The sequence below is a fragment of the Dipteris shenzhenensis genome, chromosome 4, assembly GCF_047967505.1.
Source record: "Dipteris shenzhenensis isolate YYH24624 ecotype China chromosome 4, Dip_SZ_1.0, whole genome shotgun sequence".
Classification (NCBI taxonomy): domain Eukaryota; kingdom Viridiplantae; phylum Streptophyta; class Polypodiopsida; order Gleicheniales; family Dipteridaceae; genus Dipteris; species Dipteris shenzhenensis.
Genome location: NC_141599.1, coordinates 50,743,010 through 50,887,188, shown reverse-complemented (window position 1 = coordinate 50,887,188; position 144,179 = coordinate 50,743,010). Strand labels below are relative to the sequence as shown.

Genomic DNA, 144,179 nt, shown 5'->3' with positions numbered 1-144,179 from the left:
AAACCCCATAAGCCATCCAAAGTCTTAGATGAAGGCCAAGGAACTGGAGCAATTGGGATATTAAGCAAAGAGACTGAAACTGAAAGCAGGAAGACTGGCGAGGATCCTAACCCTCAAGGTCAAGAAAGTGGAGCAGGTGGGATGCTAAGCAAAGAGCATGAGCCTAAAAGCTTAAAGACTAGCAAGGATCCTAATCCTTCAAAGCCAATTGGTGAGGATCCTCATCCTCTAGAGCAAACTCTTGAGGATCCTAATCCTCCAAAGCACCTAGAGTAGCCTATTAGTTAGGACCCTAGTAGTCAAGGGCATGTACTTGTTTGGTACTCAAGAGCAAGAGCTTTAAATATTCAATGTAAAGGAAAACATCAAATAAATAGGAGATGAAAACATCAAATACACACGATATGATCACACCGATTACCCAAATACCTGCATAAATGTTGATGAAGAAGATCAAAGAATTGCCAGAGACATCCTGTGAAGAACAGTTCAACTCAAATGGACTACCAGAATAGGTAGACCACCAACCAAATTGACATATGCTTAAAGGGTGAAGTAATTCATATTGAAACCACCAATTATGCTCTTATTACTACCATCATGGCTACAAAAGAGCCAATGTACTTCGAAAATGCATTTGACAAGCTAGAATGGCAAATTGCTATGAATAAAGAAATGGAAGCTTTGTACAAAAATATCCCTTGGGAATTATATGACATTCCACCATGAAAGAAGGCCATAGAAAACAAATGGGTTTACAAAGTGAAGTACAATCAAGATGGAAGCATTGAAAGATACAAAGCCAAACTTTTTGCAAAAGGATTTGCACAGCATATGGTTAAGATTATGATGGGACTTATGCTCCAATAGCAAAGATCGATTCCATACAATTTTTGATATCACTAGTGACACTCAACAAATGGAATGTGTACCAGCTCGATGTCAAGAATTCTTTTCTCAATGGTTACTTAGATGAGGAAGTCTACATGTAACAACCAACATGTTATATTGAACCAAGGAAAGAGCATCAGGTTTGCCATCTCAAGAGAAGTCTCTATAGCTTAAAGCACGTACCCAGAAGTTGGTATAGTAGAATCGACAAGTATTTGGCTAATCTAGGATACATGAAGTTCAATGCATATCATAGTCTCTACTACAAAGCTCAAGGGGAAGACATCACTATTGCACTTTTGTATGTAGATGATCTGATTGTGACATGAAGCAATAATAGCTTCATCAAAAAGCTAAAACAAGACTTATCTGTAGAGTTTGACATGAAAGATCTTGGACTTATGCACTATTGTCTTGGAATTGAGTTCTGGGGAGACTTAGATAGCACCTTTATGAGCCAACAAAAATACGTGGATAGTCTCCTGAAAAAGTTTCATATGGCAGATTGCAAGATTGCAGCCACTCCCATGGAACAAAATTTGAAACTTACAAAGATCCAGAAAAGCCTATAGTCAATGATAGACACTATCGATAGCTCATTGGATCTCTTATATATCTAACTATCATGAGACAAGATTTTTTTAATGCAGTAAGTTCACTTGCACAATTTATGGCAAATCCAAAACAATCTCACTAGAATGCAGTCAAAGAGTCTTGAAATACATCAGAGCACAAGAAATTTCGGAATCAAATATAGAGGAAGTCATCCAAGGTTGCATGGATACTATGATAGTGACTATGTAAGAGATCATGAGATCAAAAGATCCACATAAGGATATGCGCTTTTCTTGGTCAAGGTGCTATGTCACAGTTCTCAAATAAACAGCCAATGACAAGTACTATCAGCAACTCATCGGATCTCTTATATATCTGACTATCACATGGCCAAATATTTGTTATGTAGTAAGTTCACTTGCAAAGTTTATGGCAAATCCAAAATAGTCTCACTGGAGACCCATTTACATGGCATGATTTCTTTCCATGTAGCAAAGAAACTTAGTCCCAAGTCTTATTTTTCATGAGTGAATTCATCTCTGATTGCATAGCATACTCCCACTTATGCTAATTCTCACGCATCATAGCCTCCATGTGGTAGGAAGGCTCCCCACAATCAGTAATCATCACATAGTCTACCCCTGGAATAGATCTCTCGAGCACTCTAGACACTCTAGCTTCTTCTCAAGGGCATTTTAGCTTGCTTTGCCTGCATATCAACCTCATTTAGCTCATTATTTCCACCAATAGATGATCCATCATTTGCCCTTGATTGTGTACCTATATAAGAGTACCTAGTGGCTCCCTTTCCTGCACATTTGTTGCATGGATAGCTTTCTGTCTATCAACATATGCAAGTGGATTTACATCCTGGAAAGTGATTCTCCTCATTTCCACATCCCTCATGGGTGTCTTATGCATCTTCTTCTCATTGAAGGTCACATCATGGCTTTGTATGATCTTCTTTGCTTTTGGATCCCAGAGACGATAGCCCATCTCTACACTTTCACCATAACCCAAAAAGATACATTTCCTAGACTTAGTATCTAGCTTCTTTCAAAGATCTTTTGGCACATGTGCATATGCCTCACACACAAATATACACAAATGAGAGTAAGAGGGCTTCTTGCCACTCCATGCCTCTTCACGAGTACCATCATCCAAACACTTACTAGGGGATCTATTAATCACATGCACTGCAGTCTTCATTGTTTCAGCCCAAAAACCATCAGAAAGACTTGCATTGGATCTACCATATCTACCTTCATGTGTATGAGGTCACTGTTGACCAACATGCAATTGGTCCATCTAAATATTTTCAGGCCTTGGAGGTGCAGGTCGATGTACGTCAATAGGCTTGGTAGGATTTTTGTCCATGGTATAGGAACTTAGGCACAAATTACCTTAGCTATTCCACATTCATCTCTTCAAGTACTTGGTGTCATCTTTCTCCATCAGAAGCACACCGTTCTTCTTGTCTTTTGATTCTTTGGCCATTTGCAATGGTTCTTGTTCATACCTTTCTTGACGAGATTCTTCTGGAGTACCGATTGAGTATTAAACAAGACTTTCCCTTTGTTGATTTGCATGGTCCTCATGCTCTTTTCGATGATCTAAAGAAGAAATGGCCAACCATATTCTTTTGCCAGTCTCCTTGTAAGAAAACAATTCAACATATGTGCTCAACAGATAACAGGATCTCGTATGCAAGAGAGAAAAGTAGATAGTATGGAGAATCAAAAATTTGATTACTGTAAAACTGATAGAATAGATGATGCAAAATAGATTAGGTGAGTTTCTCTATTCTGTGCCACGGTTCTAATGTGTGGTCGGTGGCCTATTTTGGGACCAACCTCCAGTCGGGGCCAACTGGAGGTTGGTCCCAAAATAGGCCACCGACCACACGTTAGAACCGTGGCGCAGAATAGAGCAACTCACCTACAGTTTTCGTTCGGCCTAGAGCCATCCGAGATCATCTAGGGTACCAAACGGGCCCCGTAACTCGAGAGTGCACTGCCCTAAGAAATGCTCTGTCTACCCTCAGTGCGGTCAGTCATGGGATGCCTTCCCGCACTTGCATGTAGCCTAGTTGGCACTGTGCCAACTCTATCTGAAGCCGTCCAGCCATCAGGCCACACATGGCCCCCAAACCACGACCTACCAAATAACTAAGCTACTCAAATGCCTTCTCCTCATATGGGGGGCTTACAAGTAGAGTTAGTTGGTTCCCACATAGTTACATGAGAGTGGAGCATTGATATCTAACACTCCTTTGGTAATTGAACTTTGGTTCCGAGACCACACTAATTCTCATGGTAGGATGTAGATAATTCCTTTGGCTCAAGAACTCTTTATGCCTGGCCGTGTACCTTTGTCTTCTTTTGAAACACGTGTTAGCCATTGGATAAGTCAAAAAGTAGATGAGTAGTTGTGTGAACAATTTGTGTATTCCACACTAACACCAAATCATGCCACTCTTCCATAGTTACTTAGAGGAATTTCTTGTAATAGCTCACAATACCCCTAGTAACAATTGTTTCCACTTGCCACTAGTCAACATGAACCTTCCACATTGACCACTCAATTCTAGGCTTGCTACCCAGTCCTCTCATTTCCCCTACTAACAACATGTCAATTCGCAATTCAATCGACCCTTCCCCAACAAGATTGCCAAATGTTGATGCTCTAGTTTGTTCACTCCCAACAGGTTCCCTCACAGTCATTCAGTGCCTGTAAACAACCCAACCATTTCCAGTGCTTAGTTGAAGATTCTCGCTATTGCAATCCATTAAGTGCATTTTGTGCATGCTTAGGGTGATAAAACAGTGGTCAACAATAAAACACAGAGGTTGGGGTTTGTTGTTGAAGGGGATATTGCATGGTGATGGGAGAACCGAGTTACTAATAGTTAGAAACCTAACATGACACTGAGTATATAACACACCAAAGACAAATGGAAAATGAAATCACACTTGTATATTGAACAAATTGATGCAACCAAGCTGCCTCGGCTTGCAATACACACTCAATGTCAAGCTTCCAATCCTAGCAAGACCAGGTGAGAGGGAGAGCATGAACTCACATTATCACTCTCTCTTACCTTCTCCCTATTACAACACTTTTCTTGCCTTCTAAAGGTCGTGTTCTCAACTTGCTACACCACTACTTGCCATTGGTTGACTGCCCGTAATTTGCTTCACAACATTGTGCTACTAGTATTTGCCATTCATAAATTAACCAAGGTCACACAAATTGCGACCGCTTGCTACTATGAGAGTTAGCCAATGAGATGCCTCACCACGCCACCTATGGGTATCATGCCTGCTCCTGTGGTGGTAAGTTACTTTGTTGGCCTTAACCCAAGGGCCAACATGTTGAATTATGAGGATGTAATATTAGAACAAGTGGTTTTCTACATCTTGACCTAAAGAAATTGATATTCTAGAGGAACTTCATAAGAAAAAAATTGATATTCTAGAGGAAATTCATAAGAAAAGAAATTGATATTCTAGATGAACTTCATAAGAAAAGAAAATGTGCAAACTAGTAATCAAGCCAAGAAGCTAGGATAACATGTAGTGTTTCAAACCAAGTCCCCAATAGTACCATCATAGGGATACATAGAAAGTTCGACCCTATGTGTGCCTATCATTTCTTAGCACAAACATGCCATCATGGTTGCTATTATCATTCCTTGATATCAGTGCTATCAACTTCTACACTTAGTATTAGTTTTGCCATTTTCAATGGCTATAGCTTACTATCATTTCTTATAGAGAGCCCAAATGTAGAGAATGGGAAATACTAAGAGGTCCATCCAACAATGACTACCACAAATCAGCAAAAACGTGTACACAATTACTAATTTCTAATCTACATGCTCACATCCTCATCTAAAGTGTCAAAAATTGCGAGGTTCTTATCCTCGTCTAGATGCTCCTTCAAGCCCCTATAATACCCCACATGTAGCTTCTTGATCACCTAATAATGCATAATGTTGTTCCTACCCCTTTTCCAACACCTATAATACCCCAAGAATACCCCACATGTAGCTTCTTGACCACCTAATAATGCCAATGTTGTTCCTACCCCTTTCCCAATGGCCCCCCAAAAGAAGGGTAGAGCACATATGAAATGAGGACGGCATGGATAATGCAATACTTGCTACCAAAAATGGTGCCCCTTTGAGAGAGTGTGCTCATTGATATGGATTTACACTTTGAGATAGTGTGTTCATTGATATAAAATAACCACTTTGCTACCAATGCATGGATGGAGGGAAGAATTCATAAGAACTGGAGGTGCCTAGCATTGATGGAGGAAAGTACTCATAAGAAGAACAGTGGCCCTAGCACAATGTCACACAATAAAGAAGGAGGAGGCACTACCACAATGGTGCTTCCAATTGCAACAAGTTGGCAATGGAATGCCACCATTTGAGATGAAGCTAATGGTGTTTTATATTTTTCCAAAAAGAAGAACCTTTCACAAATGGAGGGCTAGGGAAAAGCTATAGGGATTGCTTTTAAAAATGGCACCCCATCTATGATGGCTCAAAGGATGAGAAAATTTCATGCTATACACATGATCCCAAAGGTTATTAAAACCTTGAATGATGATAATATGAAGTTCATGTAGGACACATAACAATACCTCCATGCAATATCTCAAATTCTATTGAGACTAGAGTCTAAAGGCAACAATGATGTCAAGATGAAGATTCTTGTTGAGAAATGGACTCAAACTTTTATAGTCTCATTCCCTACTATGCAGAAAAGCTAGCAATTTTGCATGAATGGTTCGCATCCTTTAACTAAGTATTCAAAGGTAAGATGGTAGTGTACAAGTGCTAGAGAGAGGGAGGAAGGGGCCGCCATGATGTCCATGTAGACATTGCATGGAGTAATCATTTTATCTTGGTTTGATCACTTCAAGGTTGTGGTGTTCAACTATATCTCACCTATGAATAGACATTTCTCATTGATGATGCCTATGCAAGCCATGTAAGAATTGACATGTTGGGGAAAACTAGAAAGGGAGAAGTGGTCACACATCCCATAGCCTCAAACTTTTGGATGTATTGGTTTTTAAACCCTTCAATCATTACTTAAGGTCAGAGCAAGGCAATTGGAAACTGAAGCCTTCAATCATTACTTTAAAGCCTTCAATCATTACTTTAGGTCAGAGCAAGGCAATTGGAAACTGAAGCCTTCAATCATTACTTTAGGTCAGAGCGAGGCAAGTGGAAACTCAAACAATTCAACACGTATGACATGTAGGGAATGGGGAACCATGTAATCACATAGATTTTAACTAAATAGTCATGTAATCCCATCAAAACATGCTTAATTATGATATGGTAATCGAGAAATATACATCGATATTGTATATTATCATTATTGCAATTTATATTGATCAAATTCTCCAAATTTACTACCAATAAATTACTTTTATGAAACATATATGGAAGTATACCATTTGTATATGGACTAATACCAATGGTACATATATTTTATACAAGCACAATGATACCACTAGTATTAGCACTTGAGAGGATATCCCTTGATGAGTTCTTATCTATGGTCTAGGGAGCCATTGTGGCGCAGCTACTTTGTCCAATCTTTGGATTGGGTGGGGTAGGAAAAATGTCATGATGGAAGCATCTTAAACTTCAAAACATTGTAATTGTGAAGTCATTGCTTTGCCTAATTTTTATATTGACTAGGGTAGGAATAGCATCATGATTGCACTTTTGTTATTATTAGTGTGTGAATTTTTAATTTAAGAAGCATGTTGTGATGTTGCTTTTCTCCTTGGTCTTTGAGGCAAAGAGGAGAGAAACGCGTTTTGGGCACTTAGTCTTACAAAGAGTGCATGAAAGGAAAACTAGATCATTATTGCTCCTTCTAGGAGCATAAGATTGATTGCAATGGTCCTTTTGTGAAGAATAATATTATTAAACAAAACAAGAATGCAGTTGCCTAAGACAATGCTAATTGAGGAGATATTCCTCACCTACCATTTGGAGATGTGTGCGAGGGAGTAGAATCCCAAGTGAGTCACATGGCCACGGGAATGATCATGTGGCACATGTAAGTTGCGACACAGTTGGTCTAGGTCATTGTTTGTGCAAATGCTTCAAGGAGAGCTTTCTCCTTTGTTAACCAAAAATGCAAAATTAATAAGCATTAGTTGAGGTGAGAGGGGAGTGCAAAGGAGCATGTAAGGAATAGAATGATTGATCTTGGGAAGAAGGACGCTATTTGCCAAGGGAAAAATTATGGCTGGGGATGCAGCAAGCCATTTTTACTCAAGGTGGAAGGGGCCCTTGATCTAATGACTCAGATCCATTTTCAGCCAACTTGAACCTTTTGTCAGTCTAGTAGGCCAGAGCATGTTTATTGGTGAGCTTCGATTAGGATTTTTACAGACTAGAGCCACCCATGCCCACCAATGGTGCATTGGATGCATTTGGGCAATGGTTGTGATAAGCAATCTTACCCGTCCATGATTTGTAGTATGGGGGGGAGGTGAGGGTGGGCCAAGAGGGGGGGGCTCATGGTTCGCTAGTTTGTAAACACCCTTAGTGTTGTTTCTGATTGACACTCAAGGGTTTTTAGGCTAGCCATGCTTCCCACATGACAAAAGCCCTCCTCAAAAGGTACGTTTGATGTTGATTCTTCCTTAGGTGTTGGATGCTAATTGGAGAAAGGTTACTCTAGAGTCCTGCATAGATTTATGAAGCCAAGAGTCTCCATTAATGCTTGGAGTTGATTTCAATTTAGGTAGTCGGCCAATTTTGCCTCTACTAGGCTAGTCAAAAATGGACTAGCCAATCATCTCTTAGAGGCATTTCCCGCATTGGCATATTTGCCAAGATATGCTAACGCTTGCCAATGCTTGCCATGTAGACACTGCCAATTCGTGGCATATTTCCACTGAGTTGGAGAGTGAAAATTTGGCTCTCCACCCTAGCATTACAGGGCCAAGGTTCAGTTGATCTCTCTCATTAATGAAAGCCTCTGAAATCATCATCAATCCTTCCAAAATCTATGCCTTTTTTGCAATGGCATCACGTGAGGACATGTCCCCTGCTCTAGTGTAGTTTGCCAGCTCTCCTGGCATGTTCCCTTGCCTGGCCCAATGTGAGGACCAGTGGTTAGCTCCTAAAGTGTGCGCATGAATCTAGAGTTATTACTTAAGAGGACTCACACCAAGGATATAGCAAGGGAACAAGTGATCCAAGGCCTTAAAGGAAGTGTAGTGTAGTGAGTGTATTTAATCCAACAAAGGAACTTACCACCACAAGAGTGAGCACGACACTTGCAGGTGAGTGGTGGTGAGGCATCTCAGTGGGGCTAAGTCTCGTAGCAAATGGTCGGTGATGATCGGTTTGAACTTGGTTATTTTCTAAATAGTGAGTACTATAGCAAGAAGTGGTGAAGCAGATTAAGGGCGGTCAACCAGAGCAATGGTGTAGTGAGCTGAGCGTACCACCTTTAGAAGGTGGTTTTGCAGTAGTTTAGAAACGTTTTGTAACAGGAAGAAGGAAGACAAAGTGACAGTGTGAGTTCACGCTCTCCCTCTCACCTGGGCTTGCTAGGATAGGAAGCTTGACACTAAGTGTGCATTGCAAAGCTGAGGCATCTTGGTTGTATCAGTTCCTTTAGTATACAAGTGTCATTCCTTTTCCCTTTGTCTTTGGTGTGTTAGATACTCGATGTGGTGTTAAATTTTCAATTGTTAGTAACTCGGTTCTCCCATCACCATACTGTTTCCCATTCAATAGCAAACCTTGACCTTTGTGTTTTATTTGTTACCACCATTATTTTGTCACCTAGAGCACGCATGTATTGTAGTTAATGGATTGCAAGAGTGAGCATCTCCAATGGAGCATTGCATAGGGTTGGGCTATTTATGTGGTCATCGAGTGACTATGAGTGAACCTATTGGGAGTGAAAAAACTAAAGCCTCTACATATTGCAATAGTAATTCTCACTTCCATTTAATCCAATTGTTTGATCTAAATATAAAATATTTAGCTTGAACAAACTATGGTAGAGGGTCAAGGATCTTCATCAAAATTTCAAGAAATTTGTTGCTATTTTTTCTTACTCTAATAAATTCATCTATTTGATATGTTTGTATTCATCCATGCCTTAGAAGTGGCAAATTTTGTTTTTTAAACTCTCCTTCAGAGTCTATGTGGGTAACTAAAGCATTCCATCTTTTGCTATTTTCTCTACCATCTATATTTCTTTGTCAACCACATATCTACTACTTTATATCCACATATCTACTACTTTATATACCACATATCTACTGCTTTATATACCACATATCTACTGCTTTATATCCACCAAATATTTTCTACTTTAATAAATCACCTATCCATTTTTTATCCACCTCTTGTCTTGCCTTATCCACCACCTATCTACTACTTTATCCACCACTTATCTACTACTTTGTATCCATCACCTATCTACTACTTCAATAAACATGCAAGCGACCATGGATTTATATGGAATGACCTCCAAGAGCCACTTTAGAGATGGAAGAATCCTCATTCAATAGTTTTAATAAGTTCTATTTTGGAATCTCACAAAGGAATGGTGGACAATTTCGGATTGAATGACTTTCATTGGTAAACATACACCTTCGAGTGCTATCCTTGATCATCATATCTTGATGAACCTTTTATGAATGTGTAACTACTCAACCATTGATTATAGTGATTCAAAGGATTTCTTTTCTGGCACCATTAAATAGTGCACAGTCTATAGTGACAAGTTGACATAAAGGCAAGTAGAAAGTGCAAGGTGTTGATGGTAAGCAACTACTTCAATCATTACTAATAGAATAGAGAATTCTCATTCAATAGTTTCAATAAGTTCTAGTTTGGAAGCTCACAAAGGAATGGCCAACAATTTTGAATTGAATGACTTTCATAGGTAAACATACACCTTCAATTGCTATCCTTGATCATCATATCTTGATGAAGTTTCTATGACTCTGTAACTACTCAACCATTGATTATAGTGATTCAAAGGATTTCCTTTCTTGCACCATTAAATAGTGCAAGCCTATAGTGACAAGTTGAAGTAAAGGCGATTGCCCTTGTTCTAAACAAGGCAAGCTCTTGTATTGGGGCTCGGCCGATTCCCCTTAGCAAGGAGAGAGCTTGTACTCCCTTGTTTGTCCTTTGTTTGTCAGGTAGCAAAGGCAGAGTTTTTTGTATCTTTGTTGAGTTAAATTTATTTAACACTTCATGCCAAGTGGGTAGATGATTATTTATCAAAATATTCATGGGTCCCATAGATGTCCAAAGAAGCCTTTCCATTAAGGAAAACTAAGTAGAAGCCAAAGGGATGTTAGAAACCTGGCTTAGTGCAAGGTGTTGATGATGATAAGAAACTACTTCAATCATTATTAATAGACTACAGAATTCTAAAACAAATGTAAGAAGGTCTTCTTGTGATAGAAAAGAGCCACATAGATCATCTTGTAGGACCAATTTTGACTTTGTCACAAAGGTCCAAAAAATTGATGAATCTACCACTTTCAAAGAAGCAATATAGATATGTGAATGGAAGTATGCCATGGTAAAATTTTCTCATTAAAACCCAAACTTGGAATTTATTTGAACTTCCAATAGAGAATAAATCCATCAAATGCAAGTGGGATTATAGTGTCAAGCTTAATAAGGATGGCACAAGCATAACAAATAGAGATGAAGCCAGATTTTTACAAAGTGATATGCACAAGAATGCAACATGGACCATGAGAAAACCTTTGCATTAATTGAAAATATTATGACATTTAGAATAGTTGATGCTCTAGAATCACATTTTGCTTGACCAATACATCAAATGGATGTCAAAAGTGCCTTCTTGAATGGATTTCTAGATGAAGAAATCTACATAAAATAATGATGTGCAATGAAAGATCAAGAAGAAAAAGTATGTGGACTGCTCAAATCCTTGTATGGATTGAAGCAAGCACCTAGTGCATGGAATACAAGGACCAATCATTAATATGGGCTTTTAACCACCTAAGTCATATCCTTCCTAGTATATCATGAAGCCTTCAAAAGGAATATTTCTTGTTGTTTTATAGCCAGATGATTTGAGCATCATATGGTCCAATGGTAGACTGATTTCAAAATCCAAGATATGCTAGCCCACACTAGAATTTGATATGAAGGGTGGAGGCCTCTACACATTTTCTAGACATACAAATTTGGAGAGATTTAGAACGTCTTATCTTGTCACAAGGCAAGTATCCTCAAAAGGTACTAAAGCAATTCCACATGAAAATGATTGCTGCAAACCCTTGCCTACTCCCATAGGATCAAACATCAAGCTTTCATATATTCATCAAGTACAGCTTCTAGCAATAAAGATACTTATTGGAAGCTTGATATATCTGACCATTACCATGCCAAACATCTCATACTTATTTGGCGTTCCAAGTAGTATATGCAGAATAAAAGAGCTCTCAAGTATCTCTATGGTACATGGAACTATGGTAGATGCATGATATATAAATTGGTTATATAGGCATTAGTTATACTTAATGTAATATTTAGAATTTTAATCTATTGATCATACTATTTACTAGCTTTAGCACGATTTTTATTCTAACTAGATAAATTGGAATTGTCTAGAATTTTTTTGGGGGTTTACTTTTCTAGCATTTATATACATTTTTAGCGCTTTTTGTTCACATTTCTTGCAATTATATACATATATTTTTGGGAGGAACTTAACTATGCAAGCCATGTTTTGAACATATTGGTGCAAGAATTCAAGGTACAATACATGGCAATTACATATTATCCTTGTTGAGCCCTTCTACGGTAGTATATTACATGTGACCCCCGCATCCAAGAGCACTTTGGGTACCTTGCCCCTAGAACTACACAACCTTGTAATCCAAATCTTCTAGCTCATTGTCTAAGGGCACTTGATTATCATCTATCCAAAGTACTTTGCTAACTAATTTTAGAAACATAGTACCATGCATAACAATTGGTCTGTGTGATCTCAATTCGCAACTTCTTCAATTCTTTGAATAGGTCATCCAAAACCTTATTTGGTTCCATGGGCTTACCTCTGAGTTGATATCTTGAACCTATCTATCCACCTTGGGCTTACCTCTGAGTTGCATATCTTGAACCTATCTGTCTACATTGGATTTTTGGATTCGAACCTTTGGATTTCATACTTTGAGACTCTTTAGAAAGAATTTTTGGCTTTCTTTTGGATTATGGTAAGGGCTCTATATTTTTCTTTTTTAGAAGACAAAGAAACAATTAATTGTTTTTTGGATAGCCACCAAACCTTACATTCAGATCGTTGGCATAGTCATTATCATAAGTAACCATGTAGCCTAATATGGCTTCCTTTTATTCTATTATAAATTGTGTTATACCTTAAGAATGTTCTAGTGGCATTCCTATCTAATTGCTTTGGATTTGACAACATAAATTGTGCCAAAAATCTGATGGCATAATAGGCATCTAACCTTGTGATTGTTAGATATATAAAGAATAAATGAGCTATTTCTCATTCATGGTTGGATTTTCATCACCTTTTGTTAATTTTAGGATTTGTTCCATTGGAATGATCACAATTTTACATATAATACTTTTTTACTAAGTTGCTAGCATACTTCTGTCGACTCATTATGTGCTATCTCCATCTCTCCAAAATTCAAAATCAATACAATGATGCATGAGTCCAAGATCCTTCATGTCAAATCCCACAATAAGCCATGTTTGAGATTTGTAATGGATCTATCAATGCTTCTTGCTACTATCATATCATCTACATACAAAATTGCAATGGCGATGTCTTCCCTTTGAGCTTTGTAGAAGATTGTATGATCTACATTGTATTCTATCTATCCCAGATAAACAAAGTATTAGTGAATTTTGCTATACCAACTTATGGGGTGTTTGTCATTAAGGGAGAAGAGAGGGAGATGTGGGGTCTCAAAAGGACATTTTAAGGAATGAATTAGGATGCGCATGTCCATAAGGAGAGCAAGGGACATCATCCAGAGAACATGACTCAACCAAATGTTGTCAAGCTAAAAGAGCCCAAGAAGAGTCATGCCTCTCATAGAACACTTGAAGCCTGGAAGAGAGAGCCAAGTAATCTAGCAATCCTATCATCAATTAATAAAAAAAAAATCATGTAATGTATGAAATGTAGGGATCTCTTACATGGTTGAAGTTGCTGTGTTTTGTAGTAGTTAAATTATTTAAGTCTAATTTACGAGCTGGTTTGGGTCACATACCAATAATCGGGCTGGCTTAGACTTATATGATTGTCCTAAACCAACCCAGTGGTTGGGATATCATGCAATAATATATCACCAAGCTAGTTCAGATCAAATAATTTTTTATATAATTATCCTAAACTAGTGTGGTTGAATAAAAAATAAAAAGAAATATATTTTGCAACCGAAATAATTGATGACTAGCCCAATGGTTAGTGTGTTTCCTATGGGCAAAATAGAACATAAGAATGGCAAGAACGGGCTAAGATAGGATATGGAGAAGGAAATGAGGCAAACAATAGGTGAAGGCTATAGAAGAAGGAGGATGGAGTAAGCATGGGCAAATGAGAGGGCACATAGGAGAGAGCATGCAAGCAAGGGGAGGTGTAGGAAACACAAAGAAGTAGCATGTATACTTTATGGGAGATTCTAGTGACCATATCAACATGGCATATTTGGAGATCCAGGCCTCTCAGATCCACCCTACACACAGTTTGGCTAGTGTTTGGATAGATATTGTATATGCCTTGATGTCCATTCAGGGAAGCATGTAGGAGTCTTCCCGAAAACCAACTCAAGTAGAATGTCTTCCTCACAGAGTGAAGAGGTTCCTCGTTCTTCTTAGAGTCATCCGCAAGGTTGAGGTGGCACTTTCAACCTCAAACTTGGATGGTTTTCTAGCTTTCTTAAAAGAGCTTGATTTTGCTCAATTAGTGTGTTATTTTTCATTACTTAATAGAAGTCCTCTTTTGGAAAATAAAATATTACTTGGTCATGGAAATCAATTGGTCCATGCTCAAACAATGGCTATGCAATCAAGTGAATTGTGTAGAGGCAATGTAGAAAACACATTTGTGGACTAGTACAAATTGTCATGGTGCAATAGTCCATGGAACATATTCAGATGGAGAACAAGTATCTCCATGGAAAAAATTTGCGTTGGACTTGTAGTGGTGAGAGGGATTGTAAGAGTCACTCTCAAAGCTAGATGTGAGCAAAAAGACTTTGGAAAGATCTATAACATTTTGAAATTCAAGCATCTTTGAAGATGACATAGTGAGTGCATAGGCTCAAGGACACATATTTTAGGTTCAATGATTGGATAAGAAATCTCTAGCCTATGGACACATTAGCAACAGATAGTGGTGCTCAAAAGAGGGCTACCAGATTTCCCATAGAAACTCTACTATGCAACATCGATAATATTATTTTGTTCTGTTTAAGAACTGATTTGTACTCTTTAGAACCTTCATGGAAAATGTGATGGACACCATGAAATTGATACTTCATAGTCTTTTTATTGAACCCTAGTCAGGTCCTTGCAATGCTGAAGGACCCAAGACACAAAGGAGGTTCCCAAGAGGTGACACAAGAATTCAAGGGCACCATTGTCAATGCAAAGGAGATGCTTGGAGCTTGTATGATGCAGTTTAATTCATGAAGCTTACATAATTATATTCAAATTTTTGAAGTATATTGTTGTAGCAAGTCCCACTACCAACACCTTGATTTGTAAAGTTTGCTCAGAGTTGCCTAGAATTTCATCATTTGAGATTCAACAATGTTTACTTAGATCTTCAAAATGGAATGTGACTCTCACATCACAGTGGGACTCTAAAGGGTATGCGAGAGCACTTGTTGGTTATGGAGAATGGTATGATAGAGTCTTTCAACTTCACCTTGAATGGCCAAATGGCACATAAGCGGGCTGAATAGCTCATGCCCAATGCTAATTTTATCCCTCGGGCAACATTGAAGATAGTAAACAATGGGTTTGACTAATGTGGGTGTTGAATTAAGCATGAAGGTTTTTTGTATTGGCTTAGGAGACTAATATGGGCATTAAATTAAGGATTAAGGTTTTTGTATTGGCTTAGGAGGTTGAAATGTTATAAAAACTTCAGTATATTTGACTGTGAGGCCTTTATTTTGTGGTTTCATGTCTTAGTTGTTTAAAAATATTAAGGTATTAGGGATTTTAAAACTATATAAGAGCATAAGAGGCATTTGTTATTCACTTCACTCTTTTGTAGCTAGAAGTTTCCTAATCATGCCCACGCTTGCTTCATTGTAGCACCCCTAGTATAGTTACTATAATTACCATGGATTTAGCACAAGCAATATTCTTTGAGGTCATCTTACCTTGTTCTTGGAATGGATGTGCTAGAAGGGGATCTTTGTACTTGACTACCTCCAACGCTAGGATTGGTAGACAAGCTCTTGTGAAGAAACCACCAGGTACTAGTACTATGGTGGAATTGCAAGTATTTTCCTTGATGGGGAAGGGATTTGCCTCTAGATAAAAGATCTTGTCCAACATTCTAAAAGTTTTATCAATAGGTGTTAGGAGGTGTGGAGGGGGTGGATTGTGCCAAGGATTGCTTGGTTGCTTGCTATCATGTGTACTAGGCATAGGAGTATTTTGTGGATTGTTGGCATCATGAGATGTACTAAGGTTTTTTTCAAAGGTGGAGGGGTTGAAATAGGGGACATTATAGGGGTAACGGGGGGTGTTACAAGAATTGGAATTATTCCATTAATTTAATCCTTTAGTATTTTGTTGAGTGAGATCCCAACATTGTTAATGTGCAACTGATGCATGTGTGCTCGTTGTTTGTAGTGATGCATGTGTGCTCCTACATGGCTAGATATAGGGCTATGACTATATGAGTGTGTGGCATTGCGACATGTGTGGCATCTATGCACCATCTGTGTGATTCTATGTATATGCGGCATGTGTGGACCAGTTGATGGCATGTGTCACATGTGTGCACCATCCATCTATGATTTATTGATTTTGTGTCACTGAAATACTTAAGGCGTGCTAATGTGGAGTACCAAAAGCTCGGTAAGTTGGGTGTTTGCCCATTTGAAATATTTTCCCATGTTCAAATCCTATGGGATGCTCCCTACTACATGGTAGCGTAGGCCATGCCCCTAGTAGTTGGCCATGGGTGTGTGAGTTTGGGGGCAGGGGGAAAAGGGTTGGCTAGGGGGGGGCAAAGGGCACATGCTAACAAAGACTACCCTCAGAGTCAACCAATTTTAGCATCAAATCTAAATTACCCAAACTCTTCTCCCATATTTTAGACACTGGGTGGAATCTATACTATAGATGCTATTACGTTGGAGCATCCTCTCAACATGCAAACCCATGTTGCATCTTCCCAAAAATTTGGAGGACTTTCTAATTTTTAACATGTTTCCCAGTGTAGACTAACTCATATTGGCATCTCCTTTGTAGGTCATGTTCTTGATTGTGATGCTCTGCTATATCTGGTGATGCATCTTCAAGATTAAAGTTGTAATGCATTACTTCCTCTTGCTATCCACCTTAGTCATTGTCATTGTGAGAAAAATTACTTTGATGTGGTATTCCAAATTTCCTTTCCTTATGGATACCATACAGTGCTCAACACTCATGTTATTCTGAAAAAAATTGTGCTCAAAGTGTGCAAGCTTGAAGTTTTCAATAGTGAGCTCATCAAAATCCTTATCGGGTTGGTATCTCTTCCATCTTGGATTGCTATCATAAATTTTTTGGTCAAAGGTTGGCTCAAACTGATCTATCGTTTCACCAAACAAGCTTGTGTATTGCCATCATTATGCATATAGGCGATTCTCCTATAAACATGTCGAACTATCCAAGCATAATCTATAGCAGTATATAGTTCCTGCAAGTTGTCCTCATTCATTCTAAAACTTGATGCCTAACAATCTCAATAAGACCAAAAGTGAAAACACTTGCAACACATCGACTTTAATGGAAATAGTAAATTGTAAATGGTTACCAAAATGAGTTGATGTGATTGTGAATTATCCTAAGGTACCTTCCTTATGAAATCTAATATGAATTTCTACATATAAAACCCCAAAATGAAAGCCCTTCTTGTCACTTTGGTATCAATTGAAGCTGTTGAGCGATGAATGGGATGACAATGTCGTGCATGGATGGCTGGCCTATGACGACCTATAAGAATCCTTGGACATCGCATTGATAGTTGAATGGTTCTTCTATAGATCGGGGCAAAACATACAAGCAATGCAGCCTTGAAAGTTTGACATAGGGTAGTAGATGAGAGCCTTAGGATGATATCGCTTGATTGTTCAAAATCCCATATCATGTGCATTGCTTTCACACCAGTGCACTATCTTGCCTCCAGAAGATTCTACCAGTAGCTAGATCGAAGAAGGGATTGCAATAGTTCCATGTAGAGAAGGTGTTTGGGAAGGGAGGGAAAAGAGCATTCCAAGTCTTCTAAGAAATGAATCAAGGACACATCATCGCAATCGACAAACCTTCCTAGAGTTTGCAATGATGGGGAAGTTTGGGTGGAGGGAGGGCCACAGCACTAATTGCACAACACAAATTGTAGGAAGAAAGGCATGCACAACAGGCTTCTCCAATTTGCATCTCCCAAAGAAGAATCAATGGCCTACTTTTGTGTAGAGGATGTATCTTTTGCATGTTTCCTAGATGTCTTTGGGTCTAAAGAGAAGGCAATGGATTCCAGCCACGAATAAAGCTGGTAATGTACAACAAGGATGGTCCAAAAACGAACGAGTTCCATAAAGGCAAAGGGACAAATTATTCAATTGTGTAGCGACTGCAATGGAGAAGAAATTGGGCATGAGGGAGTGCCATCGAAGGCAACAACAATCCCATCGCCGGTTTCAAGCAATCCAATCGAAGGTGACATTGCCTTAAACCAGCCTTCAAATAAACTAAAGGGCGGTGAATAAATGCTAATCTTCAAGTACTATTATTTCAACCACTTGAAAATAATTTCAGCAACACAAAGAGAACACAGAACCCACAACGGGGAGCTAGATTGCTCCTGCTCAGAAACCACACACGCGATTGGCCCCAAACCTTGGCGCCCCTTTCGATATTTCTTTATTTATTTATTCAGAAGGCAAAATTATAGCAAGGCTAAATGCCCTTGCACCTGTCCAAATGTAGCCCAACTGAATCTTAGCACTTTCAAGCACAAACAACTTGCTACTCAATCAACTCTTGGTTCAAAAGGCATCCAAATCCAGTGCATAATCCATGGCCCATGGTCCCAAAAATACCATCAACACCTACAAGGTAGAATTACCCTCTTCTTGGTTGTCCAAGCATCAATCCCTTAGACAAACAAGGTTTGCACATAGCCCAAAGCCATTATTAGCAACCCATCTCAGCCACACATCTCTTAAAGGCCATTACTAGTGCCAAACCTTGCTGCCCTCCTCACAATATTCTAGCTAATAGAGAAAAGAAGACGACTCTCCATGCAGTTGAAAACAAAGTGGGCGTGCGAGTCAATCTAGCTGCTCTTGTTGAAGGCAAATTCATCTGGCAGCTCCCTAATTGAAGACGATTCACTTTTGGAGGCTCCTTGCAGTAGGTGATTTCTTCTAGAGGCTCCCTAGCTGCAGTCGAATTATTTAGGAGGACCCTTGGTTGTAGAGGAAGTCATTTTGAAGCTTTTGGTAGCCTTGGTAGAGTCGTCTAGTAGAGGAATCCACATACTACTCTGGTAGAGTTAAAAATCAGTAAGGCAATTTGTTAGAAAAGACCTAGGGCCTGTGACTTCCCTATCTCTGTCTTCCCATGGTCCAGAAAATTGCTGCAAACCAAATTTTGACTTTTCTACTTGCTTTCCAAGCTAGCTTGCCAAACGTGATGGAGCTATTTTTACCCTCTCTTGCCCTTCAGCTCCTTGCCTCGCCCGTGGAGTTAATACATTGGATGAGCCCTTTTTACAATTCTAATCAATGAGAGGCCAAAGTTATTCACAGGTCTAGAAAATTCATGTCCCCATGACATTTCCTGGTTTCAAGATTGCCGCCTAATCGATAAGAAAATAGTCTTCCATCTCTCTAATATGCTAGAGAGGAAGGAGGCAAGGGGACAACCCTGCCGAACTGAGCAAGAAAGAGAGGACTTACCCGTTTGCCTCCCAATGAGCACCTAGCTGGAGCTCCCTGTTATAGAGCTGAGACCCCTCTAATCCACCACTCCGGTAAACCAAGTCTCCGCATGGTGCCCTCCAAAAAGGACCACTTTACTGTATCATATCCTTTCTCAAAATCTAAGAGAAGGATGGCGAGAGGCTATGACTCCTCCCTGGCCCAATCCACTGCCTCCTAAAAAGTAAAGATGTTGTCCACGATACTGCATTCCTAAACTAAGTCTGTGTGCCATGAATGATGTCCAGTAGGTGTGGTCTCAACCGCAAGCTCAAGGCTTTGGCCAAGATCTTGTAAGTGGTGTCCAATAAGGTGAACGGTCTCCACTTCCTGATATATAATCCATCTTCCCCTTTGGAATCATCCATATCCAGCCTCAGCTCAAGGACTGCGGGAGGGGGCTTGAGTCAAAAATTTCATGGCAAGCCAAGTAGTGTGGAGTGCATAAGATATAGTTAAGAACTATAGATTTCAACTGCGCATTTTAGTCCCCAAATCAACCTTAAGTTTACCATTTACAATGTGATAGGCAACACAATAAAATAGGATTGATAGCACATAAACAACATAAGAAGACAATATGTGTTTGGCAACTAGAATTTTGCCTGCAAACGACACCTAGTCCCACTGGACAGCCAAGATATCTTATGATCTGACTGCAAGTACAATGTTTCTTTCTTGTACGAAACTGTAACAAGCATTGTTAGACGACAAAGGAAAATGAAATGAGGCATTGTATGGGATATGTCAATTAGTAAGAGGCATGGTCATTCAACATATATGGAAAATGCGAAATAATTATGTTTTTAGGAATTAGTATAGATGTGAGCATGCGCTCCATGAAATTTTGGGTGACTTAAAGCTCTATTTGAAAGTTTTTGGTAAGTCAAATAGTTTCCTGTGTCAAGCTTAAGAAGTTCTTGAGAAGATGCCTTTACTATGTAACTGCATGCCTTGATAGGAGGTGGAACCTTTTCTTTTTTAGCACTGTCTTCCAGGCGGCACTCTCCTTACACTTTCATAAAAAATGTGTCCCACACAACCTTTTGCCACATGGAGTCTTTCTATTTTTGTGCTCTCTCTCTCTCTCTCTCTCTCTCTCTCTCTCTCTCTCTCTCTCTCTCTCCCTGCCTTTCCCTCCCCCTCTCCCGAGTCTTAAAGGCACTCCCTCCCCCTCTCGTCCTCCCTCCGATGTAAAGGAAGTGCTCACGACGAGTACACAATAAAATAGAAAACATGTTATGGCCGATCTGGTCATGGGCTACTAGTTGGTCTACCCTCAGGGTAGCCTTAGCAACGATGAGATTTTGGCAAAGCGGAAATTAGGCATTTCTTGAATTTTTGGAAGTGCATTTTTCCTATTGGCTCTTCTTCATTAGACTTGAATGCAGACTTTAAAGTAGTTCTCTCTCTCTCTCTCTCTCTCTCTCTCTCTCTCTCTCTCTCTCTCTCTCTCTCTCTTTCCTTCTTTACCTCCACAAGTCTTCTTACACACGATCTCCACCTTTTCTCCAACACCCCCCCTTCTCTCTCTCTCTCTCTCTCTCTCTCTCTCTCTCTCTCTATCTCTCTCCCCTTTATCTCCTCCTCCTTCACACCATTTTCCGTTATTTCTTTTTGTTTACTTTTTTTATCTTATTCACCTTGTTATATTGCGCAGGCTTTATGAATGATTAAATATCATTCACCTTGTTTTATAAATCCCTCCAGGACCTCACCCAGCAGGTCTTTGGAGGAAATTTACGTGCCACCAGGTACAATCATGTCAAACTCCACTTGTCATCATGCATGCCCGAGCAACGTGTAGGTCCCTAGTGGTATTTCTCAATTTCAGCTGGCCCACTGAGTTTAAACGACGAGCAGACTAGTCCTTGTTTCTTTATTGTCGATGTTGGAGCTGAAGTACAAGAACCTTAAATGTGAAACTGTCCCTAAAGTTTGTCAAAGGGAAAACCGTTGCCTGTGGTCCGCCACAAATTGTCTGCAATCCGTAAAGCTTATGGATTGACCCCCTTACATTAGACTTCCACTGAGTCTTAAATGCTGAGCAGATGAGTCTGTTGTCTCTTCAGTCGTTCATTTTAAGGTAGGTGTCTGCCCGTCTGATGGTCCCACAGCTTAGGCCGCCCCTCTGCAATCATTCCTTGGGTGCAGGCAGAGCTACAGATATATTCCATAAAATATTCCCTCAGCGGAATGAGATTAAGGAAGTCCAGGTCCGTACTGTGGAATGTTTAATTGAGCTTCCATTATGTAAGATAAACAGTTTAATCCATATGTATGTGAAGCTTGGGGGCATGGTGAACGCTTGCCATGTGTTTGACAACATGCCAAAGCGTGATGTGGTGTCCTGGAACATTATGATTCTGGGTTATGCCAAGTATGAAGAGGGTGAGCTGGCTTTGGAGTGGTATGCACGCATGCAAAGGGAAGGTGTCCAACCTAATGCTCGCACCTTTGTTGGTGCTTTGAAGGCTTGCAGTAGCCTGGCAGCACTGGAAGAAGGGAAACAGGTTGAGGTGAAACATGTGAAAATAGGCTGCCTGGAGAAAGGAAGAGCCATGCATTCTCACGCATTACTGAAAGGGTGTGATTCAAATGTATTTGTGGGAAACACTTTGGTGGATATGTACATGAAATGTGTTAGCATGGAGGATGCACGGCGTATCTTTGATACATTGCCTCATCGTGACTTAGTTTCCTGGAATGCCATCATCCTTGGCTATAGCAAGCATGAAGAGGGTGAGCTGGCTTTGGAATTGTATGCACAGATGCAACTGGGAGGTGTCACACCAGATCATCAAACCTTTGTTGGTGCATTGAAGGCTTGCAGTAGCCTGGCAGCACTGGACGAGGGGAAGCAGGGTGATGGGAATTTTGTGAAAATTGCTTGCCTGAAGAAATGTAGAGACATCCACTCCCATGTAATAAGGAGTAATTTTGAACCAAATGTATTTGTGGGAAACACCTTAGTGGATGTATATGCAAAATGTGGGAACATGAAGGATGCACAGCAAGTATTTGATGAATTGCTTCATCGTGATGTGGTTTCCTGGAATGCCATGATCCTGGGGTACAGCAAGCACGACGAGAGTGCACTGGCTTTGAAACTGTATACAAAGATACACCAGGAAGGTGTCACACCAGATCATCGAACATTTGTTGGTGCATTGAAGGCTTGTGGTAGCCTGGCAGCACTGACAGACTGGAAGGAAGTTGATGGGAGATTTGTGAAAATTGAACATCTGGAGAAAGGTAGAGCCATCCACTCCCTAATAATAAAGAATGGCTTTGAGTCAAGTATATTCGTGGGAAACACCTTGGTGGATATGTACGCGAGATGTGCTAGTATGGAGGATGCACGGTGTGTCTTCAACAAATTGGGTTATCGTAACTTGGTTTCCTGGAATGCCATGATCCTGGGGTATAGCAAGCAGGAAGAGGCAGCACTGGCTTTGGAAATGTATACTCAGGTGCAACAGGAAGGTCTCACACCAGATCATCGAACCTTTGTTGGTGCATTGAGAGCTTGCAGTAGCTTGGAAGCACAGGAAGAGGGGAAGCCAGTTGGGAAGCATGGGAAAGTATCATACATGGAAAAAAGTAGAGCCATGCATGCCCAAGTGGTAAGGAGTGGCTTTGAATCGAATGTATATGTGGGAAACACCTTGGTGGATATGTACACAAAATGTGGGAGCACGGAGGATGCAGAGTGTATCTTTCACAAACTGCCTTATCGTAATGTGGTTTCCTGGAATGCCATGATTCTGGGGTATAGCAGACAGGATGATGGTGCATTGGCTTTGGATTTGTATGCACGGATGCAAAAGGAAGGTATCATAATGGATAATCGAACTTTTGTTGGTGCGTTGAAGGCTTGCAGTAAACTGGAAATGCTGGAAGAGGGGAAGCAAGTTAATGGGCGATTTACAAAAATAGGATGCCTGGAGAAAGGTAGATGCATCCACTCCCAGGTGGTAAACAGTGGCTTCGAGTCAGATGTATTTGTGGGTTCTACCTTGGTGGATATGTATACAAAATGTGGGAGCATGATGGATGCACGATGTGTCTTTGAGCAGTTGCCACATCAAAGTTTGATTCAGTGGACTACCATGATCTTAGGGTATACAGTGCAAGGAGAAAGTATGGAAGCTTTTAGACTTTTTGCCCAAATGCAAAAGCAAGGTTTGTCACCAGACAACTTGGCCTTTGCTGCCATCCTTAAAGCATGTGGCAATAGAGGAGCCTTGGAAATTGGAAAGCAACTCCATTCTCAGATAATCAGGGTTGGACTTGAGACCACTACACATGTGGCAAAAAGTCTTATTGACATGTATGCTAAATGTGGGAGCATAGTCGATGCCCAACAGTTGTTTGATGCATCACCCATAAGGGATGTTTTGACATGGAGCTCATTGATTGCAGCATATGCCCGGTGGGGAGAGAGTGAGCTTGTGTTTTCTTTTTTCGAGAGGATGAGGCAGGAAGGCATACATCCCGACGGAACCACAATTCTGAGTGTTCTGACTGTATGCAGTCATGTGGGTCTCCTGAAGGAGGGCCATAAGTACATTCAGGCTATGAGTAAACAATATGGTATTATCCCGGCTATTGAGCACTATACTAGCATGGTTGATATCCTTGGACGTGTAGGCCGACTGGATGATGCAGTGGTGATGATTGAGAAGATGCCTTTCCAACCTAATATTATTGTATGGTTGACTGTGTTGGATGCTTGTCGGAAGTGGAAGGATTTAGAGGTTGGAAGGCTTGCATTTGAGAATATAGTGAGATTAGAGGGAAACCTTCCTTCAGCATATGTCTTGATGTCCAACATATATGGATGCTCACAATTTGGAGGACCATGATAAGATCGATGTAACAAGATAGGTGTTCAAAACATAGAGCAAGCGAGGACAGAGCTGTAGGACTAACCATGGCAGCAAATGTAAACGTCTGTCAGAACAAGCATAGGCGCTGTAGATGGAAGAAGCGAGCAGGACATGCAAGATCTGACTCTAGACAAACTCACAAATCAGGAAGGATTGAGTGCTGGAGAAGAGCCTAAACTAGAAGTTATAACTAGGAAAAGAACCTAAATAGGTTTTAATAGATAGAAGTGAATTAAATAGTTGGAAATTAATATTTTTTGTAATAAAAAGTTTGTCCCATGACCCTGTACCCATGCCCACAATTAATTATTGGGCCTACTTGAAACTCTACTCGGGACTCCTTATGCGCTAGCTTGTAACACCTTGTTACTGGGTGAATACTGTATCGAGTGTGATTGAAGATGATGTAGATATAAATCTTGCTATAGATTATATGCCATACGGAAGATGTTATGCAGCCATGATAAGTGGTACCACTGAAGTGAACATGACCATTTGCTGAAATGAGTAACCTTCGGTGTGTGAATCAGATAACAAAGAAGTCTCACAGGAACTCACACAATAAGCATGTTCTCAATTGACATAATAGTAATTGAGAGAAAATGGAATTGAATATCCATGACATAAAGAAGGTCTATTATGCCTCAGATCTCCTGTCAATTAATTCTGGAGAATCATTCTGCACCTTTAACCTCTTTTTAAGCCCGCAGTTCAACTCATCTCTCTCCTCAGCACAATTCCGTCTACTTCTCAATAGACCCCAAACGAGGGGGATCCTGCTTGAACCTTTCTTGTGCCAAATCACTAACCCCACAGTCTATTCTAACTTCCAATCGCCTATCATAGCATCTTTGGTGAACCCGTAGCTGTTCCCAGCTTGCTACTCTAGTTTCGTCAGTTCTAGGCCCGTTGGAGCTTCTTTTGTAATGACTTGGCTCGCAGCTGGCCCAGACTCCTTCCTAATACAAGCTTTGTGTAGGCCGAAGTCTCTAGATTTCAAAATGTTAGGTAATTTCACATTGGTTTGTAAAACAGGTGATCCAAGCTTGGTCTAGCTCAAAAGAGTCTATAAGGTCAGAGCTTTAAGACTTGCTGTGGACTCCAATTCACGAAATGTTCTGGAGGTGCTTAAACTTCCGAGTTTCTGAATAAAGTTTGTGGATTATGGTTTGTCTCACCAGGAGGAAAAGAGAAAAAACAGACCGACATAACAATCAAGCAACTCAACAACACACACAGTGCAAATTATGCAAATTAGCAAAGTCAAGATCAATCTCAAGAAAAACGCTCTTATTTCACAATATGCTACGCAAGATCATAGAGCAAAAGAAAATAATCGAGAAGAAAATATTTGGTGGTTTGATTTAGATGCAAGCATCACATGACTCTTGAAAAGGATCACTTCCGAACAAAAATGCCTATGAAAATGTGATCATGGGTGATTGCAGATCTCATAAGAACATTTCATAGCAATAGAGGACTTACAAGAAGTACTTGATAATAAATTTAATCCGACAATGGAACAACAATCTTCTCTAAGTCAGATGACAAAAAATAATATGGAGCTTGTGTTCAACAAGTATGGTTGCATAATCAAGGAACTACATAATTTCTTTTGCCAAAGGCATTAAAGTTACCCAAATGTTTAAGCCTTCTTTAGCAATTTCCATTCAAAGAGCATTGGTTGCCTACCATCAAAATCAAGATGCTGAAGTACTTTGTAAACAGGAGGTTTGAATGCCTTACGTTTGGAAGCCGAGTGTCACGACAAGATTATTTGTATCATGATATTGCGGGATTGATGTAGGGAATCTACAGAATACCCTATGGACTATGCATAAGATGTAAACTATGTTGGCAAATTAACTACTACTCTACTCCTATCACCATAATTTAATCAATATACTAGGTGCTAACCTTGTCCATGGTCCCACCTCCCTGTTTTCCCTAGTTTCCTCCTCCCACAATCGATGTGCTTAAGATTGTTTAAGTGCTAGAATCCTTTTTTTCAACCCTTACTATCCTCCCTACTGCCACTTTCATGCTACCACCCCACTCTCACCCCCCCAACCCCACCCCTTTCCCCAATTCTCCCATTGCTACTCCCACTTCCCCTCCTCCCCACTCTTGCCACAATGTAATGAAGATACTAGATGCTATAGCGCCCATAGAGAGTCTTGTATAAGATTGGGTTGAAGTATTTACAAATATTACAAAACAATAGGTGAAATTTCTCATGGTTTCCATGCAACATATTTGTGTTTTTGAACACCATTATACTTTAGAGGTATGATGAATATGGTATTTGAGCATACATATGCTTATTTCACAAAGTTTTATTCTCATTATTAAATGTTAAGACATTAATGTCAATTATTGATTGTATTTAGTTATTTTTACTAATTATTGATTAGAGTTTTATCAAAATTTATTATAAATTAAGTCATTACTATTCATAGTATTTGATTAGCATTATCAATTACTATAATACTATTTTAAACTATTTTATCAATATACAAATGCGAGTAGAAAATTACTAATAAGTAAACATACTTGATTGGCATTATATTAAGTAATGCTAGTTACTTATCTAGTCTTAACACAGACGAGTGTGTTATCATACTAACTAATTTTATTAGATCCAGTTTTTTATTTCTATTAATGCTTGACAAAAGAACCATGCAAATCAACAATCTAAAAGGTGTTGATCATGGGAATAAGAGAAACTAGAAGAAACTAGGTTTCCAAAGAGCCCACCTCATTACCTAGGGAATCTCTAGAACATGACCTCTCACAACCAAGGTGGAGGACTATACATCCAACAAATATCTCAATCTATACGAAAAATTAAAGATACTTGTAGGCCAAGCCTTATAGAAATTCTCCCAAGAGCTCCACCTTCCTGCTTATACACGAGAGACCACTGCTGAGATATGGCTCACTGCCTCTAAGGCTACAAAAACATGGGGGAACAACTCCTCGAATTGAAATGACTATTGATAGAAGCCGATGGTCATCTCTAAGATCTCTTGTGAGTCTGAGTGCACCTGATCGCTCATATCTCGAAGTAGTTGAAGATATGTCCCTACTAATTGAGGATGAGTGGTTTAAAAAAATTGTATGGTTATCCTGGAACCCCTATGCCATGGAGCAATGATAGGAGAACTTTGCTCGATGGGTCTCTGTGATCTGAATGGCAAACCAACTCTCATATCGGTGTGAGAGCCACTGTGAGACTTAGTCTTTCTCTCACTCTATGGAGGTCGAATCTCATTTCAATGCTCTCCCCTATGCCTAGAGAGAGTGACACTGATGAAGAGCATGGGTCCCAGATCTCCTCACTGCTTTGAATCGTGTCTACCACCCAAGTTGCCCACCCTTGCATAGAGGGGCTCTTTGGCTACTATTGAATCTCTACTACGACCTCTTGAACCTCCTCCTCTTGAAGTAGGGCATCATGGATATGGCCCACTTTTATGGGATTCTCTTGATGGGGGGACTGCTTTAAGTAAGGAGCATGTACATGATGGGAGGTCGAATGTAGAGATGGAGACATTAAGGGAAGAGAGTCATGCTTTATTGGAAAGATGGGGGGGGAAATCAAAGTACTAGCTAGGTGGCTTTGCAAAGAATGAGCATGTTCCATCAAGAAATAGCCCCATCCTTTTATAGCCAAGAGAGGGGGTCTCTCCCAATAAATGCATCCTCCCACATGCATGGTGTGTGTGGAAGAGTGTCCCATGTGGGCTAGGCGGTTACGCACTCTCAATTGTGTGCGATAACCCTTTGCTTCATTTTTCCACATACATCAACCCCCATATCCCAAGTCTAAGATACTCTCTTGGTCTCTTCCCAATTTTATAATACGTTCAAACATCTAGGAGGACAAGTGGAGGGTTGGCACAAGGAATCTTGCCACCTCATCCTTTAACTTGCATTCTTGGACTTTCTACACCCCCCCCACATGGGCCTATCCTACATGGAGGGAATAATCCAATATAATATCCATCTCCATCTATTTTATATTACTTCTCCCATGGTCCTTGGGCCATATCTCACTAAATGCAAACGTGGGACCGCCTAGGTGGAGGGGTGGTGCATGGAGGACCCATGCCACCTTATCATTTTATATTATTACTACCATGGATTATGTACAACACACCTTATGGGTCCTCTTACATGGAAGGGTGGCACATGGTCATGCCCTGCCACCTCAACCCTGGGCCTTATGTACACCATAGTTTATTATACTATTGCCACACATCAAGCACACGCACACATTTATGCCTTTTACTTTGGTCAAATTTATCCATAACAGTCCCCCCCCAGGTAGGGAATGCATAGCATTTCCATGCCCGGGACCATCATGCACAAAGAAGGGCTTGAGATAAAACTTGTTGATCACCTTCTTGCCATATGGCTCATGCAGCTCCTGAACTTGTACAGACCCATTGCTATGTTCCTTGATGACTTTGTATGGACTAGTCCACAATGGCAGGAACTTCTTATCCATTTGGTGGTCCAATCTGCTATCAAAGCATAGCAGAACATCCCCCTCAACAAAGTGTCTTTCCCATCCCTTGCGAATTTGAGCATCCAAGCAGGCCTTTTGTCGAATCTTTTGGATCTCTGTTTGATGTAATGCAAGGCGTCGGGTTTCATCTAACTTCTCAAGTTGTACCAACCTGGCCTCTACATGTTCATCTTCTGTCATCCTTTGTTCTCGTGCCAATCTCAAGTTGTACCAACCTGGCCTCTACATGTTCATCTTCTGTCATCCTCTGTTCTCAGAATCTCTATCTCTAGTGGTAAAACTGCCTCAGTACTGTACACCAACTCAAAAGGAGTGTGACCTGTAGATGTTTTATGAGTGATATTGTAAGCCCACACAACTTCAGTGGCCTTCTGATCCCATTGGCTCCTATTCCCTGTGGCCATTTTTCCCATGGATTTACAAAGGAGGCCATTGGTCCACTCCGTTTGATTCATGGACACTGGATGATAGATGCTAGAAGTGCAGTGATCAATACCCATGTGATCCATGAGCAACTCCACTACTTCATTTAAGAATGGACTCCCATGGTCAGATACTATTTCCATGGGTGTCCCAAACCTTGTGCAGATACGTTCAAATATGAAATTCGAAACTGCCTTACCGGCCCATGGGATTTGGTGATTGAAGAACCTTCTTTGCAAGACCATTGCTACAAATTATAATGGACTTTCCATCAACATAATGCTTAAATTTCTCAATGCAGAACACCAAAGACAAAGCATGCTTGTCAGCCTCAGAGTAGCATCGTTTAGTTTCGAGCAATTGTCGAGAAGCAAATCAAACGGGATACATGAACCGATATTCCCCTTACTAGAGAAGAATACCCACCAGAGTGTGCTTACCAAACCCAAGATTGATATAGAAAGCCTTTGACCAATCAGGATTGCGTAGAATGGGTTCTGAAGCCAGAGCACTCTCGATTTGTACAAACCCATGATCACAATCCTCATCCCAAGAGAAATCAACTCCATCTTTTAATAGCATAGTCATGGGTCGCATCAAAGCAGCATATTGATCAATGAAGTGGCGATATATCCTACTAGATTGACAAATGAGCGTACTTGATGTTTGGTTGTTGGTGGGGAGAGCTTGAGGATAGCTTCTACCTTCTCGGGGTCAGGCTTGATGCCCTTAGATGAGACAATATGTCCCAGTAACCTCCCTTGAGTGGCTCCAATGGTGCATTTATCAGGGTTGAGGCTGCCATTCGCATCATTGACCCTTTGTAGGGCTAACCTAACATTCATGATGTGCTCCTTACGTGCCGAGAATATACAAAAATCATCTAAAAGCACCTCTAAGAAAACTCCCAAATAAGGAGCAAATACCATCTACATAAATCTTTGAAAGATAGCAGGAGCATTGGTGAGGCCAAATGGCATTACTTTGAATGCAAATGTCCCCCAAGGTGTGGCAAATGTGGTTTTAAGCACATCCTCCTCAGCAATTTTGATTTGATAAAACCCGGAGTAACCATCACAGGAAGTATATATCTCATGACCACTTACCTTCTCAAGAATGAGGTCTTGAAAGGGAAGAGGATGATGGTCCCTCTTGGTGGCTGCATTGAGTTTCTTATAGTCGATGCAGACCCGCCACTTATTGTTTTTCTTTGGGGTGACTACCACTAGTGAAACCCATTCAGTATTGTGAACCGGAACAATAAACCCAGCTTCTACAAGTTTCTGCAACTCTAAGCACAAAGCATCGGTCTGTAGGGGCTCTAATCTCCGATACTTCTAAGCCACAGGCTTAGCATCAGCTTTAGCTCTATCTTGTGTTCTATGGCAGTCACATGACGAAGGTGGTGGTAGCTAGTTGCGAAGAGGTCAAGGAAATCTTTGAACAATTCTAAGAACTCATCTTTCTCACTCGGAGTGAGGTCAGGGGAAAGCATAGATTCAAGCTGTTGAGGACTAGCTGTTACCTTTTCTATAGGTGGTGGGGTCAGAGACACCCCCATCATGTAAACTTCCTCCTCTGAGAACTCCTCCCCCCCGTCTGATTCTTCCATTGATTCAGACACTGATGATGAGAGAGTATCACTATCTTGCTCCTCTTCTTCTTCCGGTTCCGTGGCACCTGGTTGCACCGGGATCTTTTCCTTAGAAGCACCAAAACATGTGTCCTGTCTTCCAATAGCTGACTGCATCACTCTTTCTCAACCATGGTCTCCATATGGCTGGCTATCTCCTGCTTGTATCTTCAATGTCCACTACATGGAAATTGACGGTGGTGGTCAACGCATTGACAGTGATGGGCAAATCCTCAATGACTCCCAGGGTGGCGAGTCATCGACCATTTGCTACCTTGATTCGAGTGGAGGAACGCCTTGTGCATTTCAAATTCAATTTCTTCATGATTTGGGGCACCATGATATTACATGCAGCTCCCCCATCAACACACACACTTTTGACACGGCAATTATCTACGATGACATCTATTGTATGTGGGTGTCGATCACTTTCTTCAGAGATAGAAGAGACCTCTCATACCTTTCCCTTTTCTTGCTCTTCCTTGTTGAGAGCCCTTGCTACAGTTCACGTCTCACCTTAGGACTTAATGCTATTAGTTGAGGGAGCGTGATGCTCAAAGACCGATAAGGTCCTGAACGACTGAATAGTCCTCTTTCCTCGAGTCAATGGGAAAATCCAAGGGCGACCACTTACTCATGCGAGATCTTTTAGTATTCTCTGTTGGTGGGTCTGCCATCTCAGCATATGAGGGCTCTGAGAAGGACACCTTCTTCTTCGGACAGCCCGGTCCACAGTTTGGAGAGGGGTCTGAGGTGGTACGACTACTTTTCTTGAGGTCAAGGATCTCTACGTCAGAATCCTGAGTGCTTGATTCACTTAGAAGATTCACCCTTGGAATATTGGGACATTCTGTGCGATAATGACCCTTCTGGTGGCACTCGTAGCACACAACATTGGCAGTTCTCTTGGAGGGCGATTGGCTTGATTTCTAATGCCCACCATCTCAAGCCGAAGATCATTCAGGGCCTTGGCTAGGTCATTGACTCCGGGTTCTTTAGTAGGAGGGTCCGGGGGAGTAGGAAGGAGGGGGGCTCATGGGCGAGGGTGGGGAAATCTTCCAGGTGGAGGTTGAGGATATACTCCTTGTTGAGGGTAAGCATCTAAGGGAGGACCATACATTTGAGGTGGAGGCGGTGGATTCATCCCTAATGAGGGGTGGGGGTATGCCCCTAAGTTAGACCCCCCAGGTTGTTGTTGCAATAATTGAGGGGGTTGCGGAGGGACAATCATCTTCTTTGAAGTGGGGTCAGACTGAACTTTATCAAACTTTTGAGCAATCTCATGTGCTAGCACCATAGTTTCTGGATTCTCCCATTTAAGCTTGAGGTGGAATTTATCACTTGCTCCTGCTACAAGGTAGCCTAGCACATGTTGAGTCATTCCAGCTATAGGAGGTTAAAGTTTCATGGGCTAAGCTGTGTTGGTGGCTTAGCTAGATAGATGACAAAAGACAGTGGTTTTGCACTAACCACAAAGAAGGGAGAGGTGGAGCCATTCTAGGATATCTGCTCCTGAAGTTAAAGAAGAACCAATCTAACTCAAGGATATTGCCTCATGCAGCTCCTGCTAAAACCTCCTTTGTTCATAAAAGTCACGGTGACTATTGTAATGGATCCTCTAGCTCTGTCGGCATTCTTACTATGCTCAGTCAAGCTTCTTCGGCCTACGATGATCATGAGTTTTTTGTATTGCAATAGACTTCTCTCTTAGAGAAAGCTCTTTAGTTTATAGCTCTTAGTTTGACATAATCTTTTGATATTTTAATAGAAACCCTCATTTTTGTGGAAAAAAAATATGTGCACTTTTTCCAAAATTGAGCAAATGTGAGACACTTAGTGGAAGTGGGAAGATGATTGCCGAGTTGCGACATCCATTTCCTGCCAAACTGTCACCTATGACTTTTTCAATTGTTACTAGGCATTTTCTTTTGTCCTTTATTTTTTATGTGTGCTAAAGGATTGTGTCCCTTAATTTTTTAAACAAGTCAATGAGTTCTTTATGCTCAATGTTGAAAGCAAAGTGAAGCATAATCAAACATAGATGGGAATCATTTTTGTGAGTTTGTCAAGCATGACTTGGGCATCTGTATGAATAAGCTTGTCATTTGTTTGTTCTTCTCTGTTTGGTAGTTCTTGGATTGATATGTTTCATATAACACCATCATAAAGTTGTTCGTTTCTTTGTGTTTGGTACACACAACACATAATTTTAGGATACATTGAGCATTTTAGCCCCATCTCTCTTTTTTTTTTGGGGCAATTTTTCATCATCTATCTAATCATCCAAAACGTCTTCATCTTTATTACTAAAACAATATCAATATATCGACATTTTAAAAAAATACAATCATTGCAATGCTTCCCTTGCAATGCTTATATAAACAATTGTTTTGATGCTTTTAGTATTTCCCCCCCAAAAAAATCAATGTGGTTTCCATCAAGGTAACTGTCACAATTGGTGCAAATGATTGTAGCCCAATGACATTTTGTTATCACTTCATTACTCCTCAACATGTAGATTTTGGCTTTTCGTACTTTTGTCCATCTCCTTTCACCTCCCTATTGATGGGATATCTCAAGGTGTATGCCCCAGGCACACTTTGGGTTCTATGTGTGTGTGCTAGAGGCACAGTTAGGTGCCCATCAGCACTGTTAGGTGGTGTAGATGCCACATAGGATGATTGAGAGATTCTAGGATCTGATTGAGGAGATGATTGTGGAGCTTGGTGGCTCATGTAGAGGTGCCTACATATGGACCTCACCCTTCTTCATTCTATATGCATTCTCTTGTTTCGTGTTCAGCTTCATGCTTTCTTTTCACTTCTTCAACATGGTATCAGAGTACTATGATCCTCCTTGAGTCCATTTATGCCATGTCATTTTCTTCTTCTTCTTCTTATGCCATTTTCCTCTTTCCTTCCAAAGTTTTGTGTGAGTTTGTTCTCTACCTACAAGCAACCATTCCCAGAGCCCTTTCACACCAAGCATCCTTGAATATGGGCGACCTCCTGGTAGCAAGCAATTAGAAATATATTCCTGCATATGCCCGTGCTGATAGCTTCTTCGCTCGGTGAACTTTCACACAATTCTACCCAATGCCTTGACTATTCAATAATTGCTTTGAGCATGAGTTGGGCGACACTACAAGCAAGATGCTGATGAAGTTTGAGCTCGTTTGGTTAAGCATTTGAGGAGAAACAGACAAAAAACTAGTCGATAATCAAGCTCATGGCTATGGCGACGTGATGCGGCATTTCGACTTTCCTCTTCAGTGGCTCTTCTCTAGTATACCAGCTTTATTTCTACCTACAAAGCCCTCTTTTCTTGGCCTTGAAGAGTGAGATACAAGCCCTCCAAGATCAGGCTTTTGTTTTGGACAGTTCTGATAGTGTTGTGAAATTGGTGCTATATTAGATGCTACTTTGGCATTTCTAATACTTTAAAGTGTTGAATAGCATGAGAAAAATTGTGGCTATAACTTTCCTTTAGGTTGCTATACCTGGATTTGCTTGGAATACTTTCATTTAGCCACCTCTATTAAACATGCAAGTTGAAGTATTATTTCCATTATGATTTTTATTATGGAATTTGGTTACAAGTATTTGCTACACCAAATGGTTGTACTTTGAAGCTTTTCAGCTTTTTCTAGACTTGTAAGCGAGTAGACACTGCCCATTTTGGGTTAGACCCTTGCATGGTGTTGAGAGTTCACGCTCAACATCATGTGATCATGTGTGCATAGCACCATCACGTGATCATATGTGCATAGCACTAACCTTATAGAGTGCTATAAAGGAAAGGGTTAGATCCCCTAACCCTAACCCTAAAAGGGTTTGTATATATTCTATTTTTTTTGATTCATACAGATGTATGGGGTTATGCCCGGACCTGCAGCATCAATGGTTCACTTTATTACTTGACCTTCATCGACGACTACAGCAGATATTCTTAGGTCTACTTTCTGAAAGAGAAATCTGAAGTGTTTTCCAGATTTCAAGAATTCAAAGCCATGGTAGAAAACCAAACAGGCAGAAAGATCAAGGTCATGAGATTAGACAGAGGAGGTGAATACATGTCTTCAGCATTCATGAACTTTTGCAAAAATCATGGCATTCGAAGACAATTCACATGTGCAGATACTCCTCAGCAGAATGCAAGAGTTGAAAGGAAGAATGGGACTTTAGCAGACAGTGCTAGAGCAATGCTTAGTGAAAAGCATCTTCCGAATCAGTATTGGGAAGAAGCAATAGCTACAGCTAACTATTTGCTTAATCGGCTTCCTCCTAAACCGATACAAGGTATGACTCCTTATGAAGCATTCACTAGACATAAGCCACGCATTGGGCATCTCCGCATATTTGGTTGCATAGCATATGCCCACATACATGATGATCATCACAGGAAATTGGATGCAAAGTCATGGAAATGCATCATGGTTGGCTATAGTGAAGAAAGCAAAGCATACAAATTGTATGATCCCATCAACCGCAAAGTCATTATCTCCAGAGATGTAATCTTTGATGAGGAATCACAATGGAAAACCTCACCTACACAGGAGATAGAAGCATCGACTTCACAGTCATCTACAGAACAGGTTGATGAAGAAGAGCAAGAATTGCCAATAACACCCCAAGCAGTGCCACAGCAGCTTAGAGGTCTACTAGGGAAAGCAGACCTCCAGCCAGATTGACATATGCTCAGAAAGGCAAAGCGATTCAGGTGGAAACCACCAACTATTCTCTTATGACTACCATCATGGCTACAGAAGAGCCAGTGTACTTCAAAGATGCAGTAGACAAGCCAGAATGGCAAACTGCTATGAATGAAGAAATAGATGCTTTGTATAAAAATAACACTTGGGAATTATGTGACCTTCCACCAGGAAAGAAGGCCATAGCCAACAAATGAGTATACAAAGTGAAGTACAATCCAGATGGTAGTATTCAAAGATACAAAGCCAGATTAGTTGCAAGAGGATTTGCACAACAATATGGTCAAGACTATGATGAGACTTATGCTCCAGTAGCAAAGATGGATTCCATACGGTTCTTGATATCACTAGTGACACTTAGCAAATGGAATGTGTATTAGCTCGATGTCAAGAATGCATTTCTCAATGGTTATCTAGACGAAGAAGTCTACATGCAACAACCAGCAGGTTATGTTGAACCAGGTAAGAAGAAAAAGGTTTGCCATCTCAAGAAAAGTATCTACATCTTAAAGCAAGCACCGAGAAGTCGGTACAACAGAATTGACAAGTATTTTGCGGATCTGGGATACATGAAGTCCAATGCAGATCATACTCTCTACTACAAAGTTCAAGGGGAAGACATTACTATTGCACTTTTGTACGTAGATGATCTGATTGTGACAGGAAGCAAGGATAGCTTCATCAAAAAACTAAAACAAGACTTATCTGCAGAGTTTGACATGAAAGATCTTGGACTTATGCACTATTGTCTTGGAATTGAGTTTTGGAGAGATTCAGATAGCACATTTATGAGTCAGCTCAAGTATGTTGACAGTCTCCTGAAGAAGTTTCATATGGCAAATTGCAAGATTGCAGCCACTCCCATGGAATAGAGTTTGAAACTTACTAAAGATTCAGAAAAGCCTACAGTCAATGACAGATACTACAGGCAACTCATCGGATCTCTTATATATCTGACAATCACACGGCCAGATATTTGTTATGCAGTAAGCTCACTAGCACAGTTTATGGCAAATCCAAAACAGTCTCACTAGAATGCAGCCAAAAGAGTCTTGAGATACATCAAAGGTACAAGACAGTTTGGGATAGAATATAGAGGAAGTCATCCACGGTTTCATGGATACTGTGACAGTGACTATGCTGGAGATCATGAGACCAGGAGATTGACATAGGGATATGCATTTTTCCTTGGTCAAGGTGCTATATCATGGTTGTCAAACAAACAACCAACTGTTCCTTTGTCTTTGACTGAAGCAGAATATAGGGCACTCACTACAGGTGCATGTGAGGCTATATGGCTCAGAAGACTATTGTCAGAAACAGATTACTTTGATGAGTCAAAGCCAACAACAATATACTGTGATAATCAATCGGCTCAAGCATTGGCCAAAAATCCAGTATATCACTCCAGGACAAAGCACATTGATGTTAGAGAGCACTTCATCAGAGAAAGAGTGTTAGTTGGTGACATCACACTACAGCATTGTGATAGCAAAGAAAATGTTGCAGACATCTTTACCAAACCACTCGGTAAAGAGCTATTTGAGAAACACCAACTAGCTCTTGGTTTGATGCAGAGGAAGGACATTCCCATTAAAGGGGTGTGATGGAATGTAATGCTCAGTCCTTCTTCGATTCCCCAGAATCATCATCTTGAGGGAAGGCCTACTTCATGATGTTGATCTTGAGGGAAGGTGTTGAGAGTTCACGCTCAACATCATGTGATCATGTGTGCATAGCACCATCACGTGATCATATGTGCATAGCACTAACCTTATAGAGTGCTATAAAGGAAAGGGTTAGATCCCCTAACCCTAACCCTAAAAGGGTTTGTATATATTCTATCTTTTCAACTAAATCTAGTGTACAGTTAGTCATTTGTGGTGTGCTCTCTAGCTGTGCCCTCTCTCCTCATCTCCACTCTTCTCCTCTCCCCTCTTCATATTTTGTCACATGGCTACCTTCTTGAATATTGATAAGTTCAATGGTAAAGGCTTTCACACATGGCAGATGAAAGTTAAGTTTGCATTGATGAAGGAAAACCTCTGGGGGCTTGTCAAACCTGCTTCAACTTCTTCTTCAATAGCCTCTAATGCTAGAGAATCCTCAACTCCTACATGCCGTGCATGTACATTAGGGGAGATAACCATTGGGGAGTCTTATGTATCCCTTTGTTTGACTTCACACCCTTGGGAACCCTTGCTAGCATGAGATCCTAGCCATAGATTTATCCTTGACCACCATGAGATGGCTTGAGACACTATGTGACTAGATGTATCCTTGACATAGCCTAAGGCATTCCCTTGAGGAGGGGTTTGATGGGATATCTCAAGGTGTATGCCCCAGGCACAACTTGGGTTCTATGTATGTGTGCTAGAGGCATAGTTAGGTGCCCATAAGCACTGTTAGGTGGTGGTAGATGCCACATAGCATGATTGAGAGATTCTAGGAGCTGATTGAGGAGATGATTTAGGAGATGATTGTAGAGCTTGGTGGCTCATGTAGAGGTGCCTACATATGGACCTCACCCTTCTTCATTCTATATGCATTCTCTTGTTTCATGTTCAGCTTCATGCTTTCCTTTCACTTCTTCACCTATCACATGTATTTCATTAATCTTTCTTCCTTTGTCTCACACACGAGTATGAAACCATTTATATTGATGACATTGTGTAAGGTCACAATGTTGATATATCAAGTAGTGCATGTCCTCCAATCTATGGCAGCCTTAATTGAGAATCTAAAGCAACTATCAATAACTTTACCAACTCCCTCAAAGTATTCGCTATTATGAAGTTGAATCAAACATAGTGTCCTCCATTTCGCACTTAAAATGTAACATAAAATCACTAAAATATAAGCAGATCTTTTTTTTTCCAGAGAAAAGAACTAATGTCACTAATGTTATAATTTTTTGTATGTTTAAACAATAAATAAATGTGGGTTTTGAATTGTATTCTTGGGAAAACCTATCATATTCTATCAGGGGTGAGATTATTCCTACCATGAGTTTACTGCTACCAACATCATCTTACTAAAGCACAAACTAGAAGTTGAACCATTGATTATCTCATCTAGAACTTACATAAAGCCATCAGGTCAATCCCAAGCACTGGAGGTCATAGGGGAGACACATGACCTAGCTTTAGATCAATAGACCTCTATGCCCCATACCATAGAAGATCCATCCATGAGGGATGCATCAATCTAACTTGTCAGGTACATCCATTCCTTTAGTATGGATTACTATCCAGGTACTAATGGTTGCCCCCAACACCCCTATGTTATATATCCACTATCCATAGCTATAATTAGTGCATAGGCCCCACTCCCTTCAAAGGGGGTTTCCACATGTGATATATGGAGTTAGCCATACACATACATTGGCATCTTGATTGGCATTCATTGGACGTGGCAGCTTTCTAATGTGGTTGATCAGTTAACTATGAGCAACTTTGTAGATCAAGGCAAAGAGGCAATTCGTCACATCTATATTTTTTCTAGGGCTCAATTGGTTATTCCTCCTCTCTATAATAGTTGGTAGATCTCCATTAGTGATTTGTTTCTCATTATTTGGTTATGTAGCTTCTATAGATTATTAATGGTCAATCGTTGGGACTTCTTGTTGTCTAGAGTCCTTTAGCTTTGAGTCATTTATGTATGTGGCAAAAAGCCCCATAGGGATGAACCAATCTTCATCAAGTTTAGATACAAGGTATTTGAATCCACTTTCTATGTCTTGATCTTCTTCTACATGCATTTTTTTATTTCATGGTGATATTAAGAGAGGGATACTATTGTGATTAAGGAATTGAATATCTCTCCAAATTCTCAACAATGGTATTAGAATAACTATGAGGTTTTTAGGGTCTATGAGACATCTAGAGTCTGAGAGATTGTTCCAAAGATTCTATGAGATTTTGAAGAAAGTTTGCATAATCCTTGAGACAAAATTATTGAGAAGATCTACAAGTTGTGGAAGTATTTGTGATACCAACAATTGTCAAAGAATTGCAATATGCATGGTGCGACTTCAGGACATTTGTGGATTGGTTTTTAGCAACAAAGAAGAGTATAATGAAATTTGATGAAATTTGGTATAATCTCATGTAGCATTGAATCATTTTGACAAAGTAGGAATACCCCACCAAAAAGGTTCAATGAAAATAGATGATTTGAGTGATATTGTCTATCCCTTCTTTCAAGTCCTTCTAAAGGAAGAGCAAGAACTTCATAATTTTTAATGATACTTGATGCACACATTACAAAGCTTGGCATTTGAAGAAATTTTGCATCAACATCCTTTTTAAGCTAGCCTGGTCAGTTTGGCACTCTTGACCTAGCTCTTTGCAAGAGGTTAGAGAATGCTTGTTTTGTAGGGTCATGGCCGTTTGCAAGCAGTCGCAAGTAGTCCATTGCAAGATTTTGTTGTAGGTGTTTTGGCTCTTTTAGAGTTTGTTACATTTGGTTTCTTTGGCCATTGATAGGGCATCCTACAAGCTTAGTGGTAGTGCTTTTTGGGATTGATCTAGCCCTTTGAGTTTTGGGTGTCCAATATGGATATGGTGACTAGGCTCTTTGTGGGTAGTCATGGTTTAGTTGCTTGTTCAGCTTTGGCTCTTAAAGGGTAAGATGAAACTTGTTTTGGGAACTTGATTGTTCTTTTGGGAGAAATTTTCTCTTATTTTAGTTGATAGTAATCAAGAAATTTGTCATATGTTAGATTCTAGTTCTTTGTGAGTTTTACCTTGGCTAGTTCTTTGATGTGCCCACATTTAGATTGGGGGGGAATTTTGGGCAAGTCCTAATGGGGCACTAGTATTTGGACCTACATGATTTCAAAGGTTGATATTCTAAGGTTTAAAGGCAGGATGCACATGTGATACATGTAGCCAGCCATGTATGTGCACAAGATAGCTTGATTGGAATGCATTAGGAATGGCAACTTCCTCAACATGGCTTACCAATTAACTACAAGCACCTTCATAGATAAGGAAGAGAGGTATTTTGACACATTTGTTTTTATAGGGTTAGTGGATTGATCTCTTTCTCTTTGTTTAGGGCTCAGTTGGTTGTTCCTCCTCTTTGTAGTTGAAAGACTCTACACATGAGCGTCATTTCTCACCATTTGGTCATGTAGGTTCTATAGATTATCACTCGGAAGTAGTCAAGTCTTGTCCTTGTCTAGGGTCCTTAGCCATTGGCGTGCATGGAAACAATCCCATAGGGATAATTCAATCTTCATTCAGCCTATATACAAGGTATTTGATTCTACTTTTTGTATTGTTATCTTCTTCTACACGTGTTTTGATTTCATGGTGATATTGCGAGAGGGAGAGTATTGTGATTAAAGCATTGGATATATGTCTAAGTTCCCAACTTATTCATGTGGAAGAAAGAAATAAAGGTCTTTTTTCTCCAAATAGAAATGAGATTAATTTGTCATTGGTAGTTCATGCTTATTTATAGTTTGTTTTTCAACATATTTTACTCTAATCAATTCATGGCTATTCATGGTAGTTCTCGTCAATTTATATTCATTTGTTAGCTAGTTTGGGGGCTCTAGACTTGAGGGGTCATTACTTGAAACCTATTTATTGCATGCATCTAAGGGGTATTATTAAAACCCATTATCTATAAATTTTATAAGGCCTTAAAATGAACCCTTTTTCTATACCAACTTACATTTTTTTTTCGATACCCGAATTCAAAAACCCATTCATTCTTCTTGTGCTCTCTCGATAGGATGACACTTAATTGAGTCACGCTCTCTAGATGATTTTCCCTTCTCACATTTTAGGCTTGGGCCTACTTCTATGGACTCTTCTTGGGGGATATTGGCATGTATTCAGCGTGGCATATCTAGAGAGCCAGATGTACAAAGGCTTTGGATGGACCCTAGGTCCACCCTTCTCACACTTTGGCCATTACTTTGGATACTATTCAAATAATAATGGCTATGTAGACGAGCCTCCAAGGGACTTCTTCTAGGAGGGCTACATTCCTTAGTGAATGGGGGGTCTCCCCTTCTTTTAGGGAGTCCATAGTGGGTCCATAGTAGGGAATATACCTTAGTGAATGGAGGGGCTCCCCTTCTTTTATGGAGTCCATAGGAGAAAACAGATGGAACTTTCAGCCTCAACCTTGGTTTATTTCTTATTTGCTCTGAGGAGCTCTTTATTGGCCCCTTATAAGGTGTTTTTGTCATGCTTGCATAAGGTATTTCTGCCTTGAGCTTGCTCTTGAGGGGCTTCTTCATTTGTTAATAGAAGTCCTTTTGTTGCTCAAGGAAAAAACCTTCAATAAAAATATTTCTGTAAAATTTTGTGAATTTTTGCTATTTAAATGCTTTCCAAAAAGTTCATGAATTTTCTAGCAAGTGTCAACAATGAAGGTGGATTTTTGAGTGTACAAGAACCTACTTACACACACTAACATGAAATGTGGAGTAGAAGAGACAGACACCACTTGACTAGCTCTACACTGCTTTATACTATGAATAAAAATGGATATATATACCAAACCGCTTGGATCCAAGCATAGATACTTTTCTTGAGATGGCAAACCTTATTCTCCTTTCTTGGTTCAACATAATTTGTTGGTTATTGCATGTAGACTTCCTCGTCTAGGTAACCATTGAGAAATGCATTCTTACCCAACAATATCTACTGTAGTCGTCGATGAAAGTCAAGTAGTAAAGTGAACCATTGATGCTGCGGGTGTAGGCATAACCCCATATATCTGTATGTATCAAATCAAGAATACCTCATGCACGAGAGGTACTTCTGCCAAAGTTGGTTCGCTTTTGTTTGCCAAAGCAGCATGCTTCGCAAACTTTTCCAAGAAACTGTAGCTTCAGAATCCCAATTGCCATATTCTGATTCCTGAGATCTGACAAGTACTTGAAGTTGACATGACCATATCTCTTGTGCCATTTTGCAGATAGTGACATCTATTGCGGTTGAGCTGACATGGCATGCTTATTTGGTACTGTAGATAGCATTCTGTATAAGTGTCCTTCCTTGACACCTTTTGCTACTAGCTGACATCTTTTGGATTTATCTCTGATAGTGCATTCATCACCGTCGAAGATGACTCTGTAGTTGTGTTCTATCATTTGACCTACTAACAAGAGGTTCTTGCTGAGGTTCGAAACATAGAGCACATCTTTCAGCAATCCTTTTGTACCAGTGAAATTGTTCATAGGGATAACACCTGTCCCTTGAACCGGATTCGGTGTATTATTTGCTGTGTAGATGACACTTTTTTGACCTTCTAATGGCTTCATTTTTGTAAACCATTCCTGATGATTTGTCATGTGAGATGATGCACCGCTATCGAAATACCAAGGATCCTGCTCCACTTGGTTGACTTGATAGCTGTAATCCTCTTTGGGATTGAAATCATAGTCTAGATACACTGTATCAATCTGATGCATTTCCTCGCTTGCAAGAAACATATTTCCATGTTCATTTGCAAAATTACTATGACTAGAATGTCCACCACAATGATTTCCTCTACCTCCAAAATTCCCTCGGATTGACTACCTTGGTCGTACTACTTCTTGTGGCAATCTCTTTCATAATGTCCAAACTTGTGACTGTAGTTGCACTGAATGTTTGACATGTTGGTGGATGCATTCCCTCATCCTTGAAATCTTTCTCGATTGGAATGATTTCCTCCTTGCTGATTTTGATGTTGCTGAGGATGATGATGATGCTGATGTTGATGTTGATGCTGACTTTGATTTTGTTGATGATGACCACTTTTCTGGTATGATCTACCTCTGCCTCTGCTTCTGTCTAAAGTTGTGAATGCCTGATCATTAGAATGACCTTTTCGTGCTTGAATAGCTCGAGTTCTGAGTTCTTCACCAAGTAGGACTGACTGAAGTTCTTCCAATGTCGGAATTTGCCGTTGGATGGCAATACTATAGACTAGATTCTTGTATCCCTCTCCTAGTCCATTTAGGATGACTTGAACCATTTCTGCAGGGTTCATAGTCTCTCCTGCTACTGCAAGTTGATTGTTGTAGTCTTTTATGCAGAGTGCATAAGCATGACCGGTTTCACTGCTCTTGCTGAAACTTTGGTTGATTTGGTTTCTTAGTGTGAGAATATTTTGTATTCGACGTTCACCATAGTAGTCACTTGCACGTAGCTCAGCATGCACCAGTACCTTGACTTCTCTTTTAGCCAACCGTTTTTCCTCAGATGCTGGCCCTTTTCCACTCCACATGATCATAGACTGGGTAGCCTTCGTAGACTTGTTGCAAATTGTCCTACTAACATTCTCTTACCAACTTGGTTGTTATCCTTATTGGGACACACACACACGTGCGATTCCATGCCTTGCTTACATTATACTAGAGGATTCAACATGATTGTCATGGTATATTGTAGTTGGATTTGTCTCATCAAAGTAATCTTTTTTGGACAAGATTGCTCTGAGCCATATAGCTTCACCTGCACATGCTCTAAGAGCTCTAAGAAAAATACATATCCTTATGTTGATCTTATTGTTTCATTATCACTAGACATATTCATTATCACAATATCCAAGAAAATGTGTATGACTTCTTTTGTATAAGTACTTTGTTCCTTTACTGTATCTCAATACACTTTTTGTTGCATTTCAATGTTTCCATTTTGGATTGGCTATATGCTGACATAGATTGCTGACTACATAATAATTGTCTAGCCTTAAGGTTGTAAGATAGATCAATGAGCCAATGACTTTCTTGTAGTGCTTGTCATTGACTGTAGGCTTTTCTTGTTTCTTTTTTTATCATAAATTTTGCTCCATAGATGTATCTATAATTGTTAAGATTTGCATATGGAATTTCTTCAATAAAGTATCCACATATTTTTTTAAACTCATGAATCTTTTTTTCTAAATCTCTATAGAGCTTTGTGCCAAGGAAATAATGCATGAACCTAAGATATTTCATTCAAACTCTGAAAATATATTTGCATGGCAATGAACTTTCCATTAATTCCTATGACTATGAGATCATTTGCATACAATAGTGCAATGGTGATATCTTTCCCTTGAGATTTATAGTAGAGAGTATGAACCACATAAGGCTATGTATCGAATACTGGAAAAATATTTGTTGATTTTACTATATCAACTTCTTGTTGCTTGTTTCAAACCATATAGACTCTTCTTTCGTTTGCATAATGGATTTGGTTTTTCATTTTCAAGATATCCCTAAGGTTGTTGCATGTAAACCTCATGAAATATCCATTAAGAATTGCATTTTCAACATCTATATGATATATATTCCATTTGTGGATGGTAACAATGAAATATTATATAATTATCCATCAAGTGCAGTTTTCATGTTGTAGCACCATTTCTGCATTCTTAGAGCAAAGTAGCTTTTTATCCAAGATATGGCTATATGTCTAATAGGCCAATAAAACATGGACTCCTAAAACACCTTATCCTCTTTTGAAGATGTACAAGCCTTGCATTCCCAAAGATAAGAATGTTTTTAAGGATGATCTACAAATATGCATACTCCCTAAATGATACTCTACCTAGCCATTCTTTAGAGGGGTGATTGCTACATTCAAGTAATAATCTTGTTCCTCACATTCAAACCAAGATACTGTGTCCTCACAACTCTCACCTTTCTCAACCTACTCGCACCATAAGATTTTTGAATACAACACATGGTAGTGCATGTTTCCCTTAGTTGAGCCTTAAAGATAAAGAATTCATTCCTTCTACTTCCATAACTCGTGAATCTTTTGTCAATGTGCAACCTTCTGTAGTATACAGTCCTTACATGATGTAGATTAGTGGTTGGATCCACAACTACAAATCGATCCCTACATTAGCATGAGATTAGCATTCGTAGGACATCTCATGTTTTCACAGTTGTATTGGATCCAGGCTTCTAGGCCTTTATATTATCGGCTCCTTCTTGACAAGCCTATAATAGATGCTACATCCCATGTCAATGGATGTTTAGCCATGCACATAGCGGACGATCTTTAGCTCATGACAGTTGAGCATATAGGTTTGACAGGTTGCCGTACCTTGTCATTTGTACAGGCCTCTTCATCAGTAGAGTAGTGTATCATACCTGCACCTTCGGCCCTAGATTTTCAACCCCTGGATCACTCTGTCCACATCGACTATGTGGTCTTCTTTAACCCCACATCATTCGACAGAGATTATTCTACTGTCGCATACCTCGCACATTGCTATCAATTCTGTTGGTTTGGCGGCACTCTTGTATGTCACAGCCTACCGGATACATCACCATAGCTACATCGAGTCCGGATGCCTCTTCTTCAGAGTAGCTGCACAGTCCACGGTGACTCATGACATGTTCATCTTTGACATATTTAGTACGCAGCCATACACACTCATAATTAACGCAGTCATCTTTTGATCGAACAGTCTTTGATTCAGGAGAACTTGACATTTTGCATATTTCCTTCCTCTTCCTTTCAGCCTATCTTCTAGTTTTCCTTCCCAAAGGCAAAGGATGACCCACAAATTAAGAGGGGAAAATCCACGATATGTCCAATATCGTAAGTTGTACTCATTGTAAATGCTTCTACTATGTAGTCACTGTGCTCACATATGCACATACTACTCTTATTTCTTTTAAGTTTTCTTTTCAGTTTTGGATGCTAGCATAGGCACCAAACGAAATCCACAAACAAGTCGTGTATATGCACCCTCTACTTACCCAGTGCAATTTAAGAGGGGGTGTTAAAGATAGTGTAAATTGCACTATCCACATAGGGCATCTGGGCAAACCCTAATCCTAACCCTAAGGGCAGTCATAAGTGCATGCTGAAACATTGAGTGTCCCCAAGTTGCGCTATGGTTGAACCTGATGATGTCTACTACACTGGCGCAAGACCGCACTGATGCATAGGTATCCTCATGCTGAGGAATGATCCGCTGATCGAAAGAGGTGGTGATCACACTAGTGGTGCAATGCGGCATGCCTGAGCCGAGGCTGGAATGTCCTAAATGTTAAAGATAGTGTAAAGTGCACTATCCACATAGGGCATAGGGGTAAACCCTATCCCTAACCCTAGGGCATAGGGGTTAACCCTATCCCTAACCCTAAGGGGTTCATATGTATATCTTTGTGTTCATTGTCAATACACTTAATGTACATGTAGCTATAACATGTGTACTCTCTCTCTCCCTCTCTCACTTCCGCTATCATGGTATTAGAGCCAATGGTGTTCCCACTCCTTTCATGGGTGTCAAGCCCTCCTTGCGTGAGGCATCTTCCTTCGAGAGAGGATTTCCATCGAGAGAGAGTCAAGCCCTTGCCCTTGTCAAGGCATCAAGCCCTTGTTTTGTCAAGGCAGAAGACCTACCTTTGAGGTATCTTCGTTCCATCTTCAGCTCTCATCGTAGAGTTCTTCTCCACCTTCATTTTACTTCAGAAAGCTTCAGATCTGATATATGGAGCTCAAAATAGTGTGTTGAGAAGATTAGTAGGCTTCTTGTATTTTCTTGGAGAGATTGAGAGAATTCTATTCTTGTGTGAGTTCATTTGAGGGTGAGAGATATTCTGAGTTCCATAAGGTTCTCCGTGAAGGAATCCTCTTGAGGTTAGAGAGAGAGGTTCATTTTAGAGAAAATCCTGTTCCGGGAAGAATTCTCAATGCCAAAAGTTTGTGAGGTCTCAAGAGAAAAGTTCCCTTCTCCTTTTTCAGTATCTCTCTCTCTCTCGGTGGTGGTAGCAGCAAGTCCTCACCGTTGCATCAAAGACCTTCATTAAATGGCCCTTCAGCGGCCTCCTTCAACACAAGCATCAACGCTACGTTCTCCCAACTTGGAAGCAAAGTCGCCTCCACAACGGCCAACTTGGAAGCAAAGTCGCCTCCACAACGGCCATCTCTCAGTGAGTCGGCCAAACGCCCACAGGTTGCAAGCTCCTTCACGGCATCAAAGGCTCCATCAACGGCCGCTCTACCCAGCCATCCTCAAGCGCGACGACCAACAGCTGCCTCAACGAGCTCCGACCTCTTGAGCGACTCAGCATGCAAACGGCCCCAGACTTCTCTAGTCTCCAAAAAATGAGCTAGCAGCGCCCATCTTCAACGATCTTAACAGCAGTGGCCGCCATCTCCAAAGTAGCGCCACATCCTTCAAACAGCCATCCCTCCATGACGGCTCACAGCAGCAATCGAAGCTGCATTCTCCACGGCGGCTCCCATGAAAAGGTCTAGCAGTGACCTGGAGGTGCCTCTCCAACAGACCTCAACGCACTCGACCACAGCATGGCAGCTGTGACATAAAACGACTAGCAACGAGACAAACTTGACTAACGACTTCCAAGCCAGCCAGCCATGGCCGAGATCTTCCAACACTGAAAGCTACTGCTCCAGCCCATGACCAAGTTCTCCAACAGCTCCTCCAGCCACCAAATGGAGTACACGACACATTCGTCTCTAGCACAATGACCTGCATGCTTACTGCGCCTCTACAATGACATCCTCACAAAGCGACCTCCTCCACGACCAAGGAGCGCCAAAGCTTACGGCACGGAGCACCCATAGCGTCCAACGCTCAAGTCCAAGACGCTCAGCCGCCAAGCAACTCCTTCAGCGGCTCCCGTTTAAGGACGGCCATCTTAAGCTCTAGCAACGCTGCAGGCTACGGGCCTTCAACGCCTCAAACGACCTCCATGCACGCCTCTCCAAGAGCAGAGTCCTCTGGACGCCAGCTCAAACACCCATCCTCCAACGAAGGGGGGGGCGCCAACGGAGGTTTCACGGTGAACCAAATCTCTCTCAGATTCGTTGGAATCTCCCAAGATTCCAGTCTCTATGCTCGCAACACGTGACAGATAGGCTTGGACCATGGTCAAACCAGGTCACCCTCGCGTTTGGTCCACCTTGTGGTAAGGTTGAATGGAAGATGACACTTTAACTAGGGTTAGCTATACTTCACCCTTGGTTACACCTCTAGTCACTTTTGATGAGTCTCATCACCTGCCACATAGGCAGATCCAGTCAACAGGTTTCCCAATCATCCTGCCATGTCAGTATAGCTACCCAGTTAGACTTCCTACCATGTCATCACTGCTACTTGGCAGAGTGCCTTCTAAGCACACCCCCCTCCATAGGCACACAGTGCAATTCAAGATGTGACACCCACTGCCACCTCACCACAAGCCACATCATCATTTTTGGAGCCTTCTTGGGATAAAAAATTGCTTATCCTTCCGGAGGCCATATCTTTTGATCCAAAGGGAATTTTGTAGAGCTGTAAAAAGAAAAAATTATTGCTAGCTTGCGCTCTACACGCTAAGTACCTCAGATCTACCATCTAATCTACCATCTGACTTTTCCACAGGCTAGAATCATCAAAACCTCATCATTAGAACTACCTCCTGATCCGTTGCAGTGCACCCAACACATAAAAATGAACAAACTAAAATGCATTTGCTGCATTTTGCGATTCAACGTGTAGTCTAGCTGTAGACTAGCATTGCCATAGAAGAGATCCAACTCCACCAAGCCAAGTCATCCATTGTCGCATTCTCCAATTAGTTCCCACCAGCATCAGTCCCATCGGATCTATCATTGGTATACACATTCACACACTGACACCAGTTCAGTTCTCTTGGCGTTTGGCAATTCAGCACTCAGTGTGACACTTGGCAGAAGTGATCTTCCTCCTTGGATTGAGGATTGTTGCATACTTCTTGCACACACATGCCACCCATGTACAATCACGTTTGTTGACTATTTTCTAGCATTGGTTCCTACATGCACATACATCAGCCTTCTTGGCTATCCCGACACATAGTTGTCATCTTCATTTTGCAGGCTTGATCCTTCAAACACAGAAGTTCTCACATGACTTGGTTTTGATAGTTTCATGTAAGCCCCCCAGTGGTAGCTCTCATACAATGTTCTCATGGGTAGACACTCTCGCTGGTACATGGGTAAGCCTCTTGCATAGAGCACTAGACTGCCTCCAGCATGGAGTTATTCTCATCACACAGTGGATGATACACCAGCCATGACTTCGGATGAGATCCGTGAGTGGAAAGAGAACCTTCTTTGACCATTTATAACCACAGGGTATGTACCAGCCTATGATGTAGACTCGGGTTTCATTGGCCTTGACAGATTAGATGCAGACATAGATGCTTTAGATGTTAGCATGGATCAGCCCATAATTTCTGATCATGCACACCTGAGCACGAGGCAAACTCCTCGGTAAGCCCTCAGCATGAGGCACATTCAGTAGTAAGCCCTCAACACGAGGCATATTTGACGATAAGTCCTCAGTACTGTCACATTAGATGCATATAGTCAGTAGAAGTTCACCTATGATCATGCCGTTATTCGGCAGGTAAGTCTTTAGTACGAGGCACTCACATCTTCTACCGCATGCAGAGATACATGCTACACTGCATCTAGCTCTTCAGGTGATCCCATTCTAGTATCCATTACTGATGCTTTCACCTCTCACATAGAGCATACCTTAGGCTCAATTCCCTTCCGCACTACAGATTAGCACATCAATCTTCAGGACATTCTAGCATCGGCTCAGTCATGCCACATTGCACCACCCTTGGATCCATTTATCACCACCTCTGATTAGCAGATCATTCCTCAGCACAAGGATACCTATGCATCACTACGGTCTTGCCCCGGTGCAGTAGACATCATCAGGTTCAACCATAGCGCAACCTGGGGAGACTCAATGTTTCATCATGCACTTATGGTTGTCGTATACAGTCCTTACTTGATGCAGATTAGTGGTTGGATCCACGACTATAGATCGATCCCTTCATCAGCATTCGGCACCTCATATGCCTCAGGGATATCTTATGCTTTCTCAGTGATATTTCAGGCTTCTAGACCTTTATACTATCAGCTCATTCTCGACGAACCTATGATAGATGCTACATCCCATGCCGATGGATGTAAATCTATGCACACATCAAATGACCTTCAGCTCATGACAGTTGAGCATACCGGTTTGACAGGTTGCCACACCTTGTCTATTTTACGGGCCTATGCTTCATCAACACAACAACATATCATACTTGCACCTTTGGCCCTAGATCCGGAGATTTCTAGAGGGATGGGCCCCTTCACCACTCACTGACACTCGAGTTTGGCATAATTATGCATGCACACTCTATGATATCCCAAATCAGCCAACTGCTAATCTCTCACACATACCTCGCCCCATATCCTGCACACTTTTCACTAGGGGGGGTGTGAAGGATGTGATGATGAAACTTCATAATGGCCGAGCGAAAGATCATGAGGGCCTAATGTACTGAATTCATTGCATATGGGATTAGTCTCCTAGCCCCAATCTTAGCAAAGCTCTTTAATGAAGATGTTTGTTTGGGGTTTCCACACGCACCTGGACTGTCAACACTATCTCACCCATCCACAAGGAAGGGGATCCCATCAGCTCGGAGAACTATAGGACCATTATGATCGGACATGTCATGTCCAAGATTTATGCATCAGTACTTGATTCTAACATCAATCAGACTTAAAGCACTCGGAAAGGTTGGATTCTAATGTGATTATGGGACCATGGATCACATTCTCACACTCAAGTGTATCATCGAGGAGGCGAGGGCATGGAAGCAAAGCGTATATTGTTGCTTTGTGGATTTTCGCAAAGCCTTTGACACGGTTCCGAGAGTCTGCCTCCTCCGACGCCTACAAGATTCAAGGTTTGACCAAGAGATCATTTGGGCCGTCACGACACTTCGCGAGAGAGTCTCAGCATGAGTTCAGGCAGGGTCAGGGTGGACAGAGGAGATCACGAGCACTATTAGGGTCAAACAATGTGTCCTTTATCACTCACCCTGTTTGGCCTCTACATTGACGAGCTTGAGACAATTATGCAAACACTCGGGGGGGATAGATGCCCTCTAGATGGCACACTTATCCAGATATTGCTATATGGAGATGATGTGGCACTTCTGTCTTCATCAGCAGAGGACCTCCAGAGACACCTTGATGCACTACAGTCCTTTTGTGAGTCCCATGATTTGAAGGTCAACCTTGGTAAAACCAATGCCATGATCTTCAATGCATCTCAAGCCATTATGCACTAGGAGCAGTTCACGTTTGATGGGTCACCTATTGAGATTGTTTTGTCATATATATACCTTGGTGTTATCTTCTCTAGACCTATCTTCACCATGAGACCCGTGATGCAGGCTTGCCTGAGCAGGGGATACGCTTCATTGGCCAAATTAGAGAGGCATTGCTTTTGCTCACACTGGATATAGAGGTCGAGGAGACCATGCCCTCCACCACAATGTGAGATAGCTCAACAAATGTAGATCCAAGAGATCTTTGCAGCCCATCAAAGAGCTACTATGGTGTTGTGTTTCGGTTTCTAATTTCAGCTCAAGTCTCATTTTGTTTAAGCTTCTGAGTTTTGATATCTATAGCTATAGCTTAGATTAGCATAGCACTCAGCAAGGGCCCTAGTGCACCCTTTGAGGCTTGTATGACTTTCATTTTCTATTTGGTGTACTTTGTGCCATAGGCAAACGCAGCCTCCCATGGGCATTAATCTCTCTCTCTCTCTCTCTCTCTCTCTCTCTCTCTCAACCATGGCAACCAAGTTTGATCCTCCATAGCTGAGCCTCTTTCCCTGCTTCAACGTTGTGTGTGTGTGTGCATGCGTGCGTGTGTGCATGCATGTGTGTGTGTGTGTGTGTGTGTGTGTGTGTGTGTGTGTGTGTGTGTGTGTGTGTGTGTGTGTGTGTGTGTGTGTGTGTGTGTGTGTGTGTGTGTGTGTTGGATATCCTCTGGGTTGGTGCATTACTCAACCTCAACAAATTTATTGGGTTCTTGTGAAATTGAAGAAAAAATTAGAATATTGGAAGTTGCATTGCATGTCCTTCTTTGCATCGCTCAATCTATCTTGGTGTCTTATATTCAATTTTATCTACCATTGACATTTTTCACTAGGAAGGGTTTGTCTTCCTTCATGTCCACCATTATGGAGATTTTCTGGCAATCAAAGCATGGCAAGAACAGCTTGCGGTTGCTTCTAGTACATAGCTTATGCTCACCCAAATTGCATGGAGGGCTTAATATTCTTAATATTCATGTGCACATTCTCGCCCACAAAGGCAAAATGATGCTTCATTTTCGTCAAGATGATTAGCCTTGGGCTGCTATGATGCGCTCTTTACTTGATCACATCACCACTCCTGCATTTGGTTTTTAGCATCCCATGCAGTGGGATTTTCTTTTGGGCTGCATTGAAGGAAAAATCAAAGGGTGCCCTATGGTTTCTCAGATGCTTCTGAATTGGAAGCATATTCTTTCACATCTGCACTAGAATGGATGAGATTCTCTATAGGGTAACTCTTTGCAAGCTGAGAGCATCCACTGGTCACGAATTTTTTCTCCTCCCTTGGCCTTTGAGGAGCCCTGACACTCTTATTTTCTTAATGCAAAAGGGATTTCCAATGTGGCTGATGTTATTAAGGATGATGGCACTATTTTATCCTTCCCTTTTGCTAATGCAAAATATGGATTGGGAATGCACTATCGTCCTATCTGGCAAATCATTACTCACATGCTTCAACCATTTTAGCCACTACTGCCTTTAGAACTTCAAGACAGGGTTCATGATTGGACCCTTCTTCCTTTATACTCATCCATTCGTCCATTGAAGCTATCTCATATAATAGTCTCCTCTTTATATAAAGTTTTGCTATAACCACCCTTGGTGTCAGATAAGGCAAATCAGATTTGGGCTTTCCATCATCTGATCAAATGGTGGAGAAATTGATTGAAGCAGATTTGGCACTCCAAGGTTCCCTTGTGATAGCAGGTCTTTCTATGGTAGGTTCTATTGGGGGTTATTCCATCTGGGTAGCTTTTATCATGTGGAGGTATTGCTCCAGCTATCTGTCGTTGGTGTTTAGCTCTGAGGGGATCCGCATCTCATATCTTTTGGCATTGCCTCGAGACACGAAGTTTCTTAGACATCCTTCGACACAGATTGAGAATGAGATTCTCTCAAGCTTCTTTTAGCAAGCTTTTTTGGTTGTTTGGGATTTCTCCTAGATGGCCGGATTTTAACTTGTTCTTTATTTGGGTTCGCTACTAGCCACTTTGGACTCTCTGAAAAGCTAGAAACCACAGAGTCTTTGGTGATCCAGTTTTTTCTCCTTTTATTTTCTTTCATCGTTCTTTGCAGCAATTGCTACTCGATTGTCTGCAAACTCACTGCATAGATCTTTTGAAGCATACTTTGCTGCATATGGTGAATTCTGCTTGGCAAAATCAAAAAATGCCAGACACATGGAAGAGAGGTTTTATTAAACTCCTTCCAAAAAAGCAAATTTGTGAATCTTTGACTGATTGGAGACCTATCTCGCTTATGCCAGTCAATTACAAATTTACTACCAAAATGATTGTGGATCGGATAAAAGGCTATTTACATGATGGGTTGCATTCTGCGCAATATGGTTTTGTTCCTCGTAGGCATATCACATACAACATTGCTAATGCTTTAATACTGTTAAGTGGGACTTTATTTCACAAATAATGCAGGCCTTGGGATTCGGCACAAAAATGCAGCAAGTTATCAATTGGCTATATCAAGATAGTAAAGCTAGCTGCATACTTTCAGGGGATATTTCTTCAACCTGGACTCTTGGTTGTTTGGTTCGGCCAGGATGTCCCCTTAGTGCTCTACTATTTGCCATAGCCACTCATCCAATGCTTCAATATATGGACCACCTTTTGGACACTGGCATGTTGCATGGATTGGAAATTCTCGGCAGTCGTAGCATGCTCGCTCAAGCATATGCTGATGATTCTTTCTTTACCAAAAGGACAGCCCTCAAAGGTCAGAAGATCTACTTAGACGAGGACCTCACTCCTGCACAAGTGGCACATAGAAAGGGATGCATGCCAAAGGTGCTTGAAGCCTGGGAACAAGGCAAGTGGTCCGTGTACAGAGATGGGAGACTTATCATCACAAAGAGGAGATCCACATGACGGTATGCAGCCTCAGAGACTTTAAGGTTCAGTATATGGAACTATAATGGTTCTCTGAGGCTAGATGCAGGCTATTTTGAGGATTCCTTTAGGCATGTGGATATCGCTATTTACACAGAGACACACTAGTGCAATGGGAGGAAACTTCCAGATGTCAGAGGTTTTAGATGGGAATCAACATGCTGACCATAGCCACAGATGGTAGGAGGGACTAGAGGCTCTAGGGGAGTAGCAGTATTGTATAGAGAGGATTTTCGAGACATAGTACATGTCATTCATAAAGATGCAAAAGCCAGATACATGTGGATCCGAGTGGACAAAGGGGACCCCAGGGATTTATATGTAGCTGCATGCTACTTTCCACCTGCCTACTCGAGGTATGCACCTGAGGATGAGTCGCCGTACTTGCCATTATATGAGGACATTATCAGATATGCGAGCATGGGGGAGATATTGCTAGTGGGGGACTTTAATGCCCGTACACACTTGAGGCAGACATCAATATATGACTCGAGTGATGCCATCTACAGAGAGATCAATGCAGAGGAGGTTGGTTTGCATAGGTCGGCACACGAATTGGAAGATGTGACAGAATATGGTACACATTTCTTAACATTAGGGAGTGCCCATGGATTGATTATCTTCAATGATCTATCTTATTGGCCGGGTTCAGATGCTCTTACATGCTGGAACCCAAAAGGAAGTGCTAGAACATTTGATTATTTGATGGGGTTGCCGTCTCTAATTCCACAGATCCGTGATTTCAGTGTATCTAGCAAACCCATTGGAGTGGCTGCGAACCATGCTATATTGAGGTTTATTGTGTCAAGAGGATGCTGGAGGGGGGCAATCACGCCTTTGTTTCAGATACAACCTAGATACCAATTCATGGAGAAGACTGCTACAGTGTATGGAGATGCAGTGTGGGACAAAATTACGGTGCTAGACCCTCATGGTCCCCTGGAGGAGATCACCCATGGTTTGATAGAGGTATTACATGTGTCAGCACAGTATGCATTCCCACACACAACAATATCATCCACCCCTCCTTGCAGCACTGCCCCACAAAATATTTGGTATGACGATGAGTGTCATATGATGTGTAGACAATTATAGCAGGAGGTTGCTACAAACACTCGAACACACAAGCAAGCCAAGGCCATCTTCTCACGCCTAATATAGAAGAAGAAACGGGCCTACTTAGCTAGATTGGAGGCAGAGATCTACCAATTATTCTTGGGACAGGACAGCAAGAAGGCATGGAGGATGTTTTAGGAGAGACAACCTGGTACACTGATTGTAGCACCAAAAGCTTGGGCCAACTATGCGCAGTCATTATATGATATACCAGGACATCCACTGATTCCGTACCCACAGGATACAAGGCCTACATATTGCTCCTTCTTCAAATCGCATATGGTCAATGATGCCATTGACATATTGGGACATGGAAAGGCTTTGGATCATGATGGATTAGTGGGAGAGAACTTCATGTACGCACAGGACATTGTGGCACCGCTTCTTGTGCATGTGTTTAATAGAGCAGTTTGTGAAGGATTCCTCCCTAGTTGGACAGAGCATACCATTGTGCCACTCTTTAAGAGTGGAGATCCAATGATGCCCAACAATTACAGGACTATCATGATTGGCCATTGCCTGGCCAAGATATATGGATCCATCTTGGAAAAGGAGTTGAGCAGATGGGCAGTAATGCATGGACACAGAGCAGTAGGACAGGCAGGTTTCAGGCGAGGTTATACCACTTTGGATCACATCCTGACTCTCCAGGCACTCATAGAGGAAGGCAAACATCATCATAAAAGGATATATTGTTGCTTTGTAGGCCTTCGCAAAGCCTTTGACACAATCCGTGGGCCTTTGACACAATCCCACGGACCAGGCTAATGCAAAGACTATAGGATATTGGAGTACCACATGAGATGCAGTGGGGGATATATGCCTTGTATGAGACGGTGATGGGTCGAGTTAGAGCACCTAGAGGGCTGTCAGATGCAGTTATGAGTACTATTGGTGTGAAGTAGGGGTGCCCTCTCTCTCCCACACTATTTGGCACATACATTGATGAGCTCTTAGAGTATATCAATAGGATAGGAGGACTCGTCGGAGCCAGCCTAGCAGGAGTGTTGATACCCATACTGCTCTTTGCAGATGATGTAGTTTTGATTGCAGATTCTCCAGAAGGATTACAAAGACATTTAGATGTGCTACAGGCTTTTTGTGATGACAGGGATCTAACAGTAAACCTTGGGAAAACCAAGGTGATGGTATTTAATACTACAGGCTTGGGTGACGCGCTCAGCACAACAGTTCACTTTCAAAGGTGAGACAATAGAGCAAGCACGATCTTATGTGTACCTGAGGGTGATCTTTTTTGGTCCACAATTTTCACTGAGAGCCGCGATTGATGCCAAATTAGATTGAGGCTATGCAGCTTTGGGGGCACTAGAGAGACAGTGTGCACATGTACAGTTCCAAGAGCCACGCACAAAATTATGGTTGTTTGAGACATTTTTGGTGCCCACACTATTTTATGGTGCAGCTATATAGGGCCCCAGTGTAGGGGGTGCAACTGAGTGGAGGAGATTGGAAAGGCCATTAGTGGCATTGATTGCCCGCATGATCTGAAGCGAGTCATCTATACAACATCTGATAATACGAGCTGAATTAGCAGCTGCTCCACTAGTGACTGAGGCTCTGTTCCAGGCAGTAACTTGCATACATAGATTGTGGGATCTACCTTGCTCTAGATATGCACGATTGGCTATGATATCATCCAGGCAGCTAGTAGAGGAGGGTCGAACATGGTGCTGGTATGCTCAGCTACAGAGATGGTTTGTAGAGCATGAGTTGACAATGGATGCACTCCCACCCTTTCAATACAGTTTGGATTAGACCTGTCTCGCCATGACCAAATTAAGATCATTAGAGCTGATATTGTCAACTTGGAGATTGAGAGAACCTGGACTAGACCACAAGAGCCCTTAGGGAAGAAGATGGCACACTACTAGAGCCATTTTCTTCATTTATTTCCAAATGAACTTATAGCCACGCCAGCATAAATGGACACACACCTATCTCACGGGCTACATAGTATTATTGGCAAAATTCGAACCTCATCACATTAGTTGAGAATAGAGACAGGGAGATACACCCAAACAGCCCCTCAAGATCGGATATGTCAATTATGCCAACAGGAGGAGGAGAAAGAGGAGCATTACATATGTAGATGCACAGTATATTATGAAATCCGAGGAAAATACCACTGTCTATTCAGAAAGGGATTCGGCCCACTCCGTAGGGTGATGGAGTACGAAGATAAAAAATGCTTGGGTTTGTTTTTATCAGAGCTCAAGTGACATAGAGAGACTTTGTTGGGAGACAGACAGCCGAGACCAGCCCCATCTAGGCAAAGTACACTCAGAGACTTCTTCACTGCCAGCACCTCAACTAGTTTTATGCCCTCCCCACCATCAGAAACCCCTGGTGCCACCACCACCTTATCACACACAGGCAGATTGCCACACTGTAGTGGTGTGATTTTGGACCGAGTCATCACCATATGCGGGTCACAGAGGCCCGAGCCCCCAAGACCCCATGCCCGGCACCCATATCTTCATCAGATCTATGCCATCATTGCCAAACATTGGAAACGTGTGGCACCGAGTTATGAGATCCTAGAGCTGCCCATGATTGGGATTTTTGACATAAGAAGAGTGCAACCTTTTTAGTGATTAGCTTTCTGCCTTGCTTATCAATTGGTACTTTTAGTAAATACTTGCTTGGTATTTCATTAGTTTTGGGTCACTTGCAGTCCCTCTGACTATAAGTACCTTTAGTAGCTCTCAGCCTTCAACTTATTTATTTTGTTGTTCTCTTTGATGAGACAACACTAGCAGATGTATCAACTGTTTTAGTCTCATAGGCTGTTTGGCCTTTTAGAGACGTTAATATCTATCTATCTATCTATCTTTACCCCAAAAAATACTCAAAGCGATCTCTCCTTGATTATGCAGGCTCTTTCTACATATGGTTTAGATGCTGGTCTTCATGTGAATTTTCAAAAATCCAAGCTATTGCTGTTGCATGCTAAAGAATCGCTTAGTCTTTTGTGGTCTGGGGAAATTGTTCCAACTTCTCAACTAATTCGACATCTTGGCTATCCTCTAGGTTGGGGACTCACTCCTTCTCAACAAACTGATTGGGTGCTCACAAAGTTGAGGGCAAAACTTGAATATTGGAAGCCTGCAACTTGGCCATTACATGTTCGTTTGCGAATAACGCAATCCATTTTGATAGCATACATACAATTATATCTGCCCCTCATCATGTTTACTAAGGCAGATATGGTTTCCTTCATGTCTACTATCATGGAGATTTTCTGGTGTTCAAATAATGGCAAGAAAAGTCTCAGATTACTCTCTATGCATCGTCTCTATTCTCCAAAGATGCATGGGGGTTTGAACATACTCAATATTCAAATGCATATACTTGCTCATAGGGGGAAAATGATGTTGCAGTTTATGCAAAGGGATCAGCCTTGGGCTTTCAAAATCTGCTCTCTTTTGTTGCATATTAATACTTCTGCTTTTGGGCATTGGCAGCCTACACAGTGAGATTTTCTATTTGGCTCCATTCAAGGCAAGATCAGAGGCTGCCCTTTTGTCTCTCGTTTGCTTCTTGATTGGAAGCACATTTTATCCCACTTGGAATGGAATGGCAGGGACTCTTTGTCAGAAAATTCCTTGAGGACTGAGAATATTTATTGGTCCAAAGTATTCCACCCTCCTTTGGCTATACAAGAACCCAGGCATTCTTATTTTATATCTTTCAAAGGTATTTCTTCTGTGACGGATGTACTTCAGGATGATGGCACTCTTTTATATTTTTCTGCAGCTGCTAGCAAGTATGGTTTGGGAGCTCATTATCGTCCTTTATGGCATAAAATTTCAAAAATGCTTCAACCTTTCTTGCCAGTACCTTGTTTGGAACTTCAGGATAGACTTGAGGATTGGACTCTCCATTCTTTATCTTCTTCAGCCCGTCCTTTGAAGCTCTCACATATCACAGTACCTTCTCTGTATAAAGTGTTGTTACGTCCGCCTTAGGTTTTTGATAGAGCCAATTCTATTTGGCATATGGATCGCCCACTAAAGTGGTGGAGAAAGCGGCTGCGTCTCCTTTGACATTATAAAGTCTCTCTTTGGCAACAACTTTTCCTTTGGCGAGTCCTACTTGGCATTTTTCCATCTGGGCAGTTACTCGCACATAGACATATCGGCTGTTTGCCATAGATGTCTACATTCTATTGAATCTGTACTTCACGTTTTCTGGCATTGTCCACATACTAGTGATTTCCTCGCTCTCATTTGTTAGCAGCTTCGAGCGAGATTTCCTACTATTACATTTGGCAGGTTCTTCTAGTTATTTAGTTTTCATCCCATTAGACAAGTTTTGATTTATTCTTTATTTGGATGCGATATTGGGCACTTTGGACTTTATGGATGGACAGAAATCATAGAGTCTTTGGTGATCCTACTTTTCCATCTTTCATTTTTTTCAAACGATCTCTGTGGCAATCGTTTTATGATTGCTTTCTGACTCATTTGATTGATCATGATGTATATATGGCTTATACTGAGAGTTTTAGTTGAGTAGTATTTACTCCGCTTTTGAAGTAACTATGAATGTAATTATTTCATAGAAATAAAATATTTCTTCTCACCAAAAAGAAAAAAGTGTGTATATACATAAATAATTATATCTACAAGTATGATAATGTTATATATTGTCTCTACATGTATGTATGCATGCACATGCTAGTATACATGTACATGCACATTTATGTGTACAACTAAAACAAGAGTGTAGACGCCTCATGCAAAAAGAGCAAACCTAAATGCATTTTCACACATGTTTTGCCATGCAAAGGATTTTGATTTCGGGAATTACCTACATACTAATAATGGAAGCAACCAGTAGCCAATGTTGGAAAATCATGTGAAGGCGCCTCTCAAAACTAAATCCAAGACTTGTTGTAAACTATGCCAAAAAAATTCAAGAGGAAGGAAGAGTGTCGAAGAACATAAACTTTTTGCCCTTTAGGCAAACGGCAAGCACAAATCCAGCAACACTACATTGCTCCAAGATCAGATATGAAATTGATAATATTGATTAAGTGTTATTCCTGGACCAATAAATAATTTCTTTTAACAATAATCTGATCCCTAGACACGAATAGGGAATGTACTAATGCTAAGACCTGAGTAAGAAAGTCAGGCTTTGGCTTCCATTCCTCCGGAACCACCAACCTGACCATGCTGGACGCAACACAAAATTGGATGAGCTACTAGTTTAAACCAGGTTATAGCCATGTGGAAGTTGTGAACTGAGCCTTATGTATGTCTGCCTGCATCTTTCAAACACCATCCCTGTTTTCAATAAACATTGGCCATGTTCTCCAAGAAACTTTGTCTTCATCAAGATGATGTAAAGCTCAGGTGGTCTTCAACCACATAAAAATAAAGCATATGAACTCGAAGGAGCTCTGTGAACCCGGTAGGTCTGAAGTTAGTTTACAAGATTTATTACAAAACTTGCCCCTGTCAATATTAAGCCAGAAACTAGTCAGTATTTAGCCAAAGAAATAAATTTATGAATCCAGCAAAGCGTTCCATAACACAAATTTATTTAAATGTTCATATAAAATTGTACAATACATATGCAAGCATGCCTATGTAATATGGAGACATAAGTGAGTATTTTAGATGATCATGGCAAACCACTTGGTGCCTCACTCTACATGCAGTGGTCCAGGTGGGAGAGGGGACCTGCATCATCTTTGGGATCTTGGAAAGCTTTCCGCAAGCTTCCAGAGGAGACCAAGTCTCAGTTGATAGGACATCTCAGAGGGAGTGCAGGGAGGATCTTGCAGATTGAGGCAGCCCTTCCAGAGGATTGGGTACACACAGATGATATGCCACTCACTTGCTCCACTTGGGTAGGTACTTTTATGAGAGGCGGTGTTCCACTTTAGGTTTTGGCCTTTCGAGATGCACAAGAGGATGCTTGAGTTTTTAGTGTGCATGATGGTGGCATATTGCTCAGATCCACAGAGGACATCTTGCTTGAGTCTACTTTTCAGCCTATCAAGGTTGTAGGTCTTTTGGTGTAGGGATCAGATTCAGAGTGGTTCCTCGACCCAGACCTCCAGCTACTCTCCACCGGGTCTTGGAGGCTTTGGCTCTACAGGGGAGTTCCCATTAGGTATTTGTAGTGGGACCCTGGAGAGCGAGAGTGGATTGACGCAGGGCATCGAGAGAAGAGCATCCCCTTCTTTTGTTACACGGTTAGTAATGCCAGGAGAATTCAACTCAGTAGTAGAGGTTGAAGACCTTCTAGAGTTCCTCATTAGGAGACATTTGATATCACTGCGGATCTACAGAGGTGCTTTTAGAGGAGACTTTGAAAATCCCACAGGAATAGAAAGATCACTCTCTTCTTTTGGCTTTCTATCCATGGTGGGATTGCAGTGAACCTTTGGAGATCCAGGTTCGGAGCCGACCCTACTTGCCCTAGTTGCCTCTCTGCTTCGGAGACTATTCAGCATTGTTTATGGGATTGCAGACAGGCGAGTATGATTTGGATGGGGATAGCCAGGATTTTTAGTCACTTTGCCCACTCCCCATTCTTTATGACATGGGGCTCAGTGGCTTGGCTTTCTCTTATAGAGCCTCAGGTATTCTATGAGAGACTTGACTCCTCTCGAGCCATTTTGATTCAACGTCATCAGATTGAGTCCTGTTCGTTGGATGTGGTACCACACCTTCCTTTTATAGATGTACATGCCTCTTTGGATACTTCTTGGGAGATTTTAGCGAGCATAGCATCCTGGCATATCTGGAGAGCCAGATGCATAGAGGCTATGGAGGGTACTCAAGTTCATCCCTCACACACTTTGGCTAGTATATGGACAGACACCATACATACTTTGATGGCCATATGGGTGAGTATGCAGGGAGACTCCCACCTCACTTTGAGGGGGTTTTATTTTATCCTCATGATTGCATGATGTATTCCGCTTTGAGCTTGAGTCTCGCGGGTTTTTTCTCCTACTTAATAGACGTCTACTTTTGGAAAAAAAAAATATTGTGCAGGGAACATATTGCCCCATGATTGATAGAGATGCCTCTCTAGATTCTTGTATTTCTGTCCCTTCCCTCCTAACCCCAGTTACCATACAAAACCAACTAGATGAATATGTATGCTCTGGATTGACTGAACCAAGGGGCATCATTATAACGACTATGATATTCATATTAATGACAATTGCAAATAAAAAGAAGCGAGCGGAATTTTAAGATTTAGGGAGTTCAAAGATTGAACACATCCCTGTCAGACAGATGCTGTGATGAAGCATCCCACATGCAGCAATTTACCATCAGGTACTTTGCACCACGGACGGGCCTGCTATATGAACACCCTCACATATTAGGGCTTCCAATTCCATGTAGGAATTCTCTCTTCTTTCCATATGGATTCTTGAAGTATGTGGGGAAGTTTAGGCTGAGAATTTGTTACAAAATATCAGAACAGCTATGCCGAAAGGATATTGTATGTGCATGCCACCTCTTCAAAATCTTACTCTATGTAAATTATCATGGACATCCATGGCCCTATTCAGATGCAGCAGGTCACAAAAAGAGCTTCACAACATATCCTCTATGCAAATTCCCTTAGCCCATAATCTGAGTTACACTTTTCCCTCCATAAACCAGAGGTACCAAAAACAAATTCAATGAAGCACATAATGCTCCTCCCCTGCTTTCAAAGCTTCCTTTGCCGAAATCCTGGCTGCCTGAAAACAATCAATGGTCAATCAAAAGATTGATGCCAATGAATTAGCAATATCTTGCACAGTGCAAGCCCAATCTTTCCAGGAGAGATGCACGTACACAATGCTTTACATGATAGATGTCATAGTACAAGTTCGTAATATGCCTTGTGCACTCCGTTGACTTTGGCATTTCGATGCAGTGGCTACCCTTTTTTATTGTAGTTTGTAGCAACTAAAGCACACTCTATTGAGGTCCGGCCTATCATAGCTCTCCTTAGGGGGAAACCCCGAGATGAGGGGTCACTTTGAACATAGCCCAACGAGTTCAAAGATCGAGGAGACCACGCCCCCCCCCCCCCACACACACACACCACTGCCGGGATTTGGTTTATGAGTCCCAACTCTCCATCTACTTCAGTTTGTATTCTATTTGATTTATTTTTTTGCTCGAGCTATTGAGATCTTTAGATCAGCATAGTACTCAGCAAGGGCCCTAGGGAGCCCTTTGCTCCAGCCCATTGAGGCTTGTATGAGTTTTCCTTTTTGGTGTACTTTGTCCATGAGCCCACGAGGCCTCCTGTGGATCTCTCTCTCTCTCTCTCTCTCTCTCTCTCTCTCTCTCTCTCTCTATGTAGCCCCCTCGCGGCAGTCTTTCCAGCCCCCTAAGCCCCTTTGTGCAGCCTCTCCAGCCCCCCCTTCCCCCCCAAAAAAATAGTTGTAACTACCCCTAGTCCTCTTCAGCAGGAATGCATTAATTAGAGACTCAAGCCTAGACCCAAAGACTCTCAGTCTTAAACTGATGTGAATGAAGACCGTTAATCTTCACATTAGATTATAGCTCCGTTAAAATATTCTCGCAGATGCTCTATGCACTCCCAAGAGATGCCTTGTGCGCTCCCTCGACTCTATGGTCCCTAGATGTAGTAGTAATGTCAAAGGAGGGGTTTATCAAGCCCTCACTGTAAGAGTAGCTTCCAAGGCTCTGCGCTCGGGGTAAGGCCACGCACAACCAACTTGCCCAAGAGGGCTCTGCTCTGCATCTCCGAAACAATGATACCCAAGCCTCCCAATGCCTGCGGCATAATTACCATCTACCAAGCAACCCAGGCTCTAGTATTCCTCGTGCCATCTGATCCTGCCCAAAGGAAGTTCCAAACCAACCGTCGAAGTTGCCCAATGCACCCTCTGTGAAAGCACCAGTAGGAGTCGATATACCAAGACGTTAATCTCCTATGTCTCCTCAGAGCTTGTGAAGAAACCGATAGATTTTATCTAGTTGATCCGCGCACCCGAGGCCTCACAGTAGATAGCCAAGGCTCCCCTGACTCTCTCCAAGCTCGTTGTGGTGTCGTCTACGTACAAGGCCGTGTCATCTGCAAAGTTAGAGTCTAGCAGCTCCTCCTCCTGTTTGATTGGGAGCCTCAACCCTATGAGGCCCGTCACTTGCGATCTTAAGTAGTAGCCCAAAGCCTCCGCCACAAACAAGAAGAGAAAGGGAGCGAGGGGACAGCCCTGACGGATCGAGTGAGAGAGAGGAGAGGCCTCACCCGTGTGTCTACCAACAAGCATCTACCTAGAGCTCCCCACATAAAGCGCAGAAACTCCTCTAATCCATCTGTCTAAGAAAACCAACCTCTGCATAGTGCCCTCCACGAAAGACCACTCCACTGAAGAGATGGGTGGGATAGAAGAGATTCATGATGACATAAAGGAAGAGCACAAGTGAAGCCAAAAGCATGTATATTGAAATGAAAGAAGAACCTCCCTTACATAGAGAGGAGAGGAAGGTGTCCTAGATCATAGGCACCTCCCCTACATCAGTGGCAATCAGCCCCTACATCATAGGAACTCCCAAATAAAAGGCACCTTCCCATGTGGGGGCCTTTGCATTACATCATCACTTATGTCATGGTCTAGACACCTCATAGCACTAGGTGTGCTTCTACTACACACACACACATACATGTGACTCCCTTAGATGCACACATGCACCTTAAAGCAAGCCCTTGATCACATTCATCCCAACGTACCTCCCTCAAGGGTTTGCCTCATGCTATGTCAAGGATACATCTAGTCACATAGTTTCTCATGCCATCTCATGGTGGTCAAGGATAAATCTATGGCTAGGATCTCATGCTAGCAAAGGTGCCCAAGGGTCAAGGTTTACAAAAATGGGATAGACCAAGCGCATATCACATGGCCTACATCATATGGTGACTAGAGATGATTTACAAAAGACAAAACACATAACATTTTTTTTGGAGTACTACTCCAGGCAAACAACCTCAAAAATTGACCAAGTAATGATAAATAAAGCTCAAAAGACAAAGTGCTCAAAAAGCATAGTCTTTATCTTCTACCACAAAGTTTGATTCGTCATTTGTTGATATTGTTCTCTCTTTAACCAGATTTATCATGTTTTTCTTCTTCTCATTGCAAAACTTCTCTGAATGATTGTTCTTGCCACAATAAGTGCAAGGATGGATCCTGTAGCAATCTTTTTCAAGATAATTGGTCTTTCCACAATGCTTGCATGCCTTGTACTTGCTCTAATGAAAACTTTACTGCAAGTGCTTCTGTGTGCACTTTACCCATATTTGAAGTGTTTTTTCTCTCCTCCTCTTGTAAAGCACTCCCTCCGGTGTGCGTTGGGGAAGATTGTTTAAAGTAGTCACAACATAATCATAGTCTTGAAGCATACCCTTCAAGAGCACAGCCATAGCATTACCTTCAGTAACTGGAGAGTTGATTAAGGCCAATTGTGTCATAAGACTCCTCAAAGTATTAACATGAGCTGCAACATTGTCTCCATCCATCTTAAGTTCAAAGAACTTAATTTTCGAATTCAACTTAGAAGTATGAGAGCTAGCACCAAATAACACATCTAACTTATGCCAGGCCTCAAAAGCGGATTCCAAATCTGAAATATGATTCCCACGTGAAGCTCAACTGAAAATTCACTTCAACACCATGGGCGTGCCAAAGATCCAATCCCTGTGGTTCAATCCACTCATCCATCATGCGTAAAATCTGATCTCCCAACATAGCATCAAATACCACTGGGGACCACTTCTCCAACCCTATGGAGGCAAACTGGAATCTCCAAACTGTGTGTATATGGGAGCCCACTACGTTGATCGAACCCCCTTTCGGGGCTGCAAGATCACAAGCGTTACCTCCAGGGGTAGAGGGTATGAGTCCAGAATCTCTAGATAGTTCTAGGTCCCCAATCTCCAAAAGTCCTGCGGTAGGGGATGCCTAGGATGAGGCCCTTCCCTTTGGCTCCCCCTTGAATGGAGGGGACGGGATACTACAACGAGGAAGCAAAAGGGGGCATTGTCATACCCTTGCCCAATGGAAAGGGAGTCGAGGCAGGTCCAAGGGAGGGAGGGGATTGGGGAGAGGCTGCTACAAAGGGGGAGGGGGGGGTGGGGGGGGGAGGGGGAAGGCGGAGGGAGGGGGACGGATGGTGAGGATGACCATAGCAGAAGGAGCGAGGGGGGGAGGAGGGGGCGGGGGGAGCTCAGGAGGTAGGGGAGGGAGTGGAGAGGGAGAAGGATCCAGGGGGGGAGGGGGGAGGGGGGCGGGGGGAGTAGGAGCGACCACAGACTCACCCTTCTAAGTAGGCTCGTCGGGGTGCTAGATCCGCTCCTCCTCATTACGGGAGGATCAACTGCCTGAACAGTAGCCCCTGCCGCAGGGGGGGGGGGGTTTGTCTCCAAATATGGACTCTTGTGGCTGCAGGTGCCTCTTGAACTACTCTCTGTCCCCTGCATTTAGCCCGCTGCCTGCAGTGCTTTCGAGCTAGTTTGCTTGGTTTATCACATCAACTTCACATTGAGAGTGGATGAGTGGATTGCATACCCAAAGAAGGTCACATCTGCACCCTGCGCGATTGTCAGAAGATCAAGTCGTAGAAGCACTTTGCTCTCAAATGCCCTATGTACTATGAGATCAGAGGTCATTATCACTATCTCTCCAAGGATGGTTTTGGACCCCTATTCATCCTCTTGTCCTACCTAGATTGAGATGCTTGATGGCTTTCGTCCATGAGGCCATCCGACACATGGAGCATTCCCTCAAGACACATAGGCGAGATCAAGGTATACATCCAGACTCCACACAGAGCGTGATCACTAAGTTTTTCCAACCAAGCAACACCAGCCAGAAGGGTGCTCAAGGAGGCAATGCCCTTCTAGTAAAGCATGGATGCACCACCGAGTCGATCCCTAGAGATAAGATTAACCGTATTATGCTGTTAGACCTCCTCCAGTTACATACATCGCGGGCTTGGCAGGGGGGGAAGAGCTCCCTACGAAGGTCCAGTTCTACAGATTATCAGAAGATGGACTCATTGTCAAACCCTAGCACCTTGAGGACAGGGGAGTCTCACATGCACTCAAGATTGCTATCGGACAGATGCGGGTCTCATCACACCAACTAGGGATTGAGGCAAGTAGAGCTACAGGCATACCTAGAGAGCAGCAAATCTGCATGCTATGCACACAGGGGGAGATTGAGACAAAGTAGCACTTCTTATGTGTTTGCCCAACCTACTACGAGATCCGAGGGCACCACCATTGCCTGTTTCAAGATGGACATGGCTTTGGTCGACTGTCACAACTGATCCATTTTCATGACCAAGTTTGCATTGGGCTCTATTTGATTGAGATGAGACGACATAGAGACATGCTACAGATCAGATAGCAGCAAACAGGTACAACACCATAGGCCGTGGAGACAGACCAAGCATAGCGACGTGTCACAAACGTCTATGCTCTTGAGTCATCCCTAGGGCACAGTGAGGTGGAGGAGGAGTTAGCTAACCTACGAGCGCTATGGATCAATGGAGAGGGAAGACATGATACTACCAATCAAGGGACGTAGAGCCCATACTTGACATGGAGAGTGACCAAGGCACACACGACCAAGGTTCGACCTATCTCTGCCCTCCTCAGAGCTGATCGCCCAAGACCAGGAGTCACTCTTGACATAGCACATCGGATATAGAGGTCAAGGAGACGACGCCCTCCACCACAGCGTGAGACATCTCGACCGACGTAGATCCAAGAGATCTTTGGAGCCCACCAAAGAGCTACTATGGTGCGGGTTTCAGTTTCTGATTCAGCTTCAGACCCTCAACTCCAATCTCTTTTTGTTTGATCTTTTGAGTTTTGAGATGTATAGCTATAGCTTAGATTAGCATAGCACTCAGTAAGGGCCCTTGCGCGCCCTTTGCTTCAGCCCTTTGAGGCTTGTATGAGTTTCCTTTTCTATTTGGTGTACTTTGTCCCATAGGCCCGCAAGGCCTCCCACAGATATTAGTCTCTCTCTCTCTCTCTCCCTCTCCCCCCCCCCCCTCTCTCTCTCTCTCTGTCTCTCATGCATGTGGTCAAATCAAAGCTCATTAAACATGTGGATTTAGCACTTAAGAAGAAGAAAGCTAGGGAGGAACTTGCACTTCATGTGCAAATGCCCATCCACACTTGGGATACTATAGTGTTGAGGCATTCCAACACACCACAAAATCATGCCATCATCACATTGAAGACATGAGAGGATAGGTTGGTAATCCTTTGCCAAACCAAAGCCTTGAAGGGCACCAAGACATGGATAGCACAAGCTTTTACCCCTCAATAGCTTAAGATGAATGCTAATGACCTTCAAAAAGTATGGGAAGCTCCAAAGAATGGGCAAGTGCAAGCATATCATGAAGGCATTGCTCTCATTAAAGATTTCAAATTGGCTAAGACGCCAACGTAAATGTGGAGACATCAGTCTATAAACTGATGTAATAGATAGGTAATCTTAAGACACAAGGATAGAATCTCAGTTCTTAATCGGCATTCTGGTTTTGATGGACTTTTAATCTTCTAATTTTTTCAATCTCATAGACCTTTCGGTCTTTCGTAGACTATAATACTCTCTCTCTCTCTCTCAGCTCATGCCCTCATTACAATATCCATCCCCACACACAATCCATTGCTTCTCTCATCATTAATGCCACATCTCATCAACACAAAATCACATCAGCATAGTCTATGAGCATATTATCAAGTATGTTCCACAAAATAGAACACCACTACATTACTACTAGGAAGATGTTTCCTACTATTATTGAGGCCCATGTCAATTTCAATCACATTCTCACGTCATGTGTAAAGGGTCGGCCTCACTAAGTATGTATGTTGAAAAACAAGAAAGAAAATTTGCACTTTGTAGATCTATCATGATTATCATGCTCTCTATAAAAAAGAAAAGATGCTTATGGACATCAAAAATGCATTTGATAAAGTAACACATGTTAACTCTAATCGAGGAAGCATGAGTTGGGAGAATTGTGGGTGGACTCCAAGGGAGGGAAACAACTAAGCATAGCAAAAAGATGAGGAAAGGGGACAGAAAAAGGGTCACAAAGGGAAAGTCATGGAGAAAACATGTAGGAAGAGGGAAAGGGGGTAGGGGGCCGAGAAAATATTAAAAGCAATGCATTGAGCATATAAGGGAAGTAAGATTGAAGAGGCATGTGTGAAAAACATGAGGGATGGAGGGGGACCAAGAGATGGAAACATGAAAGCAGAGAAGGAAAGAAAGTCTAACATCCACGAGAGACTAACAAATCTATGGGACAACAAAAAAACAGTTAGTATATTCGTTCAGGGAGGGCACAAGGCAGCCCCCAAGGAGTGCATAAAGCAAAGAAGTGAGGCAATCTGGGTTGGTGGTAAGAGGTGGCGAGGGGACAGCACACCCAAGGCAACAGACTCCAAAAGGTATTACACAAATAGCAAATGTATAGGCCTGGGAACACGCGCGTGCACGCGCACACATACACACATTTCTTTTTTGGTGAAATCCATTTGCATTATATTACAAGAAATTATGAAACTGTCCCCCAAAAAAGGGGGGAAAACTAGTTACAATAACAAAAGATCTCATTATAGGAAAAAAAGCAGTATAATCTGAATCCCGTGCATGTACGCAGTCAAAGAATGATTGCCGTAGAGAAGCACTGAAGAAATGATTCTTAGACAGGGCACAGTCACCAAAGCCTCTATGATTACGGTCCTTCCATAGAGTCCATATTGCCCAAAAATGGACCCAATTTAAAGAAAATATAAAATCCCTGCCTAACAGGATGAACACCGAAGATCCAGAATAGCTTGTCAAAATTAGCCACAAGGATAGACATCGGCAACAAACAGCAGGAGCAATGTGACCGTGGCCAATATCTGTCCAAATGCAAGAACCCCCAGGAGAATGCTCCAAAATAAAACCTGCTAACGAAACAGAAGTTTGCAATCCCAAATTTGGCTCAACCATTTCCTCCATCAAGGAGAACGTGTCATAGACCAAACACAATTTGCATACCCATGAAGGAGGCTGCAAAACCGTATAAAGAGGGGAAACTGAAACATCTGCCAAAGGCAATGATCGACGAAAACACACACACAGAGGAAATTAATAGCCAAGGCAAAGGACGCAAGATACACTACATAGACTAATAGACCTGCCAAGAGGGAGAGAGACCATGAATTTTTAAAAGCTGCAAACCTTCTATTCTTTCTCTGAGGGTTGTAGAAAGTTTGCAAAGAAATAAAAGAAAATTTGAATTCAGAGAAACTGCAAACCTACTATTATAATCCATCAGAAACAACGTGCATTCTCTATATCTAAACTCCCTAAAATATAACTATGCTTGCTTTACTGTGCTTTCCCATCAATGTTCTAGTCTCAAATCATTCCAATTTCAAAACGGTGCAAATGCAACAAGGGTTACCAAGTGAAAAAAATGGCATAGCACCTTCTTTTGTTGAGCTTTAGTTGCATTGGAGCAGGAGCTAAGGTGTTTACAAGCCTCCCCATGGATCTATAGTTAGAAATGCTGACTTCTGAGCCACCTGCCCTAAAAGGCATAGACTCAATCTTTCCACAATTACAGGCAATATATTGCAAATAGGTTTACCTAATGAATGTAGCCCATAGAATCTACGCAAAACAACTTCATGCAAAAGGATGTAAACTGAACATGTCAATGCTAATGCTTAGAAGCTTACTATGGGTAAAAATTGATGTTAAGCATTGTAGCAGAGTGGCAGTAGTTTCATTTAAATGCACATAGAAGGGTAGTAGGGCGGATCAGATTCTAAGAGAAATCTGGAGTCAACCTGTATCATACTCCGAAACTGCCAAAAATTGCTTGTGCAGTAGCTGGCAGCAGAGGGCGTTTGATAAAATGATAATTTTAAGAAAGCTCTTTTGTGACTTGCAATCCTTCTAGTTGGTTAAAGAATTGTGTACCACATCATTGAATGACAATATTCTGGTTACAACAAGCAGGCAGATCTTGAGTAGATATTCCTGCCCAGGACCCAAGGAATTAAGCCTGTTAAAGTTTTTTTTTTCACCAAAAAAATCAAAGATCTATCCATTAAGCTTTAGCAGTGGTTAATAAAATGTAAATTTGTGTTTTCCAATCACCTTCTGGTTTGGAGATATCATGACAACCCATGAAAATGCATAATTAAAACAGACAGACAATTTAGATGAATTTTTAGCACTGGTTGACAAAAAATTTAACGGAACATCTAAGCATCTTTTGATTTGGATATCATCATTACAGCCATATTATATGTGAACTTAGAACAAACAAGCATGTTCCCCAGACTCAGGCAGCTAAGTCACAAGTGTATCTGAATTGACCATTCATGACATTGCAATCTATCAACATTACTGAAGCACATCACCAAGCTTTATGCTATTTGCAAAGAAGGTTCAACATTAATGAGAAGTTAGCAAAGAGTTGTATCTGTATCACTGCAGGCTCTTGATGTGCCTTCTTTGGCCAAGAGCCATGGAATCTAGTTGAAGATACAAGAGCCCACACGATAGTTCAATTCATCTAACAATAATCAAAAGTAACAGTATTGATTGAAATATAAATAACATCCTTTAAACTCGAAAACTGCTCGCCTGCAGTACCTTCACAATTCATGATATCAAATTCAAAAAACTGCACTCTCAAATTCAACTGAAAGCTATCCATTTCAATGTTCCACGAAAGTATAAATGAACCACCAAGACAGTATGTCTTCTTGACTAGTATCCATCTTGAGTCATTGGATGAGATAGATCAACAGTAGATTATATCATGCTGTAGTGATATGCCCTAAGATAAAGGTGGGATACCTATTCTATAGGTATTCTCATTTTCTCATGATGATCTCCAGGCACATTAAGATAGCCCAGCTAGCCAGATAACAGTTATGTTTTTCGTAACATGGAAACAGCATGAAGTGGTAAGCTGTTTGATTGTACCTGAGAGACAATGTTTGCCATATTTGAGTGGCATTAGGGCCCACATCCAATATTCTTTCCCTTTATTTTTATTATCTGTTCTGCTGTTGGCTATAACTAATTACTTTTCCCAGTAACCTCTGAGAACCAAAATACTGCTGGTTTGAGTCACTGAGATAGATAAAGCATAGCTTACCCGAACATGTGCATATCCTGTAGGCGCTAGTGGTGGCACCATAGGCTGACCAATTTGTTGAATTGAAGATACAGCATATCCACCATAAGGATCATATGATGCACCTGATGATATGTAGCTGCAATGTATCCATTTAAAAAAACTAAACGTTCAAGTTTGCAAGGATGAATCCAACGATAAGCCCAAACTATTCATGTAAAAGGAGCTGCAGAACAAGCGCTATGTAGATATGTTTTTCACCTGTGAGGACCCCAGGTAGTGGGAGCTGTGGCAGCAAAGATTCCAGGAGGTGCAAATGGAGAAGAAGCGTAATCTCCTCCAGTGCAGAGTCTTTTAGTTTGGTCAAAGGGGGATGTTTCTGCCTCAGCACCTGTTATACCTGTGAATAACAAGTAAGACAGAGAAGTAAATTGCTGACCAAAACCATCATCATTGAATGTGTAAAAACTGTCATCAAATATGTACAATAGTTTCGACTACAATATTCTCCAATGATTCATTTGCTCTTTAACAGGAAGAAAAGTTCAATCCTGACACAGTATCTAAACCAGCAAATGTAGTTGACAAGTTCAAACTTGAATCTCCCATATTGGCACGTCACTTAATCAAGGACCCTAAAGCTAATGAAAAGATGTGGCTTCATAAAAAATACTTTCATGAGACTATACAAATCAAGAATAGTAGCGGAAATTAGGTCAACCACTAAACCTCCAGCATGGAGACTACATGTAATGGAAAAGTGGGAGTGAGAACTGATGTGACAACTAACTACCTTACTCGTGGACTTACACTGCATGGAAAACGACTCATAAAGATGATCTCCTGTGTACCCGTCTCCTAGATCTGATAATGTGATCCGATAATGTAGACGACTTCAAAGAAGGATTGTATAATCAACTTTTTATGGCACAACATGCTAGATTGAAACATCTATCTCTTCATGGTCCAAGACACCCACTGCATTTATATAATCTTTGGTCAGGACAATGTAATAAAGAGAGGCAGATTTCTTAGAAAGATAACTTTGCTTTTTTTAGGAAGGTAGACATGGTTGTCAAAGCTCTAACATAAGGATTGTGGGTTGTCAGAAACCAATCGTTTGGAGCACTGGTATCCAGACTTTCCCCCGCCAAACAACGTCTCTAGTCGCTCCTAAGTGGGTTGAGTTACCAGCTTTACCTCTCCCTATGTGCAATTAGGCAGTCCAATTGTGTAAAGGAATTGGAAAAATTCTTGAGGTAGACAAGGAAACTTCATAAATCTTAGAGATAATCCCCAATATGCATAGAACTAGATTAAGCACAAGAAATTCCTAGTACTATAGGCATCATGTACATGTGTACAGGAACAACCCCTTGTGTAAACGAACCTCTTCAACTCATGCTTGATGTTGTGGGCTGAATGGGCATATTATCAAAGATTGCCCTAACAAGAGAGCCAAACTCAAACCTACTGGCAAAGTATCAGTTACTCAAGATGAAGAAATCAATAAGAAATAGATACCTATAGTGGTGGACAGATTTGAAGAAGATGCCAATTTATGTCTGACTAGGTAATGATGAAGTCTTTGTAGTTAACGACTCTTAACTGAAGAATATTACTCACTTCATGGATGTTAAACCGTGAAGATTAGCATTGTCTTGTAGCTAAGGATTTAGCATGAAGGAATCTTGAGAAAACTCTCTCCTTCAAATTCTCTTAAAGATCTTTTCTCAGCCACATATGTCTTAGCTCTATCCATGGCTTGGCAGAGGTTTGACTTGGCCAGTTCCAACATCCTCCACATCTGGATTATATAATCCACAGCACTAAGTACCTTTTGAGGGACTCCCAGTATAGTTGGATGAAGCTGGTCTAAAGCCACAGTTTTTATTTAAACAGAGAGAAGGAACTTCTATTAATGCTTAAGAAACTCAACCATACAAATCAGTGAAACCATCAGGGGCTGATCATGGGAAAAGTTAAAACAGAACTTGGTTGTCAGAAAGAAAAACCAGCCTGTTTCCGGAGAACCCAGCTCACTGCTAGGGAGTCTCCAGAATGGGGGCTGACAACACAACGTGGCAAACTATACCAGTGAATACATCTCGCAGTGAGGATATAAAAAAGGCCTATCATGGTCTCTCTTGCTTCCTCCTGATTTTCACCCTTGCATGTGGGTGGGAAAAATGGTGTCTGTAGCAAAGGAATATGCAACCAAAATTTTCATTGGGTATATGATGATGTCTGCAGATGGGGGAGACAATATCTGCAGCAAAGCACTATGCAGACAAGGGTTTTATCCTCCACCTTTCTTTAGGAAACCATGAGAATCACAATAATACTAATATACATTCCATACTAGAATAAGGCATAAAAATTAAAATAAATTACAGTAAAAATAAATGCGATTCTATACAAGCATATTATGAATTGCCATAGCTGGTGCTAATGCGATTGAAACCAATGCCTGCCTTAATGCTATCCTAGCTGGCATATGGCTGTTCCAACAGCCCCTAATATCTGCCTCTAAGCTCCCCATTGTGCGGTGCATTAAAGATTTGAATGGGACCTGCTTTCTAGGCCAAGCCCAAACTAATATGCACAGCAGAAAATAAATGATCCCACAACATCACACACTCATCTAGATCCCACAAAATCACATAGCGATCTAGGTTCTACTCACCGTATCCACAAAAGCGTATATAAACTCCACTCACAGATCTGAAATAGACAGCAAGCTGTTGCAACCAAGAATGTGAATAAATATGTCCATCGATTGTACAAAAGCTGGATGCAAAAGCCCCCATTTACTGGTGCCATATGTGCCCATATGCAGCGCTTACTCCAGCACAATCTGCCCTTGCATTAGCTGCTCTCCACCCCAATACCAGGGACCATCTGTGGCCCAAAGGATTGGGAACACCATGGCTGTTCAGAACACAACAAATCTGCCCTAAAAAGGTAACTAAGTGCTGCTCACATGGCAGCCAGTGTGCTGCACATGTGGCAACTTGTCCCTCATCATCCCAAGTATCACTCCCCTTGGCACTTCTCATTTAGGGGACTATGGAACGTAGCCATCGAGTCTTTGGTGATTCCCTCTTGCCTAAATATCAATTCTTCCAGGCATATTTAAGGCAATCATTATATGATTGTCTCCATGTGCGGGTCTAGATTATCTTGCCTTCTTGTCATATAATGATATCTTCTGATACTTGTAATTGCCTGTCCCAATTTTTGGGACTGTTCTTTGTAATATAATGGCAATTGGATTTCACCCACACACAAAAAGGTGTGTGTGTGTGTGTGTGTGTGTGTGTGTAAAGATACACACACAACAAAACCCCCCTAGGCCTTTCTTAGGCCCAATTGGAAGTCTTTTATTATTGTTTCTAGTTTTGAGTAATAGCTGTTCCACTCTGGTCTATGAATGTACATTCTTCTTAATGAGAAGTGTCTTTTACCAAAAAATGGGGGGGGGTTGAGAAGAATTTTTTCAGAGGAGACACCTCACTGTCAGGGCTGCAGCCCCTCCAAAAGGACTCTACTTACAGCTAGCCAATACCTTTTGGAGAGAACATATGCAAACTCCTTGTATACACACACCTTTTTTATGTAAAAGAAATTTCGCATTAAGAAAACATTTATATTCATAGCTGTCCTAGAGTGAGGCAGCTACTACACTCACAAAAAAATACTGAAAGAAAAAGCAGGAAAAGCTGCTCCAATGAAGAACAGCTAGTACAAAAGGGCTAAAAGCACTCGAAAAACACTCCTTGTATACACACACACCCACTTTTTGAAGTAATTTTGCATTAAGAAAACATTTACATTCATAGCTGTCCTAGAGTGGAACAACTACTACTCACAACAAAATACTGACAACTAAAAGTAGTAAATGCTGCTCCAACAAAGAACAGCTATTACAAAAGAACTAAACACACACACACATACATATGTATATATGAACTAAAACCTTAATCACAATGAGAACCCAACCTTTAACCAGGATTTAGACTTCAGAACTTACTGAAAATGGAGTTGGAAACATAAATCACTGCATAACACCTGTAAGAGTAGAAGAAGAATTCATCGCAGGTCATGCACGGAGCCAGACTAGGGCTGCAAACTGAAAAACGATGGCCTGGAATCTGGTTGACAGCAGCTCTACAGGACTCACAACCCTTCTGATAGTGATTCACAGCCGGCTTGGACCTTTGTCAGCAAGGATTCAGCCTCTGGCACAGCTTGCACGCGCAGGATGGAGGGAAAGAGGAGCAAGTAATTCCGTACAGGCGTTGGGAAGAATGTGGAGGCTGAGATAAACAATTCGCAATGAAGAAGGAGAGCTGGGACTGGGGGGAAAGAGACAATACACAGCACTAGGGGCAATAAATAAGGGCTGCGCCCCTCCCCCCCCCCCCTCCCCCCCAAAGCTCTTTATTGCAATAGAAATAACTTTGTACAAGTGGCTCTCTGAAAGCATGATGCTGAGTACAATTATGAATGATCTAGTAGGCCTGGGGCCTTTCTTTTATAGACTAGGCCTAGCAAAAAGCTAGGACCTGCTTTCTAAAAGCTACTTTTACATGAAAGCCAAGCTTTTTAGGCTTTCTTTTGAATCTAGTGCTTTTGGTGCCTTTTTTATCTCGTGGGTCCTCCTTTTAAAGAGGCGCCCCCTTGTCCATGCTTTCAGGCCTTGTGGGACCTGCTTTTTGTGCTTTTCTCGCCACTCTTGGGTCCTTTTTGCACTCTCTTAGGTCCTACACATTGCAGAAACAAGTTCCAACACTTTATACCATTAGAGGTTAGCGAAATGCATGCATTCCTACTTCTTAGACTAATCCTAGTCCATTGTGGGTGTCCCCACAGTTCTCTTTTACCAATGCAAAGCAAAAGTAAAACAATAAAACTTATTCTTAGTTGATCAGAGTCAACATTTTTTTACCAAAGTCAATTCTAATAAAGATTATACTTTATTTCTTGAGAGAAGTGTTGGTTCATAGAGAAAGCAATGAGGCACAATGAACAAAACTCGATTCATGAGTGGTTACATATATAGGCAACTGCCTCGATGTTGGGAGATCCCAAATCCACAATTATCTTCATGATTATCTCAATCAGTCACCTCCTATGATCACTCCAAATCCACACACCACACCAACCTGACATACCTAACTACCAAGTCACTAGAACCTTCTAGCACACCTATACTCACACACTCCTTGCATAGGACTCCAAGCCCATAGGAACACACACACATACATCAATTTCGCCCTTCATTCCCCCCCACAAATTGATGACCTCATCCCTCAGCGGTATTACATGGGATGCTCCATGATGGCCCCTACCAATATCTCACTCCTCTCTAGGCAGTAGTATCTGGGATGCTCCAAGTCATGGCCCCAACCTGTGACTCACTCCTAGGACTCTTGGTTTACAACTGGGAGATAGACAATGACTATGTATGGGAATCCCCATGAGTCCAACAAAGAAAAATCTCAAAAGACTAACAATCATTTAAGGATGGACTATCCATGGCAGAGAACCATTATTGATCCAACACTCAATCTTAATCTAAAATGTAGGGCCAATGCCCCCCTGGATGAAATATCCCTTATTGATGACAATCATATCATCACAATAGACTTCATACTTTTTGTTGCTTGGATCCTTTTCCTACAAGGTGTTGTCCTTCATGGCATCTTCTTCAATGTTGATATTTTCATCAATGTACATCTTGACATTTGCCAATTGAGTTGGCATGGAATTTAAATATAAAGAGAGTAAATATTTCTTTTCAATAGTAGCACCAAGAGTATCAGTGAAAGCATGTTGCACTTCAAAAGTGCAAAACATTTGTCCATCATTTCATAGGTATTCCAAAAGAGCACATACTTTGAAACAATAACATTGTCACAATCCTTTGCATCGATATGATCATCTTTGGCTTGCTTGAAGTTCATCACATGATACTCATAAATAAGCATCATTGCATTCATACTTTGAAGGAAAACAGCCACTACTTCATCTCGAGTGAGTTCCAAGTGTAGCGTCAAAATCCATAATGCATATATATCACTTTGCATCTTCATGAGAGGGTCTTACCCAATATGTAAGGCAGTGTCTGCTCTCTTACAGAGCTCAGTCAAAGTGAATGCATAGTAAACAATCAGTCAACAGCAAAAACCAGGTGGCCTGTGAGAACTGCTTCAAAATTGACTAGTTTTTCTTTGATTTCTCCCTCGTCTGTGGACCAAATGCACTCAAAATTGAACAGCAGCTAGCTCATAAGGTCACCGAGCTATACCTAGGAGGACTAGTCGAAATTTTACTTCTATAGGTCACATGAAGCAAAAGTTCGTCAGGCAGTAATTGTGTCAGCACAGGCTGAGAAAGGACAATTTCCAAAAACCCTGGAAGTGCACCTATATGAGGGGAATCTATGGCTGAAAGGGTTTGGAGAATGGTCACCTACATTGGGAGAACAAGCACTTGGAAATTCTACTCAAAAGAGGAAAGAATGGAGAAGAAGAGAGTGTGACGAAGAAGATGATGACGTGGCTAGAATGGCTCAAGGAGGACGTGGTGACTCTAATACCACATGTTGGTTCATAGAGAAAGCAATGAGGCACAATGAACGAAACTTTATTCATGACTGGTTACATATATAGGCAATTGCCTCCATGTTGGTAGATCCCAGATCCACAATTATCTCCATGATTATCTCAATCAGTCACCTCCTATGATCACTCCAAATCCACACACCACACCAACCTGACATACCTAACTGCCAAGTCACTAGACTCCAAGCCCATAGACACACACACACATACATCAATTTTGTCCTTCAAGAAGTACCAGATGATGACATCCCCTCGACTTCTAATCAGTTTCCCTCAACTGAAAAGCTTCCTGATACAACCGCAAAACTTGAGAAAAAAAGTCCTCATCTACCAACTTGGCATCAAGCGCAGGATAGTTCTTAAACTTGACAAGGTATCTACGGATTTCCTTGCCTCTAAGCCCTTTCTTTTCTGTGTGGTACATAATCAATTCTGGTTGGAGGATCTCCTCCATCTCTTCCACCTTTGGTAGTGGTTCTTATACAGGTTCTGTGGGCTCTGGTCCTTGGTACTTCTTGAGAAGACTCACATGAAAAGCATTGCGAATCTTGTATGCTTATCTGAAGCTTTCTTTTGCTTCTGTTGAGATCTTTCAATTGCTATCCGAATCTGGGAAAAGGTTGTGTCCAAGTCTCGAACATAGGGCTCAAATGCAAATATCTCATCTTTTGTTCTGAGGATCAGTGGCAAAATCACCTTTCCATAAATGACTTCAATTGGGGCTTTTCTGGTGGAGCTGGAATAGTATTATTATATGCAAATTCCACAAGAGGAAGATACCTTTCCCATTCGGTTTTCTTTTCGGACACAACACTTTAGAAGATCTAATACCGTAGAATTGGCATTTTCACTTTGTCCGTCTGTCTGAGGGTGAAAAGAAGATGACAAATCCAACTTCGTAGCCATGTTATCAAACAATGCTTGCCAGAACAAACTAGTCATCTTGGGGTCTCAATCGCTGACAATCGACTTAGGCATCCCATGGTGCTTGAAGATCTGTGCTAGAAACAATCTCGCCATGTGGTCTTTCTTACTGGAATGAAGTGGGCCTACTCACTAAACCTATGAATTATGGTCCATATCCCATCATTCCCGGTATCTGGATCTAGGAAGGTCAAAGATGAAGTCCATAGCAATACTCTCCCATGGTCCTTGTGATATGGGTTGTGGCATGAGATCATACTTCACCTTTTGGCACGTGAGACATTCCGTCGTAAACTTGTGTATATCCTTCTGCATTAGAAATATCTTTCAATGGCGTGTGTGGTAGAAGAAATACCTCAAGGTCCTTCATAAGGAGGGGCATGATATTCTTCCAATACTTTCGCTCTCATATCTTGAGTCACACAGAGGTGATATCCTTCATGAGGGCACCGTCTTCCAGTGAACACTAACTAGATGATTGCCCCTGCTGAATATTCCTAATAATTTCTCCGAAATCTGGATCTTGAAGGTATAATTCTTTCATGGCCTTGAGGTCCCTGTGATGAGCTATGGTAACATTGTTCACATGGGGCCTTCTGGATAATGCAACTGCTACCCTATTCTAGGATCCTGGAGTATAGACAATCTAAAAATGGAACATGGACAAGAAATTTGCCCACTTTATCTACTTTTCGGAGATCTCTGGCTTGAGGCTCTGGTGGTTGGTCTTGTAAAGTCAGCTCCAAGAAGGTAATGCTTCCAGATGGTTAACGTATGAATGACTGCTAGCATCTTTTTTTCGTACACACCCATGAATCTTTCTATGTCGTGCAGCCTTCTGCTCTCATAAGCTACCACTTGACCATCCTGGTGAAGGACAGCTCCTACACTCTCTCCACATGCATCACAATCCACATCAAACTGCTTGTGTAGATCTGGAACAACTAGAATTGGCTTGGTTCTTAACTTCTCTTTAAGAGTGTTAAAAGTTGTTCTTTGCCATTCTCCCCATCTGAAGACTGCAGATTTCTTGGTCAAATCATGTAATGGGTTTGCTATATCAGCAAAGTGTCTAATGAAGCGTTTGTAATAGAAGGAAGCTACGTACTTCATATACTGAGGTAAGATCTGGCCATTCTTGTATAGCTTTTATCTTCGCAGGATCCATCCGAATCTCTTCTGCAGAGATGATGTGCCCGAGGTAGTGAATCTCATCAATGAAACACGGTGGCCAAGTGCTCCTTATAGTCTTGTTCTGTCTTTGAAAAGACTAAAATGTCATCAAAGAAAGTACCTGTGAAATCTCTGTATGGTTTGAAAATCCTGTCCATCATGCAATTGAAAGTGGCTGGTGCATTGGTTAACCCGAATGCATCACCAAGAACTCATACAATCCGAAAGTGATCTGAAAAGCTGTCATATGAACATCCTGAGGATAGATCCTATTTGATGTTACCCGCTTTTCAAATCAAAGCGACAAAAGATTGTGGCCCCTTTTAATCTGTCCAAGATATCACCTATGAGAAGGATCTGGCCCTTCCATAGTTTTCATGAGAACCGCCATTTTGTCCTCATCATCTGGTGGACATTTTAAATAGTATAGTTGTTGCACAAGCGATTGCAACTTGGCTAAATGATGACGGAACTCATCATTATCCTCCATTTGCAATTTGTAAAATTGTCATTTCAAAAACACTTTGGAGTTTGTAATTTTGTTACCGAAAAGGCTCTCCAAGTGCTCCCAAATCTCCTTAGTAGTTTTCTTGAAGTCCACATGATGAACAAGTGAGTCAGCATAGACCAATGATAGCAATGGCCTTAGCATTTTGTTGCTTCCATATCTTGCCTTGTGGCTGATCAAGCGTGGCCTCATAGTCTTCCTCAACATCCCAGACTCCTTCACGCATAAGAAGAAGTTGCATCCTCGTTTGCCAAGTAGGAAATCCCTCCCCTTTGAACTTTTCCACGAGCAATGAGGTGGAAGTGAGAGAAGTCATTGTGGTGTGCAGCAGGCGACAGCTCCAAGGTGGAAAGAATGTGACGTCAAGTGGAGCAGAATAGCAAGCAGTTAGAGCATGGCAACATGCTAGAGCGGAAAAGGCCCAGAAGATCTGAGGCATAGGCAGCAGATTACGGGCAGATTGAAGCATGAATAGCAAGGGCATCAACAGCTGGAACTAAGGCGGAATCAAAGGTAGCAGCTGACGAGAATTTTGAAGCTACTGGCGAGGGCAACGTGAGCAGCAAAATTAGTCGTGAGCTGCAGCCACGTGTCGATGTAGATCAGCAGTAGGCGAATTTGCAGCAGCTCCAACAGCTCCATGGAGAGGCTAAGGTAAAGGAAAAAAGAAAGCTCCCCAAGAAGAAAGAGATGGGAAGAAAGGAGGGAATGGAAGGGAGCTCAATGATGGAGGAAAGGATGGGTTCCATTTGCGGGCTTCCCTCATCGTCTAGATTGCATATGGAGAAGGGAAAGGTAGAAAAGGGCTCTGATACCACATGATGGAACTAGATAGGAGACATGCTAGGCTAGGCTAGATAGCAAACATAATGAAATGGAAATGCAAAGCAAAGGAAATGAAATGCTTAGAAAGAAATTAACAACCAAAGGAAAGTACTTACATAACCAAAGAGACTTGAGGCTTGATTGATTTGACAAGTGAAAGTACAATGCCTTTGTAGGATAGGCACACACACACTCTAGTACCAAATGTGTATGGGATAACTCCCAATATGACACGTGGCACTCCTAGTTATAAAATAGTCTAGAACTCACTCTTGGACTCAATAAAACACACTAGAAGTCACTCAAATTGACTCTACTTCCTAACACCACACACATACGATAGGAGCCATTGTTCTTTTGAACTAGGAGCACAGGTGAACAGAAGGGTGAGGAACTGGGTCTGATGAATCCTTTTAAAAGTAAATCATATACTTGTGTCATGATTTCTTCGATCTATGCTGCACTCAAGCGATAAGGTGGCCGATTCGAAGGCTCACTTCCTAGAAGGAGCTCTATGACATGATCTTCTCGCCTCTCAAGAGGAATCTCTCTGGAAAGAGAATCTAGAAAACAATCTGTAAAAGAATCAAGTAACTGAAACTTTTCTTTCTCGACAAAATTCGCTTCCACTTGGGGTTCGCCCTCTCTCCCTCGTCCAAAAACAAACTAAGCAGAAACTACTGATTTTATTAACTTAGCAATAGAGCATTAGATACAACTGGAATTGTCTCACCTCTTCCTTTGGATAAAATTTTATGCTCCTTGCTTCTTGAAACTCTTCCACTTCTTGGGTGCTTCATCTGCCACTAGAAGAGCTCCCCACCATGCTCTGGCATTACTTGTAAGATGGAGGCTTACAATCCTCAATTTTGACTTCTCATGATAGTTTCTTGTCTGGAAAGCTATGTCAAACTGTCGGATCAAGTCCAGAGCTTTCTCACTTGCCCATACTTTCCATCAAAAGTAGTAAATTTGACGGACTTGCTTCCTTTGAAATCCTTTCGTCTTGATCTAATCTTCCTCCTTTTGCGCCCATGAGATGAACGCTCTCAGGATGAAGAGGAAGAAGAAGATCATGATGATGAGAAACTGGAAGAAGCTGGGAGATCTCCATCGGTGCTTTCCGCTTCGTCTTCCATGAGGCTTTGGATTCCTTCCTTTGAATCTGCATACCTGTGAACTGAAGGAGAACTTCGGGAACACTTTCTTGAGGCACGATACTGCCTCAGAGATTCTTTAGAAATCAAGGGAGATATATGATCAATTCCTTCTCTGTGGGAAGGTGGAACATGCTGATCATCTCCTCAAACAAGTGCTGAAATCGAGGTATCTTTCTTAGGGACTGGAACTCCTCGATTCTTCCCTTTATGAATTCTTCATCTAGATCTTCATCAGGTGCAATAGGGAGTCTCTTACTGGACCCTCTTGTAGCTGAGGTGCCTCGTTCTGAAACCATGATGTGAAAGATGGGAAATCAAGCCCACTAAATCAATTTTGACTGGGCCTAAAGCAGTCAACATCAAAACCTGTACTCCTTCCAAGGAGGTGAATGTTTACGGGTGAAGACAAGAGCCGGCCAGATGCGTGATGAACTATGGGTGGGTGTGGCTTTTGGTTGTATGGGTCAACCACTAATCCGGGGTATGGGCCAAAATACTAAAAATCATATAGAGGATTGTAGTCCCAACTCGATAATAATGAGGCCACTTCAGATTCGCAGCTGTCCTGCAAAAAACGAGAATCTCTTCAAATCGTTTCGGGGATTCTTTGGATTGTTGCCACCAGGAGAAGTAGCAGAACTGCGCTCTAATACCACTGAAACCTTAATGACACTGAGAACTCAACCTTTAACCAGGATTCAGACTTTGAAACTCACTAAAAATAGAGTTGGAGACATAAATCAATCCACAACAACTGTAAGAGTAGAATAAGAACTCAACAGTTCATGCAGGGAGCCAGACTAGGGCTGCAAACTGAAAAATAATGGCCTGAAACTGGTACACAGCAGCTCTCACATACTCACAGCCCTTCTGATAGTGATTCGCAGCTGGCTTGGACCATAGTACAGCAACGATTCAGCCTCTAGCATAGCTTGCACGTGCAGGACGGAGGGAAAGAGGAGCAAGTAATTCCGTACAGGTGTTGGGAAGCATGTGGAGGCTGAGATAAACAATTCACAAGGAAGAAGGAGAGCTGGGACTGGGGGCAAAGAGACAATACACAGCACTAGGGGCCAGAAATAAGCGCTCCTCCCCCCGCCCACCACACACAAAGGTCTTTATTGCAATAGAAATAACTTTGTACAAGTGGCCCTGTGAGAGCATAAAGCTGAGTACGATTATGAAAGATCTAGTAGGCCTGGGGCCTGTCTTTTATAGACTAGGCCTATCAAAAAGCTAGGGCCTGCTTTCTAAAAGCTACTTTTACATAAAAGCCAAGCTTTTTAGACTTTCTTTTTAAATCTAGTGCTTTTGGTGCCTTTTTTATCTCATGGGCCCTCCTTTTAAAGAGACGCCCCCTTGTCCATGCTTTTAGGCCTCGTGGAACCTGCTTTTTGTGCTTTTCTCGCCACTCTTGGGTCCTTTTTGCACTCTCTTAGGTCCTACACATTGCACAAACAAGTTTGACCACTTTAACCCATTAGACGTTAGCGAAATGCATGCATTCCTAGTTCTTGGATGCATTCTTAGTTCTTGGACTAATCCTAGTCCCTTGTGGCGTCCCAACACTTCTCTTTTACCAATGCAAAGCAAAAGTAAAACAATAAAACTTATTCTTAGTTAACCAAAGTCAACATTCTTTGACCGAAGTCAATTCTAATAAAGATTATACTTTATTTCTTGAGAGAAGGACCAAATTGTGACACGTGCCCCATCTCTGAGGTGCCTAGTTCATCTCTTGACCAAAATCAGCTAGTAAATCACGGACAATTTTAAATTACTTTTTCAGAATTATTTCATGTTAAAATCTAAAAATATTATTTTAACATGGGCAACTGTTTTATTTTATGAACTCTTTGTAGTATTTTTTGGATTTCAAAAGGTAGCAAAAAACAATTCCTAGAGAATTCGGGTGTGCAGATGCAAAGTATACAAAATTAGCAGCTCCTTTTCATGGTTTTGCAGAAACATCTGATCCACCAAACTAAGGTTCTCATCCTTGCTCTCTACGTGTATGTCTCTGCCTGTATATGCAGGTACTGACATTCTTAAGTTTTCTGCAAAGATCTCAGGCTTTAAGATGCAGTCCACATAGGTTGAGTGTGTGCATCTTGAAGGCTTTTATGCTACTGGTCTTGTTCTGTTCGGTGGTGGTTGTTGTTGTTGTTGTTACTGTCGTTGTTGTTAAGTTATTATCATAATTGTTATTTTTACTTCTATGTTTGTTATAATCATAACTTTTATTATTATCAAAGCAAAATCCTTTCCTATTTGGGTCCAAAAAATGTATCCATACTTACAAGCAGCCTTACCTATGATACTCAGAATTGTGTAACTAGCCATTCAAAACATACTTCAAACATATCCTCTGCCACACAATCTGCTCATTTTCCGTATAACAATTTGATGATGTTTTAAAGCGGTATTGAGCTCCTACCACGTTTCACATATAGGTTCTTCTTAGCCATCTCTGCACGCAGTACAGAGTTTGCCTCTGCATCAAAAACCAAATTCTGGAAATATGGCATAAGATAAGCTTACATATGTTCATTTTCAAAAGCCTCTCTCTCTCTCTTCTCTCTCTCTCTCTTTGTCGCTCAGCCTCCCCGTCACTCCCACTCAGCCTCTCCACCACTCAGCCTCCCCGCCACTCCGCCTCCCTGCCTGCTAGCCGAGCAAGATCATTCAACTCAAGAAGGCAGTACCACAAGTCGATTGGGATGAGAATGACATAAGCTTCATCACTCAAAAGGGTAACCAGGCACGGATTTATTTCAAAGAAAAAAGCTCAAGGGTCAAGATCCTTAGACAAACCAACAAGCTGAAAGGTACTAGGATTTGGATATCTGAAGAGCTCACTATGACCCAACTCAAACAACGGTCAAATGAACTCATCAAAGTGAAAGAAACAAGGAATGAAGGTAAATGGGCAGTCTACCGAGATGGGCAAGCACTGATAAGAGATTTCAAACCTAAACCCAAAGACTCTCAGTCTTAAACTGATGTTATTTAGATCACTCTTACATAATACCTTAATGTAGTTATGTTATGCTATTATAATAATCTGGGGCTGAGTTGTTGTACTCCCCCACAGACTCTCAGTCTCTAACTGATGCTGTAGTTTTTTGGTTTGTGTATTTTGTCCCATAGACCCGCGAGGTCTTTCAAGGACATTAATACATCTTTCTTTTCTTTCTTTCTCTCTCTTTCCACAAGATAAGCTTACTTGCATTCGTTTTCAAATGTAAATCTCTCTCTCTCTCTCTCCGTCTTATTTTGCTACTCTACAATCTATTGTACAACCCACTCTTACCAGAGGCACCTATCCACTAACAGAAACTCTGAGCTGGGTTAAGCCTTATGGGTTAGGTTGCCACTGTAGAGGCCAAAGGGGAAGGCATCATCAACAGCATGGCCAACTTTAGCTCCGCAAAATCAGTAAGCAAGCAATTTGACAGTCCAATTTCCAATTTGAGATCGCATTCTTTGGTGGCTGCAAATCCTACACCTACTACCTCACCTGTTCGCTTTGGAAAGACATCCTGAAGAAATACAAGTTCCTCAAATGTATAAGAAGATATCTCAAGTTTCTCAACTTGCAACAAGAAGTCGTACACTTGAAATAAAGTCTACTGAAAAATAGAGTCACATGTCAAGCAGTTGGAATGAGTAGGCAAAGAGAATTGATCGACAAGGTCATGAAGCGAAAGGGAGTGCAAAAGTAAAAGGGGAAAAGAAGGGATCGGTAAAAAAAGGGGAAAGGTAAGGGAGAAGTGGAGAAAGAAAGAAAGACAAGTTTACTAAAAGTCTTCAAAAGACCAAAGGGTCTATGAGGCTGCAAGAACCTCATACAATGAGCTGAATTGGTGGAGCCGCTAAGCAAGCATCCACACCCAAGACAAATACAACATAAGCATAGAAACATTAATACATAGAAATGTCTGAGCCCCCGGAGAAGATGGACATTGTGATGTGACATCACTGCCATGATCCTCTAGAGGCTGGCAGAGGGGTCAAGCTCAAGGGGAAGTCCGGTGGTGTACGAGGCTACTATGACATAAAACCTGTGATAGAGCACTAGCTATGGTCAGTATGTGAGGTGTGTTGTGGTCTCTTGGCTATGGCCCTGCATTGGACAAGTGCCATTATCACCCCCGTTGGCCATGCCTCAGGTCTGGTGAATAAGGAGGATAAGGTTTGCAAGCCTGATTTGTGCATCAACCCGTTGGCAACTTGGCCGTGTCTCTCACTCTAGACTTCGGCTCCGCCGTCTCCCTAAGGCCTGGTGGTCCGTGCTATCTGGCTGAAAAAATTCAATGATCATGCTGTGAGTGGAGTATGGTTGTATATCTTGATCTCACCTATGTGTCCCAAAGCAGATGCTCTCTATGTCAAATGGCCTCGTGAATGAAAGTCTCCAAGCATCTCTGATCTCATTAAGACACGTCCAAAACCATCCCTGAAAAGACAATGGACCTTGGATCTCATAGTACACAGGGCATCTGAAGAAGTGCTCCTCTGACTCGACTCTTGCAGATCACATAAAGTAAAGATGCAACCCTCTCTAAGTACACCCTCATCCCGTCCGCTCTCAATGCATAGGTAGTGCGACGAGACATGGAACTGCACGATCAATATCCACAAGGAATGAGGGAGGTGGATCAATGAAGCCCTCTTCTAAAATCTGCAAGCAATGGGTGCTAACTAGGTCCTAAATGTGTGGAGCAGTAGGTGATCCTCTCGGATAACTTGGTTGATATCATGATATGTGAGCAAAATAGAGGGGGCCGCAATGCTATACTAAGAGAAAGAAAGAAAGAATGCAAGATGTATTACCATCTGTAAGAGGCCTCATGGGCCGATGAGACAAAAGTACAATCCAAGAGTAACTCATATACAAGCCACTGTGGGCTGAAGCAAAGGGCTCACTAAGGGCACTCTAAGTGCTATTCTACCAACCTCAAACTCAAAAACTAGTGCTCAAAAACGACTACTCAAAAACTAGTACTCAAAAGATATAACAAGGTGCCATTGTGGCTCTCCTGTGGGCTGCGAAGATGTCCCAAAGATGTGTCTATCGGGTCGTCTTTCACTGTGGCAGGGGGCGTGGTTTCTGTATCCAATGGGCCATGTCAAGATTGTCGCCTCGGCTTGGAAGGTACCCTCTAAGTAGAGCTGGGATGGGCTGGACCTCCATCGTGCGTTGTTTGGTCAACCTCTGCGTCATGTGTGGCCTCTGTGTCCCTAGCTCTGCCGCTCCGTGCTGTCTCTTCACGCTGATCCATGTTGTCCTCATATCGGCTATCTCCTCCTCTACTCCACACTGTCCTAGGACTAACTCAAAAGCATAGAAATATGTGACATGTGTTGTGCATGGTCACCTCCTGCTACTACTTAACTTGCTGCAATAAGGTCTCTCTATGCCCCCCCATCTCCATCAAGTAGAGGCCAACACAAACCTGGTCATGAAAGGGGATCAGCGAGGGGAGAGGCCCAAAAAAGTGTCCCTTCTGAAAGAGACAATGGTATCGTCCTTGAATCTCACAGTATGCAAGGCAAGTGCATAGGAAGTACTCCTCTATCTCTACCTCTGCTAGTGTGCATAGCCTTCATATCCTCTGGTCCCTAGGCATGCCTCTATGTGTGTTTGTGTGTGTGTGTGTGTGTGTGTGTGTTTCTGTGTGTGTGCGCGTAACTTTTTTCCGCCAACAACAGCCATGGACTTGTATGCTAGCATCCATGTGTGTCAACATGAGGACTTGTGCTTATGGTCATTGGACTACTGATCATTGGGAGGTTGTCATTGGCAGATTTGTAGGGAAGATACCTGGCTGTCCTTTCTCTATTGCTCTGATACTTGACTGGAAACAAGTACTTTCTAAGGTCAAATGGGCTCCTGATAATTGCTCGGGGACAAACTCAATGAGGAAAGAAAGTATTCATTGGAGTGCCATCTTTGACATTCCACTCGCTTTACAAAAACCTGTTCGGGCATACAATCTCATGAAATCGGGAATTAGATACATACATGATGTGGTAGATGATCAGGGATATGTCTTATCTTTTCCTCAGGCCACTGCTTCCTATGCATTGGGAATGCATCATAGGCCTATATGGAAGAAAATTGCTGATTTATTACACCCTTTTCTACCTGTTCCTCCTGTGGGTGACACAGACAGGCTTACGGATTGGCAATTGCAACCCTCTGCTACATGCACTCATCCTATTCCTCTTCCTGCCTTAACCTCCATCAAAGCCTATAGGCTTCTTCAGCCTACTCCATGGATTCAGCAATATGCTAATTCTCTGTGGCATATAAGGAAGCCCCTCTCATGGTGGCGGAAGAATCTCGGGATGTTATGGAAGTGTAAAATGCGATTGAAACAAAGACTATTTCTTTGGAGATGTATGACAGGTACATTGTCAGTGGGGGTCACACTTGCTAAACGTCGCATTGCACCATCCACATGTTTAAGATGTCAGGCTCCTTCAGAGACTGTTATTCATTTGCTTTGGCACTGCCCGTGTACTAGGATCCTCAGAAGAATTTCAGATTATCTTCGGATCCGTTTCCCGAGTCACAGATTTGGGAAACATTTCTGGCTCTTTGGCAGATTTATGAAGTCTTTGTCTCAATACTCACTATTTCTCTCTTGGGTGCGATATTGGGCTCTTTGGACAACCTGGAGTGAGCATAATTTGGCATACTTGGGTTGGCAGATTCACAAGTCATATGAATCTTTCCGAGCCTCATTGCGGCAATCCTTATATGATGCCTACCATGAGGGTGATATGGATGCTTCTTGCATAGAGCTTTTCTTTTTATGTTTCTGATCTTTGGGATACTCTCCATTTTGGAGACCTCCCATCATGTAAATTTATGAGCATATAAATATACTGCACTGGATATTACAAAAAAAAAAGTGTGTGTGTGCGCTCCTGTTGGGTGCTCACAAAGTTGAGGGCAAAACTTGAATATTGGAAGCTTGTAACTTGGCCATTACATGCTCGTTTGCGAATAATGCAATCCATTTTGATAGCATACATACAATTCTATTTGCCTCTCATCATATTCACTAAGGCAGATATGGTTTCCTTTATGTCTGCTATCGTGGAGATTTTATGGTGTTCAAAAAATGGCAAGAAAAGTCTCAGATTACTCTCTATGCATTGTCTCTGCTCTCCAAAGATGCACGGGGGTCTGAACATACTCAATATTCAAATGCATATACTTGCTCACAGGGGGAAAATGATGTTGCAGTTTATGCAAGGGGATCAGCCTTGGGCTTTCATGATCCGATCTCTTTTGTTGCATATTGATACTTCTGCTTTTGGGCATTTGCAGCCTACACAGTGGGATTTCCTATTTGGCTCTATTCAAGGCAAGGTCAAAGGCTTCCCTTTTGTCTCTCGTTTGCTTCTTGATTGGAAGCATATTTTATCCCACTTGGAATGGAATGGCAGAGATTCTTTGTCGGGAAATTCCTCGAGGGCTGAGAATATTTATTGGTCCAAAGTATTCCACCCTCCTTTGGCTATACAAGAATGTAAGCGTTCTTATTTTCTATCTTTCAAAGGCATTTCTTCTATGGCCGATGTACTTCAGGATGATGGCACTCTTTTATCTTTTTGTATGGCTGCTAGCAAATATGGTTTGGGAGCTCATTACCGTCCTTTATGGCATCAAATTTCAGAAATGCTTCAACCATTCTTCCTGGTACCTCGTTTGGAACTTTAGAATAGGCTTGAGGATTGGATTCTACATTCTTCTTCCTCTTCAGCCCGTCCTTTGAAGCTCTCACATATCACAATGCCTTCTCTGTATAAAGTGTTATTACTTCCGCCTTGGATTTCTGACAGAGCAAATTCTGTTTGGCATATGGATCACCCACTAAAGTGGTGGAGAAAGCGGCTGCATCTCCTTTGGCATTATAAAGTCCCTCTTCGACAACAGCTTTTCCTTTGGCGAGTCCTACTTAGCATTTTTCCATCTGGGCAGTTACTCGTGCATAGACATATTGCTCCAACTGCTTGCCACAGATGTCTACATTCTGCTGAATCTATGCTTCACATCTTCTGGCATTGTCCACACACTTGTGATTTCCTCGCTCTCATCCGACAGGGGCTTCGAGCTAGATTTCCTACTGTTACTTTTGGCAGGTTCTTCTGGTTGTTTGGTTTTCATCTAGCTAGACAGGGTTTTGATTTATTTTTTGTTTGGGTGCGCTACTGGGCACTATGGACTCTATGGATGGACAGAAATCATTGAGTTTTTGGTGATCCTACTTTTCCATCCTTTCTTTTTTTCAAACAATCTCTGCAGCAATCGTTATGTGATTGCTTTCAAACTCGTTTGATTGATCATGATGTATATACAGCTTATATTGAGATTTTCAGTGTAGTAGTAGTTACTCCACTTTTGAAGTAACTATGAATGTAATTATTTTACAGCAATAAAATTTTTCTTCTCACAAAAAAAAAGTGTGTGTGTGTGTGTGTGTGTGTGTGTGTGAGAGAGAGAGAGAGAGAGAGAGAGAGGGAGAGAAAGCAAATACGTTTCCAATCTGGCCTAGCATGGCCGGGACTCCTTGCAAGGTAACTCTTTGAGAGCTGAGAGCATCCATTGGTCATAGGCTTTTTCTTACCATTGGCTTTACAGGAGCCCAAACGCTTGTATTTTCTTAATTCAAAATGGATTTCCTCTGTGGCAAATGTCATTCATGATGATGGCACTCTTTTATTCTTCCCTTTGACCGCTGGAAAATATGGTTTGGGAATGCATTATCGTCCTGTATGGCACGTAATTACTCGGATTCTTCAACCATTTCAGCCAATGCTACCTTTAGAGCTTCAAGACAGGCTTCAGGATTGGACACTTCTTCCAGTACACTCGTCCATTCGTCCTTTGAAGCTGTCTCATATAACAGTCTCCTCTTTATATAAAGTTCTGCTATCTCCACCCTAGGCGTCAGACATGGCTAATTAGATTTGGTGTTTGCATCATCCAGTCAAATGGTGGACAAAAAGATTGAAACAGATTTGGCACTCCAAGGTCCCTCTACGACAACAGATCTTTCTATGGCGTATTCTGTTGGGGATTGTTCCGTCTGGACAGCCTTTATAATGCAGACGTATTGCTCCAGCTATTTGTCGTAGGTGTTTAACAACACCATATCTTTGTAATCTCTTACAAATCCCCCCTCAAAGATATGGCTGAAAGTACGCTGGAAACATATCAGGTGTACCCTACAGTACCTAAAATACCATGGTTGCACAAATTCATCCAGATGGATATGCAACCTATGGGAGTACATGAAAACAATGTCATTGGGAATCACTTCACAACCCCCCTTGACATTGTGAGGCCCGCTCTTGCTTCTTACTGAGCCATGAGATACAGGATGAACCCAATGAGAAGCAATAGCCAGTAGTGGACCATCTGTCGTCAATGTCCCCTGACCAATCTGAGTCGGTGAAACCACTCAGCTCTAGATCACAATCTGCAGCATAATGCAAGCCAAGAGAGAGTGTCATGGACATATCTGAGAACCCTCTTTGCTGCATTCCAATGTGTGATCGTGGGACAGTGCATGAACTGGCTCAAAATCCCTGTGGCATAGGCAATATCAGGCCGTGTGGAGCATAGATATATCAAACTGTCAACCAAATGCCTATACAAAGTGCCATCAAACTTCAGCAGCATCATGCTTACTCAGCTTGAGTCCCTTTTCCAATGGAGTAGCCACACGCTTACAGTTTTCCATTTTAAATTTTTGCAACAACCCCTTCAAATACTTTGTCTGTGACATAGAGATCCCATCATGGGTCTGCCAAAACTCAATGCCAAGACAATAATGCAATAGGCCCAAATCTGTCATGTCAAAGTTGTGACATAAAGCGGACTGCACTGCTATAATTTGCTGCAAATTACTGCCAATGAGTATGATGTCATCCACATATAGTACCAACATGACCAATTCTGATTTTTGCTGCAGAACATACAGATTTGGCTCTATATGAGTGTTTACGAAGCCCTGGAACAGCAAAAATTGATGTATCTTTTGATACCACACACGAGGTGCTTGCTTCAGCCCATATAGAGCCTTCCTGAGCTTGCATACCTTGTGCTCTTGTCCCTCCACCTCAAAACCTTGGGGCTGATGTACATAGACCTCCTTTTTAAGATCTCCATTGAGGAAAGTAGTCTTAACATCCATCTGGTACACTGACCAACCATAAAACGCAGCAAGAGAGATGATAGAACGAATGGTGGTCATCTTGGCCACTGGAGCAAAAGTCTCCTCATAATCTATCCCCTCCTCTTGTGCATACCCCTTGGCAACCAAACAGGCTTTGTATTTCTCAACTGTGCCATCTGAATGGTATTTCACCTTATAAATCCATTTCGTGCCAACCACATTTTTCCCAATGGGCACATCAACCAAGTCCCATGTGTCATTCTTCTCAATGGATTTAATCTCAGCTTCCATAGCTTTCTGCCATGCCGGATTATGCTGAGCATCCTTGAAGCTCTGAGGCTCATTTTCAGCTTCCATCACTAAGGTCATCAAAGCAAAATTGACCTTTTTCTTAGTGCTGGCCCTAGTTTTCCCCAAAGTAGGCTGATCCTTAGCATCTTGAATGGTCAACCTTGCCCAACGTGGAATAGATTTCTTTGTTGTACCACTCAGGGCTGCATCAACATCTTTAGTGGCCTCACGATGTTGATAATGCCTCCAAACATGAGGCGGTCTATTCTCATTAATTGGCTGCAAATCTGAAACATTTGAGGGAGAGCCATCCTCAACATATGGCAAGCCATCTTAACTATGAGAAGTAGAAGGGGAAACATCAAGAGACTCCATCTCATCATCCTCAAACTGGATGATGCCCAAAGAGGTGTCATTGTATGGTGGCAAGTCTACACTAGCGGGCTGCATGAACTCATTCTCAGTAAAGAGAACATCTTTGCTGATTATTACCTTCTTGGTAGCGGGATTATAAAGCCTAAATCCCCTGCTTTCAGTGCTATACCCCACGAAAATGCATTTGACACTCTTGTCATCAAGCTTTGTCCGATGTGCATCTGGAACCAAAGCATATGCCACTGAGCCAAAAACCCTAAAATGACTAACCTTTGGCTTAAAGCCATACAAAGCCTCAAATGGAGTCACATTAACCAAAGCTTTGGTAGGGCATCTGTTCTGAATATAAGTGGCTGTCACAACTGCTTCTTCCCAAAAAGCCTTTGAGACTCTCTTGAATTTCAGCATGCATCTCGTCATTTCCATGAGAGTATGATTCTTCCTCTCAGAAAGTGGATTCTACTGTGGTGTGTAAGGGCATGTCAAGTGATGTTTAATCCCATGTTGCTTCAAAAATCCCTGGAATGCATGTGACATGTAGTCCCAGTGCCCCCTCCTCCACTTGCTGACCCTACCCCGCTATCCCCTCGCTACCCCCTCCGCTACCCCCTCTGCTACCCAGCAACCCCCCGCTACCCCCTCCGCTATCCCGCTACCCCCTTGCTACCCCCTCGCTCCCCCCCTCGCTCAACCCCCGCTACCCCCCTCGCTCAACCCCCGCTACCCCCTCGCTACCCCCTGCTACCCCCCGCTACCCCCTCGCTCAGCCCCCGCTATCCCCTCGCTACCCCCCGCTACCCCTCCGCCACCCTCGCTCAGCCCCCCTCTGCCACCCTCACTGCTCCCTCACGACCCCTTTGCTACCCCTTCACCACGCCCCCGCTACCTCCCGCTTGCAACTCCGACCCCTTTTTTTTTTTTGGCCTCCCGCTTGCAGCTCCGACCTTTTTTTTTTTTTTTTAAATATTTCAACTCCGACCTCTTAAAATCCCTTCTTTGCCCGCTGCTGCCTCCCCCATAATGAAGGGAACAAGGGGATGAGGACATGAGACTAGGCGGGAGACCCTTCGCTCCAAATTTAAATTTACATACGTGTGGAGATGGGGAAGGGGAACGGTGACAAGGGGAAAACACAAAAGCAACTCAATCTGAAGGACTTCAACAAACGCAACAATCGAAGCGGTTTGACAGTGGACAGCACCGCAGCCCAAAAGAAAGGGGCCCACCCAAAGCCCATGCCACTCACCACATCCTTGACCTCTATGGTTACCACCACTATTTCACCACCATCATCCGCCTCATCATCTACGCCACCTCTCTTCTCCCCCTCTCCTGCATCATCATCACAGGTCTCCTCTCCAATAGCCTCACCACTGGTCCCACCGGCCACGGCTCCACAGTACTTTCCCCTCGTATCACCTCTACCTCTCAGTCAGCCACCCTTCATCACCTTGTTCGGCCTCGCTACTCCTACATACCACTCCCTCACCCAGATCATGATGTCCCCACCCTGAGTACAACCTCAACAGCCCACCTTCATTCCAACCCCTCTCGAGATCCAGTTCCCACCTAGACCAGGACATCTTAGGCTCCCATCAAATGCTTGGGACTCCCTATTAGCTGAGATACACAGCATCCGGGCCCATCAGGCAGAGCTGACACATTACACTCAGGAGCAGGCCCGATACACCTAGGAGCAGGCCCGCATTATACACGAGCAGGGCACCCTTATGAAGGGGCTCAGACACGACATCACACAGCTTCGAGAGGAGCTTGGGACCCTCAGAGCAGCGCCTGGAGGGACCCCAGTCATAGATATGGAGGCACAGATAGCCACGATACAGTCGGCTATAGCAGAGACGACTAGATGGGTGGATGTGGCGAAACGGGAGCCCACAAAGGCAACCGTTTCAGTCGCCATATAGGAGCAGCAGTAGAGGGCTTCGAAGGCCCTCAACATCCGGATATGAGGGATCACACGAGACAGTACCAGCACCACTACGATGCCCATGGAGGAGGTGATCACCTTTGTGACCACCACCATGGGGGTCCCCGACCATGCCATAGAGAGAGCATGGCGTGTTGGGAGAGACCCCAACCGAGAGCAGCCCCTATTCATTCGCTTCGGAGATTCACATGCTCGACTAGCGACACTCCGACGCCGAGCCGCTCTATGAGAGCATCCCACCCTGTCCGTGGACGAGGATTTGACACCACTACAGATTGAGGAGCGACGGATTCTTCTACACAGCGGGATGTTGCCCGCAAGGAGGGAAAATGGTCCGTGGTCCGAGATGGTAGGTTGTCGACCGGCACCCGTCGGGCTCCCACCCGTACCCCCTAGGGGGACGGGGCCTATGAGACTCAGGTTTTCGAGACCCTAGCCTGCACCATTTGGAACTGTAATGGTACCTTATGGTCAGACCCAGGGAACTTCTCGAAGTCTTATACAGGACGAGACATAGTCTTTTACACGGAGACACACCAGAGCCCAAAGCGTCCACTACCGATAGTCAGTGGCTACACATGGGAGTCAACCTTCAGGGATGAGACGAGGGATACAGGAGGAGTTCGAGGATCAGGCGGGGTCGCAGTATTGTATAGGTCTTCCCTCGCTGAAGCCATCTCCATTGACAGGAAGGACGCACACTCCCGATTCATGTGGATCCAGATCCGACGCACAAACACTCGTGAGCTTTTCATAGCAATATGCTACTTTCCGCCAGACACATCCCACTTCGCCAGAGTGGCACGAGAGGAGGATGAGACATCGCCATATGCACCCTTACATCAGGATATCCCAAACCTTTCAGCCCACGGGGAAGTTCTCCTTGTTGGGGACTTCAACGCTAGGACGAGCACGCGCCATGCACCACTCCTGGACTCCCAAGACGACTCTATCATGCTACTAGACATGGACCTAGACGGAGCAGGTATGACCAGGACCTCATCGAACCGACACGGGCCTGTTACACCATATGGACACGCGCTCCTTGATCTGGGCAGGATGCATGATCTCATCATCTACAACGGGCTTGACCTATGGCCCTCCTTAGGTGGTTTTACTTGCTTCCCACACAGGGGGGGCACTAGTGTAGTAGATTACATCATGGAATCCCCTACCTTCACTTCATGTATCACCGACTTCACCGTAGCACCACTCCCTCCGAGAGCTGATCACACATACCTATTCTTCACTATCGCCACCCCATGCTTAGCCACACCACACACACCACATAGGAAGCACGACACCTACCACAACATACACTTTGATCACAGCCTCTCACCGGCCTACTCTAGACGCCTAAACAAACTCCTAACCTACATCGATCACATACCACTCATAGAGGACCGTGCTGCCCTGATTAGTCGCACACTCCACACGGCTGCCCTCCAAATCTTTCCCCACACCACACGGTCCACTAGACCATCACCTCTCGGTTTTGTACCCTGCAACAACTGGTACGATGCGGAGTGCAAGGCTTATCATCGACAGCTCCGACTTGAAACCAAATGTCACCTCCCGAACACACCAAACACGATACGCAAGTACCGACGTCTCGTACGTCGGAAGAAGCAGGCATTTCTTCATCGAAATGAGGAGGAGCTGCTGCACATCTTGTACAGCAGCAACTCTAAGGATTTTTTGTGGAGATTCCTTGAGCGTAGGTCTCCATGACCCCTCGCCGACACGAGAGTCTGGCACACATATGCACACCATCTTTATGATGTCCCAAACCAGCCCACTCCAAATCTCATACACACACCTCGCCCCACCACTTGCACGTTGTTCACCAGAGGGGGAGTCAAGGACGTGACATTGAAACCGCACAATGGCCGAGCTAAGGATCACGAGGGGCTATGCAATGAGTTTATCGCATATGGGATCGACACATTAGTCCCAATCCTAGCAAAGCTATTCAATGACGCTGTTTGCCTTCGCTTCCCCCGCACTTGGACACTCAACACCATCACCCCCATCCACAAGATAGGGGATCCCATGGACCCGAGTAACTACAGGACTATCATGATTAGACATGTGATGTCCAAGACCTATGAAGCTGTATTGGATGCGTCGGTCAGCCTGTTTGTAGAGATGAGAGGGCTCAGAGTAGAGGGTCAGGCCGATTTCAGGCGAGACCATGGGACTATGGATCACATACTCACACTCAAGAATGTCATTGAGGAGGCCAGATCACGGAAGGAGAGGGTATATTGGTGCTTTGTGGATTTCCACAAAGCCTTTGACATAGTACCTCGAGCTCGTCTCATCACACGCCTACAGACATTGGGATTTAATCAAGAGACCATCTGGGCAGTCATGGCACTTTATGAGAGAGTCTCAGGCCGAGTTCGGACAAGCGCAGGTTGGACAGATGAGATCTTGAGTACCATAGGGGTCAAACACGGTTGTCCCTTATCACCAACCCTGTTTGGCCTCTACATCGATGAGCTTGAGACTTTCATGGGGGCGCTCAGAGGGACCGGTTGCTCACTTGCTAGGATTCTTCTTTATGCAAATGACGTGGCACTCTTGTCGCCCACACTGTTACGCTCAAGTCGAGGTAACATGACCTCGGAAGGGTCAGTTGGCATTTTCCTTTAAAGGATCAATGTTTGTATTATATTTGTTTGGACTTTACGTAAATGATTAGAAAGGAATTAAAGTCAAGGTCCTTGGTGAGGGTGATATGGCACTAGACTAGGTGGATCTAAGGCTAAAGGGTCTAAATGCATTAAATGTGCCAAGGGGCAAATGAGTTCAATGATATCCCAAGAGAGGGGTAAATGATGCATTTAGGAGGTACCTTAGAATGAAGACATGTGGCATACTAGATCCATCTAGGGAAATTGGGGCTCGTTGGGAATTGGCATGCTTTCACGTAATCAGATTTTATGTGAGCTTGCTACCATCGAGATTGGCTGGGAGGAAAATCCTTGTGCCTATGCCCGTGATTGAGAAAAAGGTTAAGTGTTGACAGATTTTCACGTTTCATTTGGTATCAAAGCCCTCAGGCTGGATAATGGGATTCATACGTTTGGCATACGAGTTGCATATGAAAGGGTAACAAGCGGAATTGCTAGGAGTCTGTAATTCAGGATGCACCAAAGATAAGACATAGGTCGTGCCATTCGAGCAGGTATCAATTGATCGCCTTGCGTATCGCCTTTGAAGGTATTGGCTGTAACAAGACAAGTGTCTTGGATATTATCTGCCACCGTAACCAACCACAATGTCATAGCATCCGTGCGAATTATCTTGAGAAGTATAAAGGCGACCTTGTGCTAGCAGAAGTCATAGGTTTGCGAACGTCATCACCATTGCAGGAGAGCAGAATCGCGTACAGCCGCAGGCTTATAATTTGGTATCATGCAAAGGATTACGGGTGGTTACCTTCAGGACTCCATGACATCGTGGGAAGGGACTAGCTATCGTAATCTTGTGGTATCGGGTATCTTGTCGTTGATTTGAAGGCGTCGAAGACAGGATTACAAGGGCCAGTGAGCATGGGCTAGTTTTGTAATTAATTATATCGTGATTCTGTTCGTCAACCTGCAACTAGATTAGGACCAGGGAAATTAATCTGGATATCTGCATTACGTGGAGGTCCTTCAATGTTACCGATGCTGGGTGTAGAAAAAACCCGTAGTACTTTGGATTTTGCAAGTCATGGTATCCATGAGAGTTACGTACATTGCTAACACCAAAGGTTGGAGCGTAACAGAGGTTGTGGTTCAGCCACGCTGCAAGGTTCGGGCGTTATGACAGTACAACATGTTCGTGACCACAAGGCTGGTCATAAATGTGTGTTGGAGTGGCTTACGGGAACTAGTTGACCTCTTCATGCAGCAAAGATATAACCTGGGAGCTTTTTATGCCTTCTAAGTTTGTTTGCTTCCCTGTTTGAGTTAATTTGGGTTGCAGGAGTTTCCCTAGTATAGGGAAAAGTGGTTTTAGTTACAGTGTGATATATATTTGGTTAACTATGAAATTGGAGGTTGGACTTTTAATTTGTAATTACAGTTGTAAGCGGTATTTTATTTATTTATTTTAAAAAAAACAAACAAACAAACACACACAATCCCAGTGACCTGAATGGAAGTAGAAGCAGCAGCTTCCAGGATGGATCCCGTAGAGTCGGGAGTCCGGCCGACCCCGCAGGTGTCGCGCCCAGCAGGTCATACACTATCTGGCAGAATTGCAATGTTAGAGGATGCCTTGCAACAGATTTTAGCGCAGCAGTTCCAGTCCGAGCTCAAGAAAATGGTGCATAGTATTTCTGCCAAACCATCTCATGAGGAGAAAGGTAAATCTCCGATGGAACCGGAGTAGTCCAGTGTTCATACGGTCGAGCCTAGGAGGGCTAAGGTGCCTAATATTGCCAATTATAGGCTAGAAAAGTATTCTGGTCGGATGTCTGACCGTAGTTCCAATATCATTGACACCTGGTTACACAAATGGGACGAAGCATTCGCCATTTGTGAAATCAAGAATGATATGAAGAAAATCCGCGAGGCCACCCATATGTTTAATGAGGCAACGGATAGGTGGTGAATAAAACAGCAGAAAGATGGAGTAGCATCCACTACCTGGGAGGGGTTTAAAAAGGAATTTAGAAAACACTTCCTACCTCCTGGCGAAGCATTCCGAGCTTGGGATCAGTATCGAAACCTTTGTCAGAAAAATTTATCAGTGGCAGAATACACTGATAAGTTTAGAGAAAGTGTAATGAAGGTTGATGAACCCCTACCTCAATCAATCCAAGTAAAAGATTTTATCTTTGGATTGAATGATCGGATAAAGATGGAAGTTCGGGCTAAGTATGCGAACAAGCTAGATGAAGCAATTGCCATAGCCCTGAACTATGAGGATGCAAAAGAGAACAGACCAAGTGGGTTTGTGCAGGTTGGGACTCAGTATGGGTACCCGAAGAAAACTGGGTTTAAGAAGAAACGGAGTAGTAAAGGGAGTGCCTCACAGCCTAGTGGTCAAGCCAAGCAGGCGAAACTAGTTGAAAGTCCTAAATCAAGTACCACCATTGGAATGAAAAGAAAAGTAACACCAATGGCAGCCCGGGCTTGGTCGAAGTCTTCTTTGAACCCAGAGCAAAGGGAAAAAGCGAGGAGAGAAGGCTTGTGTTTTGGTTGCCTTCAGCCTCATCAGTGGAAAGATTGTCCACGAAACAAAGATCATCGAATGGCTAAGATGATGGTCTCAGAATGCGACGTGGCAATGGAGGGAAGTTCCAGAGCAGAACAAATGCAGATTCAGCTAGCGGGATCTTCTCAAAGGTCAGTACCTTTTTTGATATGTGTGTCTGTTGCTAAGTTAGTAACTAGTGCACCTGATAATATCCTGTCAAAGCCCGCAGCAACGGGGTATACAGCCTTTAATGATACGGAGTTAATTAAGATGAAAGGGCAAGTAGCTAATCATCAGGTCATTGTGTTGTTTGACTCAGCGTCAACGGACAATGTAATTAACTCCAAGCTCATAAAGAGGCTGAAACTAAAGACTAGCCCATCTGACTATGCATATACAGTTAGGATGGCAAACGGAAGTTCAACTGAAGTATGGGACCAAAGGGTTACCCACTTAGAGCTTCGAATTCAGGACTATGCTGAGAAGCTTGACTTTGAAATGACTAAGCTTGCTCATGTAGACATAGCCCTGGGTAAGGCTTGGCATTCTAGGAAGAATCCAGCCATAGATTGGAAAAAGCACATTTATCAATTCAAGATGAATGATGTGCTGTATGTCTTACGAGGTGAAAGGGATATACCTCAAGGACCGTTGGTTTCCGTGATGGAAATTCAAAAAGCTCAAGAAGAGTTTTTGTTTCTTTGTACAGCATCGAGCCGATTGATGATTCTTTGACTAGCACTAATGTTGTCCAAAATGGAGAGATGGCCAAGTTGGCTGATCAAATAACAAAGGAGTTTTCTGATTGTTTTAGGGATGAGTTACCTTATGGGTTACCTCCAGAGCGAAATGTTCAGCATAAGATTGAACTAATTCCGGGGGCAGAACCTGTAAATAGACCTCCCTATAGGTTGAGTTTCACTGAAGAGGCGGAGATGCGAAGACCACTGGAAGAATACCTCAAGTTGGGGCAGATTCAACTAAGTTTTTCACCTTTTGCTTCGCCAGTGATATTAAAGAAGAAGAAAGATGATACTTTTCGTCTCTGTATAGATTGCAGAGCATTGAATAATATCACTATTAAGCACAAGTATCCGATGGCTCAGATCAATGATTTGCTAGATGCATTACATGGGGCCGTAATTTTCAGTAAGATAGATCTTAAGTGTGGCTACCATCAGATCCGTATTAGAGCCGAGGATGTGCACAAAACCGCTTTTAGAAGCAGGTTTGGACATAATGAGTTTTTGGTAATGCCCTTTGGACTTACCAATGCTCCAGCTACATTCCTCATGCTTATGAACGATTTACTACGTCCGTATATCGAAAAAGTTTGTAGTACACTTTATTGACAATATTCTGGTATTCAGTAAGAGTATTACTGAGCATTATGAACACTTAAGAATAGTGTTCAATACTTTGAGGAAAGCCAGTCTTTATGTAAATAAAAAGAAAACTATACTGTGTATGGTAAGACTTGCATATTTAGGATTCATAATTACTCCTGAGGGGGTAGAAATGGATCCAAAGAAAGTGGCTGCGATACTGACTTGGCCGATCCCTCAGAGTTTGACCGCTTTGCGATCATTCTTGGGATTTGTCCAATTTTATCAAAGGCATATCAAAGGATATTCCGAAATACTATCACCATTGACTGATCTGACCTCAGATAAAGTATCTTTTATATGGGGACAGAATCAGCAGGAAAGTTTTAGCACCATAAAACAAGCTGTGGTCTCAGGACCGGTGTTAAAAATAGTTGATCCCCAGAAACCGTTTTTCCTTGAAACCGATGCAAGTGGCATTGCGGTAGGAGCAGTTCTCCTTTAAGAGGGAAGGCCGGTAGCCTTTAAAAGCAAGAAGCTTTCTCCCTCTCAACAAAATTGGCCAACTCATGAATTAGAGTTGTATGCTGTTGTCCATGCTTTGAAAACATGGAGACATTATTTGTATGGATCAGAGTTTTATGTGGATGTTGATCATGATACTCTGAAACATTTTTGTAAACAACCTGACTTGAGAGGCCACCAAGCTAGGTGGGCAGAACTCATGCAGGAGTTTAATTTGACGACCCGGTACCAAAGAGGGAAGGATAATAAAGTTGCTGATGCGTTGTCACGCATTATGCATAACATGAGTTTCACGGTATTAGAGAGTGCTCTAATGACCGAGATTAGAGAAACTCAAAAGATGGACGAGTTCGTCCAGAACCTATGGCCTAAGGCTCATGTATTAAAACCCGGGGAAAAGGATGACCTGGCATCCAGAAAAGGCCAAACTTATGCAAGATATGAAAAGAAATGGCAAGGTAGTAGTACCTAATCAGAATGATCTCAGGCAGAGAATCATTCAACAATGCCATGATAGCCCATGTGCGGGACATCCAGGAGTCGAGAAGACATATGTTCTCGTGAAGCGAGATTTCTTTTGGCCAAAGATGAAAAAGCATATTCATGAATATGTGACACGTTTTTCGTGTCAGGTAACTAGGCAGTTAGGGTGAAGCCACCCGGACTTTTAGAGCCCTTGGAGGTACCACTAAGTAAGTGAGAGAGCATTTCCATGGACTTTATTGTAGGTTTGCCTATGATACAAGGTGGATATGATTATATCGTTGTGGTGGTTGATCGTGTTACCAAGATGGCTCACTTCATTCCAACTAGAGTCTGTTAGTGCCCCGCAAGTGGCGGATTTGTTTATCAGACATATATTTCGTTTGCATGGATTACCCAAATCCATAGTGTCAGACAGGGATGTCAAATTTACCTGTCATTTTTGGACTGCGGTATTTGAAACACTAAGGACTGAGTTGGGAATGAGTAGTGGGGATCATCCAGAAATGGATGGTCAGACGGAAAGAATCAACCAAATTTTAGAGGATATGCTTAGAGCATATGTGTCATTGAGGCAACATATATGGGACAAGTGGTCGCCATTGTTAAAATTTGCCTACAATGATAGAAAACATTCCTCTACAGTGTTCAGTCCGTTTGAGCTGAAATATGGTTATAGACCAGCGAATCCAATTATAGTTGGAATACCTCAGAAAGTGCCTAGTGCCGCGAACTTTGTGGTTCAGATGCGGGAGATGCTAGCACTTGCGAGAGCTAACATCCGCCAAGCTATGGATAGAGCTAAGGCGTATGCAGATGAAAATCGATCCGCTAGAGAATTTAAGGAAGGAGAAAAAAATTTTCTCAAAGTTCCTTCGCACTCTAAGTCTTTGACTGCAGGAGAGTGTGCTAAGTTATCACCTCGATATTGTGAGCCATGGTTAATTCTAAAAAGAATAGGCAAGGTAACCTATAAATTAGAATTGCCACAGGGTTGTAAGGTGCACCCAGTGTTTCATGTTTCTTGTTTAAAGAAATTTTTGCATACAGGTGACTCACTAATCAAGGATGTTTTGTTTCAGGAGATAGAGGACAATGCAAGACGCAAACCAACAAGAATCCTAGACCGAGGAACAATGCAAGTACGCAATCGGAAGATACCCACGGTGTTGGTTGCATGGCATGGTCTGCCTCTATCAGAAGCTACCTGGGAATCCGTATTACAGTTACAGAGACTTTATCATCGAGGATGCTGATGCCTGAAGAGGGAAGGTATGTTACGCTCAAGTCGAGGTAACATGACCTCGGAAGGATCAATCGGCATTTTCCTTTAAAGGATCAATGTTTGTATTATATTTGTTTGGACTTTACGTAAATGATCAGAAAGGAATTAAAGTCAAGGTCCTTGGTGAGGGTGATATGGCACTAGACTAGGTGGATCTAAGGCTAAAGGGTCTAAATGCATTAAATGTGCCAAGGGGCAAATGAGTTCAATGATATCCCAAGAGAGGGGTAAATGATGCATTTAGGAGGTACCTTAGAATGAAGACATGTGGCATACTAGATCCATCTAGGGAAATTGGGGCTCGTTGGGAATTGGCATGCATGAGCTTTCACGTAATCAGATTTTATGTGAGCTTGCTACCATCGAGATTGGCTGGGAGGAAAATCCTTGTGCCTATGCCCGTGATTGAGAAAAAGGTTAAGTGTTGATAGATTTTTACGTTTCACACACCCGAGGGGCTCCAACAACACCTGGATGCACTGCAAGCTTTTTGTTTATCCCATGATTTGGAGGTCACCTTGGCAAGACCAAGGTCATGATCTTTAACACCTCTCAAGCAAACATGCAACGGAAGCAGTTCACTTTCGGTGGGTCACCAGTTGAGATCGTATCCTCATACACTTACTTGGGGGTCATCTTCTTCGGCCCAATCTTCACGATGAGACTAGCGATGCAGGCCAGACTGAGTAGGGGATACGCTTCACTGGCTCGGCTAGAGAGACAATGCTTCCACTCCCACTTCCAGGACCCTCGAACCAAGGCTCTTCTTCTTGACTCCTTGGTACGACCAGCCGGTATGTATGGTAGCCCTTGTTGGGGACCTGACATGTCAGAGATAGAGTGGACACAGGTGGAGCGCCTGCAGATCCTCATGCTCTCACGGATGATCCGGGGGAAACTATTTGTACCACATCACATCATTCAGGCCGAGTTTGGTGCTTCTCTATTCCAGCTAGATGCAGCCTTTCAGACCATCACATATCTATACCGGGTTAGATCATATGGGGACTGCACATCAGGAAGACAGAGGTTGCCATGGTTGGCTCTCGATTCCTCCATGAGGTTGGCAACAGAGGGAGACGAGCAATGCTCGTATGCACAGACTCACAGATGGTTGGTGAGACTAGGGTTTCACATCGATAGGATACCTCCTTTCCAGTATAGTTTAGATGCCCCTCCGCTACTCCCACCCACCATCCCGATCGGGCCACACACCAACCAAGTCATTCGAGAGGATCTCCTGTAGCTACACACCTTTAGGACTTGGTTGGAGCCGAGGGAGCTTCCAGTGAAGCTGAGTTTCTACAGAGATTGCTGTCTTTGTATTTCGGAGGAGGGATTCATCACACCATTGGGGTACACTGAGCTTCATATGCCTCACTCACTACGGATCTCCATCGGACAGTTTCGGGTATCATCACACCGCCTCCGCATAGAGAGCGGCAGGGCAGAGGGGATTCCTAGGGAGCATCACTTATGCATATTGTGCAACTGTCAGGAGGTTGAGTCGGAGGAGCATTTTATTTTCAGATACCCAATGTACTACAAGATCCGAGGTCGCTACCACTGCCTCTTCAGAGATGGCTCCGGGCTCCTTTCCAGATTCCTCGCCTACCCAGATCAGAGATGCCTCGCGGCCTTCATTCACGAGGGGGTCCGACATAGAGAGTACTTACTCAGGCAACAAGGCTTGGCCACATCATCAAACACCTCTCAGAATAAGATCACAGAGTTCTTCCCATCAAGTGACATTGATCGTCCAGTCCCTAGCCGCAGACGTGACAGAGACCCCAACCCGACGACCGTAGCATGACACCCGAGACATCGAGGGGACACACAAATCACTTTGGGGGACCTCCCGTCATTGTTTAGACCCAGGATACGTCCCACGGGAGTCACGGTGGCTCTGGTCTTGCATCAAGCTTCGTCTAGGAGACCGAGACGCATGACACTTCTTGACGAGCACCAGCGTCCCATCACCGGCTATGCACCAACCAGGGCGACATGACATACGGAGAATTTTGCTCCGCTCTAGTCTTTTTCTTTTCATTGTTACATCCAGATGTATTTGATTATGTATGATTAGACTTAGGATTCAGCACGGGTGATGATGCTTGTTTCAATAACTCCATCCTTACTGTGATTTGTATCAGGTTTTCTTTCAGTCTCATAGACCCATCAGTCTTCCGAAGACTCTAATAAAATTTCTTTCTTTCTTTTTTTCTCCCTCTCTATCTGAGTTGAGTGTTCCAATTCTAGAATTGGTTTGGTTCTCGGCCATAGCTTTGAACTCCTAAAACCAATAGAATACCTCAGATTTTTCCTTCATGAGCAAAAGCCATGTGAACCTGGAGAAGTCATCTATAAAGGTTACAAAGTACCTTGCTTCTCTATGCGTGGGAATAATCATGAGGCCACATACATCACCATGCACTATCTGCAACACTCTGGTTGCCTTGACCCAATTCTTGCCTTGTTTACTGAATGGCAAGCAATGCAATTTGCCAAGTGCACACCCCTCACACACTTCATTTGCTGGTTGCTATAATTTTGGCATTCCCTGAGTCATATTATTGTTGTACAAGTAGGACAATGCCCTGTGATGGACATGTCCAAACCTAGCATGCCATAAATCAGCCTGGGAAGTGTTTGCTACAGCCAATACCTTCTGATCATAAGGCTGAGCATCAAGCTTGTATAAGCCTCTTTCATATGTGCCTATTGCTACAACCTCATACCCTTTCTTTGGATCCTTGATTCTGCATTGGTTATCCTGAAATCAAGTCGTACGGACTCGAAATCAAGTTCCGACAAGTCATACGGACTCGCGGCACTGTACAAACAGATCCATACAAACTGTACAGACCAAAAACATGAAAAAAATTCGCTTGAAATGGTGTGGGACAGATGTGTTTGTATGCAGGCAGCTCCGAAATTTTAAAAAACGTCGAAATCAGACCTCAAAAGGTCAAAAAACATCCGCTGGACTGTTGGAGCTACGTCAAACGAAAGCTAGAGAGCTAAATGTGAGAACCAGGAACGCGCACTGGAGGACCAAGCTTGCGGGATTCTTAAAGCACGCGCGAGAATGGACTCTACAGACGGAAGCGCTCTGATACCAAATGTAGGAACAAAGTGGAGACAGGTTGTGAACACAAGTGAGCAAGAGTGCACACACAAGAAAGCTCCAATAGAAATGTTCAAATGAAACAATACAAGTACTTGGTATATATAGTACCCAAGTACTACTGGTCAACCATAGGGTTGACTTTATGCCTACAACATCATATCTTTGTAATCTCTTACAGATCTCCCCAGGTTTACTACAATCCCTCCATGCATAGAAAGCCAAAAGACACATCCAGATGCCGCCTTGCAGGTAGCCACAGATTCCTATGTCTCCCTTCTTACAGCAAATCAGGACACGCAGGCCAGAGATGATGCTCAAGTTGTTATTTGGTAGCACTTACCTATGTTGGTCACTGGAGATATGATAGTCTCACTTGATGCACCCTTCACCAACATAGAGTTCAGGACTGCTCTATCTGCCCTTCACAAGGGCAGCTACCCTAGCGCAGATGGCCATGTTGGAACTTGGAAAGAGAGGAGAGCTTCATCATGGAGGTGAGTGAGAACACATGAGATATAGCAATGGGTGTTCTATTCATTGTGAGAGGGAAGTCCCTCTTTTATAGAAATGGAGAGAGGGTGGCCTAAATCAATGGCACCTCTCCTACATCAAAGGAGGTAGCTCCTAAATCATAGGAACTTCATAATCATAGGCACCATCCCATTTGGGGGCCTTTTGTATTATATCATCACCTGTGTCATGATCTATGGCACTAAATGTGCCTCTTCTACACACACACACACACAACCATATGACTGCTAGTGGGTGCACACATGCACCTAGCAAGCCCTTGATCACACATATCCCAACATACCTCCCCTCAAGGGTTTGCCTCTTGCAATGTCAAGGATACATCTAGTCTCATAGTTTCTCATGCCATCTCATGGTGATCAAGGATAAATCTATGGCTAGGATCTCATGCTCACAAAGGTTCCCAAGGGTCGAGGTTTACAAAAATGGGATAGACCCCCCCAAAATGGTTATCTCCCTTGCATGTACAAGGATGAATCTTAGGCCATTGTGTGGACCTAGTTTCTCATCTCTGCAAGAGGTACCATGGGGGCAAACACATATCACATGGCCTGCATCATATGGTGACCAGAGTTGATTTACAAGGACTATATGGACTAAAGCAAAACCATAACATTCTTTTTGGAGTACTATTCCAAGAAGAGAACCTCAAAATTTGACCAAGCAATGATAAATAAAATTCAAAAACAAGTTGCTCAAAAGGCAAAGTCCTTGTCTTCTACCACAAAGTTTGATTCTTCATTTGTTGATGGAGTCTTTTCTTCAACAAGATTTTCTTTGTTGTTGATGCAGCTCTTCTTCACATGAAGTGCTTCATTCTCTTATTGGGTACTCCACAGAAGACACATATCTTTTTCCTTGATGAAATATTCACCATTACAGGGCTTTACTCTCATTCTAGGCTTCTTTTGGAATGCTTTCCTCGGAGATACATAATCAATGTTAGAGGAACAATATGATGAAGGCATATTGGGAAGGTCTTACCGCTAATGTGGTAGTGTCTAGTCCCTTACAAATAAGTCTCCTTCTCCACAAGTATAATTGGTTGGAGAGAGAGTTAGATACCCCAAACTCTTAATGAAGGCATATTGGGAAGGTCTTACAACTAATGTGGTAGTGTCTAGTCCCTTACAAATAAGTCTCCTTCTCCACAAGTATAATTGGTTGGGGAGATAGTTAGATACCCCAAACTCTTAGCATAAATGAAGGCATTTTGGGAAGGTCTTACCACTAATCTGGTAGTGTCTATTCCCTTACAAATAAGTCTCCTTCTCCACAAGTATAATTGGTTGGAGAGATAGTTAGATACCCCAAACTCTTAGCATAAAGGAAATACAATGTCTATTGCAAAATAGCATTCAAGCATATTCAAAACATAAATGCATTATGAGCATTTACCAAAACTGTCAAACTGCAGGACAATGCTCCAAAGAGAAGACTGAAAAATGCCTCAGATCACTTCCAATGGTCAACCGTCCAAAAGACCGAAGATAACTGACATAATAATGAAACTTTCTAGCACTTAACCATATTCAATGGTTCATCTTAGAAGCAGATATCACTGTCACCCCCAAATTGAGCAGTCTGAAATTGGAGGGTGCAATTGAAGCTGAAGAGAAAAGCTTTGAGAGGGCTTTCAAAGGCAAATGGAAGCTCTTACTGAGGACTACTTCCAGGAGAGAGGAATGGCGAAATCGCGCGTTGTGTCACCGTGGAAAGATGCACCTATTCCGACTGGTTTTTTTGCTTGTTTCTCCTTATTCCAGCAAGCATTTGAGCTCAAATTTCATGAGCAGCAAGCTCATAGTGTCGCCCACCCGTGGCTAAGAGGAACTGGCGAGATATTGCGTCAGTAGGCAGAATTGCTTGAAAGTTCGTCGAGCAGAGATCGTGTCGGCACGGGCTGTAGAGGGCATCTCTCCCTAATTGCTTGGTGTCAAAGGTGCACCCTAAGTAGAGGAAACTTCAGCTCACAGGGCTCTGGGAATGGTCACTTAATGGAGGAGAATGGAGCTAAGCAAAATTTGGAGAGAAAGAGGACAGAAATGAAGAAGAAGATGGAGGGTAGAGAAGAAGATGATGAGGTGGCATATTGAAGCTACAATGGGCTAGGGACTCAAGGAGGCTCTAATACCAAATGTTGGAACTTGGGAAGAGAGGAGAGCTTCATCATGGAGGTGAGTCAGAACACATGAGATATAGCAATGGGTGTTCTATTCATTGTGAGAGAGAAGTCCCTCTTTTATAGAGAGGGTGGCCTAAATCAATGGCACCTCTCCTACATCAAAGGAGGTAGCTCCTAAATCATAGGAACTCCATAATCATAGGCACCACCCCATTTGGGGGCCTTTTGTATTATATCATCACCTGTGTCATGGTCTATGGCACTAAGTGTGCCTCTTCTACACACACACACTCACAACCATATGACTGCTAGTGGATGCACACATGCACCTAGCAAGCCCTTGATCACACATATCCCAACAGGCCTTACCCCCTCTTTTTTTATTTCATTTTGGGATTAGATTCGGGACCACATTACCTCAACCCTACAGGGCATTTGGGACTCAAATGAGATGCCAGACTCACTTACGGAGGGCATCATTCATCTTATCTCAAAAGGTGGTTGAGGAATTTAGTGTCTCAGTGGAGACCGATCACTTTGCTAGGTACTTTGTACAAAATCTTAGCAAAAGCAATCAGCCTACATTTGCAAACCTTTCTTCCAGATCTTATACATGATATGCAAACGGGCTTTGTGCATGGCACGAGCATCTTCGATAGCATCTTCTCATTTTGGGAGGCTTCTGACTGGGCCATGCATAATGGTCATAGGCTTTTCATTCTACTCGTGGACTTTGAGAAAGCTTATGACAGAGTAGACTAGGGCTTTCTAGAGGGTACCCTCGTTCACTTTGGATTCAAAGATGAATGGATCAGAGGGGTGTCAGCTCTCTACAGATCAGCCCATAGCTAGGTTCTTATTGGTGGAGTCAGGGGAGACAGGTTTTAGATTACCAGATCGGTCCATCAGAGATGCACTTTAGTCCCCCTTTCTCTTCTTATTTGTGACCGAAGCTATGAGCTGTTACCTTAGAGCTCAAGCTGATATTATAGGGCTGAGGCTTCCGTTGAGGCAGGAGGATGAGCTCTTGGATAGTAAGTTGGCAGATGACAGCTGGTTTTTTGGATGCCACACCACAGACATTCACCTCGTTCAGGACAGTCTTGGATTTGTTTTGCACTGCAGCAGGGGCTGATATTAATTGGAACAAATCCAATGGCTTTTGGATTAGTGATGACAACACTCCAGACTGAGCGAATGACATAGGATTCAGAGGGGTGTTTCCATAAGGTACCTAGGATGCCAGGTTGGGGTGGGCATCCCTCCCGCACAACAATTTGCTTCCATGTTGGAGAGCATCAAGAGGAAACTCATTTTTGGGAGTTTTGCCAGACTTAACCTTGCATCCAGAGTAGTGGTTGTGAACCAGGTATTATTGGCTACTGCCTGGTTCGTTTGCTCATGTTGGTGCAAGTCCAGAGGTTGTATCTCTCAGCTCATGAGACCTATCAGGAACTTCCTATGGAGCGGGTTAGATGGCAGCTCTAATGTTGTAGCCAGGGTGGCTTGGGAGACCCTCATTCTCCCCACAGGAAAGGAGGTCTCAATATTATTGACCCAAACTTGCAATGTATGGCCTTGCTCTGCAAGTTTGTAGTGAGAGGATTGATGCTTGGATAGGAGCCTTGGAAAGATTTTTTCTTACACAGCATTCAATCTTATACACCATCTCATGGGGGAGATTGGATGGACAGCTCGAGATGGATCTTTACTTCAGCCCATCTTAGATCTCCCTCTTCCCCTCTCATTGCTGCCATTCTAAAAGCTTGGGGCAGCTTCAGAGGCACTCTTTGGAGAGTTCCACCCTCCTCTCGCGAAGAAATAGACAAGCAGCTAGTCATGTGGAATGACTCTATATTGGATGAGCTGCCGATCACTAGGAGTGTCACATTATATACAGTGGTCTAGATGGGAGACGAGACCTACTTCCACAGTAGGTGCTTGGAAGTCTTTTAGGAAGCTTCCAGAGGATAAGAGACTCTTATCAGTTGGCCACCTCAGAGGGAGTGCCGTCGGGATGCAGCAGATAGATGCAGCCATACCAACAGAGTGGATAGATACGGACGACATGCTGAACATAGAGTCCACTTGGTTGGGAGCTTTCACGGGGACGAGTATTCCTTTACAGGTTATTGCCTTGCAAGATGCACTTGAGGAGACCCTTGTCTTTGATGTTTAGTCGGGAGGTAGACTTCTTAGATCTCCAAATGATATTCTTTTGGAGGTTGCCTTCCAGCCTGTTAGGATTGCAAGTTACATGGAGTGGGGCAAGGACTCACTGTGGTATCTTGATCCTGACCCTGTTCTCCTGGCACTTGGGCCTTGGAGACTCTGGTTATATGGTGGTTTCCCCATTAGGTTCTTGCAGTGGGACCTAGGGGAGTGGGAATGGATTGATGAAGAGCACCGAGAGAAGAGCATCCCCTTCTTTCGTTACACAGTCAGAAATGCTAGGAGATTTCAGCTTAGCAGTAGAGGTTGGAGGCCCTCCAGAGCTCCTCATTAGGATAGTTTTGAGATTTCTGCAGAGGTGCAAAAAAACTTTTGGAGGAGGCTCTAGAAATCCCTCAGGAATAGAAAGATCACCTATTCTTTTGCCTTTCTATGCATGAAGGGATTGCAGTGAACCTGTGGAGATCTAGTTTCGGGGCTGATCCTACTTGTCCTCGATGCCACGCAGCAGTTGTGCAAGACAACATCCCTCTAGTTTTTTTCTGGGATATCTATCTTGTAAAATAAAACACTCAAAGTTCTCACCTTTTTTTTTTAATAAGTGTGATATAAAGCACTCAAATTTTTCACTTTAAAAATGTGTGTGTGTGTGGTCGAGATGGAGCTCGATGCTCCAGCTCCTTCGTTGCTTACGTCCTTTTCACAGTCTCTTGTTTCGCTTCAGCCCACCCCAGTTACCTTGCAACTTTCCGCTCAGCCTTCGGATGTTTCGTTGCTGTCCTCCACCTGTCCTTTGCAAGTTTCTAAGGTTTTTGCAAGCAAATCGTCAGCCGCCTCAGACTCCACAAATATTCCGTTAGGTCGCCACGCTCCGTTTGTTTTCCAGTCGCATCATGCTGCCTCTGTTCTATGAAAGAAACAGGTCTCTTTTTCTTTATCTCCTCAGCCTGACAAAGCTATGAAGCTTGATAACGTCGGTTCGGCTTCTTCCTTCCAACGTGATTTGCTTCAATGGCTGTGTGAAGATTCCATTGTAGAGACAGATAATTCGGGTCTTTTGCTGAAAAGGGCTCTCTCTCTAGATTCGCTTTTTGAGAGTCTCTCTCAAGTGCAGCAACACAGAATTTCTCTTTACTTCATGGGCCGTATAATGACTCCGTCTCAATTGCGCACGTGGTCGTCTGCAACAATTCCTGATCGACTTGTTTCTTTTGTTTTTTTGGGAAAAGGTTTCTACTTTGCTCCCTGTGTTGATGTGATGTGGAGACAGTGTACACATTCGTAAATCTAGCAGGGGTCCTTTCTTTTCTTATTGTATGCCATGGGATCCTCTCTTTGACCCAGCAAAGAACATCGTGCATTTCTGTCCAGTCTGGGTTACTTTAAAGGCATTGCCGGTACCTCTTCTCCCACATATTTCCTCTATCGCAGCTTTGTTGGGGAAGGTTTTGCATCTCCCGAAGCAGTTTTGAGCAGAGATATCTAGGTTTGTATACTTTGGGATATGGCACAACCTATACCTTCCTGTTTGGATATTGACTTTATGGAGCATCCTTTCCGAATTCATTTGCGTTTTGCTTCATTCCCGAATGCTTGTTATAAATGCAGGCAACTCGGTCACTTTGCTCGGTACTGCCCCTTGCTCTCACATCAATCTCACAATATGAACAGCAGTTTACCTCTCCCTTAGGTTTCTCCTCCTCTCCATTCAGTTCAGTCGGACCAGCACAAGCACAAAAAGGAATGGCGACGGGCGCATCCTCACGGAAAGCTTCTCTCATAGTATCTCCTCCCCTCATGTTGTTTCTTCCTCTGCTGCTGCCACTTCTTCTGGAGTGGATGTTTCTGACCCTCCAGATTTAGTTTCAACTCAGCAGTCTCATTTTGAAGGAGCGGAGTCTCATTCGCTTTCTCCAGTCTTTGATTTACAGCCTTTTGAGTTACATGTGGATATATCCTCTTCAGATGTATTTAATGCTGGTAATGAGAATACAGATTTGCCAGAGCAAGATAAACAGGTGAATCTCTCTTCTTCGGATCTAGTTCATGATAGCCTTGTGGAACCCATTGTGCATTTGCATGATTCAGCTCCTTCGCCTGTGATGATCGCGCCAAAGTCTATTTCTATTCAGGATGCAGATTTTCTTTTTTCTCTGGATTCTTTTCATCCTTGGTTACAACAAGTTTTTGATCTGTGATTCAAAAATTCCGGCTGCCAGCTTATATTAAGAAGAATCACAAGGGCAAAAAACAGCTAGTTTTTATTGATGGTGCAGTTACTCCACTGCATCACTTTTTACAAAGCAACAATTTGAAACTGGTGGATCTTTTGTTTGATTCTCCTCCAGTGGATATGTAACTTTTTACTGGGCTGCCTCGTGAGTTATTCTCTAAGGCTTTACTTTTCCTTTGTACTTATTGGTGGGTTTTTACCTCTTTTTGGGGTTTCCCACACAGAGATAAAGGATTTCACTAAAAAAGTGTGTGTGTGTGTGTGTGTGACACACACACACACACACACACAGAGAGAGAGATGATATGACATGATTGTATTAAAGTCCGCTTGTGACCCTACAAGATCTATGGGACTAGAAACTACTATAAAAACAATACATCCATCTTATTCAATTTTTGAAAATTGCTGACAATAGTAGCTCTTTACATCTATCTTATTCAATTTCTAAAAATTGCTAAATGATTGTAGCTCTTTACATCTATCTCATACATTTCTGAAAATTCATAAATTGTCAGTATGTGCTTGGCCAGCCGGTTAGGGTATTGCTGCTGTACTTTTCCCTGTACAATATCCCTAATATGCATGTATGTTCTACAGGAAGGAGTGTGAAACTGGCCTTTGGGAAATCCAAAGCGCAGTAAACAGATAATAACCAGCAAATATCTAATTTTCAGTCATTTAGAAATTCCCACAGCAAACCAAAATAATTTTGAACACAACACTCAAGAGCTATATTGCCCTCCTCCTGCACCAGACACCAGATAGGCGTAAAACTTAGTGCCCCTTTTGGTATTTCTTTATCATTTATTCAGAAGGCATCCAAATCCAAGAAAAGCACTATCGTGCATCAGCTCAAAAACCAGCCAACTAAATAATCCGTTCACATGCGCTTCCATCTTGCTATGTATCAATTTCAATCTCAGAAACGCATCCTAGTGCAATATCCCATGGCATCCTTTCTTCCGATTCAGGCTGATAGTTCTAATCGCTACCCTTCATAGAGTCCTAGTAGCAGAGAAATCAGCCAAAGTCTGCCCTGGCAGCTCTGATGTCCTTCAAGGGAGTCCTAGCCAAACAAAGACCAGCAAAACAACCAACCCTGGCTATTCCTGGCACATAGAAGGCTAGCTGCGACAAGGCAATAGGCTCTAATGATTCTGAGGCAGTAAGAGAGCTTCTAGGAAGCAATCGACTGATCTGAAGGCTCTGGGAACCCTGAACAAGCAAAAAGGTGAATCTGTTTAGAGCAATTCTCAAGCAGTCTGGAAGTGAGTAAGTTGAAACATCGAGCGACTGGGTTCGAGCAAGCCCAAAGTTCGAACGATGCTTGTGAGGAACTTTGTCTAAACCTACAATAGCAATAATTTTTTACTAAAAATGGTTGAATCTACATGACACTATCAAAGATTGTTTTTACAAAGATAAAACTTACTATTGGATAACTCATAAATCCATGCAAGTCAGCAATCATTCAATGAATACCAAAGAGAAAATTATTGGCAACATACAAAGAGAAAACCTATAATTCGATAAATAATAAATCCATGCAAGTTAGCAATCATTCAATGGATACAAAAGGGGAAATGCTGCAAAGTCCAGACCTCAAGGCGGTCACTCAAAATTATCTAAGGTAGCATGTGAGTTGAAGGGGTTTCTTTATTTTGTGGAGTTACATACAAAAAACAATAGTCCCACCCATGACATAGAAGCTCCTTCTAGCAAAACCCATCACAATTAGCTATTCGTAGCTCATTAATTTTTATGCTACCCATATGATTTGATCCATTTTGTACATGAAATGAGCATATGAATAAAATATTTAAACTATGGATCCTTAGAATCATGAAGGTCAAAAATACTAAGTGCTTGAGCTATGGGCATTCCATTGCCTGATACTGTTAGATACGTAAGAAGGTACAGTTGCAACTTTCTTGTGATGCCAATCAAGCATTTTGGGCTTCTTCACAAACTCCAATGCATTCCCACTTGCAGTTGCTTGCAGACTTTGGCTCAAAAACCTCAGCAAGCTCTGTAACATGCTCAATGGTTTGAAACTTGTAGACCCTATTATTATATGCCAAGGAGCATACAATCCCTAAATGAAACACCACAACTCACCTCTATCAACTATATCCTTCACAAAGAGGGAAAGTCTTTTGCAGTCTATGCATAAGCATCTGCCACTATTTGCTCCTCCTCAGCAAGGATACAAAAGTAATGACCATCAGGCTCTTCACAACTGCTCCCACGTGACACATATGTTTTGGTAAATCCCACATGTCTTGCGACCAAGTGTGGACATAATCATGCAAATGCAAACCCATAAAATGATCTTGTCCTGTGGGCACAATCCTGCAAATGTATACCCGCAAAATGATCTTGTAATCATCATCCTTAAGCTAGAAGTGGAAATAATCTTCCACCTTTATAATCCACTCCTCGAGCTAACTAGGGATCCGAGTGTGTCCCCTTTAGACTTATGTATTGTGAGCGTGTTCTTGACATCTTTATCAACATAACTCCCCTTCATGGGTATCAGCCCTACTCAAGGCTCACATAGTGATGAACTGGCAACTGATCAATTCAGGGCTAAGGGGCTTGTTGAGAAGACACTCTATGCGTTTTTACTGTGGCACAAATGTGGCATTAACATGAGAAGCATTAACATGAGACGGACATCATGCATATACCACTTACACAATTGCAGCCTTTTTGGCCCTGCAAAGGGTCTTAGGGAAGGAGCGGAGTTTTGGGACGTGGGTTGGGAAAGTGGGGGGTTTGTGAATAGTCGGTCAAGTTGACCGAGTTAGTAGGGCACTAGGGTTAGGTCTTAAGTTAATGGTATAGTTAGGAATGTTTGATCCGGCTTTCTTGTAGCAAGTTTCCTGCCCAAATTTAGCAAGTTTGTTGCCCATTTTCACTCTATTTTTGTTAAAGGGATGATGATCACTCTGGTTACTAGGCATATTGGCTATGGCATCCATCCCAACTCATCCCTCTCCTGCCTCTCCTCTTGCTCCTGCTCCCCCCTCCTCCGACTCCACCTCTGTTACGCTCTAGCCGAGGTAGCATGACCTCGGAAGAATCAGTCGACATTTCCCTTAAAGGATCTATGTTTGTAATTATTTGTTTGCACTTCATGTAAATGATCGGGAGGGAATTAATGTCAAGGTCCTAGGTGAGGGTTGATAGCACCAGACTAGGTGGATCTAAGGCTAAGGGCCTAATGCAAGGAATGTGCCTAGGGGCAAGGAATTTTAAAGCATCCCAAGAGAGGGGTGAAATGTTGCATTAGGAAGGCTCTATGATGATGACATGTGGCATCTAGATTCATCTAGGGAGATGGGGCTTGTTGAAGCTAGAGAGAGAAGAGAATGAAGTATTCACGTATGTTTTTCGGACTGTAATTCTCTGTCAGCTCGTGTGCTTCAGCAAGGTTGGCTGGGAGGAAAGAATTGGTGCTGCTCCCGTGATCTGTAGTAGGAAATAGATGTAGTGTCTAACAATTGGTATCAGAGCCAAGTTGGTTGCTAGGTAGAGCGGAAGAGAGAGAGACGAGCTGGGTGACGGAAGACCAGAGTTTCAAGAAAAGACGTGGAGCTGTGAAGTCGAAAGACGAACAGTCGTCAAAGGACCAGAGCGCCAGACCAAACGGAGAGGCCATGCGGGGCCTGGCCTTTTGGTGCTCAATTTTTTGCCTCTACCTGGATATCTATGTGTGTACCTCGTAAGCGTCAGGGGAGGTCTGGACCTGGATTATACAGAGAAGCTGCTAAAGTCATAGTTGACGACGAAGCTTGGAGCGCAAGTGTGACGACAAACGCGTGGGCGTGAGATACGACGGGTCTTGTTCGCTCCAGATTTGCCACGCGTGACGCCCAACAGAGAAACAGTAAAGGCATATGTGACCTCCACACGACGGGCAGATTTGGTTGGCGCTGCCCGTGGTCTACGACGGAAACAGTGATAGTATGACGGGAGGGCCTTCGATGAGATTCGTGGATGAGCGACGTGCGGGCAGGATTACAGAGGTTATCGGGAGCCTTTAAAAAAATATGCTTCGTCACTTCGTCATATCTCCCGCTATCTGGCTACGGGTCTAGCTGGCCCGTAATAGTTTTTCACCTGCTTCCCTGGCGCACTTACAGTCAAAGCTCTCCAACGCCACGCAGCCAGCTCGTAAGCTGAGACTGGATCGACGCTCAAGTAAAGCTCTTGGTTGCAGACTTGTCACAGGAGCGTAGGGGCTTGAACAATGTGGAGCTGAGACAGATTCCCTCAGACAGATTTAGACCAGGGAGCTTTTGTTGGCCTTCGTCAATTTTGTGTTTTTTTTCTCGATCTTAGTCTGTGTTGATGCTCTACTTGTATGAAGAGGGTCTCGTTAATAATTAGTCTGCATGAGGGTTCGATCATATAGCAGGGACAGATTATGCTTGAGATTATGCCTATGTGCTTCAGTCGGAGTTAGTTTGCAGGAGCTTCCCTAGTATAGGGAAAAGCGCTATTTGGGATATATGCCTGTGTCAAATGCCTAGTCAGTGTGCATGTGGGATTGCAGGAATTCCCTAGTATAGGGAATTGTGTCAGAGTGCCAGTACACTGAATTGCGTCAGTTTGTAAATACAGTTTTCTAGTGGTGTTTAAAAAAAAAACAAAACAAAACACCCATTGAACTGAATGGAAGCAGAAGAAGGGGCTTCCAGGAGGGACCCTGGTGAGTCAGGAGTCCGGCCGACCCAGCAGGTGTCGCGCCCAGTAGCTCATACCTTATCTGGTAGGATTGCATTGCTTGAGGATGTCTTGCAACAACTATTAGCGCAACAGTTACAAGCCAATGCAGGGCAGTCTGAGCTTAGAAGAGTGATACACAGTATGTCTACCAGACCTTCTCGAGATGAGAAGGGAAAGGCTCCAATGGAACCGGAGTCTAGTGTCCATATGGTTGAGCCTAAGAAGGCTAAAGTACCAAATATTGCCAATTACAGGCCAGAAAAGTATTCTGGTCAGATGAACGACCGTAGTTCCGATGTCATTGAGACCTGGTTACACAAATAGGACAAGGCGTTCACCATTTGTGAAATCAGAAGAAGATCCGTGAGGCCACCCACATGTTTAGTGAGGCAGCGGATCGGTGGTGGATTAAGCAACAAAAAGATGGTATAGCATCCACTACCTGGGAGGGGTTTAAAAGAGAATTCAGGAAACACTTCTTACCTCCTGACGAAGCATCCCGAGCTTGGGATCAACATAGGAACCTTCGTCAAAGAAATTTATCAGTGGCAGAATACATTGATAAGTTTCGAGAGAGTGTAATGAAGGTTGATGAACCCCTACCTCAATCAATCCAAGTGAAGGATTTCATATTTGGATTGAATGATCGAATAAAAATGGAAGTTCGGGCTAAGTACGCGAACACGTTAGATGATGCAATAGCCATAGCCCTAAACTATGAAGATGCCAAGGGCAGCAAGCCAAGTGGGTTTGCACAGGTCGGAACCCAGTATGGATATCCGAAGAAATCTGGGCTTAAGAAGAAATGGATTAGTAGAGGGAGTGGTTCTCAGCCGAGTGGTCAAGCCAAGCAGGTGAAACCAGCTGAAACTCCTAAATCAAGTACCACCATTGGAGTGAAAAGGAAAGTAACCCCAATAGCAGCCCGGGCTTGGTCTAAGTCTCCCTTAAACCCAGAACAAAGGGAAAAAGCGAGGAGAGAAGGCTTATGTTTTGGTTGCCTTTAGCCTCATCAGTGGAAGGATTGTCCACGTAACAAAGATCGTCGAATGGCTGAGATGGTGATCTTAGAATGCAACGTGGGGATGGACGAAAGTCCCAGAGCGGAAGAGATGCACATTCAGCTAGCGGGATCTTCTCAGAGGTTAGTACCTTGTTTGTTATGTGTGTCTGTTGCTAAGCTAGTAACGAGTGCACATGATAACATCCTATCTAAGCCCGCAGCAACGGGGTATACAGCCTTTAATGATACGGAGTTCATTAAAATGAAAGGGCAAGTGGCCAATCATGATGTCATTGTGTTGTTTGACTCGGCGTCAACTCACAATGTGATTAACTCCAAACTCGTGAAGAGGCTGAAATTAAGGACAAGTCCCTCTGACTATGCGTATACAGTCAGGATGGCAGATGGAAGTTCAACTAAAGTATGGGACCAAAGGGTTATCCAGTTGGAGCTTCGTATTCAGGACTATGCTGAGAAGCTTGATTTTGAAAGGACCAAGCTTGCTCATGCGGATATAGCCCTGGGTATGGCGTGGCATTCTAGGAAGAATCCAGCCATTGATTGGAAAAAGCACGTATATCAGTTCAAGATGAATGATGTGCTTTATGTCTTGTGAGGTGAGAAAGATATACCTTAGGGACCGTTGGTTTTCGTGATGGAAATCCGAAAAGCTCAAGAAGAGTTTTTATTCCTTTGCACAGCATCGGTAGAGCCGGTTGATGATTCTTCGGCTAGCACTGATGTTACGCAAAGTGGTGAGATGGCCAAGCTGGCTAATCTTATAACAGAGGAGTTCTCTTAATGTTTTAGGGATGAACTACCTTATGCGTTACCTCCAGAGCGGAATGTTCAGCATAAAATTGAACTGATTCCGGGGGCAGAACCTGTAAATAGACCTCCCTATAGAATGAGTTTTATTGAAGAGGCGGAGGTGCGTAGACAACTGGAAGAATACCTCAAGTTGGGGCAGATTCAACCAAGTTTCTCACCTTTTGCTTTGCCAGTGATATTAAAGAAGAAAAAGGATGATAAGTTTCACCTCTGTATAGATTACAGAGCATTGAATAATATCACTGTTAAGCACAGGTATCCGATGGCTCAGATTGATGGTTTGCTAGATGCATTACATGGAGCCGTGATTTTCAGCAAGATAGATCTTAAGTGTGGCTACCATCAGATCCGGATTAGAGCCGAGGATGTGCAGATCCGGATTAGAGCCGCGGATGTGCATAAAACTGCTTTTAGAAGCAAGTTTGGTCATTATGAGATTTTGGTAATGCCCTTTGGACTTACCAATGCTCCAGCAACATTCGTCATGCTTATGAACGATTTACTACGTCCGTATATCGGAAAGTTCGTAGTACATTTTATTGACGATATCCTGATCTTCAATAAAAGTATTACTGAGCATCGTGAACACTTAAGAATAGTGTTTAATACTTTGAGGAAAGCCAATCTTTATGTAAATAAAAGGAAAACAATACTGTGTATGGTTAGGCTTCAATATTTAGGATTCATAATTACTCCACAGGGGGTAGAAATGGATCCGAAGAAAGTGGCTGCGATACTAACTTGGCCAATCCCTCAGAGTCTGACCGCGTTGCGATCATTCTTGGGGTTTGTCCAGTTTTATAGAAGGCATATCAAAGGATATTCCGAAATAGTATCGCCATTGACTGATTTGACCTCAGATAAAGTACCTTTTATATGGGGACAGAATCAACAAGAAAGTTTTAACACCATAAAACAAGCTGTGGTCAAAGGACCGATGTTAAAAATAGTTGATCCCCAGAAACCGTTGTTCCTGGAAACCGATGCAAGTGGCATTGCAGTAGGAGAAGTCCTCCTTCAAGAGGGAAGGCCAGTAGCCTTTGAAAGCAAGAAGCTTTCTCCCTCTCAAAGGAATTGGCCAACTCATGAATTGGAGTTGTATGCTGTTATCCATGCTTTGAAAACATGGAGGCATTATTTGTATGGTTCAAAGTTTTATGTGGATGTGGATCATGATACTCTGAAACATTTTTGTAAACAACCTGACTTGAGGGGCCGCCAAGCTAGGTGGGCAGAGCTCATGCAGGAGTTTAATTTAACGATTCAGTACCGAAAAGGAAAAGATAACAAGGTTGCTGATGCGTTGTCTCGCATTATGCACAACCTGAGTTTCACGGTATTAGAGAGTGCTCTAATGACCGAAATTAGAGAAACTCAAAAGGTGGACGAGTTTGTCCAGAGCTTATGGCCTAAAGCTCATGTGTTAAAACCCACGGAAAATGAAAAGGATGACCTAGCATCCAGAAAAGGCCAAACTTATGCAAGATATACCATAAGGGATGGTATGCTGAAAAGAAATGGCAAGGTTGTAGTACCTAGTCAGAATGATCTCAGGCAGAGAGTCATTCGACAGTGCCATGATAGCCCATGTGCGGGACATCCAGGGGTCAGAAAGACATATGATCTCATGAAGCGAGATTTCTTTAGCATATTCATGAATATGTGACACAGTGTTTCTCGTGTCAGGTAAGCAAGGCCGAGCGGGTGAAGCCACCCAGACTTTTACAGCCCTTGGAAATACCACTAAGTAAGTGGGAGAGCATTTCCATGGACTTTATTGTAGGGCTGCCTACGACACAAGGAGGGTATGATTCTATCCTTGTGGTGGTTGATCGTCTAACTAAGATGGCTCACTTCATTCCGACTAGAGAGTCTGTTAGTGCCCCGCAAGTGGCGGATTTGTTCATTAGACATATATTTTGTCTGCATGGATTGCCTAAATCCGTAGTGTCAGACAAAGATGTCAAATTTACTGGTCATTTTTGGACAATGGTATTTGAGACACTGAGGACTGAGTTGGGGTCAGACGGAGAGAGTCAACCAGACTTTAGAGGATATGCTGAGAGCATATGTGTCATTGAGGCAACATACATGGGACAAGTGGTTGCCATTGTTGGAGTTTGCCTACAATGATAGAAAACATTCCTCTACGGGGTTCAATCCGTTTGAGCTGAACTATGGTTATAGACCAACAAATCCAACTATAGTTGGAGTACCTCAGAAAGTGCCTAGTGCCGCCAACTTTGTGGTTCAGATGTGGGAGATACTAGCACTTGCGAGAGTTAATATCCACCAGGCTATGGATAGAGCCAAGGTGTATGCGGATGAAAACCGGTCTATAAGAGTATTTAAGGAAGGAGAAAAAGTTTTTCTCAGAGTTCCTTCGCACTCGAAGTCTTTAACTTCAGGAGAGTGTGCTAAGTTATCACCTCGATACTGCGGACCGTGGTTCATTCTAAAGAGAATAGGCAAGGTAGCCTATAAATTGGAATTGCCACAGGGGTGTAAGATGCACCCGGTTTTTCATGTTTCGCGCTTAAAGAAATTTTTACATACAGGTGACTCACTAATCAAAGGTGTGGTTTTGTTTCAGGAGATAGAGGATAATGCGAGGCGCAAACCAACAAGAATCCTGGACCGAGGAACAATGCAAATACGAAATTGGAAGATACCCACGGTGTTGGTTGCATGGCATGGTCAGCCTCTATCCGAAGCTACATGGGAATCCGTATACCAATTGCAGAGAGTGTTCCCAGATTTTATCATCGAGGACGCCGATGTCTGAAGAGGGAAGGAATGTTACGCTCTAGCCGAGGTAGCATGACCTCGGAAGAATCAGTCAACATTTCCCTTAAAGGATCTATGTTTGTAATTATTTGTTTGCACTTTATGTAAATGATCGGGAGGGAAGTAATGTCAAGATCCTAGGTGAGGGTTGATAGCACCAGACTAGGTGGATCTAAGGCTAAGGGCCTAATGCAAGGAATGTGCCTAGGGGCAAGGAATTTTAAAGCATCCCAAGAGAGGGGTGAAATGTTGCATTAGGAAGGCTCTATGATGATGACATGTGGCATCTAGATCCATCTAGGGAGATGGGGCTTGTTGAAGCTAGAGAGAGAAGAGAACGAAGTATTCACGTATGTTTTTCGGACTGTAATTCTTTGTCAGCTCGTGTGCTTCAGCAAGGTTGGCTGGGAGGAAAGAATTGGTGCTGCTCCCGTGATCTGCAATAGGAAATAGATGTAGTGTCTAACAACCTCCAGCGCAGAAACCAGCCCTCCCTCACGTAATAGTAAGTTCTCTCACCTCCACCAATCGTAACTTTTTGCAATTCATCGCAGTCGTTGCACGGTTTGTCAACATTCACTTTGAGTGATTCATCGCAGTTGTTTTTCCTTGTTTACCAAATCAATTTCCAGCCAGGTGTGGTGGCGAGGATCAACTCTCGACGCTGTCATTTTTTTTGTGGCAATAGGCCCTCCGACAAAAGAAGTCAAGCTCGTTTCCCTCACTGTACAAATTACAAATACGATAATGCTCACAACTCCTTTGCACGAACAACTGTGTCCACCAATGTAGAGTGAAAAAGAACAAGCATCCGATCATACGCTCAAATGGTCCAGAAAAAAGATCTACGAACCCCATAAAACTTGACTGACTGTCTGTTATTTGCTCAATAGGACTCCAAAGATCATACTCACATCCTTCTCTGTGCTTCATGGAAACATCTACATCCTCTGCTTGTTTTGCTTTCTACCTTGTTTTCTCTTCTGCCCTTCTACTTTCTACAACTCCCGTAGACACAAACTCTTCTGCCCTTCTACTTACTGAGCTGATATCTCCTAGCATTACTGACCATGTAATGAAAGAAGGGGATGCTCTTCTCTCGTTGCCCTGCGCCAATCCACTCCAACTCTCTGGGGTCCCACTGCAAATACCTGATGGGAACTCCCCCATAGAGCCAAAGCCTCCAAGACCCGGTGGAGAGTGGCCGGGGGTCTGGGTCTAGGAACCACTCTGAATCTGATCCCTGCACCAAAAGACCTACAACCCTGATAGGCTGAAAAGCAGACTCAAGCAAGATGTCCTCCGTGGACCTGAGCAATCTGCCACCATCCTGGACACTAAAAACCAAAGCATCCTCATGTGCATCTCGAAAGGCCAAACCCTGAAGCGGAACACCGCCTCTCTTAAAAGTACCTGCCCAAGTGGAGGAAGTGAGTGGCATATCATCTGTGTCTACCCAAACCTCTGGAAGGGCTGCCTCAATCTGCAAGATCCTCCCTGCACTCCCTCTGAGATGTCCTGTCAACCTTGATTTGGTCTCCTCTGGAAGACTGCAAAAAGCTTTCCAAGACCCCATAGATGATGCAGATCCCCTCTCCCACCTGGACCACTGCATGTAGAGTGAGGCACCCAGTGGTCTGCCATGATCATCTAAAATACTATCATTCCACATGATGGGTTGCCTATCAATCTCTTCCCGAGAGGAAGGAGGAATCCTGCAAAGGGTGCTTCTGAAACTGGCCCAAGCTTTTAGAATGGCAACCATGAGAGGGGACGAAGGTGATCTGAGGTGTGATGTGGTGAAGATCCACCTAACACTGCTCATCCAATCTCCTCCTAAAGAAGGTGTTCACCTCTGTATGCTGCTAATAAGAAAGTCCTTCCACGGTTCCTGCCCTGGCATAAGTCCCCGCACCACCATCTTGCAAAGTAAAGCTCTGCACTGTAAATCTGGATCAATAATATTGAGACCCCCTTCCTGTGTAGGGAGAATGAGGGTCTCCCAAGCCACCCTGGCTAAGGCATCTACTGTGCCATCAAGCCCACTCCTGAGAAAGTTTCTGATCGGTCTTCTGAGCTGAATGATGCAGTCCCTAGAACGGCACCAGCATGAACAAACAAACCAGGCCGTGGCCAAGAGAACCTGGTTAACCACCACAACTCTAGAGGCAAGATCCAGCTTGGCTGAGCTCTAAAAAAGAAGCTTCCTTCTTATGCTCTCTAAAACGGGAGCAAACTGCTGCGTGGTAGAAATATCCAAGCCGACCTAGCAGCCCAAATACCTAATAGGCTCACTCCTCTGAACCCAAGTGAATCCTATGTCAAGCCCCCAAACTGGAGTGTCCTCATCACTGATCCAAAAACCATTGGATTTATTCAAATTAATATGCGCCCCTGCCGCCAAGCAAAATAAATCCAATGCTGTCCTGAAAGAAGTGAGCGTCTGTGGAGTGGCATCCAAGTAAACTGCTGTGTCATCTGCCAACTCACTGTCAAGTAGCTCCTCTTCCCTTCTAATGGGAAGTCTCAGTCCAAAGATGTCAGCTTGAGATCTAACATAGATACTCATAGCTTCGGCCACGAACAAAAAAAGGAAAGGAGCAAGGGGGCATCCCTGACGGACTGATCTCGAAATCTGAAATCTCTCACCCCTTACCCCATCAATAAGTACCTGGCTGTGGGCTGATCTGTACAAAGAGGAAACACCTCTGATCCAAGCATCAGTAAAGCCAAAGCGTAGAAGGGTGCCCTTCAAAAAACCCCAATCTACTCTGTCATAAGCTTTCTCAAAATCCAAAAGTAGAATGGCAAGACTCTGGCCACTCTGCATGGCCCACTCTGAAGCTTCCTAGAAAGAGAAAATGTTATCAAAAATGCTTCTGCCATGCACAAATCCCGTCTGAGTGTCATGAATAAGATCAAGGAGAAGAGGCTGCAATCGGAGGCTGATAGCCTTGGCCAGAATCTTGTAACAAGTCCCCAGAAGTGTGATAGGCCTCCACTGGGACACTAAATTTCTGCAACCTCCTTTTGGGATAAGGTGGATGAGACCCTCTGTAAGCGACTCAGGCATCTCGCCAGAGTCTCAAATGGCCTACAGGGCTGAAATAATATAGTCTCCAATCATATCCCAAAATGCAATGAAAAAAGACGGGGTGAGGCCATCCGAACCTGGGCACTTGCCCTTGTGAAGGGCTGAAAGTGCAGTCCTAAACTCTGTGTTGGTGAAAGGTGCATCGAGTAGAACATGCATACCCGCATTCACCAACACAGGGATGCATGTCTAGCATCCTCCCTATCATGTGTCTCAGGATCAGCAGTAAGAAGGGTGGCATAGAAATCTGAAGCTATGCGTAAGACATCATCACGCTCTGTCTGTAAAACCCCATGTGAGTCAATAAGCTGGGATACACTCTCTCTACTATGTCTAGGGCCAAGAGTAGAGAAAAAGTGTTTATTGACTCTACCACCCATCTGAATCCAGAAGGAATCCCGTGCATGAAAGGCATACTCTGCTCTCTGATCAAGCAATAACTGCTGATGAGCCCTTGCTGCAGCAAGGCGCTCCTGAATCCAAGCATCTGAAGGCCGTTTCTGCTCTTCCCTCTACAAAGCTACCAACTATTGGTGAACACCAATCTCACGTCTGAGAATATCTCGTCTCTTGGTACAAGCAACTGAGCGGTAGAAGTCGCTAATACCAGAAAGGGCAGCAGCTACATGTGATGGATATGGCTGCCCACCCTGGACATGAAAAAACCATATCTGCAAGGCTGCCTCTGTAAGGTCCTCCTCTGTGTAAAAGGCATCTGGAATCCTGATGCTGGCAGACCGGCCTCTCAAGTGAGGCTCTGAGATAGCCAGCACAACAGGAAAGTGGTCTGAAGTGGAAACCCCAGCAGCAATGCATACCGATCCACCTCTGTCTAGTGCCCAGTCATCTACATAGAATCTGTCAATGCGTGCATGAATAGGCATCTACTGCCTCCTGTTCCACCAAGAGAACAGGAGGGATTGTGGCTGAATAAGAAAGGCATCATCCCACCAAGTATCTCTGCCACAGAAGTGAAAAAGGAAGGCATCCCAAGCTGCTCTCTCCAAAGAGTGAAATCCGCCTTCTCTACCCCCTTTTTTGTCTGACAGTAACTTGACCATGTTAAAGTCACCTCCAATCACCCATGAATCCACAATGGGGGCCCAGGAGAGCAAAGTCTTCCACATAAGGACACGTTCCCCTCTAATGTTAGAGGCATACAGGTTAAGGAAACCAACCTTACGCCCTCCAATCAAAAGAATAATCCACTGAGCTCTAGAGGGAATAATGACTCCGTGTCCAACAACTAAGGGGAGAACCGACTGCGAAACTGAAATAGAAGTGCCCCCCCTGGTGCCCAAGGTAGGCGACCAAAAAGTATGGCCAGAAAGCAACTTGCCTGACTTGGCACAATCTCTAGAATCCAGCTTGTGCTCTTGAATAAATAAGATATCAATGGAGCCCCCAGTAACACCTAGATGAAGCTGATCCCGGATCAGCTGTCTACGGTGGCGACGTGGGACGCCACCTAGGCCCTGTATGTTCCAACTAATAATCCTCATTGACGGGAGGATGTAGAGTGGAGCACCTTACCTGACCTAGTGGCGGAAACAAACTCCTCAACAGGGGAAGACCTCCTACTCGAGGAGGGAGGGATGGAACCAAGTGGCGGAAAATCAACAGGGGAAAGAACCCTGCCACCTGAAGAAGAAGCCCTATCAACAAGAAACCCAATCACTGGCTCCCCAAAAGTAGCGGGCACAAACTCCTCCTCTAGGAAATCTGAACCATCTGCCAGGGCTGAAAACGAGTTCCTGTGAAGCAAGCCAGACACCGGAGTGCGAAGGATCCCTTCTGAGGGAAGAGGATCAATAGTGTAAACCATCCCCTTCCCCCTATCCAAGGGAGGAAGTGAGGACTGCTCTCTATCCTCTGTCTGCCCAGCCGCGGAGACCTCTACTGCCTCAAGAAGAACGTCTGGCACTGCTGGATCTAGGGAAGAAGCTGCAACCGAGGAGGAGGTCGAAGCTTCAGTGTCTCGGACTGTGCAAGGTGAGACTAGAGGGATAGCTCGAGGTGAAGCAGAGTCCACTAATGTACCCTCGTGAACTGAAGGAGGGATCTGCACACGTGCCGGAACCCACTGGAGAGCGTCGCGTGCCCCTGAGGTAGGTGGGGGTCGAGGAGCAGGTGATGGACCTATACCAACCCCCTATCGAGGCCGAGGAGCAGGTGTTGGACCTGTACCACCACCATCCTAAGGAGGACCGCCATGCGAAGATCGAGGAGCAGGTGCTGGACCTGTACCACCCCTCTGTCAAGGCCGAGGAGCAAGTGCTGGACCTGTACCACCCCCCTGTCCCCCCTGTCGAGGCCATGGGGCGGTAGCTGTATTAGAGGGCTTCTTGGGCCTTTTCTTCTTCCTGAGGCAATCCCTGGCAAAGTGTCCAATGGTCCTGCATATCCTGCACTGGTCCTGTCTACCTGAAATCTCTACTCTCTAGCGAAAAAAGGAACCATCCGGGCGTTGGATCATAACATGATCCATCTTGAGGTTAGGATCCTTACAAAGGACCCTAACTCTAGGTACCCCATCAGCCTTGGTTGCCTCTGCTGCAGTCAATGGCAACCCAGGGAGGGGTGGGATCTTAGCAACTGCGCCAAAATGCTCCCCAATAACAAAAAGAAGTCGATGGTAAACTTGGGGAAGCCCCGGGAATCTGATGAAGAGCGAAAAGATTTCCTTATCTGCCTCCACTGGGTCGAAACCAATATGAAAGGCTTCAAAGAAGATCTTCCTGTGTCCCAGGTGTAAAAACTCAGCCTTAAGCACAGTGCTCGCAGCCTCTAGAGTGTCAAAAACAACCTGGAAAAAACCTCGTCCCAGAAGACGAACATCTAACAATCGTGGAGTGAGGTCTGGGGGGAGAGCCGCAAGCATCCAGTCTCTGGCTTGGGATCTGGAGGGGTAAGACCCGAAGATGCGTGCTAGCAACGTGGTAGAGCATTCAATCTCTACATCCTTCTTGAGCTGCTGCAACTCGTCTTTAGAAAAGGTAATAGTTTTCGCGGCCGGTAGAGGTGGAGTAGGATTGGCTGACGGAGTATCCATCGCCAATCGAGGTGAGGAGGCCGACTCTGACAATTTGGAGGCTTCTTCCGCTCCAAAAAAAAGCTGTGGGAGATAGGGGGGTAGAAAACAGGGAAAGGAGGTGAGGAGGGAGCGGGGGGAAGGGGCGAGGAGGGGAGGGGTAAAGGGGAGAGGCTGAGAGGCTGAAGGGGAGGGGGCAGGCTGAGAGGGAGGGAGGGGGCAGGCTAGGGAGAGGAAAGGGAGAGGAAGGAGAGGCAGGAAGGGGGCGGGCTGAGGGGCGGGCTGAGGGGCAGGGAGGGGGCGGGCTGAGAGGGAGAGGAGAGGGAGAGGAAGGAGAGGGAGGGGCAGGGAAGGGGCGGTGCAGGCTGAGAGGGAGAGGAGAGGGAGAGGAAGGGGCGGGCTGAGAGGCAGGGAGGGGGCGGAGAAGCAGGCAGGGAGGGGGCGGAGGAGCAGGCTGAGAGGGGGAGGAGAGGGAGCAGGGGGTGAAGGGAAGGGGGAGGAGAAGGAGAGGAGGGGGCAGGCTGAGAGGCAGGGAGGGTGCGGAGAGGCAGGGAGGGGGCGGAGGAGCAGGCTGAGAGGGGGAGGAGAGGGAGCGGGCTGGAAGGGGGTGGGCTGAAGGGGAGGAGGGCAAGAACCTGTATATTCACCATAAACGTTCTTCTTCGCACCTTTCACAGCACAGATGTGATGCACCGTGATTGGATCATTTGTGCTCACAGAAGTGTTGTTGTGACTCTTGGAGCACAACACCCATCTCCACCATAAAATGCAGACATTCAGTTGGTGAGCCTCAACTGTGCTCTCAACATTATTACTTGAATGCACCGTTTGTAAGGGCTCCCAAACTGCCTTCTAATAGGTAAGTTTTGTTTTGTGTGTATTTGGTCAACATGGTTTAAGTATGGGTTAGTAGTAGTTTAAGGGCTTCTAACACCTCTTTTCTCTCCTCTTGTTCACTCATCACCTTTCCCCATATTCCTTCACCTTCCCTTGCTTTTTCTCTTTTCCTTTCCTTCCGTTCCTCTTTTACAAGTTATTGGAAATATTTATCAATTTACACTTACACTTATAATGACACTCCAAGAGGCAGGGCCTTAGTGGGATCTCCACCTTGTTAAATACGGAAATATACACAAATTCTCCTTATGAAGATGGACTAGACCACTCCATTGACGACGGCAGAAAGATTCAATAGATACCTGCAATGCATCACGGGCAGTTATAGCCATAGCAGCTGAACTAAATCTGGCAAAACCCATTGGCTGGTCGCCTTTGAAATTCATTTGCGATGCTTCATAGCCTGGCCACCATCTTAAAAGGTTTTGAAGTTCCCTCTCTTTGACATCCGGTGGGAATCCTAGCACAAAAATTGTCCTCACCTGAACAAAACAAAATGTCCGAAGGTGCTACAATCAAGTTCCAGTTCGCAGTGTCTTACGATTTATGTCATTAGTTTGCACGGTATCCCTTATGAAGTAGAGCTAGTCATAGGCTGACGTCAAAGAGCATGGAAACAAAAGACTAAAACTCCGTTAAAGATACGTAAGCCTTTGACGAGTCCCATCGCTACACATGCAAGGTAGCTAGCCCCATAACAGTTAGATATGCCAATGAGCAGTGGTTAGAACAACATTTTCTATCTTGGAGGCCAATGCACGTATTTCTACCATGAAAACAGAAAATGCAAATGCTCGTTCACAAAATGAAGCAGAACATCAAGCACGAACCTCGTCGTTGTCAGGCACGGCGTAATGTAGATGACCTGAGCCTGCCATGTTGTCCTGGACCGAACGAGAATCTGCGGAAGATGGAAATGAGTATCCAGAAGTAGGGATACAATTTTCGAAGACCCAAAAAGCCAAAGCTCCAGTACCTCGTCAGGACTCCCTCTCTAAAAGGCCTGTCGTCAATCGCGACCAACAAAGCCGTAGGGAACCCCTTTGCCTCCCGCTCTACCACCCGGGATTGAAATTCCGACGAGAATGTGAGCAGTTACGTACGTTGCTGAAGCTGTCGTACTGTGTTAGTTACGTGTTGTGGAGACAATTTTATTTGGTTAGTTCTCGTGAGTGACGCGCAGACACACACATGCACACTTTATTCAAGCGCTCTGTTCTACGTTTCGCTTGGAATCCCTGCGAACCCGCCATCACTTTGCTCAAGCTTCGCACTCGTGCAGAAGTTGATGGGCACTTCTTGACGAAAACACACACGTCACATACTACAAACATATTAGTTTTCCATTTTTAGTCACTAATTACTACTGCAGTTGATACTTCGTGTGGTTTAAGTAACGCACGTGTGAGATTTAGAGTATCCTTCTTCCTTGTTCTTGTTTGCACTCCCTTCCATGCAGAGCTGTAGTTACAATTTTGTAAAAAACTGTCCCCCAGAGTTTCTTGCTTGGTTTAATATCTCTCTCTCACACAGTTTGCATGACTTTCCTATGCACGGGCTTCCACCACAGGTGTTGCAAATTAATCATCCAATCATCTTGACAATTGTTTTCCTTTGATGGAACCAATTTGAAGGCAATGCTCACGAGTACTTGTACTCACTTGTTATATAATGAAATCTTCTTGAGGCTTGTAACTCGAGGTTAAGCTTAAAGAAAAAAAAAACTGGGTGTAGTTTGTGGGCAAGATTTTCTCGCTCATGTTGGATTATTTTAGCTCGATGGGCCAACGCAACAAAAATGCCACACTATGAGGCAAAATTATAACAACCTCGAGCTAGCATTCCCACGCAATTGCGTTGGCCTTCACATCAAATATATTTTTAATTGTCAGATAGGGGAGCCAATAACAAAAGGAACCAGAGTGTAGCCTTGAATCACCCAACTGGAGAGCCCAACTTTTCGTCTCCAACAGGGCTGAGATATGACACCAAAAAGTAGCACCTACAATCACAAGGTATTGTGGGCGAACACACCATGCATAGGCATTGGCTAGCATATTTGCCGACTTAGCATTGTGTGAGAACGCTTCCTTATGCCATGGTATCCCTGTTTCGACTAGGCCAAAGAATCCATGTCATATTGTTCGGTATGGGTTACTCTGGAATCTCTTTCAATTCATTTCTTTCCTCATACTCGCACTCTTGCAGCTTTGCTTGGGTGAGTTCATGTTTCCCATCAAAATTTTTTCATGCCAGGCAGAGATGTTCAAGTGTGCATTCTTTGGGATATGCAAGTGCCTATCGCTACCTTCGGAATATTGGCTTGGATATGTCCTTCCCATATCGTATTCCCCTAAATTTGTCATCTTCCCCAATGCTTGTTATACATATCAAAAGCTTGGTCATTTTGCCCTAGAGTGTTCTCTACAAGGCAATTGAGCTCCTCTTCCTCCTCATTGCTAATGACTATCCCTCCCAAGGTTGTGGTGGAGAAGTTGCCTTTCCAGGTTACCAAGAAGCAATGGAAGAAGGTTGAAAGAAAGATGCTAGCACAATTGTCAATTCCAATCCCTTTCATGTCTTGAGCTTACATGCTACTTATGCTATGGTAGCCCCCTCAGAACTGCGGGAGGTGTTTCAAGATGACACTTCCATAGATGTCGTTGGGGATATGGCCACTTGAGTCACAAAGGCTTGGTAGGGTTAGACTATGTGCATGGTGTGAGGTAGCTCTAAGGTGAGTAGTTCTGACATAGACAAAAGGAACAGTAGTAGAGCACCATTACGAGTGATGAAGGTAGACAAGCGAACAATCTGTCATGGGCAAATTATGGAGCTAGGTCATACAAGTTTGGTGTGACTTTAAAGCAAAATTCTAGTAGGTAGAAGACTTGATAATGAGCATACATGTTGCAAATCTGACAATCTACTATGGATTTTCAATGCACGGGACAACTTATGTGGCACGGTGGTGAGCAACGCGGCTGTGGATTGCATGACTTGAGGACCAAAGAACAAGAAGTTTGACTTGTGAGCCCTTTTGACCTTTGCCTCACTAAGTTTGCCATATTCTACCATTCTTTGAACACTATTGTTAGAGTTTGAGACTATCCATCCTCTAAACACTGTTGTTTGAGCTTGCTAAATACTTACTTCACTAGCCTTGTCTACCCATGTATCTGCCATCTCTAGTCCTTTGTAGTCAAACTTGCAGTCTACTCCTCACATGCCATGTCACCTTAGCTTTGTAGGTCACCTACTTGTGCACAATGTGTAGCCACTCATATAGTTCGTTTGCATCACCACATCTACACAGTGCCACCCTAGAATCCCCTTTGCCTCTCCTAGCTCAGCAACATCTCAACGTTTCCCCAACACCACTTGTCTAGCTATGCTCTATCTAAAAAAACCATGCTTTGAAATGAGGAATTTATTCCAATAATAATCCTAAGATTTGTCCTCATCATAGGCAGAGTGTGCAAACTATTGCTATTTTTGCCTTGTGAGGATTTCTAGATTTGCTAGCCATTGGCCATTTCTTTACTTTTTCCTACATTTTGGCTCTCAATTTCTTAGAATGCCTAATCTTCTAGGACTACTAGACAAGTTCCTCCTCTTCCAAGGCCTTCTCTACTCTGGGATTTCATGTCCTCCTCTATGTGGAAGGACCATGGTGTTGTTTTTGCTGTTGATGTCGTGATGCAAATAGAGACTGTCTGCCATGGTTGTTTCCCCTTCCTTTGTTAGATTGACCAATGTTTCTATCTTTGTCCCTATGGCGTGCATCGCTTGTGACCATTGTAGTCATGAATGGATCTAGTATTTGCCTAGTCCATTAAGAGTAGTCTATTCTAGCAATTTTGACTCGATCTCTTGAGTGATTGAAGTTAATTGATCTTCAATTCAGCAAAGTTACTAGTCAGGTCATGTTTCTATTTATCACTTTTGAAGTTTTACTCAACTTAATTCCCAATAAGATGATCCTAGACATGTTGGCATGATACAACTCCCAAGAGCCTTCCATGCATTCATGATAGATGTCTAACCTCCGAGGATGGGTATGACATCATTAACATTGAAATTTATTATATTTCAATGCTAGCCATGTTTTCTCATCGTAGCTCTTGAAGGTGACAGGAGTTGACGAACTCAGAAGCTAAGGTTCGTGTCTCCTTTCTATCTCTATACTGATGTCACACCATCACTTGTGATGGAAGATATTGAACATATTGAATTTTCAATTTTCAAAATTTATATCATCTAGCTTGCTACTAATAGTCTTGTGTGAAACATGTGTATGATATGTGGCAAAAAAGTGCCCATGATAGCCAAAGGTTTTACAAGGCTTGATATAAAAGTGCAAGAACTAATGCCAAAATTGTCAACTAGTGACTTGACAATGGTGGCATGTGAGTGAAACTATCCTAAAATCAATAATTACAACCACCACGTGAACCATAAAGTCTGAAAACTGCTCACAACTACTACCAAGGTATTGGTAGATTCGTACCAAATAACGGGCCAATGAATTGTTGTCTTCCTCGATCTTTGTCACTTTCACGAATAGAAATTTTGCAAGTTGGAAAAATCAATGTATGGTTTGAAAGAGGCACCCTATGCATGAAATGCAAGAATTCACCATCATTTATTGGCATTTATCTTTCAATAACTAGATTCAGATGTTCCCTTTACACCACAAAGACTGCATAAGATATCCTTTGAGTAGTTTTTAATGTTAATGATTTGATCATCATTGGCTCCAACAGACATCTCATCTCAAAATCCACAAGTGAGCTCATCCTAGATATTGACATGAAGGATATAGGTAAACTCCATGGTTTACTTGCGGTAGAAATATGGAGGCATGACACAGAGATCACACTCACACAAAGGATCTGCAAGCAGTTTCATCTACATGACTACAAGCCACTCCCGATCCCTATTAACACAACCTTCACCATAACCATTTGCATAATTAGTGATGGTTATTTTATGGAAATGGCCATGGCATCAGACCTTTTTTTGTAAATGATAAAGTATCAAAGTAAGAATCTATATGAGCATTGCTACAGAAGCATCATAATGATTGTTGGTATAAATGTCGATATATTCATATAGATGATTATATCAATGTTGTTACTAGTAACTCTGATCAATGTTTTAGGATTATATCGATGCACATGCGCGTGTCTGTGTGCAAGTACTGCTCAAAGGCACATGTTAGATCTATACATTTGAGGACAAGCCATCCCAGTCTTCCATAGTAGCTACATACTATGTAGCCCCAAAAATGCTCCATGAGTAGCATGTCATCCTTTCTACTCACTGTTGGAGTGCCACCATCTCCCCCTTCCTTTGAGTCCTCATCATTAGAGTCATCTCCCCTTCCTCTAAGTCCTTGATAGAGTCATTGGGTAGCTCCTCTATGTTAGGCTACATGTAGGTCCAGTCCTCCTCTGCAGTATTGTCCTCATCATGGCCACCACTCATCCTAGAGGTGTGCTTCATTTTTGCCGACCATTTTTCACATGTGTGAAGGTCTACCTCACAAGTGTACACATTGAAGACACAAAATATATGTATTTAGATTAGAAGCTCTCTTGGTGATTGCATAAATTAAAGTTTGAGTTGAAGGTTCAAGAATAGCTTATATCAAAGAAGATATTCACCCCTACCATTGTTCACATGTGTGAAGGTCTACCTCACAAGTCTACACATTGAAGACATAAAAGGTATGTATTTAGATTAGAAGCTCTCTTGGTGATTGCATAAATTAAAGTTTGAGTTGTTGAAGGTTCAAGAATAGCTTATATCAAAGAAGATACCATTGAAATATTCACCCCTATGGCTCAACCTTTAGATGAGATCATTGATACCATATGCATACTTATATTCTTGAGGGGTGGTCTCAGCTTACCACATACCTCTATACACATGAAATTAGATGGTAAGACACATGAGATAGATATGTAAGAAAACAAAAAGTAGAGAAAGACATACAAAAAAAGAAGAAATGATACACTTATAAAGTATTCCATAAATCATGCTCCCCCCCCCCCCCCGACACAAATTAGGATTGCCCCACTTTTCTTATGCAAGATTTTGTAGTTTTTTGGTGTTGATTGTGCTTGTTGGGGGGTTCTTTACTTCTAGCCTTCTTCCAATTATTCTCATGAAGACAAGTAGGCATGACTCAATGCAACTATCTTGTGGCCTTTTGAATCACCTCCTTCCAATGTTTCAAGCAATGCACCAGCTCATTTAGCATCCACCTTGAGTCAAAGGTGAGATGCTTAAGATTTGAAAACTCTTCATGCAACCATTTGAGGACATTATTCTTCTTTTCCTTTGGTTACAAGTCCATCATAACTTTGTTTGAATTTGGTCTAGCATAATTGCCACATTCATGGAGTATGACATTCCTATTTACATCCATAATGAGGCCCCCATCACCATCAATGGAATAGTGAATAGGGGTATCATCATCATCATCAATGGAATAGTGAATAGGGACATCATCACCATCGATGGTATAGTGAATAGGGGCATCATCATCACGTGAGCGCTAGCTAGAACCCAAGCCATGTTAATGAGAGGTGCTAGTATGATAGGAGGGATGGCTCCTAATGCCTCATGCTTGTGAGGCCTCCATTGTGGCACAAGACTGATATCGAATGGTCTCTAACCTCTCATGCTCTTGCTCTATCTCCCACATGATTTGCACATGCTCACAAGGATCGGGCACGCTAAGAAGCTTTTGCATTTTATTAGAAATAGAAAACTTCTTCTTTGCTAGCTCTAGTCCCTTCCACAGGCTGCTTACCAGATGGATCGCTCTCATTGGAACAATCACTCCCACTAGATGCCATGTATAATACATGTGCAACTAAAACTAAAACCGTGTTCACTCCCATTGGATCCATAACTAGAAGAGTGCAGAAATGGAAGGGAAATTTACAATTAAAAAATTCAAAATTTTGTGTTAAACCTCAAAAATCTATGTAAAAATTGTGTAAATTTATGTAAAATTTTGTTTGTTTTTTTTTGAGCCATTATGCAAGGGAAAAATGCAACTTTTTAATTCTAGTAGAATACCCAAAGTCCCCTCAAAAGTTTACAAAGTTTTCAAGGAGGGGAGAAAGAGGGGAAAGGGGGGTGGAGAGATGGTTGAAAGGGCAAAGAAAGGAAGGGAGAATGATGGGAAAGGGGGAGGGATGAATGAAGGAAATGAGAGTTGAATATGGGGCAAACTTTAAGGGGTGGGATGTAGAAAAACTAACAATGATGATGTAAACTTTGAGAGAGGTGAGATGAATACTTACTTGGACTTAAGTCTTGGATGCCTAAAAAGGAAAAAAACACATTGTTTTTAAAGAGGACCATGGGAAAAGAAAGGTAAAAAGCAAAGAAAAGAACAAGAGATTAAGAACAAGCAAGGTAAAGAGAAAGAGAAAAGCAAGGTAAAGGGCAAGAGAAAAGCAAGGTAAAGAGCAACAGATGAAGAACAAGGAACTTACTTGGACTTAAGTCTTGGATGCCTAAAAAGGAAAAAAACACACTATTTTTAAAGAGGGCCATGGGAAAAGCAAGGTAAAGAGCAAATAAAAGAGCAACAGATGAAGAACAAGCAAGGTAATGACCAAGAGATGAACAAGCAAGAGGTACATGCATTCCCTCAAATGTAGCATCATCTACTCATTCTAAACCACGTTTTTTCTTCCATGCATGCGAAAAAAGAGAGGTAAATCAAGAAAAAAATACAATGGAAGCCCCACAAGCTTAGCAATGTACAGAAAGCTTACCTTGAAGTAGAAACTAGGCTAGGTAGAAGGGAGAAATGGGAGGAAGAGAGAGGATGGAGAGAGAAAGGGAGAGCTTGAGAGGACGAAAAGGGAAAGGGCCCGAGCTTGAGTATGGAGATCTTGAGAGGGTGTAAGAGAGCTTGAGTGTGTAGGAGAGGGTGAAGAAAGCCTTAGCTTGAACAAAGGCATCACGTCTAGTTTGTGTAAAAGGATTTTAAAAAAATATTATTGATATTAGCACCTAAAAAGTTCCTAAAAATGCTCAAAAGAAATGATACCAGCATTTTAAAACTGAAGGCAATAACTATTTTGATGGTTTTATTGATGTTTTTTAAAACATAGATAAGCTCCCAGAACGACTAGTTTTTTTATAGTTATATCAATGCTTAGGCTATTTTTGAATACACTTTAAAAAAACTCATATTAGTAAGAGTGGAACTCCACTCTAAAGGTATCAATGCATGAAGGATGCATTGAACCTCCTTCATTAAAAGTTTCATCTTAACTAAATGTCATTAAGCCATATTAAAAACTTCTCTTGTAAAATTTTTGGTGCTTTATGTGAATATGATGTCAGGACTAAATGGTTTTAAATGGCTAAATGGATTCCAATGGTGTTGGGGCATTGTACCTACCACTATTTGTATGTGGCATTTATTTATGTCAAGAAGTAGTGCATAAGGTAAAGCTTAGGTCACTCTATGTGCTTACCATATGGAAAACGTATGAGGATAAAGTGACAAATATCACCAGGAACCATAGAATAGTAATATGTATGGTTCCAAATTATCGTCTTTGATAATAATAGGACATTGCATAAATTTTTATTGTAGAGGCTCATAGAGATTGGTCTTTCAATGTCCTCCATAACTTCTAGAAGTATTATAGATACTTGAGGTGAAAATCACATCCAACAACACATAAATGATTATAAGTGATCAAACTAAGGTAATATTAAGGCCCATGTGAATAAGCATATGAACATTATAAAGAGAATTCCCTACCATGCTCTCACATAAAAAAATTAGTTGCAATTGAAGTCACTGGACCTCTAAAAAGGGATCTTATTCTTGAAATCTTCAAAATACGCATTGATACTTCAATTTTTTTGACTATATTAATGAATTATTAGATGATGCTATCCATTTTTAATGCTTCTTTGGGTGCTTGTTCTATATCAATGGTTAGGTTTTTGTATTCAAGTATTTTGATGCTTATGATATTTGTATTAATGTTTTTGAATGAAAGATGTATTTTCTTTGATTAATAAATCTTCGTTTTGCATATTTTATAATAAGGTTCAATGGGATTAAATCTATTGATTTGTAGATGTCATTGAGCTCAAATGTGGGAGAGCAATCCTGAAGTCATTTTGATTGCATACATGAGAACATATTATGTGAAAGTGCATAATGTAAAGGTTCCATGAGTAGACAAGTTTGCATAGCTAATAAGAATATTTGAGACTTTGGTCATTTTAGACCACAAAAACATGTCCAAAAGAATGATGAGGTATGCGCATGAGGATTTACACTTGCCTAAATAATTGGCCTTGTGCAACATTTGATATTTATTTCAATATATGGATATTCTATTTTAGTCCAATGAAAAGGAACCAAATGAAAGGTGGTGCTCTGCATTACATTATCAACCCCATGAATCACAATTGAATCAAAACTATTGATGTTTGCTAAAAGCCCGCTAAAAGAAGCATGAGAAAAGAGGAGAAGAGACATCAAGGAAAGCTGAGAACATGATATGTACCAAATAAGAGCGATCATGAGTAAGATGATCCAATACACAACATGATACATGATTATTTTTCTCCAGATCTAAGGAATGAACATGAAGAAGAGGACCTTCTAGGAGACAAAGAGTGTTTTCAACCACACCTCATGAGTCTTGAGGAGGATCAGTTAAGACATGAGGCAAATACAATGTTACTTGCACGATCTAGCACATCTCATCTCGCAACAATTCTTCTCATGTTGAATCTACAAGCTACCTATGTATGGTCTCACATAGCACATTCATCTTGTAACAATTCTTCTCATGTTGAATCTATAGGCTACCTATGCATGGTTTACATAGCATTGCCTCTCTTTTCCACTAGGGAATTTTGTGGAATTGTAATAAGAGATTTGTTCAAACATAGATCCAATCTGGCATTTCTATTTTTGTGTAGGTTACTCCATACATTGCCTCCAAAGGGTAATACAATACTAGAGTCCACTAAAGAGGCAAAGCAAGTTCTTGTAGCATTGGGTATAGATTATAACTCCATCCATGCTTGCCCAAATTATTATATTCTTTATAGGAATGCATATGAGCATGCGGCATTGAACACCACAACATAGGCAAGATGAACAAGGGGATAAGATACGAAAGAAGGAGTTGTGACTAAAACACGTTTTTTGTTGTTTTTATTGGCCGAACTTATGGACTAGCATGCTCAAAATTTCTCAAATGCATGACATGTTAAGTATCTTGACAGATGGGAAATCATGGCACCTCATAGGCAGCAAGTGGCTAGAGTTTAAAAATGAGCCGACTTGCCATTTACATCTTGGATTGGCTATAGATAGTGTTAATCCCTTTGGACACCGATCCACATCTTGGTCTACATGGCCACTGATAGTTGTAAACTACAATATTCCTCCACGCTTACTATAAATAAAGAACATCTCATGCTAGCCTTAATAGTTCCAGACAACCATAAGGTGAAGAACATGGGGACGTGTATCTTGCACCATTTGGATGAGTTCCAAACTTTGTGGCATGGCACTCCAGTGTATGATGTCTAACAACCTATAGGCAAAGGATACTTGATGTTATGAGGGATTATATTATGGGCCATGCATGACGAGATCCCAGGCTACACAATTGGTCTAACAACTTATTAGGAAAAAAGGGAGCTCATTTTGGGGCCTTTTAGGGTTTCAAAAAAATGTATCTGAACCAATGAGGAGAAGGCCAACGTAACGTAGAAATTCCATAAAAAAATGCAAAAATATGAAAAAGAAAATAGTACTTTATGTTGTTACAATCGTGTGGCATTAATGAGAAGATTTCTTTTTTATTCTTTTACGGTTCACATGTCCTACCAAGAGATGTGGACCCAAAATTGAAACAGAGCTCCATTTTGAAACCTTCCAGCGTGGTGACCCAAAACAACCATCCACTTTCTCTTGTTCTCCAACGCCATTCTCTCTTCAACAAGCATTCCTCTACTTTCACCCATGATGATCCATTCCATTCTCTCTTTGACAAGCATTCCTCGTTGCATCACTGTTGTTGTGATGCTCTTAAACTTTCAAGACAATAAGCTCCTTTCACCTTTTATTCGCTTGTTCTTAGTCTTTTGTTATTGTATTACTATTTTGGTGTGTGTTTCTTTGACTTCATAGGTATTAGAGTGAAGATTTCAAATGGCAACCAAAAACTTTGGTCGTGCCATTAGGAAATGGTATGTTGCTCTACTTGGCAAAGATGTGGATGTACAAAGTATCTCTTTGCCCATGAAGACCTACCTTACTAATCTCATGTGTAGAAGTTTCCAATACTGTGAATGTGGATGGTAGTTGGAAAAGGATAGCAGTGGCAAAAGGAGATGGGGTTCTAATGCAACCCAACAAGCGGAGAAATCAATAATCAACTAACGCTTTTTTTGGCTTCTTGGAAGGGAAGAGTAAAAAACGAAGGCACAAGATGCGTCAAAGAGGTTTGGATACAACATGTCTAC

At 42.6% G+C, this 144,179-nt stretch overlaps 2 protein-coding genes and 1 pseudogene across 4 annotated transcripts; 2 read left to right on the top strand and 1 right to left on the bottom strand.

Annotated features, from left to right (window-relative positions):
- Positions 1-21,794: 21,794 nt before the first annotated feature.
- Positions 21,795-24,557, top strand: LOC147903002 (pentatricopeptide repeat-containing protein At4g13650-like). The gene is made up of 2 exons (XM_087373986.1): positions 21,795-23,523; positions 23,629-24,557. The coding sequence occupies exons 1-2, from the start codon at positions 21,795-21,797 to the stop codon at positions 24,555-24,557; spliced, it is 2,658 nt and encodes an 885-aa protein (XP_087230112.1).
- A 30,089-nt stretch (positions 24,558-54,646) lies between these two features.
- On the top strand, positions 54,647-58,641 carry LOC147903001 (uncharacterized; annotated as a pseudogene).
- A 13,936-nt stretch (positions 58,642-72,577) lies between these two features.
- Positions 72,578-133,701, bottom strand: LOC147903000 (uncharacterized). Of its 3 annotated transcripts, XM_087374039.1 has the most exons (7): positions 133,612-133,701; positions 133,466-133,536; positions 132,938-133,117; positions 86,875-86,950; positions 73,480-73,618; positions 73,240-73,357; positions 72,578-73,064 (listed from the first exon to the last, which is right to left on the bottom strand). In XM_087374039.1, the coding sequence occupies exons 2-7, from the start codon at positions 133,511-133,513 to the stop codon at positions 73,011-73,013; spliced, it is 615 nt and encodes a 204-aa protein (XP_087230165.1). In that variant the 5' UTR covers positions 133,514-133,536; positions 133,612-133,701; the 3' UTR covers positions 72,578-73,010. The 3 variants fall into 3 exon arrangements, with proteins under 3 accessions (XP_087230165.1, XP_087230162.1, XP_087230164.1); XM_087374036.1 differs by having other exon boundaries at positions 72,578-73,357; XM_087374038.1 differs by lacking the exon at positions 133,612-133,701 and having other exon boundaries at positions 72,578-73,357; positions 133,466-133,606.
- Positions 133,702-144,179: the final 10,478 nt, after the last annotated feature.

What these genes read in the sequence shown, in the direction of transcription:
- LOC147903002 (XM_087373986.1), top strand. Translation starts at nt 21,795, where the DNA reads ATGGTCCCACAGCTTAGGCCGCCCCTCTGCAATCATTCCTTGGGTGCA. An exon ending in TGCACGGATGCAAAAGGAAG is followed by an intron (nt 23,524 to 23,628) that starts GTATCATAATGG and finishes TTACAAAAATAG; the next exon opens with GATGCCTGGAGAAAGGTAGA.
- LOC147903000 (XM_087374036.1), bottom strand. Translation starts at nt 133,513, where the DNA reads ATGGCAGGCTCAGGTCATCTACATTACGCCGTGCCTGACAACGACGAG. An exon ending in CTGCCCGTGATGCATTGCAG is followed by an intron (nt 86,951 to 132,937) that starts GTATCTATTGAA and finishes CCATATTTCCAG; the next exon opens with AATTTGGTTTTTGATGCAGA. An exon ending in GAACCTATATGTGAAACGTG is followed by an intron (nt 73,619 to 86,874) that starts GTAGGAGCTCAA and finishes TGTTATTCACAG; the next exon opens with GTATAACAGGTGCTGAGGCA.